The sequence below is a fragment of the Dendrobates tinctorius genome, unplaced genomic scaffold (assembly GCF_039654945.1).
Source record: "Dendrobates tinctorius isolate UK_male_01 unplaced genomic scaffold, ASM3965494v1 ptg000062l, whole genome shotgun sequence".
NCBI lineage: Eukaryota > Metazoa > Chordata > Amphibia > Anura > Dendrobatidae > Dendrobates > Dendrobates tinctorius.
The window spans coordinates 2,454,299-2,598,477 of record NW_027361730.1 but is presented as its reverse complement, the minus strand read 5'-3'; the positions used below and the strand labels follow the sequence as shown (position 1 = coordinate 2,598,477).

At 43.3% G+C, this 144,179-nt stretch overlaps 1 protein-coding gene across 2 annotated transcripts; it reads right to left on the bottom strand.

The window, feature by feature from the left end:
* Window positions 1-30,491: 30,491 nt before the first annotated feature.
* FLNC (filamin C) lies at window positions 30,492-117,093 on the bottom strand. 2 transcript variants are annotated; one of them, XM_073579216.1, is made up of 48 exons: window positions 116,240-117,093; window positions 75,251-75,499; window positions 73,117-73,214; window positions 68,175-68,325; window positions 65,652-65,770; window positions 65,266-65,343; window positions 64,973-65,135; window positions 64,671-64,871; window positions 62,162-62,299; window positions 61,512-61,638; window positions 59,509-59,645; window positions 59,223-59,416; window positions 58,396-58,509; window positions 58,132-58,275; window positions 57,755-57,878; window positions 57,454-57,614; window positions 57,200-57,290; window positions 56,701-56,870; window positions 56,014-56,131; window positions 55,087-55,349; window positions 52,887-53,484; window positions 51,665-51,838; window positions 51,172-51,334; window positions 50,759-50,919; window positions 50,502-50,669; window positions 50,291-50,414; window positions 49,732-49,888; window positions 48,117-48,306; window positions 47,904-47,927; window positions 47,512-47,759; window positions 47,314-47,409; window positions 45,230-45,329; window positions 42,873-43,013; window positions 42,361-42,489; window positions 42,077-42,250; window positions 41,253-41,414; window positions 39,890-40,093; window positions 39,649-39,801; window positions 39,335-39,457; window positions 38,947-39,186; window positions 38,569-38,838; window positions 38,334-38,471; window positions 38,064-38,179; window positions 37,805-37,937; window positions 37,538-37,714; window positions 36,639-36,857; window positions 35,023-35,232; window positions 30,492-31,626 (listed from the first exon to the last, which is right to left on the bottom strand). In XM_073579216.1, the coding sequence occupies exons 1-48, from the start codon at window positions 116,589-116,591 to the stop codon at window positions 31,439-31,441; spliced, it is 8,172 nt and encodes a 2,723-aa protein (XP_073435317.1). In that variant the 5' UTR covers window positions 116,592-117,093; the 3' UTR covers window positions 30,492-31,438. The 2 variants fall into 2 exon arrangements, with proteins under 2 accessions (XP_073435317.1, XP_073435318.1); XM_073579217.1 differs by lacking the exon at window positions 47,314-47,409.
* Window positions 117,094-144,179: the final 27,086 nt, after the last annotated feature.

Below are 144,179 nucleotides of genomic sequence, written 5' to 3'. Positions count from 1 at the left end.
AGCCTACTAACCCAAGAAATTGTCTCATTTCATGAATAATGCTGGGTTTTTGCCAGTCCCGGATAACAGTGACTTTGTCAGGCTCGGGTGCCACACCTTCCGCGCTCACCATATGGCCTAGGTACTGCACTTTGGGTTTCAAAAGGTGATATTTGGACGGCTTTACTTTCAGGCCAAAGTTTGACAGGGCTTCGAACACCTCGGCTAGGTGCTTCAAATGGTCTTCGTAGGTTTTGGAGAAGACGATGATGTCGTCCAGGTACAGCAGAACGGTTTTAAAGTTTTAATGTTCAAGGCAGCATTCCATTAACCGCTGAAATGTTCCTGGCGCATTGCTGAGCCCGAACGGCATGTAGTTAAACTCGCAGAGGCCCATTGGTGTTGTAAACGCTGTCTTCTCTTTATCTGCCTCTGCCACAGGAACCTGCCAATACCCACTGGTGAGATGTAAGGTAGAGAAATAGTTAGCAGTTCTCAATGCAGCTAATGATTCCTCAATCCTAGGCAATGGGTAAACGTCTTTATGTGTAATGCTGTTAATCCGCCTGTAGTCTACATGGGTCGCCCTCCCAGGGCTGTGGGGTACTCGGTACCTGGCCGGGGTCTCAGAGGGAAGTGTCACGGCAGCGGTGACCCGGTCCGTGGCCCTGGGCGCCCATGTAAGGGGTGAAACGTGGCTGATTATAGTTTGTAAGTGGATAATACGTGGCGCCACCTGTGGTGCTCGGCAATGAAGGGGTTAAGCCGACGCTGCAAGCAGATCCTCTGGGACAGATGATATATAGCAGCAAGATGTAATAGCTCCCCACAGGCAGAGCTGTAGTCCCAGGGCAGTGAGAATAGGTGTTGAGGAAGAGGGTGCAGTGTTAGGCACAGAGATGTAGCAGTGCTGAAGAAGTTGCAGGAAGAAGGCAAGGACACAACAGGGTGCAGTTTCTTTTACCTTTACTTTGCTTGGCAAATGCAGTCCAGAATCCAAATTACAGATGGAGTAGGAGCTGGCCAGCCTGGAAGCAACTTAGGAATCTCTCTATGCAGATGGGTTGTGTAGTCTCCTTCCTAGCGCTTATTTTAGGTACAGTACTTGCAGTACTGTGTTACACTGAAGTTCCACTTGCTTGTCTTCATTTAGAACTCCCTCGTATCGCAGACAGCTGTAGCCTTCTTCTTCTTCTTGCTCACCAGTTGCTGTTGAGCCTCCGAGTCTTATATGGGAATAGAGCTTTTACAGCTTCCTATTCCTCCAGTTTCTGTTGCAGGAAAATCAGCATCCGTACAACCTTGGAGACCGGGCTCCAGATCATGCGCTATAGCTAAAAGTGAGCTATGAACTCTGCTCAATCTTCCAGCTCCTCTCCTCCACATCCACACATGTTGTCCTCCTCACACGAACTACCTATTTTTCCTTCCTGGCCCCCAATTTTGGTTCAGAGCTCCCTCTGCTGACCTGGAATGGAAACTGTGATGTGTGTTGTGATTAAATGCTAGAGAGACCCTTTATTGCTTCCAAGCATGACATCACACTCCCTAGGAGGAAGGTACTGCCATTGTGGTGACCATACTCTTAGGGGTGCCACATTCCCCCTAATGCAATTCAGTACTCCCGGACTGAAGAAAAACATGTAAACATATAAACAATTATAAAGATAACAAGATTTCCAAAAGTGAAAAAATGCAAAAAAAAAAACAAAGCTCAAAAATAGTCCTGATGACGATTAGTCCAGGCGTCATTGTCCATGCTCCAATTCCTGAGCCAGCGGTAACTATATACAAGTTAGTTTTGACCACACATAGTCCTGTGGCCCAATTGTCCATCAAAAAACAAACTGATATTGTTCAAAAGTTCTTACAGAGTCTCTGTAGGCACAAAACTTGAAACGTTGCATATTTACATTTTAACATTACATAATTTACTTATATACAAAACCATAAGGGTGGTATACCTTGGGTACTACAGACAGACCTGCGTAGCACTGGTGTTGTTGGGGACCTTACTGGATGCCTTGTGTTAACTACTGGTGTAGTATGTGTTGTACTGGCTACACTACTGGTGGTTCTGCGTAGCACTGGAATACTAGATTTGCTAGGACCACTTCTACGCACTGTGGGCATGACAGATTCACCACTGGCAGGGTGAGAATTCTCTTGTTCCACTGCTGGTGTAGCATCCGCTACCTGTACTTGCTGGTTTTCAGGGTGGTCTTGAGTCACTTCTTCTTGTACTACCAGTTGGGGAAAGGTCAAAACTGGCACCAGTATGGCATTATTTGCTCTAGTCCAATTTGCAGGGAATTCTCCGAGTACAGTACTGACCTTTTCTTCTTCTTCCTCTATGGCCTGATGGTTGTTTTGCTCTTCCATTCTGTCCTTTAGTTGGTCAGGGCACAGTTTCAGATGATCCCTCGATACTGCTGATGAGGTTTCTCCTCCATCCTTACTGATAAGGCACACTTTGTGTTCTCGAAGTTTAATGGTAAGACGGTGTAGGGTTCAGCTTCCCATTGGTCATCCAATTTATGCATCCTCCTTTTCCTCTTTAGGACTTGTTCTCCTGGTGACAAGGGAACTGCAGGTGCATGTTGATTGTAGTTCTTTTCCTGCTTTTGTCTTGCCTGTGCTAGACTCTTTTCTACACACTCTTGTACTCTTTGATAATGCTGCTGCCGTTCTGTATCCCAGTCAGCATCTTGTGATGTCACCTCAGGTGTAAGGACTTCCATATCCAAATCTATAGGCAACTTGCCTGGCCTCGCTCTCATTAGGTAGGCTGGAGAGCAGTTGGTGGAATTCACAGGTATGTGATTGTAGAGGTCAACCAGATCTGGCAACTTCTCTGGCCACAGATTCCTCCCTTCCAAAGGCAAGGTCTTCAGTAGGTCGATCACCACCTGATTCATCTTTTCACACATGCCATTGGTCTGTGGATGGTACGGTGTGGTGTTGTCCTGATCTTCTTGCAACCGTACAAGTTACAGAATTCCTGGAACACTTCTGCCTCAAAGGCTGAACCTTGATCTGTAAGCTCTCGCTCGGGATATCCGTGTGGTCGACAAAAGTGCTGTTGGAATGCTCTGGCTGCTGTCCTGGCTGTTTGATCCTTGACAGGCACGACTACCAGGAATCTCGAGTAGTGGTCAACGATGGTAAGAGCATAAACGTAGCCTGAACGACTTGGAACCAGCTTCACATGGTCCAGGGCTACCAACTCGAGTGGCTGTTGGGTTATTATTGGCTGAAAAGGAGCTCGCTGGCTGTTACGGTCCTTTCTGCGCAGGTTGCATTGTCCACACTCCCGGCACCAATTTTCAATGGCCTTCCTCATACCAGCCCAGTAGAATCTCTCCCGGAGCAAGGCTTCCAACTTCTTCCATCCAAAGTGTCCAGCTCCATTGTGGTATACTTCCAAGACTATTGATGCCTCCCTCTTTGGGACTACCACCTTCCAGACCAGCTCATGAGTGCGGGCATTGATACTCCTCAGACACAGCTTTCCTTCTTAAATGAACAGCTTGCCTCTTTCCTTCCACAATTGCTGGGTTTCGTCATGAGCATCTGGACTTGAGTCAGCTTGTGACAGTAGCTCCTTTACCAGATGGACTGCGGGGTCGCTATCCTGGGTTTCTGCCCAGTCATGGTGAGGTAATGGATTTAGGGTGGCCGCTTTCACGATAGATCGTCTGTTTCTCACTCCTTGAGCACGCTGGGCCGCAATTGGCCGGTGGAAGGCAGGTAACTCTATTTCTTCGAGTGCCTCAGGGTCTTCTCCTGCATCTGGCAGATTGGGCATTCTGGACAGCGCATCAGCATTGGCATTCTTGTGCCCTGCTCGGTACTTGATGGTAAATTCATAGTTAGACAGCCGGGCCATCCATCGCTGCTCCAGTGCACCTAGTTTGGCAGTTTCCAAGTGAGTTAATGGGTTGTTGTCCGTGAAGATGGTAAACTTGGCTGAAGCTAGGTAATGCTTGAATCTTTCAGTCACAGCCCAGACTATGGCGAGGAACTCCAGTTTGAAGGAACTGTAGTTGTCAGGGTTCCTTTCAGTGGGACGAAGCTTCCTGCTGGCGTAGGACATCACTCTTTCTTTGCCATTCTGTACCTGTGACAGTGCTGCTCCCAGTCCCACATTGCTGGCATCAGTATACAAAACAAAAGGTTGGTCATAATCTGGGTAGGCCACAACTTCATCTCCTGTGAGAGCCATCTTCAGTCGAGTGAAGGACCTCTCCAGTTTCTCATTCCATTCAAATGTAGGACTCTTCTTCCTGGCTTTCTTGGGCTGGCCCACCAGAAGATTTTGCATATGTGTGGCTATCTCAGTGAAGCCTTTGATGAACCTTCGGTAATAGCCTACCAACCCGAGGAATTGACGTACTTTATGGAGGTTGCTGGGCTTCTGCCAGTCCCGGATGACAGTGACTTTGTCAGGATCCGGTGCCACACCTTCTGCACTCACTACATGACCGAGGTACTGTACCTTGGGCTTCAGGAGGTGGCATTTGGATGGCTTCACTTTCAGGTCAAAGTTGGACAAGGCTTCAAACACCTCAGCCAGGTGCTTCAGATGGTCTTCATAAGTCTTGGAGAAAACAATGACATCATCAAGGTACAACAGGACTGTCTCGAAGTTCTTGTGTCCAAGACAGCACTCCATTAGCCGTTGAAATGTCCCTGGGGCGGTGCAGAGCCCGAACGGCATGTAGTTGAACTCGCAGAGTCCCATTGGGGTGGTAAATGTTGTTTTCTTCTTGTCTGCCTCTGCCACGGGAACCTGCCAATACCCACTAGTGAGATCTAAGGTGGAAAAATAGTTAGCAGTTTTAAGTGCAGCTAATGACTCCTCAATTCTGGGTAATGGGTAGGCATCCTTATGTGTAATGCTGTTAATTTTTCTGTAATCAACACACATTCTCATGGTACCATCTTTCTTTTTCACAAAGACTATTGGGGCTGCCCAGGGGCTACAACTGTCTCTGATCACCCCAGCCTCCTTAATTTCCCGCAACATACTTTTGGCACATTGATATTGTGTTGGGGGTATAGGCCGGTACCTTTCTTTAATGGGTGGATGATCTCCAGTGGGGATATGGTGTTGAACCCCTTTTGCCTTCCCAAAGTCTAGGGGGTGTTTAGTGAATACTCCTGAGTCACTTGGTAAACCCCACTCTTTTGGTATGAAGGGGTGGAGTCAGTTCCCACATGCAGCTGCTGACACCACTCCTCCAGCTGCTTTACAGAGCCATTGTCCTCCACCTGGTCGGATGAGACCAAGGGCTCTGCTGCCCGCATTGCGTTGTTACTGACAGTAAGCAGCTTAGCAACTGTGGCATACCGAAGTATTGTGGCCTCCTCCTCCCCACAATTCAAGAGGCGTACAGGTACTCTCACTTTGCGAACATCAACTACCCCTCTGGCTGTCAGGACAGTGGGCCGGCTATCAGAGTACACTGGCTCTACCAATGCTTGGTAATCTTTTCCTCTGAGGCCGATGGCTGCCTGACACCAAATTAGTATTTCACATCTGGGGGGTATCGCAATGGAGAAAGAATCACTCACTCTGACGCTGCCAATTTCTCCGCCAGAGAGTTCTACCTGCTGTCTTTGCATCAGGGCCTTGATCTCCTTCTGCAGGACTCGTTGTTCACTAGAACCAGCAGTCTCGGCTACCTGTTGCAACAAAACAATAACCTCGGAAAGACAATTTTCAATCATATTAGTACCTAAGGTCATCATTGGGTTACATTCTCGTTGATCAATGTCTGCAACTATCAGACCTTGAGATTTTAACTCTACTCGCTCCACTTTAATAGTAATCTCTTTACATCCTACTTGCGGCAAAGACTGACCATTGCTGGCAACTACTGTCAGTTCATCACTTGGGCCGCGAGTAAGTTCAGAGTCAGCCCAATACCGCTTGTAAAGGATATATGGCATAGTTGTCACCTGAGAGCCAGTGTCCAGCAAAGCGTTCATGGGGATGCCGTCAATCACCACTGGGAGGATTGGTCGCCCTCCAACATACTTGGCTCGCCAGTTCCTTGGGCCTTGTGGTCCTACTTCCTGGGGGTTGGCCCTCTGCCCCAGGGGTTGCTCGTTTAAATAACAGAATCTTGCGATGTGGCCTGCCTTGTGGCAGTGACGACAGATGGGACGTCCGACCAGGTCATAGCGATCGTTGTCTCTCCCTCAGCGTGGCGTGATCCTCTTGTTCCGTAGCCATGGGACATCCTCTGGACTGGAGGCCAGCTGTATCTTCTCCTTGGAGGACACCTGCAGGGACTGCACAGTTTTAGCAAGTGCAGCCATACTTTTGGTCAACTCCTGGACCTGAAGACACAGTTCTGTAGATGGATCTTTATCCAGAGTCTGTGCATCAGTCTCCACAGGGAAAGATGCTGTTTCTTGATGGTAGATGATCGCTAGGCGCCTAGGGGGCGCTGGACGGCTGACATTTGGTTGATGCAGCACCAGAATAGCCCTGTCCTTGAAGTCTGCAAAGTCCAGATTAGGGTTCTGTAGGGCTATGATGCGCAGCTGTGCTCTGTGGGTACTGGATAGGAGTCCTTCAATAAATTGCTCCTTTAACAGTCTGTCTCAATCTTTCACACTGTCTGGGTCAATCTGCTTTATGGCTCACAGCACCTCCTGCAGGTTAAGAGCATAGTCCGGTATACTGTCCTGCACTCTCTGCTTACACCCAAAGAATCTCATCTTTATTTCAGCTGCAGTGCTCGTGTCAAAGGTGCTTCTTAGTTTAGCCAGAATCTTTTTAACAGTCTGTTTATCAGTGTCCTGCCAGGCTTTTACTTCTCTTTGCGCTGCACCAGTTAGCTACTCAATAATGATGTTCACTTTTTGGTTTTCAGACAGAGGATGCACCTCGAACAAACTGCACAGTCTCTCTTTGAATTCACTCAGGCTATGTGACTCACCTGAGTACTGCGGTAGCCAGGCCGCTCCCGGTATATAGGGCATGGACAGCAGCATTATGGGGACTGCTGCAGTGGGCGCTGATTCTTGTGGTGCCCTGGAGGCAGTGCTGGCTGCAGGATTCAGCGGCGCTATGGGAGCCGCAGCTGCGCTGGGCCCTGCATCTTGTGGCGCTGTGGGGTTTGCAGTGGCGTCCGCCGCTGCGTCTGCTCTTGCTTCAGACATTCTATTCCCCCCCAGTTAACGTTGGCCAGGCCCTGGGTTGTGCTGGCTTACCGGTTACCTCTCCACCGGCTGGACGATCGGGGGACGCCGGGGCTGCAGGCCTCGGCTTCTCACTTCTCGCGCGCTGACCTCTTCCCACGCGGCGCTTCACTTTTTTACGCTCTTCGGCTGGCTCCGCCCACGATGGCCCGCCCCTTTAGTTTCCCGCACGTGCCAAGCAGCGGGGTAATGGCGGCAATGGCGCTGACAGTCTATAGCACACAACACAGTCTCTGGCACACAGGACCCGGGGACACCGGGCTCCGTAAATCCTGTTCATGATGCCAAAAATGGGTCGCCCTCCCAGGGCTGTGGGGCACTCGGTACCGGGCCGGGGTCTCAGAGGGAAGTGTCACAGCAGCGGTGACCAGGTCCATGGCCCTGGGCACCCATGTAAAGGGGTGAAACATGGCTGATTATAGTTTGTAAGTGGATAATACGTGATGCCACCTGTGGTGCTTGGCAATGAAGGGGTTAAGCCAACGCTGCAAGCAGATCCTCTGGGACAGATTATAGCAGCAAGATGTAATAGCTCCCCACAGGCAGAGCTGTAGTCCCAGGGCAGTGAGAATAGGTGTTGAGGAAGAGGGTGCAGTGTTAGGCACAGAGATGTAGCAGTGCTGAAGAAGTTGCAGGAAGAAGGCAAGGACACAACAGGGTGCAGTTTCTTTTACCTTTACTTTGCTTGGCAAATGCAGTCCAGAATCCAAATTATAGATGGAGCAGGGGCTGGCCAGCCTGGAAGCAACTTAGGAATCTCTCTATGCAGATGGGTTGTGTAGTCTCCTTCCTAGCATTTATTTTAGGTACTTGCAGTACTGTGTTACACTGAAGTTCCACTTGCTTGTTCTCATTTAGAACTCCCTCGTATGGCAGACAGCTGTAGCCTTCTTCTTCTTCTGGCTCACCCGTTGCTGTTGTGCCTCCGAGTCTTATATGGGAATAGAGCATTTACAGCTTCCTATTCCTCCGGTTTCTGTTGCAGGAACATCAGTATCCGTACAACCTTGGAGACCGGGCTCCAGATCATGCACTATAGCTAGAAGTGAGCTCTGAACTCTGCTCAATCTTCCAGCTCCTCTCCTCCACGTCCACACACATTGCCCTCCTCACACGAACTACCTATTTTTCCCTCCTGGCCCCCAGAGAGCAGCTCTTCCCCCAGTTTTTGTTCAGAGCTCCCTCTGCTGACCTGGAATGGAAACTGTGTTGTCTGCTGTGATTAACTGCTAGAGAGACCCTTCATTGCTTCCAAGCATGACATCACACTCCCTAGGAGGAAGGTAATGCCACTGTGATGACCATACTCCTGGGGGCGCCACATACACACATTCTCATAGTACCATCTTTCTTTTTAACAAGGACTAATGAAGCTGCCCAGGGGCTGCAAATATCTCTGATTACCCCAGCATCCTTCATCTCCCGCAACATATTCTTGCCACATTGATAGTGTGCTGGGGGTACAGGCCGGTACCTCTTTTTAATGGGTGGATGGTCTCCGGTGGGGATATGATGTTGGACCCCTTTTGGCTTGCCCAAAGTCTAGAGGATGTTTGCTGAAGACCCGCTCAAATTCTCGAGCCTCCCGGTAAGCCCCATGGGTTCTATCAGGGCTTGGTAATCTTGACCCCTGAGGCCTATTGCTGCCCGACACCAAATTAACATTTCACTTCTGGGAGGTACTGCAATGGGGAAAGGATCACTTACTCTGACACTGCCGACTTCTCCATCAGACAGCTTTACCTGTTGTCTCTGCATAAGGGCTCTGATCTCCTTTTGCAGGACCCGCTGCTGACTGGAGCTGGCGGTCTCGGCTACCTGTTGTAACAAAACAATAATTTCTCCAAGACAATTTTCAATTACATTAGTGCCTAAAGTGAACATAGGATGGCATTCTCATTTGTCAATATCAACTATAATCAAACCTTGCGATTGCAATTCTACTCGGCCAATCTTGATGGCCACCTCTTTATATCCCATCTGAGGCAAGGGCTGACCATTGCTGGCAAATATGGCAAGGTCTATATCTGGGCTGTGAGTAATGTCTGAATCAACCCAGTACTGCAGAATCATCATCTTGGTATGGCTTGTCAGTATCTATAGGGGTCTTTGGAAAGGATGCTGTCTCCTGCTGGTATGTAATTGCTGGATGCTTAGAGGGCTCTGTGCTGCTAGGATTCGGTTCACGCAGCACTCGGATTGCTCTATCCTTAAAGTGTGCAAAGTCCAATTCAGGATTTTGTAGTGCCATTATATGCAGCTGTGTCCTTTGATTGTTAGACTGGAGTCCCTCTATAAACTGCTCCGTTAGTAATCTATCTTCATCTTGCACGCTCTCAGGGTCAATCTGCTTTACAGCCCGTAGTGCCTCCTGAAGATTAAGGGCATAGTCCCATATACTGTCCTGCACTCTCTGTTTGCACCCAAAGAATCTCATTTTTATCTCTGTTGCAGTACAGGTATCAAAAGTGTTCTTAAGTCTGGCCAAGATTTGCTTGACAATTCCTTTATCAGTGTCCGGCCAGGACTTTACTTCCCTCTTAGCCGCACCAGTTAACTGGTCAATGAGGATACTGACTTTTTGACTCTCAGACAGGGGGTACACTTTGAATAAACTACATAGTCTTTCTTTAAAATCGCTCAGGGTGTGCGCCTCCACTAAGTACTCTGGTAACCAGACCGCTCCTGGTATATATGGCATTGATAGCAACATTATGGAGGCTGCGGCTGCGACCACCGCTGAATCTTCACCTGCGTTGAGCATTTTCTTCCTGCTTTTTACCTGCTCACAATAGAGTGCAGCTCCAGCTTCACTGGCACGCCCCTCTCTGCTCGCATGCACTTTGTGACGCAGTTATGGCGGTTATTTGAAAGCTCAGTAAAGTATTTAGCACTAGAGTTGAGCGACTTTGCCTTTTTTTGGGTCGAGTCGGGTTTCATGAAACCCGACTTTCGCAAAAGTCGGGTCGAACGAAATTGGCCGATTTTTGTGAAAAGTCGAAGGCCGACTGAAACACGAAACCCAATGCAAGTCAATGGGGAAGCAAAGTCGGCAGTGAGTGGAGGCCAGGAAACACACCTACAGTGCCCTTTTGAAGGCCAAAAACATCAAATCTTATTACTGAAGCTTTTCAACCTTAATTTACTTCATAATACTAGTTACGCACTGAAAAATCGGGGTTATTTGACTAAATTTGTGGGGGGTAGGGCTGGCTCCAGGTTTTGATGTGCTCTGGGCCAAAGAGCGCCCTTTTAACACATACCACAACTCATGATGCTCCGATACGGCAGAGAAATAGCGGTATAGTACAATGAAAAATACTTCACTTTTCACATCTCATGACTGATATCCATTTTAAATTCTCCAATAGCTCCAAAAACGGACAGTATCTTACTCCATACAGTATTATGGCCACCGCATAGTGCGCTATACAGAGTAATGAGGCCCATATATTTCACCATACAGAATCATTGGTCCCATATAATGTTTGAAACAGTATATGATGAGCTCCACATAATGCTACAGTATATGTTGGTCCCCATGGATGAAGCTGCACTGTCTTATGGGCCCTAATAATGCTTTATATATAATGGGCCCCATTTCTAATGCTCTAGTGTATAATGGGCCCTGTAAATGCTGCTCCAGTGTCTGATGTCCACCTTTGGAATGCTCCAGTGTATGGTGGGCCCCATATATCATTCTGCAGAGTATAGTGCTCCCCAAAAATTGCTGTCCCAACATTGAAAACAATTAAATAAGTCTCCTCAAATAAGTCTCCTCGCTAGGGAATCCCTGTACTAGTCTGGGCATACAGACATGATGTCATTGCGCTCTATGATCAGAATATCACTGTCAGGAAACGCGGAAGACTTATTTGGAGCAGGGAGAGGTAAGTATTTCAACTTTGCAAGTGCTGTGATCCAGAGCAAGCAGGGGGGGCCCACTCGTTGGCGAAGGCACTGGCACAGGGCCCCTCATAGTACGGCGGTGTGTCTGACGGCGTGTGGGCCGAACCTGCACTTTCAGCTGCACCTTCCTTTTTGTCACCGTGTAAGGTGGTACAGTATATGGGAAGGGTAACCTGAGTTTCATCTGGGTCACATTCAGGCTGTGTAGAGTGCGAGGGGAATGTAGTGGTCTGGGTCAATGTACCAGCAGAATCATCTAGCAGTGACTGGGCCTCAGTGCACTTGTGGCGCCCCCAGGAGTACTGTCGCCACAGTGGCATTACCTTCCTCCTAGGGAGTGTGATGTCATGCTTGGGAGCAGCGAAGGATCTCTCTAGCAGTTAAACCAACACACAACACATTTCCCACTCCAGGCCAGCAGGGAGACCTCTGAACCTGACTGCTGAGGAGCTGCTGTCTGTGGTCGGGAGGAGGTAAGTTAGGGCAGTCTGTGAAGGGAAGGGGAAGTGTGTGGACATGAGAAGGGGAGCTGGAGGATGAGCAGAGTTAAGGCTCACTCCTAGCTGAGTCACTCGGTAAACCCCACTCTTTTGGTATGAAGGGGTGGAGTCAGTTCCCACATGCAGCTGCTGACACCACTCCTCCAGCTGCTTTACAGAGCCATTGTCCTCCACCTGGTCGGATGAGACCAAGGGCTCTGCTGCCCGTATTGCGTTGTTACTGACAGTAAGCAGCTTAGCAACTGTGGCATACCGAAGTATTGTGGCCTCCTCCTCCCCACAATTCAAGAGGCGTACAGGTACTCTCCCTTTGCGAACATCAACTACCCCTCTGGCTGTCAGGACAGTGGGCCGGCTATCAGAGTACACTGGCTCTACCAATGCTTGGTAATCTTTTCCTCTGAGGCCGATGGCTGCCTGACACCAAATTAGTATTTCACATCTGGGGGGTATCGCAATGGAGAAAGAATCACTCACTCTGACGCTGCCAATTTCTCCACCAGAGAGTTCTACCTGCTGTCTTTGCATCAGGGCCTTGATCTCCTTATGCAGGACTCGTTGTTCACTAGAACCAGCAGTCTCGGCTACCTGTTGCAACAAAACAATAACCTCGGAAAGACAATTTTCAATCATATTAGTACCTAAGGTCATCATTGGGTTACATTCTCGTTGATCAATGTCTAGAACTATCAGACCTTGAGATTTTAACTCTACTCACCCCACTTTAATAGTAATCTCTTTACATCCTACTTGCGGCAAAGACTGACCATTGCTGGCAACTACTGTCAGTTCATCACTTGGGCCGCGAGTAAGTTCAGAGTCAGCCCAAAACCGCTTGTAAAGGATATATGGCATAGTTGTCACCTGAGAGCCAGTGTCCAGCAAAGCGTTTATGGGGATGCCGTCAATCACCACTGGGAGGATCGGTCGCCCTCCAACATACTTGGCTCGCCAGTTCCTTGGGCCTTGTGGTCCTACTCCTGGGGGTTGGCCCTCTGCCCCAGGGGTTGCTCGTTTAAATAACAGAATCTTGCGATGTGGCCTGCCTTGTGGCAGTGACGACAGATGGGACGTCCGACCAGGTCATAGCGATCGTTGTCTCTCCCTCAGCGTGGCGTGATCCTCTTGTTCCGTAGCCATGGGACATCCTCTGGACTGGAGGCCAGCTGTATCTTCTCCTAGGACACCTGCAGGGACTGCACAGTTTTAGCAAGTGCAGCCATACTTTTGGTCAACTCCTGGACCTGAAGACACAGTTCTGTAGATGGATCTTTGTCCAGAGTCTGTGCATCAGTCTCCACAGGGAAAGATGCTGTTTCTTGATGGTAGGTGATCGCTAGGCGCCTAGGGGGCGCTGGACGGCTGACATTTGGTTGATGCAGCACCAGAATAGCCCTGTCCTTGAAGTCTGCAAAGTCCAGATTAGGGTTCTGTAGGGCTATGATGCGCAGCTGTGCTCTGTGGGTACTGGATTGGAGTCCTTCAATAAATTGCTCCTTTAACAGTCTGTCTCAATCTTTCACACTGTCTGGGTCAATCTGCTTTATGGCTCACAGCGCCTCCTGCAGGTTAAGAGCATAGTCCGGTATACTGTCCTGCACTCTCTGCTTACACCCAAAGAATCTCATCTTTATTTCAGCTGCAGTGCTCGTGTCAAAGGTGCTTCTTAGTTTAGTCAGAATCTTTTTAACAGTCTGTTTATCAGTGTCCTGCCAGGCTTTTACTTCTCTTTGCGCTGCACCAGTTAGCTACTCAATAATGATGTTCACTTTTTGGTTTTCAGACAGAGGATGCACCTCGAACAAACTGCACAGTCTCTCTTTGAATTCACTCAGGCTATGTGACTCACCTGAGTACTGCGGTAGCCAGGCCGCTCCCGGTATATAGGGCATGGACAGCAGGATTATGGGGACTGCTGCAGTGGGCGCTGATTCTTGTGGTGCCCTGGAGGCAGTGCTGGCTGCAGGATTCAGCGGCGCTATGGGAGCCGCAGCTGCGCTGGGCCCTGCATCTTGTGGCGCTGTGGGGTTTGCAGTGGCGTCCGCCGCTGCGTCTGCTCTTGCTTCAGACATTCTATTCCCCCCCAGTTAACGTTGGCCAGGCCCTGGGTTGTGCTGGCTTACCGGTTACCTCTCCACCGGCTGGACGATCGGGGGACGCCGGGGCTGCAGGCCTCGGCTTCTCACTTCTCGCGCGCTGACCTCTTCCCACGCGGCGCTTCACTTTTTTACACTCTTCGGCTGGCTCCGCCCACGGTGGCCCGCCCCTTTAGTTTCCCGCACGTGCCAAGCAGCGAGGTAATGGCGGCTATGGCGCTGACAGTCTATAGCACACAACACAGTCTCTGGCACACAGGACCCGGGGACACCGGGCTCCGTAAATCCTGTTCGTGACGCCAAAAATGGGTCGCCCTCCCAGGGCTGTGGGGCACTCGGTACCGGGCCGGGGTCTCAGAGGGAAGTGTCACAGCAGCGGTGACCAGGTCCATGGCCCTGGGCACCCATGTAAAGGGGTGAAACATAGCTGATTATAGTTTGTAAGTGGATAATACGTGATGCCACCTGTGGTGCTTGGCAATGAAGGGGTTAAGCCGACGCTGCAAGCAGATCCTCTGGGACAGATTATATATAGCAGCAAGATGTAATAGCTCCCCACAGGCAGAGCTGTAGTCCCAGGGCAGTGAGAATAGGTGTTGAGGAAGAGGGTGCAGTGTTAGGCACAGAGATGTAGCAGTGCTGAAGAAGTTGCAGGAAGAAGGCAAGGACACAACAGGGTGCAATTTCTTTTACCTTTACTTTGCTTGGCAAATGCAGTCCAGAATCCAAATTATAGATGGAGCAGGGGCTGGCCAGCCTGGAAGCAACTTAGGAATCTCTCTATGCAGATGGGTTGTGTAGTCTCCTTCCTAGCATTTATTTTAGGTACTTGCAGTACTGTGTTACACTGAAGTTCCACTTGCTTGTTCTCATTTAGAACTCCCTCGTATGGCAGACAGCTGTAGCCTTCTTCTTCTTCTGGCTCACCCGTTGCTGTTGTGCCTCCGAGTCTTATATGGGAATAGAGCATTTACAGCTTCCTATTCCTCCGGTTTCTGTTGCAGGAACATCAGTATCCGTACAACCTTGGAGACCGGGCTCCAGATCATGCACTATAGCTAGAAGTGAGCTCTGAACTCTGCTCAATCTTCCAGCTCCTCTCCTCCACGTCCACACACATTGCCCTCCTCACACGAACTACCTATTTTTCCCTCCTGGCCCCCAGAGAGCAGCTCTTCCCCCAGTTTTTGTTCAGAGCTCCCTCTGCTGACCTGGAATGAAAACTGTGTTGTCTGCTGTGATTAACTGCTAGAGAGACCCTTCATTGCTTCCAAGCATGACATCACACTCCCTAGGAGGAAGGTAATGCCACTGTGATGACCATACTCCTGGGGGCGCCACATACACACATTCTCATAGTACCATCTTTCTTTTTAACAAGGACTAATGGAGCTGCCCAGGGGCTGCAAATATCTCTGATTACCCCAGCATCCTTCATCTCCCGCAACATATTCTTGCCACATTGATAGTGTGCTGGGGGTACAGGCCGGTACCTCTTTTTAATGGGTGGATGGTCTCCGGTGGGGATATGATGTTGGACCCCTTTTGGCTTGCCCAAAGTCTAGAGGATGTTTGCTGAAGACCCGCTCAAATTCTCGAGCCTCCCGGTAAGCCCCATGGGTTCTATCAGGGCTTGGTAATCTTGACCCCTGAGGCCTATTGCTGCCCGACACCAAATTAACATTTCACTTCTGGGAGGTACTGCAATGGGGAAAGGATCACTTACTCTGACACTGCCGACTTCTCCATCAGACAGCTTTACCTGTTGTCACTGCATAAGGGCTCTGATCTCCTTTTGCAGGACCCGCTGCTGACTGGAGCTGGCGGTCTCGGCTACCTGTTGTAACAAAACAATAATTTCTCCAAGACAATTTTCAATTACATTAGTGCCTAAAGTGAACATAGGATGGCATTCTCATTTGTCAATATCAACTATAATCAAACCTTGCGATTGCAATTCTACTCGGCCAATCTTGATGGCCACCTCTTTATATCCCATCTGAGGCAAGGGCTGACCATTGCTGGCAAATATGGCAAGGTCTATATCTGGGCTGTGAGTAATGTCTGAATCAACCCAGTACTGCAGAATCATCATCTTGGTATGGCTTGTCAGTATCTATAGGGGTCTTTGGAAAGGATGCTGTCTCCTGCTGGTATGTAATTGCTGGATGCTTAGAGGGCTCTGTGCTGCTAGGATTCGGTTCACGCAGCACTCGGATTGCTCTATCCTTAAAGTGTGCAAAGTCCAATTCAGGATTTTGTAGTGCCATTATATGCAGCTGTGTCCTTTGATTGTTAGACTGGAGTCCCTCTATAAACTGCTCCGTTAGTAATCTATCTTCATCATGCACACTCTCAGGGTCAATCTGCTTTACAGCCCGTAGTGCCTCCTGAAGATTAAGGGCATAGTCCCATATACTGTCCTGCACTCTCTGTTTGCACCCAAAGAATCTCATTTTTATCTCTGTTGCAGTACAGGTATCAAAAGTGTTCTTAAATCTGGCCAAGATTTGCTTGACAATTCCTTTATCAGTGTCCGGCCAGGACTTTACTTCCCTCTTAGCCGCACCAGTTAACTGGTCAATGAGGATACTGACTTTTTGACTCTCAGACAGGGGGTACACTTTGAATAAACTACATAGTCTTTCTTTAAAATCGCTCAGGGTGTGCGCCTCCACTGAGTACTCTGGTAACCAGACCGCTCCTGGTATATATGGCATTGATAGCAACATTATGGAGGCTGCGGCTGCGACCACCGCTGAATCTTCACCTGCGTTGAGCATTTTCTTCCTGCTTTTTACCTGCTCACAATAGAGTGCAGCTCCAGCTTCACTGGCACGCCCCTCTCTGCTCGCATGCACTTTGTGACGCAGTTATGGCGGTTATTTGAAAGCTCAGTAAAGTATTTAGCACTAGAGTTGAGCGACTTTGCCTTCTTTTGGGTCGAGTCGGGTTTCATGAAACCCGACTTTCGCAAAAGTCGGGTCGAACGAAATTGGCCGATTTTTGTGAAAAGTCGAAGGCCGACTGAAACACGAAACCCAATGCAAGTCAATGGGGAAGCAAAGTCGGCAGTGAGTGGAGGCCAGGAAACACACCTACAGTGCCCTTTTGAAGGCCAAAAACATCAAATCTTATTACTGAAGCTTTTCAACCTTAATTTACTTCATAATACTAGTTACGCACTGAAAAATGGGGGTTATTTGGCTAAATTTGTGGGGGGTAGGGCTGGCTCCAGGTTTTCATGTGCCCTGGGCCAAAGAGCGCCCTTTTAACACATACCACAACTCATGATGCTCCGATACGGCAGAGAAATAGCGGTATAGTACAATGAAAAATACTTAGCTTTTTACATCTCATGACTGATATCCATTTTAAATTCTCCAATAGCTCCAAAAACGGACAGTATCTTACTCCATACAGTATTATGGCCACCGCATAGTGCGCTATACAGAGTAATGAGGCCCATATATTTCACCATACAGAATCATTGGTCCCATATAATGTTTGAAACAGTATATGATGAGCTCCACATAATGCTACAGTATATGTTGGTCCCCATGGATGAAGCTGCACTGTCTTATGGGCCCTAATAATGCTTTATATATAATGGGCCCCATTGCTAATGTTCTAGTGTATAATGGGCCCTGTAAATGCTGCTCCAGTGTCTGATGTCCACCTTTGGAATGCTCCAGTGTATGGTGGGCCCCATATATCATTCTGCAGAGTATAGTGCTCCCCAAAAATTGCTGTCCCAACATTGAAAACAATTAAATAAGTCTCCTCAAATAAGTCTCCTCGCTAGGGAATCCCTGTACTAGTCTGGGCATACAGACATGATGTCATTGCGCTCTCTGATCAGAATATCACTGTCAGGAAACGCGGAAGACTTATTTGGAGCAGGGAGAGGTAAGTATTTCAACTTTGCAAGTGCTGTGATCCAGAGCAAGCAGGGGGGGCCCACTTGTTGGCGAAGGCACTGGCACAGGACCCCTCATAGTACGGCGGTGTGTCTGACGGCGGGTGGGCCGAACCTGCACTTTCAGCTGCACCTTCCTTTTTGTCACCGTGTAAGGTGGTACAGTATATGGGAAGGGTAACCTGAGTTTCATCTGGGTCACATTCAGGCTGTGTAGAGTGCGAGGGGAATGTAGTGGTCTGGGTCAATGTACCAGCAGAATCATCTAGCAGTGGCTGGGCCTCAGTGCACTTGTGGCGCCCCCAGGAGTACTGTCGCCACAGTGGCATTACCTTCCTCCTAGGGAGTGTGATGTCATGCTTGGGAGCAGCGAAGGATCTCTCTAGCAGTTAAACCAATACACAACACATTTCCCACTCCAGGCCAGCAGGGAGACCTCTGAACCTGACTGCTGAGGAGCTGCTGTCTGTGGTCGGGAGGAGGTAAGTTAGGCAGTCTGTGAAGGGAAGGGGAAGTGTGTGGACATGAGAAGGGGAGCTGGAGGATGAGCAGAGTTAAGGCTCACTCCTAGCTTGAGCGCATGGTCCGGATTCCGGTCTCCGAGTTTGTAGGGACACTGACGTTCCTGCAGCAGAAACCAGAGGAAGTAGCAGCTGTAAATGCTCTGTACCCAACTAAGGCTCGGAGGCCCCAGCAGCGACGTGTGGGAGCCAGATGGAAAAGGCTACCGCTGCCTGCCATATGAGAAAGTTCCAAGAGAGAGTCAACAGGGGGAGCTTCATTGAACTCAGCACTGCGAGTACCTCAGATAAGCACTAGAACGGAGGCCACACTACCTATCTGCAGAGAGAGAATTCCAAATTGGCTTCCAGGCTGACCAACTCCTTCTCCATCTGTACTCTGGGTCCTGGACGACACTTACCAAGTACAGGTAAAGGAACTGCATGACTGTGTCTGTCCTCTTTCTCCTGCGCCTGGCGCACGGCTCTGCTGCATCCTGCACTGCACACCATCTACCAACTCTTTCATGTGCCCTGCGACAATGGCCATACCTGTGCATGGCTTCTACATCTTAGCTGCACCACAACTTCTGTCCCAGAGAAGCGCCACTGCAGCGCTGGTCAATCACCTCAGAAACCACAGGTGGCATCACGTATCATTCACCTATAAACGTAATTCACCCCTTTGCATGGATGCCCAGGGCCATGGAAAGGGTCACCACCACTGTGACACATCCCAGGGAGACACCGTCCCGGTACCGATAAACCCCACTGCCCTGCCTGGCCACCCACACTCCATGTCAGATTCATCTTGGACTGGGGAATTCACGATTAGACTTGATAACCCATGCATGGTATGATAGAAAGAGCTACATGGACTAAAGTGAAGTGTGGCCTGACGCATCATTCACTTTGGGTGGGGGTGCAGGAGACAAGGAAAGGGGTTCTTCCAGACCAGGAGCCAGCACTTGACGACTCAGTGCTTGCATTTTTTTGAAACTTCAGAAGAGGAGGACATATTTGCTGGAGTCTGTTTCGGCAATGTAAGCCCAAACCAGTTCCTCATGCTCCGGCTTTAAAAACGGTTAACCTACTCCCAGAAAAGGTAGCCTTCCAGGCGTTCCGTAGACAGACCTCCTGCCTTAGCTGCTATTGTGCTTTTGCCACTACCAGCAGATGCACCACCACCATCAGCACCAGCTGGCCCCCCACGCCCACGTCCGCGGCCTCTTCCACCAAACTTCCAAATTTAGCACAAAATAGACACAAAATAACATCACATATATGGTACTGTATCAGAAGCGTACAGCTCTATTCAGTCAAAGGATAATTGTCAATCTCCATATATATTCCATCAGTCACACAGAGACACTCCCAGGCTCAGTATGGATTAGACAAGAATTTAAAAAGTAGACAAAGTGTACAGTATCATCAGATAACATATATATATATATATATATATATATATATATATATATATATATATATATATAGCATAGTTTAAACATTAACAATGTATGTCTATATATCATGAGTAGTGTTGAGCCACCCCGCTAGTGTTTTGGCTCGTCGCGCAGGAGGCAAGTTCGTCGAATGTTCGTCGAACCACACTGAAAACAATGGCAGGCAAACACAAACACATACTAACACATAGAAAACAATTACAAAACACCTTAAAAGGTGTCCCAAAGCTGACAAAATGCTCAGAAGCCAAAAATAACATATGAAAAAGGGCAACTACATTTACAAAAGAGGTGGAGGAGTAAAAGGAGGAGGTGGAGGCGACACAGATCTAGGCTTGTCATGCCCTTATGAAGTCAAGAAAGTCTGGACTAAAAATGTAAAAACCAAACCCAAAAAAACAAAATCTGAAAACGAACACGATCATATACCGTCGTACTTCCCACCAATAAATTATGGCAACTGGCGATCGGGCGGCGTTATTCCCATGAACCTCCAAACAGCGTCCATGAAGCCAAAGTGTTTGCTTTCCGGGTGCAGTATGATTGCAAAGCTGAACCTTAAAGGAATGTCCAAAATGGCACCACCAGGAGTGGAGCCTGCGGCTTAATTGGACTCCATCCGGGAAACCACAACCATGCCACCTCAAAAAAAGATGCACACATTGAAAGCTTTGTCGATTGTGTGTGTGTGTGGTGTGGTATGTCCGTTTGTAGTTGTGCTAGCGATTTGTCAGCTTTATTCCGTTAACGAACGAGACTCCGGCATGCCCCTGCGGTACGCGTAAAGCTTACTAGAGGGATACGCGAGGCTCTGGCACGCGCGATCGAGCAATAACAGGGCTATCATGGCCTTCCATGTCCGGGGCTACATGCGCGTTACACTGAAAGGACCATCTTTTGTCGCTTACAGGTGCAGATAACCCGCTGAACACTATTAGTGATGGGGATCTGGGATTCCAATAATTTGCCGTGAACGATGATTTCCCAGTAAGTGCAGGTCAACAGCAATTCCTGATTTCGGCCTAACCTCCATTCCAGAAAAAATGCAAAACATTACGTGTCCAAAACACAGGTGCTGTAGCTTGCTTAACAGCTCTGCAGCCGTTCTCAGGCCCAGTATGGATTCTACAAGATTCGAGAAAGTTGATAAAGGGCACAGTTTCACCGGATAGCACGTATATATGTTGCATAGTTTACACATTAAAAACCTATGTGCATCGATCAGGAGGCAGGCTCAGACGGTCTCAGGCCCAGTATGGATTAGACCAGATTGTAGAAAGTTGAGATAGGGTACATTATCACTGGATAGCAGGTATATAGAGCATAGTTTAAACATTTAAAATCTCTGTGTTCTCTGCATGGATTACATGACAATCTAAAAACTAGAAAAAAGGAAATGTATTTCAAGCGTACACCATGATACACTTTTGGTGGTATTTTTAAATCTTCATTTATATTTCTGTCTCAGTAAGACAGCCCAGACTCTCTGCAATAGGAAATTAGATGCATACAATTATTTACCTAAAGTCTAGTGATTGCAGAAATCTACGAATTACTATTCACGGGAACAACTTCCGTCATAATTCTCAGAGGCGATGCTGACCCTCAATTAAATAGGGTGTGGACACAGCAAAAACCTTTCTTTGTGAAGAAAGTGTTGCTGTATCGCAGTACCGTTGATCCCATCGCCGTTACTCATATCCATCCAATTTTGATCACAGGGAGAGATGTAAACATGGTGCTCACTGCCTATCATGATCTGTCACGTAACTTTGGAGTGCAAAACACAGAAGCCACAGGCCGTAGGCGATTCAATTGGATTGGCATGAGAGGGAGGGCACATTTAAAAATGTGCGCTGGAATGTCACACTTCTGTGGGTAGGAAAACTGTTAAAGCTGATGAGAAACTACCACTGCATCTTATTGTGAGTCGACGTCCATAAGAAATGGAAGCCATTGATCATCTGAAGCTGGATCCTGGCCAGCAGGACAGGGCATAGCTACGTCTTAACCATCATCTTCTATCAGTTCACCAAATTTGAAGTGCCAGTCCCAGTGATGGATTTGACAGCCCATGCTACACAGCGGAGGAGCAGGGAGAGGTAAACATTGCATATGCTGGGGACCTGCCCAAGCAAAGGGGCCCACTCGTAGGCGTCAGCACTGGCACTGGGCCCCTCATAGTACGGCGGTGTGTCTGACGGTGGGTGTGCACCACCACCGTCACAGACACTTGATTGCACTATGAGGGACCCTGTGCCAGTGCCCGCGCCCACGAGTCGGCCCACCCACCTGTCCAGGGCAATGGCACTCGCACAGTTGCGTGCGCTCGGTGGTGACCCCGGCCATTGGGGGGAGGAGGCTACCCAGTTAGGAAGGTTAACAAAATGCCATATGTTGATGTGGGACATTTACCTGCTGCTAAAGGCGAAATTGGTCAAGTCCCAGGAACAGGCAGACCAAAGAAAACAATTTTTCTGGCAACCTATGTGTCATCAGTGTAAGGTGGGACAAAATACTTGGAAACCCATGCATGGTTCATTTTAATGAAGGTTAGATCATCCACATTTTGGGTTGACAGACAGGTCCTTTTTTCTGTCAGTTTTGATCCAGCAGCACTGAAGACTCTTTCCGATAGCACAATTGCAGCTGGGCATGCGAGCTCCTGTAAGGCATATTGTGCCAATTCAGGCCAGGTGTCCAGTTTAGCTGCCCAATATTCAAATAGGAATGACCTGTGAGGGAGAACATCGATATGGGGAAAAGTAGTTTGTAACCATAATTGACAAGTGCTGTCTCCTGTCAGTTTCAATCGATGCAGTATTACGAGTCGTGTGAGCGGGACTTGAAAAATCAGTCCACAACATGGTCATGAAACCCCTGTCTCCAATGCCATTTCTAATGTGTCCACCACCAACACCGCTCCCAAGTTGCCCCCGGCCCCTACGGCTCGTGTGAGAACCATCACCGCTGCTGTGTGCTGGGAATGCCTCAACCAACCGGTTTACCAGAGTAGCTTGTTTGTTAGCCAATATTAGGTCAAGGTTCTCCTGTGGCATGATGTTTTGGAATTTGCCTTTATAGCGTGGATCCAGGATGCTGGCCAACCAGTAGTAATCATCGTTCATCATTTTGGCAATGCGTGGGTCCCTTTTTAGGATCTGCAAGGCATAATCTGACATGTGGGCCAATGTTCCCGTTGTCAATGATGCATTGCGAGTGCTGGGTGGAGGAGCACTTTCTGGCAAATCCACATCCCTCCAGTCACGCACAAACCCTGTACCAGACCTTGCAAAGCCAACATTTTCTCTTGCCCCACAAGAAGCATCCTCCTCCCCTAAATAATCATCCCCATCATCATCCTCCTCCTCTTCTTCTTCTTCCTCCACCTCGTCCATGACAGTTCCCTGACCAGACAATGGCTGACTGTCATCAAGGCTTCCCTCCTCCTCTTCCTCCTCATCAACCTCAGCTGCAGACGCCTGCTCCTTAATGTGCGTCAAAGTTTGCATGAGCAGACGCATAAGTGGGAAGCTCATGCTTATGATGGCGTCGTCTGCGCTTACCAGCCGTGTGCATTCCTCAAAACACTGAAGGACTTTACAGAGGTCTTTCAGCTTCGACCACTGCACACCTGTCAACTCCATGTCTGCCCTCAAAGTGCCTGCCTGTGTATCCTCCCACAAATGCATTATGGCCTGCCTTTGTTCGCACAGCCGCTCAACCATGTGCAGGGTGGAGTTCCACCTTGTTGCAACGTCGATAATTAGGCAGTGCTTGGGAAGGTGGAGCAATCGCTGCAGCTTCTGCATACGACTGGAGTGTACCGGCGACTGGTGGATGTGTGAGCACAGTCTTCGAACCTTAAGGAGCAGGCCTGTTAAATCCGGATAATTAGTGAGGAAGCACTGCACCACCAGGTTCAAGGTGTGAGCCAAGCAAGGTATGTGTCTGAGTTTTGAAAGGGCTATGGCTGCCATAAAATTCAGGCCGTTATCACTAACTACCTTGCCTGCCTCAAGATGTAGACTGCCCAGCCATGACTCAGTTTGTCGCTGAAAGTAGTCGGCCAGTACCTCTGCGGTGTGTCTGTCGCCCAAACACATCATCTGCAACACAGCTTGCTGACGCTTTCCACTAGCTGATCGATAGGGGGACACCTCGTTTGCAACACTGTCAACTGCGGATGCAGTGCTCGTGCGACTGCGCTCTGTGGACCAGCTTTCGCTTCTGGAGGAGGAGGAGGAGGAGGGTCGAACGCCTACAGCCAACTGTTTCCTATACCGTGGGCTAGGCAGCACTGTGCCACCACCGCTGTCCCCTGTGGACCCTGCATCCACCACATTAACCCAGTGCGCAGTGATGGACACGTAACGGCCCTGGCCATGCCTACTGGACCATGCATCAGTTGTGAGGTGTACCTTTCCACTCACTGACAGCTTGAGTGCATGGACAATGTGGTCTTTCACATGAAGGAGGAGGGCTGGGATGGCTTTGCGAGAAAAGAAGTGGCGACTGGGTAGTTCATAGCGTGGAACTGCGTAGGCCATTAGTTTGCGGAAAGCTGCGCTTTCAACCAACCGATAGGGCATCATCTCTAACGAGATTAGTTTGGCAATGTGGTTGTTCAAAGCTAGTGTACGTGGATGAGAGGATGAGTTCTTTTTTGTCCTACTCATAGTCTCTGGTAGGGTGAGCTGGACTTGAGAGCTGGATATGGTGGAAGTAGCGGTGGACATGGCGGACTGAGAGAGGGTTGATGATGGTGATGGAGTTGGTGTTCTTTCTGATGGCCTAGATTCAGTCTTTCGTTGCAATAACAGTGTGATTCCCTGAATGATTTTCCCTTGCGACGACAACTCAACATTTGCAGCTGGTGGTGTGCTAACCGGTGGACTTACAGTGGGGGAAACAATGTTGCGTTGCTGACTACCTTCTTTGGGAGCAGTAGCACATGTGGTACGTGAGTTTTGGTAGTCCATCCATGCTTGCAAGTGCATGGTGGTTAAATGTCTTAGCATGCAACTGGTATTCAAATTTCTCAGATTTTTCCCTCGGCTAAAGGTCTTTGCGCACTTTTTACAGATTACCTTTGCCTGATCATTAGGATTTTGTTCAAAAAAGTGCCACACTGCACTCTTCCTACTAGGGAAGACAGCTTGAGGCCTTGCACGCTGTGCTTTTTTGACCATCTGGCCAAGCTGTCCTGCAATTTTTTGTGTTTTTGTAACCCGTTTTTGGACTGCTCCGGGCCTGCCAGAAAACAACTGTTGCAATGTCGATGCCCGCTGCGGATGCTCCTCCTCCTCTTCTGAGCTATTGGCAGCGGCACACTCTACCCCCAATGGATGCCAATCTGGGTCAACAACTGGGTCATCCATCACCTCCTCTTCAATGTCATGTGCACCTTCCTCTGTGTCTCCGTGTATGGTGGTATAGTATGCGGGAGGGGGCAACTGAGTTTCATCAGGGTCAGATTCTGGCTCAGTACACTGCGAGGACAATGTAGTGCTCTGAGTGAATGTACCAGCAGAATCATCCATCAGCGGCTGTGCATCAGTGCACTCCATGTCAGATTCATCTTGGCCTGGGTAATTCACGATTTGACTTGATAACCCAGGCATGGTATGAGAAAACAGCTCCATGGAGTAATCTGTAGTGTGGCCTACCGCATCCTTCAATGTTGGTAGGGGTGAAGGACACAAGGAAAGGTGTAGTTCATAACCATGAGCCTCCAATGATGACTCAGTGCTTTTATTTTTTAAAACTTCAGAAGAGGAGGCGATAGAGTTGGAGGCTGAGTCAGCAATGTAAGCCAAAACTTGTTCTTGAAGCTCCAGCTTTAGAAGCGGTTTACCTACTCCCAGAAAAGGGAGCCTTCGAGGCCTTGTGGAGCCAGACGATGACACAGCCTCAACACCTCCAGTATTAGGTGCCATTTTGCTTTTGCCACTACCAGCAGATCCACCACCAACACCATCATTACCAGCTGCCAACCCCCGCCCACTTCCACGGACTCTTCCACCACACTTCCTCATTTTTTGGAAAAATTTACCCAAATTTACACCAACTCTCTGGCACTATAAAACAAGGTACAAGGTGTATATAGTACTGGGGAGAATTGGAATGTCTCTACACTTCCGGACACTGTGGGATTCAGTCAGGCCCTGTTTATTTAACACCGCAATATGACAGGCAGATTCTCTATGCTGTTAGAAAGGTGTATAGATGACTGTGGAGAATTGGAATGTCTCTACACTTCAGGACACTGTGGGATTCAGTCAGGCCCTGTTTATTTAACACCGCAATATGACAGGCAGATTCTCTATGCTGTTAGAAGGGTGTATAGAGGACTGTGGAGAATTGGAATGTCTCTACACTTCAGGACACTGTGGGATTCAGTCAGGCCCTGTTTATTTAACACCGCAATATGACAGACAGATTCTCTATGCTGTTAGAAGGGTGTATAGAGGACTGTGTAGAATTGGAATGTCTCTACACTTCAGGACACTGTGGGATTCAGTCAGGCCCTGTTTATTTATCACCGCAATGTGACCGGCAGAAATTGCCTAGTGTATGACAAACTACAAGGTGTATATAGAATTGGGCAGAACTGGAATCTCCCTACAGTGTAGGTCTGTAAGAACGGAACAACTCATCAACTTATCCTTACGGAGTCACACACAGATAGCTTCACTGTGGCCGTGATAACAGCCGTTACACGGTACTGAGAAAGGAACGTGCACGTACACCGCTGTCCAGTGTATGTAAAATTGTCAAGCTCTGTGTTTTAGTATATGGACTGACACACGCTGTCTCTCTATAGTTTTGAATGTAATCAAACAGCAAATATATTAAACTGAAAACCAGACAAAACTATAAGGTGGAGGTCTGTAAGAACGGAATAACTCCTCGACTTATCCTTTATCCTTACAGAGTCACACACAGATAGCTTCACTGTGGCCGTGATAACAGCCGTTACACGGTATTGAAAGAGGAGCGTACACCGCTGTACGGTGTGTGAAAAATGAACGCTCAGTAACTCACAAGGACAAAACAATAAAATCTGGATTGCTTTGAAAAAAGCAGTTTGCTCAGCAGTGGGCACACAGCAATGCAGCTACCAAGTAGCCTTAAAAGTAAAATATAGCCTCCCCTTGCACTGCACAGTGACTGGTGTGTTGTACAGGCAAAATCGCTAGCAGCAGAATCAGTTTTTGGTATCTTCTTCCCTGCCTAACACTCTCCCTACAGAATCAGCAGCAGCTCTCCCTATTCTGAGATCAGCATGAGTAACATGGTGGTCGGCGTCCCCGCCCTTTTATACCCCCTGTGATGCCCCACAAAGCAAGCCAATCACTTGCATGCACTTCTCCAAGATGGTGGTGACCGCTGTCTATGTCATCACATTGCCCACAGTGTCCGTTCTTCCTGATTGGCTGAAAAAGGGCGCTAAAGCATCTTTTGAAACGCGACTTTGGCACGATGGTCGCTGACCTCGTGGCCAACCTCACGCTAAGGTCGGGTTTCGTTTCATGAAACCCAACTTTGGCGAAAGTCGGCGACTTTTCAATTTTTTCGACCCGTTTCGCTCAACTCTATTTAGCACTCAATTTAATAAAGTCTATTGCGCACGGTACCCAGCTTTGCCAGGCTCCTTGTACCCAACTTTGCTAGGCTTGCTAAATCCTGTTCGTGACACCAGTTTGAGTGCCCCGCGCAGGGCCGTGGGGTACTCGGTACCGGGCCTGTCAACTTCAATGAGGGACGGTGTCACGGCGGCGGCGACCCGGTCTGTGGCCTTGAGGCGTCCAGTAAAAAATAAAATGGAGGGGGTAAAGTTGTAATGTTGAAGTGTAGTAAAAATGAAGATAAAGTTTATAGATGATTAAATACGTGACGCCACCTGTGGTATTCTGGTCAGAGGCAACCAGCGCTGCGGTGTTGTTCCCCTGAGACTGTTGGTGTGTCGCAGCTGAGGTGAAAATAGCTCTCCACAGGTAAAGCAATAGTCCCAGGGCAAAGATATTTGATTAATAGTTAATAAAGTCATTGCAAGAAAGCGGACGGCACCGCTGTTACCGTGCTAAGGTCCGTGGCTGGCAGCAGGCGGAGAGCTCACGTCCAGGACTCCCGGGTGCTTGACCTCGTAGCAAGACGATTGTAGTTTCCAAGAGAAAAAGGTCACACTCTGTGGGATAATGATGAATGTTTATTGACACTGAATAACATGTCACGTCGGAGATGTGAAGGAGAGTGTGTCAAATGGCTGACTACGGCCGTTTCATGCTACTCGAGCGCTTCCACGGGTCCGTGTCAATAAACATTCATCATTATCCCGCAGAGTGCAACCTTTTTCTCTTGATTAATAGTTAAGATGGCAGTGAACGTTGGGGTGCAGAGAAATGAGAGGACACAGAGAGGTACAGTTTATTTACCTTTTACTGGCAATTGGTTGCAATCCGAAGTACCACATACAGGTGATGGATTGAGTCCGGCTTGCCTGGAGGCATTCAGGGGATCCACCCTGCCAGGTGGGGGTTTGGGACCTTCCTTCTGCGCTTTGTGTGCGGGTCTCTGCTGTTTGTAACTAAGCTGCGACCCTCTATTTCGTGATGGTTTCTCTAACCTGTACTGCTGACAGCGTGAGCCTATTCCACGGGTACTGTACTTTTCACCGTCAGCACCGGGCTCCTTATCTGCTGCCGTGCCCTCAGGTGTTCAATTTCGCTTAGGAACTACAGTCCACTGTACTTCCAGATTCGGCGGCAGGACATACAGCTCCTGCCCACCCTAGGACTCTGGCGTCCCTTTTTCTCTATTAGCGCTTCGCTCTGGGGTCTGCTATATTCAGTTTTTAGCTTCCCCAGAGCCTCTCTGTCTCTGCTCGTGTCCTTTCCCTCTTCAAAGATCAGCTCCCCCTCACCAGCTCCTCACAGATCAGCTCCACGTTCTGAGCTGACTGGATCTCCCAGAAAGATCTTTTTACCTCAGGTTTAACTGCCTTGTCATTTTTCTCTCAGCTCACAGCTGCTCTCGTTTCCATAACAACTCCCTCAGCTGACTTCTAGCTGACTCACCAACTCCCTCTGCTGGCCATAATTTATAAGGAAGCTCCCTTTTCTGACCTGCAGCAGGAATTGTGATGTAATCTGTTACCTGGCATGGGGGCCCCCCTCCTGCCTCTAGGCATGACTTTACCCATTAGAGGGAGGCTATGTCACTGTGACAACCGGACTCTGGGGTGTCACATAAGCTTTCCTGAAAAGATGGGTTTTCAGGTGCCGTTTGAAGGATGCAAGTGTGGTAGATAATCGGACGTGTTGAGGCATGGAATTCCAGAGGATGGGAGATATTCGGGAGAAATCTTGAAGGCGGTTGTGTGAGGAACAAATAAGTGTGGAGGAGAGTAGGAGGTCTTGGGAGGATCGAACATTAAGTGAGGGAAGATATTGGGCGATTAGTTCAGAGATATAGGGAGGGGACAGGATGTGGATGGCTTTGTAGGCCAGTGAACTGGTTTCGTTGGGGAGTTGGGAGCCAGTGGAGGGATTTGCAGAGGGGAGAGACAGGGGATTAGCGAGGAGAGAGGTGGATTAGTTGGGCAGCAGAGTTGAAGACAGACTGGAGTGGTGCAAGAGAGTTAGCAGGGAGACCACAGAGGAGAGTGTTGTAGTAGTCAAGGCAGGAGATGATGAGGGAAATACTGCATCATATAAATGCCGTAGCCTGTTAAAGCTCACAGAGCTCGGCAAAGTGAGTGCTAGTGTACAGTCACAGAACTCTGCCCCAAAGACACAGGGTTAGAGTCCCTCTAGACCCACTAAGTGGGCGGCGTCGCACCTGCGAACAACACTAATTAACACTGGCTACCATGCACAGTGGCGTACAGGCAAAGCCACTACTTGGCGCTGATGCTAGTTCCTGACTCTGCCTCCTACCTGTACTATCAGCCTAGGCACTAACTGGCAAGGCTGAACAACACATGCGTACCAAGGGTAGATGTTTCATAATGAGTCATTCACCAGAGACATTCATACGTGTATACAACACTCACTCCACATGGTCTATACTAGTGCACGGCCGTGCGATCCTTTTATAACTGCAGCCTTCCAGGACCTTGCTGATGGCCCAATACGAGCAGCCTGAGGACCTGAGCAAGTGACCTCCGACCACCAATGTGCGGTCATCTCACGGGCATGCTCAGATGGAGGAAAAGCAGGACTTAGTCCAAGGGGCATCTGCTCACCACTGACTAATGCTGGATGCTATAGCTGGGGTGGCAGCAGCAACCAAACGCATAGCATTAGCCTGAGCAAGATGCTGGGAGTTTACATTTTTTATTGATTCCCCTTGAGGATTTCAAGAAACAATGGATCATTTGATCACATGCTGTACTGTAATAATTGCAGTGTATAGTAAAATTAACCTCAGTTATAAGCTAGATTTTCGGGGTGTGCAAGCACGCTAGATACAAAGGCCTTCAGTAGCCTCTCCAAGTTGCCATGACAGTGCCATCGTACAATTCATAGTATGATGCAGGGGGCCAATGAGAGTTGGAAAGGCCATCTTCCCCATTTCCAACCTCTTAAATGCTGCAGGCACTATCTGATCTCAGCGGTTAGACTCTTGTGCCAGCTGTATAACAAAGCTTGGAACTGTGCTACATGGAGCAGTCAGTTCCTGATCCTACTTCATACATTCATACATTGCACACATCCACCGTACATGAGACCTGGGCAGAGTGGGCCCCCTCCCAGGTGCAGTGGGCCCGTCACTTGCCTGGGCTCACTGGGTGCTGGTGCCTACCTGCAATAATCAATGGAGCACATTCATGCAGCATAATGAGTTGTCAATTACAAAATAATATTGATAGCGCAATAAAAAAAAAAATCACAGCCGACAGCAGACACATTAGCGATGCATTTTTATTTTCTTTAGTATGCACCAATAATATCTGTACCAAATGACAACGTTTTCATTGTTTTTGACGCATAGAAAATATCTTCCTATAAAATGCAGTCACATAGTCGGCACCATGTGATATTGGCTCTGCCCTTATAACAGTGCTACGACAACCAATTAATATTTAGAGACTGTGCTGATAGAGGTCATAGAGTAGAAAATGCAAATAACATTAAACATCTAATCCGCAAGTCAACGGAAACTTGCATCAGTTTACATAAAGAAGATTCAGAACGGAACACAACTAAACTTCAAATTGAAGCTGCAATGTTTTTCTCCAGACCATGTCGTAATAGAAAAGGTATGAGCAAAATCTCTGGGCTCACTTATTACAGGTGACTCATAGCAGTTTAAATACTAGTTGTGTATTATTATGCTTCATTATCGGACTCTACGAGTACTGTGCAGACAGTGACTATTGTGACTATGCGGAACTTATGTAGAAAGAACAAACTAGATACTAGAACATAAAATAAAATATTAATTGTATTTAATATGGAAACGTAAATGTTGTTTCCAGAAGGCAACAGTGACCATACTATGATTCCATGACCTCTATTTGCTTCCTCTAGCCCTCTTACTCCAAAAATACCCACCCACAAATAAAAATAGAAAACAAAGCGCATATAAAACAAAACATAATATAAAGGAAGATTTTGAACAAAGCAGATAGAACATGGACATTTTAGATGATGTGCACACTTGTTTTCCTCTACCATGCCATTATTCTATAGGAAAGTCCTTAGGTTGGAGGAACAAAGGCACTTTGTGAATTATTGCTACAATAGTTTTGTTTTTAATCAGTGCATTTGCATAAAAAAGGATAAAAGCCTGTCCCTCACTGGCGAGGTAGTAGGCCTCTTGCAAAGCCTATTGGGTTATGAATCATTTATCAAGGCACTGACACTTGGAAGGGACTTCCAGGAACATTCTGGTCACCCCACTTAACAATGAGGATATAGTCCCCTTTGTCTTTTACAGTGTAGGTCACATTGTACAATCGATTTCCCATGTGCTTCACATAAACTTCCTCACAAGGCGTCTTAGGCCCATGGACTCCTACCATCAGCATGTTGGTGCCTGTGAAGGAAAAAAAAATGTTCATTGTAAGTTAGACTTGTTTTGGCCATTGACTAAGGTTATTACATTCAAATATTTCATTACTTTACTTGTTTTTTCAGAGTGATAATATCCTGACAAGCAACTCTAAAGGCCACTTTCACATTTTCAGTATTTGGTCAGTATTTTACATCAGTATTTGTAAGCCAAAACTGGGAGTGGGTGAAAAATACAGAAGTGGTGATGTGTTTAGATAATACTTCCAATCCTGATTTTGGCTTACAAATACTGATGTAAAATACTCAAATACTGAATTGACCAAATGCGGAACGTGTGAATGTGACCTAAGGCTTTATTTACACATCAATATTTTTTATCAATATTTCTTAAGTGTCTGTTTGTCAAAACCAGGAGCATCTCAAAAGCACAGAGCAGGGGTCAATCTTTCAATTATAGTTTTTCTATGTAAGTAAAGGGCCTTTTACACATAGCGATATCGCTAGCGACACTTACCTCTGACCGGCCCCCCCGCTGGATATCGCTGATCGCGCGAGATCGTCCTGGTCCATTTCTCGTCGTCGGCTTCCTGCTGGCACCCACGAGCGACGCATGGACGCAGGCAGAAGTCGTCATCATCTGTGCCGTCTGACACGTAAGAGCGACCGCTGACCGCTGCTGCATCGCTGGTGAGATCTGCCTGTTTGGCAGCTCACTAGCGACCATTTAGCGATGCACCAGCGATCCTGACTGGGTTGTATTGTTGTCGGGATCGCTGGTGCATCACTAAATATAACGGGACCTTTACATTCCAGATTTTGGCGGACATATACTGCTGAAAATTACTGACCAAATATTGATGTGTGAATAAGCCCTTTAAGGTTTACAAGTGACATAAATAATTGTTATACACTCATAGATAGCAATTTTCTAGCATTCAACGCCGAATGACAGATTTTTTTTTTTTAACTTTAAACTTAAAAAAGAAATTAAATGCATTTATACTAAGTTGTCTTAGTCCTAGTTCACATCTGTGATGTTCATTTATGCTTCTCTGCTTCATAATAGGAGAAGAACAATAAAAATGATAGCAGTAACAGATGCGTCAAATGACAGGCCCAAGTATTTTCTGAAGTACCCCAATAATCAAAATATGACCCCTAGGGTTCTTTTCTTCTTATTCATCGTTTTTCCATGTTGATTGGCATTTCTCATAGAATCTGTGATGAACACAGGTATAAACACAGCCTAAATTATTCAAAGTGCAAACCATAGAACTAACTATATGTACATATATTGTCAAAAGTGATGTATTTTTATACAAATACAGTCATAGTTGAAAGTGTTGGCACCCTTGAAATTATTCCAGAAAATTAAAGTTTCCTCCCAGAAAATTATTGCAATTACACGTTTTTATTATACATGTTTATTTCCATTTTGTGTATTGGAACAACACAAAAAAACTGAGAAAAATAGGCAAATTGGACATAATTTCACACAAAACCCCAAAATGGGCCTGACAAAATTGTTTCCATTTGTACGTTTCCAAAATTGTGGGTAAATAACTGTTTTATTTATTTATTTTACTCACTTATATTGCGCCATTAATTCCACAGCACTTTACAAACATCCCCCCACTGTCCCCAGCGGAGCTCACAATCTAGAATCCCTATCAGTATGTCTTTGAAATGTGGGAGGAAACCGGAGAACCCAGAGGAAACCCACGCAAACACGGGGAGAATATACAAACAGAATGAACCCTACAAAGGAAAGAACACTTTACCTACAGTAAAATATGGTGGAGGTTCAAAGATGTATTGATGTCGTTTTGCTACCTCTGGTACTGGATGCCTTGACTGTGTGCACAGCATCATGAAATCTGAAGATTGCCAAAGGATTTTGGGTCGCAGTGTAGTGACCAGTGTCAGAAAGCTGGGTTTGCATCATTGATAGAGATGAGAGAACTTGTTTGGAAAACGTTCGCTGATCTTAAAGTCAGCACAAACCTTACACATTCAGATTCATGTTCAGATTCCTGAGCGTTTTCCTCAAGATTGGCAAAATTCCGCCAAAGTTCAGTAAATGATTGAGTTTCCACTAATGCTTTTGTTAGGACTTTTTCTAGGGTAGTAGTGCTGTATGATGAGTACGGGGGAAGTGTTTGATGAGGGGATGGGAAGAGGTCAGAGTGGCAGCAGACGGTATTTTTATAATTAAATTAATGTGTGGAGATTCTGGCAGCCAATCATGGCACAGAAACCATTCACAACGTCCAGACATAAGGGCTTCTGTCTTTGGCTGCCGAAGTCAAATCTCCCTCTCCATATAAAAAGCGGACATGTTTTTGTGCCATTTTGTCAGTGTAGCAGTGCAGAGCGGCTGCTGCAAGTAGTCAGTCAGTTCAAATAGATAGGTTACTTTGTGAAATCAACCAGCATCTAAATCATTTATCCTAATAGTGTAGGCCAGAGACAAGACCACATTTCAGAATCTAAATCATTTGTGCTAATAGTGTGTGCCAGACACCAGGCCATATTTCCGAATATAAATTCTTTCTGATAACAGTGTGGGCCATACAAAAGGAAATAGATCTAGTTATCCTAGGCTGGGGTGGCTGATATACTAACCCAGCGAAGGTCAGATCTAGTGCAATTCTATTGTTGCTAACCCCTTGCTGGGGAAATTTGAGGATTTGATATAGGGCATTAGTGCAACATTAATAAATAAATATATATATTCCTCATTTCCCCTTGTGGGATGGATAACTTTCTTTTGAGATTAAGATGAAATATCATTCATTCCGTTTTGCACTACTGTCTGGTTATATATCAATATCCACTATTAGAAATTAAACGTGGATAGACTGTACACAAGTATTGGTAGTCACTTCACTTTTTATTGTAAATTTGATAAAAGGTTACATTTTAGCTTTATTGCGTGTCCACCACAGTCAGTGAATTTTTTGGGACAATGCATAGCCCGGGTTATACTTGAGTCAATAAGCTTACCCAGTTTTCCGTGGCAAAATTAGGTGCCTCGGCTTATACTCGAGTATATACAGTATATATTTTTTTTTACAGGTGCATGATCTGTTTATAAATACACTACACTATTCAGTTAATCATAAAAAGCTTTCTTCATATTAAAGAGCAAGTTTTGAAGTCGTGTTCGTTCCTCAGACCCCTATTAATCAGCTGTACTTACCGGTTCGAGCTGTAGCTGGCCATATAGTTACCCTATAGTAGCTGCTATATGGGAAAAGTAGAATTACATGGCACCTATTCCAAGTTGGCATAAGCAGCAATAATTCATCAGGTCCCCTTTGTGTGGAGTGTTTTGTACTTTTTATATTTTTTACTGAACATGAATATTTGTACACATGTAATTCCACTCTCCTACACAGAGAACATTTATTCTCACCTGCTTTGCTGCAGTCTACAGTGAAGGTGTTTTTCTGTCCGGCAAAGGCTTTTGAAAGACCAGCACCTCTAGAGACTACTTTGGAAGCATCAGATGTAAATTTAGGCACTGCCATTCCATAGCCTCCTACAGAAGCTGAAGATTTTGTAACTGTCTCCACCAGCACTGTTGAGGTTTCATGCAAGCTGTGACCACCAGAAAGTCTCGCTCCTATTTAAAGACAAACAAAAATGTTGTATGATATATGAATTAAAGATTTAAATGTGTGATCTGAAAGCAAAGCATTTTTCTCTTAACTCCTACCTATTTAGTCCCATAATCTAAGCTATTTTCTAATATATTTGCTTTAAAAATTCCCTACCATTCCTTAACTAACTACACTGTCTATCTGCTTTTGCATTTCTTTTCCTATTCCCTGTCTGATGACGATTCATATGTGTATCCCAATGCATGCTGGGATACTCAAAAGAAGCATCATCAGGAGGACATAGTCTGTGATCACTGAGCTGAACGGTCATCAGTGACGCTCATTTCAGGTGTTGGTCCCTGCTCTGTCCTTGAGTGTCTCCCTGTGCGCAGTCTTAGGGTACCGTTACACTAAGCAACGCACCAGCGATCCCGACAACGATACGAACTGGTAAGGATCGCTGGTGCGTCGCTAAGAGGTCGCTAGTAAGCTGTCAAACAGTCAAATTTACCCAACGACGCAGCAACGATCTCGGCGGGATCGCTGGTGCGTTGCTTAGTGTGACACAGCAGCGATTCTGATGACTCCCGCCTGCGTCCATGACTTCTGAGTCACTAACAGGGTCGCTCGTCGGTGTCAAACACAGCGATGAATGCTGGCCAGCGGGAAACCAGCGATCAAAAAATGGGCCAGGACATTCGATCACGATCAGCGACATCGCAGCAGGTGCCTGGTCGCTGCTAAGTGTCGATCGCTGGCGAGGTCGCTGTTGCATCACAACATTGATGACGCATCAGCGATCTCGCTAGTGATCTCGCTTAGTGTGAAGTACCCCTTACTCCTCTGTGTTTTGTGCAATGAGCACAGTGTCCGGTTTGTTGTCAGCTTAGATGGTTAGTAATAAGCTGGTATCGCTATACCCGGCGTGCATGTAACGTCACTGGTCTCTTCCGGGTATAGTGACATTGCTCTGTTCCTGGCTTATTACTATTCATCTAAACTGACAACAGACTGGACGCTGCACTCATCACACAGGGTGCTGGTGGAGGCTGAGCATAGGGGAAGACACTGCAGAAGGGAGACACTCGGGGACAGAGCAGGGATCAGCCCCTGAGACAAGAGTCACTGAGGACACTTTGTTTCAGGGAGGGGGCAGGGGCTGTGACAGTGCTTCATTTAAGTATCCCAGCATGCACTACGATACTCAAACAAATCGTTATCAGACAGGAAGTAGGAAAAGAATACAAAAGCAGTTAGATAGTGAAGTTAGGGAATGGTAGGGAATTTTTAAAGCAAATATCTTAGAAAATAGCTTAGATTATGGCATTAAATAGATAGGGGGTCAGGAGAAAAATGCTTTGCCTTTGGAACACCCCTTTAAACAATAATAACAACGTTTGGAGTGTGGATTTATTTAGGTATAACATACCTGTTACACGGGCCTTGAAGGGACTTCCAACTATATGTTGTGGTCCTCCATATTTGATTGAGATTAGATAATTTCCAGGGGCCATTGGGGTATATGATAGTTTATAACCCTCAGGAGAATCTAGGCAGTCCAATTTCACCTTGGAAGGTCCATCAATTGTCACGGATAAAGATCCAGACCCAGCATTTAAAGTATTTACTACAAATTCAGAAGGTCTCCCTGTGTAAACAATAAAGAAAACAAAGGTAAGATTTGGAAATGAAAAATTCTGAAATTAAATGGGTTGTCCATTTCTTAGATATTGATAACCTTAGGATAGGGTATCAGTATTAAATTAGTGTTGGACCAACACCCTGCACTCCCACTGGTTAGATGTTTATGGATATAAACAATGTGTGGAGTCAGAAAAGACCACAGTTCTATTTAATTTACAATGTTTTTTTGGGGGTAGTTCTATTCCTCTTGAAGTGAATAGCAGTAAAGCTTCAGTACCTAAGAATAGTCTCTATACTATTTCAGCTCTATACACTGTTTACATATGTCCATTGCTAGAGCTGAAAACAACTGATCTGTGCTGTTGTATAACCTCTATTGATTTGATGTACATAGCCTATCCTAGGGATTGGTCATCAAAATTGAAGTAAATGGACGACCCTTTTGATAAAATGAAAAAAAAAAATACTATTGCATGATTCAAGTCTTAAAGCTGTAACTGCATCTCACAAAATAACTCCACAAAAGGTATAGTAATCAATATCTAATACCATTTCTTATAATGAATACAAAAAAATTATCAAGATTCTATAAATTATATAAATATCTTGCAATGTTTTATGAACCACAAGTGATATACTATAGCGATCATAAAATTTGGATATGTACTGTGGAACATATCTTACCGGTGACTCCACCCTCAAGACCAGGTCCATAGGCTGTAACCAATCCAGGATCACCAGCCTGGCTCTGCTCACCCACACGGATTTTGAAAGGACTTCCTGGAATATGCCGTCCATTGAATTTGACGTCAATTGAATGAACTCCATTTTCATGAGGAATGAAACGTATGGAGTATTTATCTAAAGGTACAATACGATAGAAATATCAGTCATAAACCACATAATTCCCATTAAAATCTTTAGCAGACTTTCAGTAATATCTTCTTTTACCACTGTCCACTTCTGACACGTAGCATTCTTCTACAATTCCAGATGGCGTATGTACTTTAGCATCTATGACTCCACGAGCTCCATTTAATTGTACTGCAAAAGTGGCTGGTTGGTTGACCTTCAATCCAGTTTCCTAGAATGATTCACCAAATTTTTTTTAGTATTAATGATATTGAATTGTATGTAAATATATTTATCTCAATAAATACATTTGTGCCTAAATATATTAATTCCAAAGGACCTTATTAGTGATATTTACCTGTAGGCTAGTGACAGTCAGTCTGCGTGCATCATCTGAACGAGAAGCCACTGGTACCACAAATGGGCTGTCAGGGATGTGCTCGTCATTAAATTTGATGGACACTTCGTAGTCACCTGGATTATACAAATCATTACTTAAAATTGGCATTGTTATTCACAACCAGACGATAAGAAGTTCTACTAATAAATACATTACAAACATGACACTATAAACTAAGGTTGGCCAAAAATACACATATTCATCAGCTTTTGAAGTGAGTGATCTCACCAGCTTCCTGTACAATGTAGGACACTCCACATGAACCATCCTTGCGATCTTCAAATGAGATCTCAGCTTTACTAGGACCTTCAACGGCAATGGATAGACCTCCAGCTCCAGCCTCTCGAGTCCATATGCTGAACTCAGCTGCAGGATTAAGTTATAGACATGCAGAAAATTGTTATATATAACTTTCGCAAAGAATGTCTGTTATATTCATGTTGATTTTTTCATGATAGCTCACCAGGGACTCCTGCAACTCCCCTCTCCAAGCCAGTGCCTCCTGCTCTGACTTTGTGAGCTCCTCCTTCACCCATAGGTCCTACTGTGAACTGGAAAGGACTCCCAGGAACATGTTGGCCTCTGTACTTTACACTGACAGTGTGAGCTCCCATCTCTTGTGGAACAAAGCGCACACTGTAAGTGCTGTCTTCTCCATCAATGATCTCTGCATCTGCTGTTTTTCCAGAAGGGCTAGTCACTTGAGCTGTCATATCCTGAGAACCTACTTCACCTGGAACAGATAATGAACACTATTTAGTAATGTATATTATCATACATTTTGTTCTTTATTTCTTGAATTACACTGAATGCATTATTTTACTTGCTCTGCGGTACTGACCTTCCTGTCGTGCGATGCTGCTGAAGGTACCAAGACTCTCACGGCCAAGGAAGTCTCCAAAAACATTGTGGAAAGGGTCACCTCCAACCTGTGTAGATTCCTCCACCCGCACTTCACGCTTGGTTTCACCTCCACGTGTCTTGCTGATCTCTGTGCGTTCAGTGCGTGTGTATGTATGACTGCTGCGTGTAAATGTACGTGTCAAGCGCTCTTGGGCTGAAACCATCTGGAACCAGTTGCCTAAAATAAAAGATAAAGCGACAGCACATAATTTAGAATTTGGCTTTGACTAAGGCTCAAATAATACAGTGTTTCGTACCATTCCACCAGTTTTGCTCGAAAGACTTAGTTGTGACTATAAACTATCCAGTTTATTCAGGCTCCATACCTGGAATCTTGAGGTTGAGATCGCATGTGCTACCAATACTGGCGATAGAGGGAGCTTGCCGTTTTCTGGTTATGCTCTCTTTCATACGTCCTTCACCTGTCACTTTCACCATAAAAGGACTTCCTGCAGGGGGCACATTGAGAGCATTGATCATAATTTGCTTATCACAAAGAGGTAATATAAAACTAAGTCGAAATATATGTATAACTTAGTCTTTTTGAACTAGAATCAATGTCTATATATTATAAGACCATTATCGTCAAGTTTGAATAATAATAACAATAGTAATACTAGCAATAAAAAGTTGCAATGACCTGGTACATGTTTATCTGCAAACTTGATGTTTATAATGTATGTTCCTGGCTCAGTAGGACAGTAGGATACTTTACATGTTCCGTCCTCCACATCCTCACAGTTTATATCTACTTTGCTTGGGCCCTCAATAGACAAACCTAAACCTCCATATCCTAAAAAAAAATATAAAATATATTATTGTTTACAAAAGAAAGAAGTTTTAGCATATTAAAATAAATTCAGAAAATGTATGAGACCTACCTGCATTTCTGGTGTCAACTATGAATTCAGACACCTCAAATGTGATGCCTTCCAGCAGTCCCTTCCCGGACACTTTCACTTTGCTTGCGTCACCAATCTCAGACTGTCCAACCATTATCTTGAATGGGCTGTTAGTAACATGTTTTCCGTTCTTCTTCACACTTACTACATGCTCTCCCACCTCTTTGGGAGTGAAGGAGATTCCTGTAGGTTTTGATACATGATAAATGAGAAGGTTCCAGCATCTTTATAGGCTCTATAGTATGTTTTGCCTGTGTTAATTAATTTGCTTATTCATTTTCAGGTTCCATCTTGAATATTAATATAGCTTATTAATTTGGTTATTGTAATTTTTCCTGACTGTTTGACCATTCCCTATCTGTCAGGCTTATGCAAAATTGCTTTGAGTTGAATCAATATTTCCACTTTTCTCTATTTCTTTTTTTTTTAAATTAACTAAACCTTTATAACTTTTTTTTATATTTGAGTGTACATTTAATTGTATGCGGGGTAGTGGGGAACCAAGTCCTGAGAACCTCCATCGATCCCTAAAAAAACTTCCAAGAAGTATGCAGCTCAGGCTGCAGGAATGTACAGCTTGTGGCTGAGCACGTACACAGAGCGGGAGTACGGATACAGTACAGAGGCTTCATAGCCTTCATCCATACCCTGCTATGGGCTCCTGTATCCTGACCTGAGCAACTCTAGGGGTGTGTGGGAGGGAGGGACTTAGCGATACGTGAGGTTCTCAGAACACAGACCTCCACTGATCTGCTTGCAATTAAAAGGCATCCAAAGATAAAAAAAAGTGATAAAAGTTTAGTTACTCTTTAAAGGGGTTGTAAACTATTTGAACTTTTTTACTCCTCATTCCTCATGTTTGGCCCCATTAAAATAAAAAACACCTATACTCACCTCTTGTGCAGGCACCGTTCCAAAGTTGTTGGCGTTTGCATTCCCAGGGCTCATGTGAAGTTCTTATGTCACACGAGCCCTTCTTCTATTCAGAGCTGGAAGTCACTGTCTCGCCTTCAGACAAATCGAACATCAAGAGGAAGTCAGAGAATAGTGGCAACTCAGACTTCCTGTTGATGTTCAATACGTCCAAAGGCGAGAATAGTGAACTCGGCGCTGATTGGGTGGAGGGCTTGTATGACATTAGAAACTCACGTGAGCCCCAGAAATACGAATGCCAATAGTGCTGAAATGGTGCTGGCGCCGGAGATGAGTATATTTGTTTTTATTTTAACAGGGCTAAACATGAAGAGTCAGAAGAGGTTGCCCAAGTAGAGGACAACACCTATAAGTATTCAGAAATAATGTCACAAGATTTATCCATGTAAAGCAACATTATTTTCCTTACCAATATGTCTGTTAGGCAGTCTCTTCAGAAGACATGGTTCCTCGTTACCAGATGGGGCTCTGATACTAGCGGCTAACAGGCTTAAATCTGACTCTGTGATCTTGAGGGAAACATCAGTTGAGGTTCCGACATTGAGCTGAGAAGTTCTCATAGAGTCATCACCTATTTAGATATAAATAATATACTGTAACTTGTAAAAAAAAATGGGTTATTATCAAGTAAGTTCTCCCTGTGTTTGCGTGGGTTTCTTCCGGGTACTCCGGTTTCCTCACACAATCCAAAGACATACTGATAGGGAATTTAGATTGTGAACCCCAATGGGGACAGTGCTGATAATGTCTGTAAAGCACTGTAGAATTAATGATGCTATATAAGTGAATAGAATAAAAATAAATAAGTAAATAGGTTGTATAATATAACAACTAAGAGAAGGACAAGTTCCCTTAAAGGAATTGTCCAGTACTTTTATATTGATGGCCTATCCTTAGGATATGTAATCTATATCAGATCAGTGTGAGTGTGACACCCAGCACCCCTGCCTATCTGCTGTTCCCAGCGGTGGCTGGATCTGGACAATTGCAGAGTGGAACAGCAGAGCTCTGTCTACTATATAGTGGCCGCGGATGAATACTGCATGTCTGCCCCTGTTCAAATGATCTGATATTGATGACCTAACCTAAGGATAGTCCAGCAATATAAAAGTACTGGACAACCTCTTTAACACTAGGTTCTGTCAATAATCATATAGCAAACAATAATAAGAGCTCAACTTCCCAAAAATGTGTGCTCTCAAGAGAACTTCCAAAACTTTCCGTTAAAATCACCTGTAATTTTGGCTGTGAAAGGACTGCCTGAGATGTGCTTGTCATCAAATCGTACAATGATGTTGTAGTCTCCAGGAGCAGTAGGCAGGTAGGATACAGTGCATGTGCCATCTTTATTGTCCTTGCATGTGATTTCTGCTTTTGATGGACCTTCCACAGCCAGTGATAACCCCCCTATGGTAGAAATACAAATATTTTGTATAAAACTGAAACTTAGGCTCACTTATATACTGATAAAGCTGTAAGAGGATACTGTGATTTCAAATAACTAAGGTGTCACATACCTTCTCCAGCATCCTTTGTGACAATAGTAAATGTGGCAGGTTTGTTCACCATTCCATGGCTAAGCCCTGGTCCATATGCGCTTACATGGCGGCTGTTAATGGCATCTACATAGAACTGCAGTGGACTCCCTAAAAGAAGATACATTGGCAACATTAACATAAACCTCTAAATTTGACAAAATTATAATTGATGACAAAGAGAACATTATTGTGATGACCATCCCTTGCCAAGCTCACATCTACTTAAAATATTATGAAAAGCTATCTGCTCGTAGGGCGTATCATCAGAATTGTCTAAAAGGCTATTTCTGAGCCATACTTTCAGGAATAAACTCTAGTTGTAAGTGGCCAGAATTTGGTTCAATAGGATTGTCATCTGCAGGGCTTTTGAGGCCTATGATTTTGTGGGTCCATGAAAAGACCCTCTGATACCCCAGGAGAATGAGTTTTGGCCCAGCCCTAATCATTCAATTTGATCGTTTAATGGTCATAGCTAATCATATAATATTTACCTGGAATGTGATTTCCATCATATTTTATATCCATTTCATGCAACCCCTTTTCCACTGGAGCATACTTCACAGTCACAGTGCCATCTTTGTTGTCAGTGATATTGGGTCTAGCCGTCTTACCAGATGGCATGCGAACCTCACCTAGAAGCAAATATAATAACATATATAATCTTTCTGTAATTGATATTTCACACACTGAGTAAAAAGAATCTGAAAAAAAATTCTAAAGTTTAAAATCACCTTTAAACACCATTTCATAGTTTATATACATAAAGATGTACAACATAGTATTGATTCTGAGGTATAGCTGGCACCACAGTTCAGAGATGCTTCTTTTCTCTAGACCGGGGATGTCAAACTCTTGCAGTATACACAGAGAGCCAAAATTAAAGTCGCTGGCCTACCTTGATATTTATTAAAAAAATTTGTACAATTGAGGAAGTTTATTCTTATCATCAAATATAACTATGAACTTTTTCATATAGAAACAAGCTTAAAGGGGTTTGTCTCACAAACCAAAGTACATTTTAATTAAGAAATCTTAGAATAAAATATTGGAATAAGATAACATGTTACGTAAGTGCAGTAAAAAGCATATGGCCCAATGGCCTAATTTAAATACGTATTAAAAACCTTGAATAATACAGATAATAGAGTACGATGCAAACAAAAGTGCCTCCAAACACAGTATGATACCTCCACAGTGAATTCTTCCACAGTACCCTCCACACACAAGGAATGATGATTTTACTGTTGCCCCTTCCCTCAGTCCCCCTGATTCTCCATCTCTAATCCCCACACAGCCCTTTATACAATATAATGGCTACAAAAAGTGCGCCATACAGTATACTGGACCCCACATAGTGCTTAACACAAGATAATCGCCATAAAAAGTTCACTATACAGTATTATGGCCCCACATAGTGCTCAATACAGTATAATGGCCCACATAGTGCTCCATACTGTTTAGTCACCACATAAAGTGTCCAATACAGTATAATGGCCCCACATAGTGCTCCATACAATATAATGGCCACTCATAGTGCTCCATACAGTATATAGCTCCCCACATAGTGCTCCATACAATATAATGGGCCTCACATAGTACTCCAAACAGTATAATAGGAGCCACATAAAAAAATGCTCATCTCTGCTCATTCACCCACTGCTCTGTTCTCTTCATGGTGTGTTCAGAACCTCTGAATATCTTGGCTTGTTACAGCGGGCATGTTGTAATAGTGTCATCATGCCAGCAGTGCTGAGAGGTCAAACACAGAGGGTAAATGATGGGAGAGGGAACGTCAGATGACTCTCAATCCATCATTGTTTAAAACTGTATCGGCATCTAGAATGCCTATATAGTTGAAAGTGTGATGCAGGGTGAAAGTGCGTCCCCTGCCTGGCTTTGTGGGCCAAACATACTTGGGGCATCCACCCGTCATCGGGGGGCCAACTTTACTCACCCTGCGGGACAGGTGTGGCCCATGGGCCAGAGTTTCACATATGTGCACTAGATGCATATTTGTACATTGTAATAAGATCGCGCCTAAGGCCTTGTTTTACCAAACTAAATAAACTCAGGTTTGATAATATTGGTACTGAAGTCAGGGTCGGTCATAGCCTGAAGAGCAATCCGAACAAAATTGCCCTGTGGTGCCCATGCATTTTTTACCTACTTTTCCCAAGAATACATGCTTAGCCGGTGACTAACTTACATCCCAAGGAAACTGATTTCATGTGCTTTTACATTGCGATCAGGCACCTTTTCGGTGGCCCCGTCAGAGCTTACGTCCGAACCACCCCAAAATGGGATTCTGACATATGCGCCAACGGGGCCCTAGACTATAATGATGCCGACAAAAACAAATGGGTGCTCAGTCGTGAATCATTTTTGGGAGTGTACACCTACTGGAAGCTGACAATCAGACGTAGTAGAGTTAGATCACGTCATGCATTTGGGGAGCTAGGTCATTAGATTACTGTGAAATTTCTGTTGGTAAACACTACAATTCGCAGAAGGCAAATCACCCAGGAGTGTACAGAGACAGTCATATATTTATACAGATAGATATGCGTCAATAGGCTGTCATAGACTCAATTATATTAATGGCATCATAGTGTTTCTAACTTAAAGTCACGTTTTGTTCCATTGTTATAGCCCACACAGTTCCTACTCCTAGTTGCTACTTTTTTTTACTTTGTATAGAAGAGTTACACAAATTGTGCTTGTAGACCTGCATCATTTTTAAGACATGACTGTTCCTTCATTTTATTGCTTTCTAGATGAACCCTTTGGATAAGTGTTCACATTACTGAAACAACATATCAATTCTGCAGTCTTGACTTGATAGGCATACCTGTAATTTCTCCTTTCTGCACAGTAAAAGGAATCACTAGGTTGAATGGCCTAAGCATGGAGTCCAAATTATCAACAGGGACAACAGGTTCTTCAGTAGCCTGAAATGAGTCAAGTAGTGCCATCAGTCCTATAGGTCTTCACAAGTGGTAATATCAAGTGAAAATGTGAACATTGAACATTAAGAAATATTATAATGAAGAAACAAATGAATAGTTCAGAGGAAGCAAGGTATTAAAGATATAGAGGAAATAATGTTAAACACATAAATAGGCAAAAGAAAAGATAAAGGTAGAAACAAGGATGCATCATATTCTACTTCCGAAACTTTTTTTTTTCACCCTAAATGTCTCTCTTTATTTTAAAAATGTAATAGTTATTCTAATATGGATTATATTAAAAGTCCCTACCCTTCCCTCAGTAATCTAACTGCTTTCTATTATTTTTTCACCTATTTCCATTTTATTGATGCTTTGTTTGAGAATTCCTTGTGCATGCTATGATGCTCAAATGAGATGCCAACAGGGGTCAGAGTCTACGGTCACTGCCACAGCCTCTGTCCCAATCCTGAAATCAACAAGAAGAGACCAGCCTCGCCCCCGAAACAAATGTCACTTTTTGGGCGGAGCTGGTCTGTGCTCGCCATGTTTTATACTTACGATACGCACTGACAGTGCGCTCTGTTGCCGGCTGTTTGCTTTTAGTCGACAACAGAGCAAACTGTCACTGCACTGCAAGAATATTGCACAGTAAGAACAGAGCTTGTACTGAGCATACATTGGAATTGACAAGCGATGCATGCTCAGTAAAACATAATTAAGTATTCCAGCACACACAGGGGGTCTCAAACAAAGCGTATTTAAAACGGAAATAGGTAAAAAAATATAATAAATAAGTTAGATTAGAGAGGGAAGGGTAGGGACATTTAAAGAAGCCATATTAGAAAAACTATTATAATATTAACATAAATAAAGAGATATTTAGGATGAAAATCAAAATTAGTTTCGGGCCACCCCTTTAAGGAACAAATCCACCTGAAAGTATTCTGATTACAGAAACAAATAACAGATCAGATTGGAGGAGTCTGTGAGTTTGGACCTCCACCAAGTAATAAAACTATGGAGTAACCCAACCATTTTGGTTCCATTTAAACATTTTTGCTACTGCCATTCTCGTATGGAAGATTTTAAGAAGAGGATTTCATATACTCCTCCAGGGGTTGGTGCTCTGCTTTGTTACAGGGCTTTGATCAATAACTTCACTGTTACTTGTAAAGTTTGGCAGCTGCCATCACCGGTTAGAAGGTCTGGTCAATATATATCATTAATTATCCTATACTTCAGTCCTACCAAAATATAAGATGATAAAGTGTTGCCCATAGAAGCTTCTTCTCATGCACGGAATGGTGATAATATAGCTGAATCGAAATTATATGGGTGATCAATTAGGCACAGACTGCTGTTCTTTTAAATACACAACCACTTTAACAGTATGTGCACACAGATTCTTTTTCAGGCAGTCAAAAATGAGTTTTCAAGTGGGAACCACTTCAGAAAACACTCCTACTTTACAGAGTTTTCGGAGGTGCTTTTAATTTCCTGAAGCGGCGGTCAAGAGACATTGATAAGTTTTGGAACATTTTTTTTCTGAAGTGTTTGTTTTCCAGCCCACTTTCTTGGGAGAGTGCCTCATGTGGAGCAAATTCCATCAGGACCCACATCAAAGAAGTGACATATGCTTCCTTTTTCTTTCCACCAGGCATTATTCAAATTTTGAAGCGGCAAAAAAGCCACTGAAGACACTGAATACATGAACAGCAAAGAGCTTTTACAATAGATGCGAATAGGAATAGTCTTTCAAGTGATTTGGGGGCATTTTTTTTATAGTGGACCTGCTAAAAAAAATTCCTAAAAAAATTCTATGTGCACATAGCCTAAAACTTAGATCCAAATACCACCTGGATGTATGGAACAGCGGAAACATAAGGTGGAGTGCTAAAAGTATAAAGGAAAGCAATAGATGGAGCTTAGAGGTCTAGCTTGATAGGGATACAGCAATAGAGAAGAGTTCTCTCTCTGATTATACCCAGTGAGTTGGATAGCCGGGGAGGTGTGCAGCATAGGGCTGATGTAGCTGCACAGTGTCACATGGCTCCTCTATGATTGGGATGGTATCACAAGCCTGGCAGTAGGGAGGGAAGTGAATAGTTAAATGACGGTAAGGAGAAAATTAAATGAGGAAAATTGCATATGGATCATCTCCCAACAGTTATTAGAAACTTACCACAACATGGAAGGGACTGTTGGGAATGTGTTCTCCACCAAACCGAATGGTGATGATGTATTTCCCTGGTTCGGGTGCTGTGTAGTAAATATCAAAAGTACCATCCTGGTTTTCCACCACATCTACATCAAGTTCTCCTCCATCTGGTGTAGACACCTTGCAGGTAACTTTTCCCTTTCCTGCAGCCTTAGCATCCACCGTGATGACTGTCTCCTCTCCAATTTGGATGGTGGGTCCTAGACAGGCTCCTGAACAATAAAGGAAAAATATTACTTTCTAGACAGCAGCTATTTAAAAATTATCACACATGTGTCAAGATATTAAACTAGAACTGGGAATTTTTTTCTTGACTGCAGTGAATTTATCATAAACCCAAATACTTAAAAACTTACCCAATCCATGTCCTCCGAGTGACACTAAAAAGAATAGAAAAACCTTTGTGTAAATAAGAGACTACTGTTTGAAAGATTCTTCATTGTGTCTGTACATAATATCAATTTAACTTGTATGAAACATAATTGCCACGGACTGAAATATTTCCTGTAGCATATATAGCACTAACATATTCTGCAGAGATGTTCAAAGATTTTTAGATTGGAGCGCACCTGTCACTAAACACTTGCTGGCATCTCCAGTAGGAACGGCGTGAATTCGGAAAGGAGAGTAGGGAATTTCATCACCACCATACTTAATGGTAATAGTGTATCGTCCTGCCATGTCTGGCACATAAGACACTGTGTAGGTACCATCTCCATTTCCCCGAATATTAGCTTTCTTTGGCTTTCCTTCCGGATCCTGTGGACAGAAAAAAATGTAATAAAAATTTTATTTTCTATGTACAATCAAAATTTGTGAAACTAATTACCGTATACGGAAAAAAAATCATACAAATATATCCCTTATTGACTAATTAAATGCCACTGTCTAGCAGCAATAAGTATTCCAACTCTTAAATCCCAGTCTTGTTACACATCTTCATATTTCCCCATTTCCATGCAAACACCACTTTAGATACTGCTACGCCTAACTAATAGTAACCCCTCAACTTCTTTACTTATGTCCAAACGATGTCAAGGTACCCTTTCTGTCTGCAAGATATCACGTATCCAGATATGTGTGACTCACTAATGCTGGTGTGAATTTGTCACTGTTGCCAGATGGTGACTCTTAGCTGAGGATTAATTCTTGTATTGACTGAGCGTAAAGTTCTCCATTACATTTCCACCTATTTAATGTGAACCATCAGTGGACTACATTGGTCTATGAGTAATCAGAGTGGGCGCTTTTCTATTCAATTTTTTGTTAAAAGTGTAAATGTTTTCAAATACTACATTTGCTGAAATTGTACAACTCATATTAATGCCCATAAAATTATGAGTGAGGCAACCTAGACACCTAATAGATTAGATCACATCAGACCTTTAAATATGTCATACAGGAGATTGTGTTAAAATATGCTACATAAATAGGATGAATAAATAAATTGAAGGGATATAGAAGAAGTAGTAAACCTAAACAAAATTACTACCGAGCATACCAGCTATTGTAGATTTCCTCTAAAGGCTGCGGACTATGGATTAAAACTATAGCACACTTGAGGGGTTTCTTTTGTTAAAATATCATTTTATTTAATTTGTTACTATTTTTTAACCTGAAGTCTGAATAAAATAGGATGAATAAATATTGAAGTGATATAGAAGTAGTAAAACTAAACAAAAGCAATTAACTACCAAGCATACCAGCTATTAGATTTCCTATAAAGGCTGCATGCTATGGATTAAAATTATAGCACACTTGAGGTGTTTCTTTTGTTAAAATATCTTTTTTTTTTTAATTTGCTCCTATTTTTTAACCTGAAGTCTGAAGAATCTCCCCTTGTTTCCACTAGGTGGAGACATACTGTCACTCTCAGCAGTGCTAAAATATGAATGAGCTCATTCTAACGGGATGTACAGATCTCCCAGCTGCTCCAGAAGCCCTCAATGGGGTCACTTGTTCTTATAAATATACCATATGGACAGGGATTGTGTTCCTAGATAAGCAGTATTTCTGTTAACTATTTTAAGACACTGTAAAAGGCAGAAAAAAAAGTTTATAAAACCTTCTTAGAATCTTGATTTCTTAGCATTCTAAACTTCACTTACAAATGTTGTGGTAACATGAAACAAGTACTGCAAGAAATTTAGTTACTGTGAACTTTCTATAAAGCATTGTACTCACCAGAATCTGAACAGTCAGTAGTCCCTCGCCAGCATCACGAGCATCAATGGTAAACTCAACAGGCAAGCTGGCTGGGATGCCTGCGGTGTTGAGACCTGGGCCACTGGCACGCACTTTGCTTGCATCATGAGTAGGCAGTACCTTGATCTTGAAGGGGCTGTATACAAATATATATCACGTCAAAGGCTTAAAAAGCTTAAAGTGCTACTGTCATCAGGCCAAAAGTGTCCAGTGTTTATTCTTGCTTTATTCCAACTGCTCAGCAGTGTTCTATTTTGTTTGCTTCTTTTTTAAAAATCCACCATATAGTCCCAGAGATATGATTTTGTCATTTAGTGCTCATTTTTATGGTCTTATCTTATGGAACAATGCTCACAGGGTAATTTCCCAGGGCAGCCTACAGCTATGCTCCAGAGAATCCTATGAGCCATGCCCACTTGTAAAAACCATAAAAATTAAAAGTAAATAAAAAGGTACATACACAGGGGGAACAACAGGAATAAAGAGTAAAACCTGGCAACTTTTAGCCTGGTGAGAGGTCATCTTCCTCTTACGTTACCTTCGTGGCACCTCCTGGTCCGCATATTTCACAGATACGGTGTATGGGCCATCTGTGGCAGGTGTATAATTTACAGTGTGAGTTCCATCACCGTTATCGCGTACATCTACTGGCTCTGCCAAACCTATAGAATTCCATACAAGATAGAGAATTTTTATTTTTCCATCAAATATTCTCTTTTTCAGTTTAGTACTTTATTGCTAATTAGTACCTGATGGTCCATGCACCAAAACTTCAAGAGGTGCCAGTCCAGCCTTGCTGCAGTCTACAGTGAAGGTCTGGGGAACATGGGCTCTAACACCAGCCCCCAAGCCAGGACCAGAACATTTTACTTTGCTAGGGTCTACCACCTCCTTTACTGGAACACGGAAAGGACTTCCTGCAAGAGGCAATAACCGTCATCCCACATCTACAGACTCAAAACTTCATGTTTTTTCATTATAAAAGAAAATGTCGCATTAACTCTACCTGGGATTGGTCGCCCACCAAAAGTGATGTTGACATCATAATCTCCGGGTGTGAAAGGGATATATTCCACACTGCAGCTACCATCTTTATTGTCCTTACATGACATTTTTGCTTCAGAAGGACCTTCAATTGCCAGTCCAAGGCCACCAGTGCCAGCACCCCTGTAGTAGGAGAAAAAATGGATTCAGTATTCTAGGAAGTATGCAGATTTTTGGATTATCTTAATAAATGTAGCATAACAAGTGTAATAAAAGTTACTCTATTTTCTGAAGCATAATATAGAACTATTGGACACTTAACAAAACTATTAACTGGTTTATGGACACTGAATATAAGCAGTGACTACAAATCTGGAAACTGTGAAGTATAAAAGTAGAACTTTAAGCTATGTGCTTGCTAAGCATTGTCCGTACCTTGTTTCTACAGTGAAGCGGTTAGACTTGTTAAGAAGACCACCTTCTAGCCCGGGGCCATATGCTCGAACACGGGATGGATCACAGCCCTCAGTTACAGGGACACGGAATGGGCTCTTAGGCACTGGAACTTCATCATATAGTACCTCTACCAAATGTATACCTGTTTGTTAAGAAGATCGTGGTGAAAAGTTGTCTACAGAACAGAATGTTATAGCAATAAGAGAAGCTATAGTAATCTAATCAATAATCATTTGATGCTTCTCACTAAATATAACACAGTGGTTGAATTAAGAAAAAACTTATATGTTCATTAGGGATTTTTGACATTTGCCAATGAACTGCAAATTGCATGTTTTCTACTAACGCCATTATATAGGATTATTGCATTCATCTCTGCTTTTACATTAAATATTTCAAAACAACAACAAAGTAAAATTAAAGAACATTCAGAAATAACATTCCACGACTATAAGTTAGACTTGGATCTTACCATCCTCGTAAGCGGTATACTGCACATGATATGTGCCATCCCCATTATCAGTTATAAAGCTTTCAGTCACAGCACCAGAAGGGCTGATGATGCGGGTGGTCACATGACTACCACCAGTCTTCGTCAATGAGCGAGCATCCACGGTAAATTCTGTAGTGACCTCACGCAGTACACCTGACGGAAGGAAAGAAAAATAATTAACAATGTCTTCCCCATGTATTCCTGTACTAATACGAATAGAAAAATGTGTCCTCATAAGGAAGCAAGGCTTTATTAAAAAAGCCCTCCTCCCATCAAAGTTTTTATCCCTTTAATATACTTCAATCACCAAATTATATAGCGCTGTGTACTTACAATTGCTCATTTTGCCTTTCTACAGCTAATTCTTCTCTTTTCCTTTAGGTCTATGACATGACATGATTTTAAACTGACTAGCTGAATCCTTTGAAGCGCTATGTAGCAATAGGAGGTCAATTTTCCCTGCATGAGTCATGAGTCACTGCAAAAGTCCCTGACAGGAGGGAGCAGGGTACAACTAGGGCAGGAATTGAAGAGGGGGATGATAAATGCAGGGACAAGAGACTTCCTATTTCTATATAGAGCTGAGAAAAGAGGATAATTAACTAGGTCCTGGTGACTTGTCCTCTGTAAGCCTGAAATATAATTTGAGTTGCATTTGCATTTGTAACCTTTGAGATAGAAATCTCTCACTATCTTGTGCTACTTTAGTGTATGCACAGATTTATATTCTGCATTGTGCCCTCTTTCGACCAGGCGCTGCATAGTTATCTAATGTAGGAACTGCTAACTGTCATCCTGCATTATAGAAGCTCTGTTAAGCCGATAGGGATAAGTGTGACGACGAGCTCACAGACTGTTCCCAATGACTACTAGCAGAGCTCTAAATTTTGGTCTGGACTATACATAGCAGGTAACTCATAATAAAATGTGAAGCACATTATTGCATGAATTGCATCCCCTGTATATATCTATTTGTATTGGCTTCTAGAACTAGACATACCCTATAAGTACTCTGCTCCAGAGTGATTGCATATGTGAATATAGTAACTTTCTCCCAGCAACACTACCTGATGTTATAAATAGGAATATCAGAAATGCAAGCTGAATCTGTCCACTATATTATAAATTGCAGTCGTACTAAAGCTATTTTACAGTATTAGACTTACAAAGTGTATTATATTGGGTGATACAGCATCCTTACCTCTGGGCTCTACCCCTGGGCCGTAAACCTTCACTCCACTGGTGTCCACAGCTGGTTCCACATTGACCTGGACTGGAAACTTTGGCACTGCATGTCCTCCATATTTGATTGTGATGGTGTAAGCCCCAGGGCATGATGGGATGTATGTAATACTGTAGGTGCCATCACTGTTATTTTGAATGAGAACCTCAGCTTTAGCCCCTGAATCTGACAGGATCTCAATGGTGAGCTCAGCATCACCAGCTTTCGAGCAGTCCACTGTAAAGGTGGCCACCTCACCAGCCTTCCCCCTTTCTAAGCCAGGTCCACTTGCAGTCACTTTGCTGGGATCAAATACAGGCCTAATGTCAGCCTTGAAAGGTGAACCAGGGATGTGGGCATCTGCAAACAGGATATTGATAGAATACTCTCCTGGCTCTGTTGGGAGGTATGAAACAGAACAAGAGCCGTCTCCATTATCCTGGCATTCAATCTTGGCTTCACATGGTCCTTCTACTGTCAGGCCTAGACCTCCTGTACCAGCTCCTTTGGTGTCAATGGCAAACGGTGCTGGCTTACCCACAAACCCTCCTTTCAGCCCTGGTCCATAGGCACGAACCTAGGTGAAAAGGTAAAATCAAGTATGATGTTATGTAAATGCTTAAAGGGGTATTCCATTTTTTAGGATAGGTCATCATTATCAGATCGGAAGATTGTATCCCACCAATTGGATGATTGAAGGGACTGCAGCGCACTAAAACTGGCACTACTACATACATTGTGAAGTGGCCAGAAATGATACTGCATCTCTTTCCTATTCAAATGAACGGGAGAGAGCAGCAGTACCATTCAAGGCCAGAAACCCCAATAATCAAATACCCAGACTGAGCTGCCTTGGTTTCATCACAGACTTTCAGTGTGCCGTCTCACTGATTGTACTATTATGTTCTCTATTTCATTAACTTGCAGTAAATTTAGTTATTTCCTTTAACTCCTTAAGACCTGATGTTTTACACATGCTTGAAATGAATTATAGGATCCTGGAACAAACTAAGTAAATTGGGAAATAACTACAGCATGTCTGTCCAAATCTAAACCCACATTTCTCTGCAAGCGGCAATAATGAAACAGGCACATCTGGATAGAAATGGATAGAAATGGTGACTGTGAAAAGATGTGTGACTGCTACAGCAAGCTTCATGTTTAGTATTGAAGATTCCCTACCAAACAGGAACAATCATAGTGAGGTCCGTTCCATACGGATTTCCCAGATGTCATCATTCAGCCATTTTTACAATAGGGTCTGTTTTAGGAATATTGTAATTGCATTACATAAGTATCTTTTAATCCAGTGACCATACAGCACAAACACCCTCCAGTCTCATTGTATTAGCGTCAAGGGACAGGTCCTTTACTCTGCATTTTTCTTAAGATGATCAGCCATGATAAGTTGCCAGAAGTAATAATGTATGGGAAATGCAGTAAATGTGATACGTATTGGGGTATTCATTCTCCATTCCTGAATCTGTTTCCCTTGGGGCTGTTTCCATATCTTAACCAGGGGTTTATTTGAACATAGATGTTGTCCCCCTCCTTTTTTGGCTGCTCTGGCCTGACACTCACCCTGCATGTTGCACACACAAGAATGAGAAACATATGGCTAAAAACATGCACGTGCCAGAAATGAAGAAGAGCAAGAGAGAAGGATTACAAAGATCCAACAAATTAAAATAATGTAGATAGAGCAGCGATATTAGAAATACTGTGGATTCAGAGAATAAGTAATGTATAGAAAAATCAAAACTCAGTTATAGAAAATAGCAAGGCATTTAAAGGGGTAGTTATATCTCCAAGATCGTATCCCAATATTTAGTAGGTGTAATAATAATAATATTAGTAAATACCTCCAATTACAAATGTAGTGTAGTTCTTCTGATTAACTATTGCGCTTACCTCATGTGATAAGCATTGCAGTAGCTTAGGTGTCCATGGTAACAAACACTCATATAGTGACAGTTAGCTGTTAGTGGTTGTAACTATGGACACCTAAACTACTGCAATGTCCTGCACATAAGGTTAGTGACATAACAAATGAGAAGAACTATACTACATTTCTAATTGGAGACATTTGTTAATATTATTATTACACCTTCTACATATTGGAGCTAGGAATACCCCTTTATAGCAAAAATATAACAATTAAAAAACAACACTAAATTACCTTAGAAGGATCTGGGGGCATTACTGCCTCCACGGAGAATGGGCTTCCTGGCACAGGATGGCCATCATAGCTAATGTCCACCTTGTATGGTCCCTCCTCAGGAGGCATATACTTTACAGTGTGGATTTCACTGGTGACTCCAGTCTCCACTTTGCAGGGAATTGGTCGACGTGATGGAGATGTTATCTTCACATCTACCTTGCCTTGACCGCCGGCTCCACTTGTGTTAATAGAGAATTCCTGATCCTTTCCGACATCCACCTCTGTTTGATTGAAAGCAAAGCACCATATTACATGCAAAGAAAAAGATGGAGAAGAGCATAAATGTGTTTTAGGCCTCTTTCACACATCAGTTTTTTGCCGTCAGGCGCAATCCGGCTTTTTTTTGTAAAACTGGATCCGGCAAAAAGCAATGCCGGATCCAGTTTTCCCCCATTGACTTGCATTAGCGCCGGATCGCGCCGGATGGCATTGCGTTTCATCCGTTTTTTGCCGGATCCGGCTACTTGTCTCATTCCGGCGTCTGGAAAAATCGGCTACTGTAACGTTTTTTGTCTCCGGTGAAAAAGCCGGAGGCGCCGGATCCGGCGCTTCCAGCTTTTTGCTACAATGAAAGTCTATGGGCGCCGGAATGCGCCGGATCCAGAAAAAGACGGATCCAGCCACCGGATCCGTTTTTTTAAGTCTGCGCATGCTCAGATCCAATTGGCCAGCCCCCAGGAAACAGATATAACCTGCTAGACGGATCCAGCAAAAAAACGGATCCGTTTCTACAGTTCTCGAAAATTTATGCCGGATCCGTTTTTTCTAAAAATAGCCGGATCCTGCCTGACGGCAAAAAACTGATGTGTGAAAGTAGTCTTAGACATCCATTTAAGATGTGAACAGTAACCTAAGGAAAGTCCTTCTTGTTAAGTTGTCACTTACTGTTGTTAAGTCCTTGCACTTTAACCCTGCCAAGATCGAGAGGGGGAGCCACGTTGACAATAAAAGGACTCTTTGGGATAGGATCCCCTCCGTAGGTTACTGAGATGCTTATGTTTCCCTGTTAAAGCAAAAGAATATGCCAGTGTTATTACATTTACAGATATCTTTCCATGTGCTACCAGCTATATCAAGAAAGAAAGCAATAGCCATCAACTAACCCATGCACACTGAAAATGTAGAAAAACTTTAGTCAGCTCACTTAGTCGGTGAACGGTATTTTCACTCGTACAGCGAACACATGCAGTAAATCCAAAGTATTAGCCTTCACTCGATACGCTAATTAAAATCTTGCAAGTTTTATTAATTTCCAATGTAAAAGATCCAGTGTTCAGTAGCTCCTCACAAGCAGCTTGTAGATAATAACAATAGTGACATCAAGTAGCTTTCCACCAACACGTTTCTGACCTGAGGACCAGATAGATCAGAAACCCGTGGCCTGGACTGGAAAGTTATCTGTGTGTTACCTATATTGTCAGAGTCTACGTCATGTTTATATGGAGCATCTGAAAGCTGATTTTTTTGTACATCGGATGTTAATAAAATTTTGCAAGACTTTAACCAGATCATTGTTGGCTAATACTTTGAAACCTTCTAGAAACGCAAGATTAATCAAAACCTAGCTCATACCTGCTGCACAGCTGTATACTTCACAGTGTATGAGTAGTCATGGTTGTCAATGATTTCAAAGTCTTGAACAACCTCGGCCTTTATGGTTCCAGTAAACTGAACATCCAGCTTTGCCTTTCCAGCACCCTTGGTGTACACTGTGAAATGAGTGGGCTTACCAACTTCCACTCCTGTATGGAAAAAAAAGACGTGTTATGTGGCACTTTATTTTTTCAATCTACTATCATATGTTGATAGAAAGAAAATAAAAAGGGAATTATATGTATATTGTATATACACACACAAATATATATATATATATATATATATATACGCACACAAATGTACCGTACATATGCACAGTTAATAATGCACATCGTGCGTAGAAAAAATTTTTACTCTAAAAAATATGCAGTGTAGGATTACTAATAACAATATCTAGTCAATGTATTTATCCCAACACTTCACTACGCCATTTTTATAGTTCACCCTCCTAATAATAAGTAATGATATACATTACCTATGCGGTTGAGCCCTGGTCCTTCAGCTTTCACTTTGGTAGCATCATGGGATGGGTCTACCTTGACTCGGAAGGGGCTAATTGGTATTTCCTGTAGAACACAATACATTCAATAATGGGTAATTGGATGAGAAAGCTTATAATATTGTCACCTCTTGTTATCAGGTCTTGAAGTAGACTAAGAGTTTTATATACTAATTTCTAGAAGTCAGATTTTATTATTACATAGTAGTGAAGCATTGGTTTGCTCTTACCTGGTCAGCGAATAAGACCATGATGGTGTATCTCCCAGCTCCTGGTGGAGTGTATTTCACAGTGAATGTATCATTATCATTTTTAATTATGTCAAAATCAATATCCGCTTCGGCTGGTCCCACCACACCAGGGGCACATTTAATACCAATGCTGACATCCCCTGTAGATAAATTAAATAACCATAATTATATGCTTGAGTAAAAGATGTTAAATATAGAAATCTTTTAGATGAAGTTTTCCAACAAATTGTCCAAGATTAGGTGTTATTATAGCTTTTAATTGCGATTAGAATTCACACACCTTGTCCAGCCTCACTGCAGTCCACAGTGAAATACGTTGGCTCATTGGCTTTTAGGCCTGTCTTTTCAACACCAGGTCCATAAACTTTAACTTTGCTGGGGTGACTGCCTTCACCCACTGACACCTGATAAAATATAGGAGGAAAGGACAATATTCAACAATACTAAGGTATGAACAAATGCAAAACACAATCCAATCCAACCAATGGTGGGCACAGACTGAAGAGGGCCTCTTGCAAGAACAGTACAATGTCCCCTTTCCATGTCTGTGACAGCTGTTTTGGAATTGGATGTGGGCCCCTTTATCTCTTGGCCCCCTTTGCAGCTGCACTGATTGCACCAATGGTAAGTCCACCCCTGCATTCAACATAGCCTCACCCGGTATGGGCTGTTGGGGATATTAACACCTCCCCATGAGATGATGATGGTGTGTTTGATTGGTTTGATTGGTACATAAACACACACATATGTGTTATCTCCATTGTCTTTGATCTTAATGTCAATGGGTGTTCCCTCTGCATCCTGAAAGAGAAGATGAAATGTTGAATATATTATTTAATCCTTAGTATATTCATATATTTATGAGATGTGTGATCTCTTGTCTACATCAGGGCTTCTTCTGTTCAGAAAAAGTTTAGCTACCTGTGCATAGATCTTCAGCTCAGCTGTTCCAGCAGCACGGGCATCAATGGTGAATTCGGCAGGGTGTTCTACTATGCATCCTGTGGGCTCAAGGCCTGGACCATATGCTTTCACCTGGAAGTTAAAAAATAAAACAGTGTAAACTTGCAAAAATATTTATTGCACTATGAAGAAAAACCTTGGGGACCACTTGTGCAACTATTATTTGTTCCCGTTAAGCAGACAATTTGTGTTTTACTAGACTCATCTCAGAGAAAGACCCAATGTATGCTTTCAGTAATCCATTGCTGGATAAGCTCTGTCTCCATGACGGGATGCCCCACGGGTCCATGGTCAGCTCTTGCTTGTGAGTTGGAGATATATTCTCTCTCTCTTTGATGCTAGTAATAGTTTTCGAGTCATATAATATATTATGTTTGGAAAGGAACGAGGGATTAACAGAAGAGCCTACAAAGGTCAGAACCCAGTTAGACAAATGCGGCCCCTTCACTCCCTCCCACCCCAACTTATAAAAAGGACAGCTGGTGTGAGTGATGTCTTTGAAATAGGAGAGGAAAAGAGAGAGAGAAGTGAAAAGAGAATTGGGAAGGTGAATGTGCATCTTAAGAGAAAACTAACTCAACTCTTCCTTTAGAAAATGGTAAACATCATAGTCCAAAAATCACTTTGACACTTTTTGATTTCTTAATGGAGATATTAATTCTGATGATACCACCACTAAAGCTATTTAAAGAGAAATTCAGCCTACATAACATATGTAATTAATACATCTACCCATGATGTGCATGCTAAATTTTACACAGACTACATTATCACATGGTTATTACCCGCTCTGGAAAGGCTTTATCGTTGGCTGGTAGAATGTGAGCAATGAAGGGGCTATCCTTGATATCTTCATCATCACAGATCACATGCACGGCATACTCTCCAGGCTCAGTTGGCCAATAGCGAACATCGCATGATCCATCTCCCTTGTCATCACATTCAATTTTTGCCTGTGAGGGCCCCTCAATGGAAAAGCCTAGCGGCGCAAAGTAAGTTTTACAGTCAGGAACATTGTGCAATGAGACATTTCAATATTCATTTTATCATATTATCCCCATAAACACTTACCGAGTGTTCCAACTTCTGTGCCTATAGCTTCTACTACAAAATCTGCTGATTTGCCCACCACGCCAGTTTCCAGGCCAGGACCCCATGCTCGCACTTTCTGTGCTCCCACTTCAGGGCTTACATGGACTTCAAATGGACTGTGTACAACATAGGAGGTAACATAAGAATGGAAAATGGAACAATATAACACAAACAGACAGCATGTATATTTCACAGAAAAAATCACTCAATGACACTTGGTAAGAAAGGGTCAGAATCATACATTGGCCCCAACCTGTAGCTTGAGAGCCATACGTGACTCGTAGGCCCGTGATGTGTGGCTTGCGGCTGTCTGCTGGTCTGTTTCATTAGCACCAGTATTAGCAAACAGCTATTAAAGGGAATCTGTCACCCCTTTTTTGAGATATCATATAATGATATCATTCAATTGTGTGTCACATAAGGATTCTCTTAGTACTTTTGCTTCCCCCTGACCCCGCACCTTTCATGCATAAATACCTTGTTTATATCGGTTCAGATGTATGTAAACTGTCGCTGTCCGGTCCGCTGGGCGGGGCTTATTCACCTGCTCCCCCCCTCCCTGTCTTGCTCTATGCATTTCTTCAAGTGTAGAGCAAGACAGGGGTGGGAGCAGTTGAATAAGCCCCACCCATCGGACCAGACCGTGGCAGTTTACATACATCTGAACCGATATAAACAAGGTATTTATGCATGAAAGGTGCGGGGTCAGGAGGAAGCAAAAGTACTAAGAGAATCCTTATGTGACACACAATTGAATGATATCTCAAAAAAGGGGTGACAGATTCCCTTTAAGAGTAGATCTCTAGATGGTGACTTTTGTGTGTAGCCGTGCACAGAAGAGCAGATCTGAATGGTTGTAAGATAGGAAACCCTGGAGCTTGGCATACTACCTTTAATTTTTACCTGTAACTACCTGTAATTTCAGTGGAAAAGTTTTGGCTGTCATTATACCAGTAATAGGGGGTTCTGGGTATCATTACTGTGAGTGGGGCATATAAATTGGATGTGGCTCGAGACCCAGCTGAGAAGAGCTGACTGTGGCTCGCGACACTCTCTCAGAGCTTAATGTAGCTCGCGCCCCTCTCTTGAGAGCTGAATGTGGCTCTCAAGGTCAGGAAGGTTGGGGATCTCTGCATTAGTCCAAAAGTGCAAAGAGAAATGATTGCAGAACTAGGGCCGATAAAAACATAAATATCATTCCTTGTATTATCTTGTAACATTATTGTAAAATGCCAAATAGTAGTTTGCAATATAAAGAACACTAGCTTGACCCGTGCAAACGTTTTGCACATTGGTCGTTGGGGGCGCAGGCAATTTCAGAAAAAGCAAGCTGGCAAAGGTAAATGTATTTCATGAGCTGATGAACACAGACAGGTATATATATGTAGATTGGTAATACAATAAATTATTTTGATAAGTTGAGGCCTAAAAATGTTGAGCTGCCACCTGCAGGTCATTGTGTCTTTCTGCAGGTTTCTGAAAATGAATGTTTAAACTGCATTTAGTGATACAATCATGAATGTGTGGTTTGTTTGGCTGTTTTCTTGCTGAAGGGAGCAAGTTTACCTTTTAAATGGTGTATCATTTGTGTGTGTGGGGTGAAGTAATGAGCAAAAAAGCAGTGCATGTTTACAAGTGTGTTGGTAGTGTGCTCTGGGGTACTGTGGTGCCACCTGCAGGTCATTTTTCTTTACTGCAGGTTTATGAAAATTAATGTTTAAACTGTATTTTGTGATCAAATTGTGGATGTGTGGTTTGTTTGGCTATTTTCTTGCTGAAGGGGGCAAGTTTACCTTTCAAATGGTGTATCTTTTTTGTGTGGGTGCAGTATGAACGGTGATACAAAGGAATCACCGAAAAACAGTGTTTAGAAATAATAGAACAGATAACTGCATGTAAATCCTATTCACACTGAAGACAGAACATGGAATTTTATAGTATTTTTTATTGATTGATGAAATCAGGAAAGCTTTTAACCTCACCTTCTAGGAATGGCATATCCACCCCATGTGATGGTTACAGTGTACTTTCCAGGCATGACTGGGTAATAGTCACACTCGTACACACCATCCCCGACGTCACGGACTTTTACTGGCTCCTCTGTGCCCTCTGTAAAATAGGAAAATAAATTTAAAGGGAACCTGGCTGCAGGATTTACCTATAGGAGGTGTTAGAAAAACCCTTGATCACCCTACAAATACTATTCTAATGATCCCTACCTGCCGGTTGGTAGCGGTTAGTCCTGGACTGATGTCAGTCATTGCTAGAGTGCATTAGTATCATGCCAACAGTGGTGTGGCTGACATCCAAGGGAGTGTAGGGATGAGAAGAGGTACTTATTCTCCTCCTCCCTGTGCCCCCTGTACCCGCTGGAATGTGAGCCACACCGCTGTAGGCGTGATACTAGTAGTAATGATTGGCAGAGGTCTCTGCTACCTGAAAGCAGAGAGGATATTAATCATTTTAAACACACACATCTAACAATTAGGGATCATTAAAATCGCTATTAGGAGGCCGATAAAAAGATCATAATACATCTTATGGGTAAATCCTTCTGTATTTACTAGCCATCAAGGACAGTCTTATTTATAATGCTACTTGGCTAGTGTATGATTTCAGTGTCTCTACTTACTGGGTCCTTTCACTGATACTTTCAGTTCTCCACTTCCTGCTCCTTTGGTGAATACTTTGAAATCAGCGATTTCTTTGACACGGACACCTTTTGGCTGAAGTCCACGACCTGAAGCTCTGCAGGCACTAGGGTTACATGCTGCAAGTAAAAAAGTAAAAAGAAAATGCATTCTATCCATGAATATAGAGTATAAACCAAGGCACAACTATGTAGGTGCCATGTTACTGTAATTTACACTGCAAAAATGTAACCAAAAATGTTTTTTTTCTGGAGGGGCAATTAGTTTAACCGAGCTCCGAACCCCAGCAAATGCTGACATGTTACATAACATGGGCTCATTCGAGGGTATTCCGTATATGCATAACATGAAAAAGCAAAGCCACATGCAAATTCAAACATTACACGGACAGAGTATTGGATCGATCATTTGAAGACTGTGATCCCTGATGTTGCCCTTGATTACCATGAAAATCTTTTTTAGCTATGACAGAAGGGGAATAATCTTTTAGAGGACAGAGACCATTACTAGCACAGACAATTACATTTCTGCCAATATCTGCTGTCTCCCACTTTAAATCTGGCCAGTGGGTTTTAATTACACTTTGTTAATTGCTCATAGCCATATTACTATATCAGATCTAACTTACTGGTGATCTAGATTAAAGGGTTATTCTGGTCAGCAGTAATAGCTGAATTTGCATATTGCTTGTAAAAAAAGCAACTTTGCAATTTTGACTCTTATTAAAAATCTCTACTTCCAAGAATTTAAAAATTGTATTGTTTGCTACTTGTTTCCTAGGTTACTGGCCACTTCTGCGTTCTATCAGCAGAGGTCGGTCACCTAGGCAAGGAGCACAGAGATTACAAACTCTTTTCTATAAAGCTTGTAAGTGCTGCCCTGAAGCTGGCAGAATCACTGAATCCAGTGTCACTGTGCTTGTCCAATGCTGCAGAGGCAAAGCTCCCTCTGCCATCGACATGGGAGAGTAGTTATTTCAGATCAAAGGTGCCATGATGCCCATTGCCTAAATGGTCAATCTAGGAGTACATTGCCACCCCTGCAAGTCAGGAGGCTGAGGAGTGTTAGGCTTCTGAAGAATATTGAGCATAACCCAGTAATTATATTTCTCTCACTGCAGTGGCAAAGGAGCTGTGTTGTGCCTAGGACATGCTACAGTTTATCCAATATGCCCTATGTCAGTTTGTGGCAGTTTTCCTATTGAATTCAGTTTGTCCATTAAGCAATAGGTGGGCAATTCTGTGGGCAGGTCATGCGTACAGCATGCAAAGAAATGGTTGTCACTAGGTCTAATATAAAGCTCACAAAACGACCTGCATGCACAGGCTAGACTACTCTGTCTGGGCAAGCCATGCTAAGGCTCTAGCCCATTCACTCTTGCCAGGCCATACTAACTTGACTTGCGTGGTTTAGGTTTGGGTGGAGGTGGGGGAGCCACTTTCTTAGGTTTTTCAGTAGGAGGGTTGGCAATAGCCTGAGGGGTGACCTGAAGGGGAGGGGTGCTGGGAGCCGGGGGCAAGACCGCAGCTATTGGAAAAGCAAAGAAACATAGGGGAGAGAAAGTCATATAAAGCTAAGGCGGCAATATGCAGCGTACTTACTCATACAAAATAGTGACCAATTACACAGGCAAACAATGACAAACACATAGTCAAAGGCAGACAAGGACCGCGTTACATCCATACATTCATGCAATGATCCATGCAAACTATTGGGAAATGAATGTGTGTGTTTTCCCGCAATAATTTTTAAATTTGAGTGTCAGTTTCACTTTTCCTAAAAAGATTATTTAAAGGAACCTGCCAGTTTGCAAATTTAGTTTAATTAATATGAAGAAGAAGGAGACGCTGATTGGACTGATATATACATTTGTAGGAAAGGATTAATTTCATTTGTAGGAAAGGTTTTTTTTTTTCATTGAAATCTTTGCTTATTCCTTGCTTAGTATTTAAAGAAGTTGGTCCTAATCTGTGATTGACAGCTGTCTGTATAAGTGTGTCTTGCTGTCAGACAATTATTAGGATTGCCCTTCGACTGCTAAGTCCAGACTGAGAAAGGAATTCAATGGATAGTTCTCCAGCAGTACCGGAAAGTGTTGGACAGCAAAAGTAACACATTTGGAAAGAAGTTGTCTCCATGACTTCTTTAGGATGGCAAACAAAAGTCAAATACAACTATAAGCAGGTCTAAATAATGTAAAATATATAGTGTTATGGCTGATATCATGTTATATGGAACTCATATCCATGGTATTTATGTATAGTCAGCAGATATGTCATGAATGGTTGAAAAAAAAAATGAAAATTGTTAATCTGCTTCTGAGTGATTGAGAATGTATACTGTTAGCAACAAAAGATCAAAGATACAACAAGATGGTGTATCACATAATAATAATAATTAGGAACATGAAGAATGATGACACTGCACATGACCTGGAAGCTTGTTCCCAACAATGATTGTGCTCAGATTTCACAGATTATATCATCTCACCTTCGGCAATGTTAACAACATATGGACATTTGGGGATCTGAGCTCCTGCGAAGGTAATGTAGACCTTGTGAGGTCCCTCCATATTAGGTCTGTATGTGCAGCGATAGATATTGTCTCCTTTGTCCTCCAAAATAACTTCTACTGTGTCCTGACGGTTCTGGGGATCAACTATGACTACCCCAACATCACCAGATCCAGCACCTACAAATACAAGACATTCCTGTATTATACACGGTACATCTACTGATATTATTGTATTATGGTCCACTAAAGTTATCACCTAAAACAAAGCTGACATTTACCTGCTGTGTAGATATCAAAGTATGTAGGCTTGTTTGCAACATTTCCCACAGGTTCCAGACCAGGTCCTCTTGCTGTCACCTTGTTAGCATCTCCAAGAGCCATGGCAACATTGACATTAAATGGGCTCTTGTTAATGTTCTGGCCAGCAAATAACACTGTAACCTATTGTTCACAAGAGGAAATCAAGGTAAATGGTTATATATGTACACATAGTTATGAAGGGATGATTGCGTGAAGTATTAACTATATTACATTAAAGTAAACCTCTTGGTGAAAGACGAGTGTGCCTTACCTTGTGGAGGCCTGCCACCTTTGGCACATAGCTGACTGAGTAAGTTCTGTTCTTGTCATTATTTGGGATAACTTTGGCCTGTGAAATAACACACAGATTCACAGATTAAGAGATCTAGATACAGCAAAGGAAAATTGCAAATTATTATTATTAGGAGTTGTCTGTAACAGAAAGTTGGCTACTACCTGTCTCTAGGTTTTATGAAGGTTTTATGCCCATAGTGAAAAAAAAAAGAATAAATTTGTATATGTCATTATTATTATCTAGAGTTATTCTGCTGCATACAAATGTAGTTGGCATTATCTTTAGCTCATAACTTATTACTAGTAGTCATCCTCCCCTGATGTCCAACAAGAAGTAAATCAACTAGAATCGCTAGTCTTCACCTCCTCAGTGTGTCCCTCAGGATCTTCTACGAAGACCAGCACTTCTCCAAGACCAGCTTCGATAGTCTCCACTGTGAAAAAGGCAGGCTTCAAAACCATGTTTCCCTGGGGTTCAATACCTGAAAAACATGTAACACCAAATGTAACATGTAGTAGCGGATGAAAAACATAATGTCAACTTTTCAATAATTATTATACACAATTAGGTCTAGTCAGTTGCCAACAGAACACATGGCAGAACAAGGACTTCATTAATGGGACCTTATGAGGGCTTCCATAAGATGACTTATTCTCTAGAAGGAGAGGAAAATATCTTTGTAATATGGTAGAACTTAAAGGATTGCATGTTTTTTATTCTCACAGATTGTCCCAAACTAACAGGGACCCAGGGTACATATATATTTCAGTCATGTCTATATTTTAGATCCATATCATCCTCCATGAAGCTGCTTCTTTGACTAACAATAAAATCAAACAAAATAAAGATGTTGATAGATTACTACTTGTGAATATGAAAATACTGGTGTAATTTATCAAATCTTGTCCACAGAGTAATGAGCTGGCATTTCATATCATAATATAAACACACAATTCAGCCCCCAGAAGAAGCTACTATGAAACGTGCGCTGGGGTGAGGGGAAAGCGTGGTCTATCCTACTCCAGTGCTCCTGCTTCTGCTTTAGGTATTGTACCTTGCACTGATTCTTCTATTTAGATTTTCACTACATTTGCTTAGGGTAATGTTCTGTCATCTAGGTTGGTACACTAGTAATATATTCACTGTATTGGTCACATGGACCTCCTTATGCTGTGTTGACAGGATCCCATATATTGTGCAAAACTAACCATTTATAAGAGCTTAATTTGGTTACACTTTAGCAGATATTAGCACCTTAATATTTTATACCTATACCTACCTCATTTGTATAGATTGACCGGTTCTTTCCCCTTCTGGGACTATCTATATGTAAATCCGAAAATACTGGTGCATAGCAATGCTTTACTATAGTACATCTAAATTAGTATAGCAAAACAAGGGATAAGACTCCAAGTAGTATTGTTTCGCTCTTCTTTAAAAGTTAAACCATACGTACTAATAAATTTAAAAGAATCATACTAACCACGGAATTTCCATCCCCTAAACCAGTGCTGCTGCACTAACGATCTGCACTAGACGAGAAGTATCCTGACACTGTGGACACCCAGTGGCCTCAGTGGTCAGATCATTGGGGTCATGGCATAATGTCTTCCTGCCTGGTGTAAGCCATTGGCGAGGCAGCACTAGAGCAGAATTAATTCTTGGCTTCTGTTTATTACTTAAAAGCATCACCTCACTAAGGGAATGTCTCATCAGAAAATGACCTACTGTCTATAAATCAGTTTTTATGTCAAATGCATTTTTTTTTAAATGTTTTAAATTGTCATTTTCAGCTCATTGTCTGTGTTCAAAAAATAGAAAATCTTGCAATTTTCACACTGACCAGTGGGACAATGTTAGACTTCACGACATCAACATGTACATTAGCAGCAACTGACTCTGACCCTTTCTTTTGCATTGAAGTATCTAATGAGCTTGAGCAAAGGTCATTGTAAAGGGAGGGAGAGCTGCGACATGACCGACTGTGAATGGTGGATCCTGTGTCATCAGCTCTGTATTACCTGTCATTGTAATCCTGTCTGTGATGATGATGATGAGGCTGAAAAGTCTTGAGTAAAAAACAGGAAGTATGTGTTTAAAATATTCCCAGCAATCAGTGTGAAAATTGCTATTGCTATTTCTATTTTTTTTTTCTTTTTAATACAGATTGTGATTTGAGAAAAAGGTTAAACATTATTACAAAAGCCTGATTTAAAAAAGTCTATTTTATTATACATTCCCTTTAAAAAAGAATGGTAAAACTCTTTACATTTTTTGTGAAATAGCTAACAAAAACACTTTCTTGTTGACTTCTGGTTATGTTTCCTATAATGTTGTTTGTTTTACTGATCAATAGTGATACAACTAATAATCAGGATTACCCAATTCTTACATGCAGAAGAACACGGCGTTATGACCAGCTTTAACTTCTATTTGTACCTCACGATATTTCATGGACATTACAGAAGCATGAAGATGCTGGAACTCAAAAAGGCCATACTGGAGCTGGTGTGTTAGTCTTGCCTTTCTCCTAATTGTCCACAATTTGGAGTTTTTGTAGCAGGCAGTTTAGCTACAGATCAACATATTGTAAGAATCGTGATGTTGCCAAGTAGAGATGGAGCAGAGCGGATTGAGAGCATGAGATCACCCAAACATCGTGTTACACTAAGAGAGCCAGCAGAAAGGGAACTGCGGGGGCTACCTGATCTCCCACTTTAACCCTTTCCTCTAACACAAGGGATCCATTTCCAAAAGTGACCTAAAAATAAACTTCTACTATGAGTAATTAAGGAAACCTTTTTAATCTTTTCCATATTCTTTGAATATAATATGCTACTTATTACAGAATTCAGAGAAGTTTTAATATCACACAATTCCCATACCTGGCCCATAAGCAATGGCTTTCTTGGGATGCAGCTGTTTAGAACGAAGAGGTGCACCAGGCTTTAGCTTTGCCTTGGGGAATTGGGACAGGTAGGTCATGACTGAGTGTTCATCTACGTTGGGATCCACAATCTCTTCAGGGGCGATAACCTACAATACAAAGAGAGTATTAACATATAATATATACGAGGGGCGATCCAAAAGTAATGATAATCGGTTATTTCTATTGCACACAGAAATTAAAATAAAATGTTTTCTTCTCTCTTAGGTACCCACTAGTCCAGGAAAAAAAATCACTTAAATAGGCCACGATTCCTGGGAGCTACATTCATTTGAATATGAACTGCCAAGGAGTGAACATCAAAATGGAAAAAAACGAGCTTAGAGCTGTCATCAAATACCGCTGCTTGAAAAAATGTCTACCAAAGACTTACACAGCGACTTGGTGGAAACATTGGGGGACTCTTCTCCTCCATATTCCACAGTTGCACGCTGGGCCAAGGAATTTAAGATGAGAAGAACATCGATGGAAGATGAACATCGCGAAGGACGCCCATCCACGTCCCTCAATGAAGAAAACGTGAAAAAAGTTGAAGAAGTTGTGTTGGCAGATCGAAGAGTGACTATCAGGCATGTAGCTGAGGTCACAGGGATCTCGTATGGCAGTATTCAAAGAATCCTTGCAAAAGAATTGCATATGAGAAAGGTCTCCGCGCGTTGGGTGCCAAAAATGTTAACCGACGAGCAAAGGAAGAAACGAGTTGACATTTCAATAGCAAATCTCGAAAAGTTCCAAGCAGACAAGGAGAATTTTTTGTCATGTTTTTTGACCATGGATGAGACCTGGATCCACCACTTTGATCCCGAAACTAAACAACAATCGATGACATGGAAACGAGCCGACGAACCGACGCCGAAGAAATTCAAAGTGTCAAGCTCAGCAGGGAAGGTTATGGCGTCCATTTTTTGGGACGCTGAAGGAATTATTATGGTGGACTATTTGGAGAAGGGAGCCACTATTACGGGCTCCTACTACGCAAAACAAATAAGAAGATTGCGGGAGGCTATCAAGGAGAAAAGGCGCGGCAAACTGCAGGCTGGAGTGCTGTTTCACCAAGATAACGCACCGGCTCACAAAGCTGCAGTTGCCATGGCTACCATTCAAGAAGCGGGCTTTGAACTGGTGGAACACCCCCCCTATTCGCGAGATCTAGCCCCCAGTGACTTCTTTCTCTTTACTTGGCTCAAGGAACACCTCCGGGGCAAGAAATTTGACAATAGCGACGTGATAACCGCTGTTGGGGAGTTTTTTGAGGGTCAAGATCAAGAATTTTTTTCGAAGGGAATTCTAAGTTGAGAAAAGAGATGGACTAAATCTATAGACTTGTTAGGAGACTATGTAGAAAAATAAAAAAATTTTTTGACTATGTTCAGTGTTTATTATTGATTATCATTACTTTTGGATCGCCCCTCGTATTGTCTACCGAATTCAAATTAATTGTTGCAGACATAAGGCTGTGTATGCTTTATAAGGACGTATGTCTGTATGCCAATTTTCTGATGTAAAACTTCATGAAATATTGCAAAATTTTGTAGCTTTTGTCATTTTTCAGTCGTAAAATAGCCACAAAAATAGCATAAATTACAACAGAACTATACATTAGTCCCTTACAGGCATGCATTTCTTTCCGTGACGCACAGCAACTGAAATGTGTGACATATTCAGCTAATAATTAAATTTCGCATCTTCCTCTAGCATACTCTTCATTAAGTCTGGTGTTCAAAAAGGCGGTAAGGTCATATCGAAGTTTAACCCAATACCTCAACTAGGTTCTTGTAAGCTAACTTGGCCAGACACACCAAAACTGTATAAAGCCCTGACAGTAGACATACAGGCCATTTGTTTAGACTACTTTTGTCATGACTGGGACTGGGAGAGGAAAAGAGACTCATAGCCTCCTGGTATTTGTAGGAATCAGGCATATTGGAAAATGATCCAATCAAAGATTTACTTCTTACTTGTCCCTATCATTCCATATTCTTCTATATCTTACCATTGTTCTCCTGCATCTCATTTTATAAATTAAAATTTTGTTGACTTTATGTCTCGATCTTCTTTGTACATCTATTGTTAATTTATCTACAGTCCTAGTTATTTTTGTTCTTTTTTTCCTTTAAGTGCCCATGCAAGGAGATGAGATCATATCTAGTGATGAGCGAGTGTGCTCGTTACTCAAGTTTTCCAAGCATGCTCGGGAGTTCTCCAAGTATTTGGATGTGCTCGGAGATTATGTTTCGGTCCCTGCAGCTGCATGATTTGCGGCTGCTAGGGGGTGTGAATACATGTGGGAATTCCCTAACAAACAGGCAATCCCTGCATGTATTCAGGCTGTCTAGCAGTTGCAAATCATGTAGCTCTGGGGACAAAAACATAATCTCCGAGCACACCCAAAATACTCGGAGATCACCCGAGCATGCTCAGAAAACTTGAGTAACGGGCACACTCACTCATCACTAATCATATCCAATGACACCTTCTAATTATAGATATCTGTGCTGGACTAAAGGAATCAATTCCAAATTATTGTAATATTAGGTATAGCCAGTAACTGACATCCATTGATTTCACAATTCTGCTGTGATGGGGGTTAGTCACCATGTGTAACATGGGCTTATAACTAATGTAGGAACTGGCAGCCTACTGGACAATAAAGGTTATGTAAATGGATCAATCAACCTCTGTAATTGTTCCCTTTTTATGACCACAATACATACAAACTGTAGAGTTGTATTCAAATTATATAAAGAAAATATATTCTATTTTATATTTCATGGGAATTCATTCTGAAAACTTTACCGCCCTGATTCATCATTTGACTTTGTTTTTTTATTTTATTTTATGTTTTTGTTATGTCTTTTTGCAAATTCAACAATGTTTGTTTTTGTCTCTTTTGCGTGCTTTTTTAGAATAAAAAGTTGCATTATCCTTTCAATAAGAATTCAAATGTGGTACATTGGTCTTCAAGTGCTCAAAAGAAAAATCATATTTTGTTCTCGACTAGGGTACTGGAGTGAAATTGCAGAAAAATTTTGTGACACTTCTTAAGGTCAAATTTGATGAATTAGGCTAAAAAAATTGGATAACTAAAGCCATACCCATAATGCAAAACAAAAAAATGCAACAAGTACAATTAACTTGAAAAGGTGCAACTTGAATAATGTACAGTGGGGCAAAAAAGTATTTAGTCAGTCAGCAATAGTGCAAGTTCCACCACTTAAAAAGATGAGAGGCGTCTGTAATTTACATCATAGGTAGACCTCAAATATGGGAGACAAACTGAGAAAAAAAAATCCAGAAAATCACATTGTCTGTTTTTTTTTCATTTTATTTGCATATTATGGTGGAAAATAAGTATTTGGTCAGAAACAAGCAATCAAGATTTCTGGCTCTCACAGACCTGTAACTTCATCTTTAAGAGTCTCCTCTTTCCTCCACTCATTACCTGTAGTAATGGCACCTGTTTAAACTTGTTATCAGTATAAAAAGACACCTGTGCACACCCTCAAACAGTCTGACTCCAAACTCCACTATGGTGAAGACCAAAGAGCTGTCAAAGGACACCAGAAACAAAATTGTCGCCCTGCACCAGGCTGGGAAGACTGAATCTGCAATAGCCAACCAGCTTGGAGTGAAGAAATCAACTGTGGGAGCAATAATTAAAAAATGGAATACATACAAGACCACTGATAATCTCCCTCGATCTGGTGCTCCATGCAAAATCCCACCCCGTGGGGTCAGAATGATCACAAGAACGGTGAGCAAAAATCCCAGAACCACGCGGGGGGACCTAGTGAATGAACTGCAGAGAGCTGGGACCAATGTAACAAGGCCTACCATAAGTAACACACTACGCCACCATGGACTCAGATCCTGCAGTGCCAGACGTGTCCCACTGCTTAAGCCCGTACATGTCCGGGCCCATCTGAAGTTTGCTAGAGAGCATTTGGATGATCCAGAGGAGTTTTGGGAGAATGTCCTATGGTCTGATGAAACCAAACTGGAACTGTTTGGTAGAAACACAACTTGTTGTGTTTGGAGGAAAAAGAATACTGAGTTGCATCCATCAAACACCATACCTACTGTAAAGCATGGTGGTGGAAACATCATGCTTTGGGGCTGTTTCTCTGCAAAGGGGCCAGGACGACTGATCCGGGTACATGAAAGAATGAATGGGGCCATGTATCGTGAGATTTTGAGTGCAAACCTCCTTCCATCAGCAAGGGCATTGAAGATGAAACGTGGCTGGGTCTTTCAACATGACAATGATCCAAAGCACACCGCCAGGGCAACGAAGGAGTGGCTTCGTAAGAAGCATTTCAAGGTCCTGGAGTGGCCTAGCCAGTCTCCAGATCTCAACCCTATAGAAAACCTTTGGAGGGAGTTGAAAGTCCGTGTTGCCAAGCGAAAAGCCAAAAACATCACTGCTCTACAGGAGATCTGCATGGAGGAATGGGCCAACATACCAACAACAGTGTGTGGCAACCTTGTGAAGACTTACAGAAAACGTTTGACCTCTGTCATTGCCAACAAAGGATATATCACAAAGTATTGAGATGAAATTTTGTTTCTGACCAAATACTTATTTTCCACCATAATATGCAAATAAAATGAAAAAAAAAACCAGACAATGTGATTTTCTGGATTTTTTTTTCTCAGTTTGTCTCCCATAGTTGAGGTCTACCTATGATGTAAATTACAGACGCCTCTCATCTTTTTAAGTGGTGGAACTTGCACTATTGCTGACTGACTAAATACTTTTTTGCCCCACTGTATAAGGTGCCAAATAAAAAAAAATACAAACTATTTTTACTCCAGGAAAAAGGTGAAAAGGCAATGACGAATTGACCTCTAAGGTTCTTAAATAAAGACCTGTATCTCACCTGTGGTACTCCGAGCCAGTCATCTGCTTGCTGCATTGCCTCCCTTGCATTCTCCACAGGCTGGTTGGGGTCCCATGCCTCCCAGTCTGGGCAGAGACCTGTATAAAAAAGGGTGCAGTTTTACTTCTCAGGATACAGTTTCTATTACTGTCACTGTTATAATACATTTGTAGATTGATCCATACACTTAGCACATACCAGGACTTCACTACTCCAAGTTGACTGTCATTGCTGACATTTATGGGTAAAAATGATTGTCGGTAAAATCTATTCATATCACTGTAGACTATCCATATGAGTAAATGGCCATCTAAGACCACTGACATTAACAATGGGGATGCCCTTTCTGATTGGGACCAAACCCAATGAAAAATAAGCTGGAATAATACAATAGAAGAAACTTCATGGGCAACTTATGGAACTAATGGGTGAAGTTTGAAAACTAGATTGGAGTAAAATAGTGTGCTCATCAGAAGCAAAGCAAAAGCAGTCTGTAAATGTGTGTCTCATGTAATAAATTAAACACAATGTTGCTGTAAAATATAAGAAAATAAATAATAAGAAATTTTTGGGAATCTGCAAATCATATAATGTGCTGGAAGGGAATGTGGAGCTGAATTGTCTCCATGTGACTTGGCTTATCCACTTTGTAAGCGACTGTGTAAACTGCAGTATAGTCTCTGCCTCTTGCCTTATATGAGATTGCACACTTCTGTCCTCCACCCGCCTTCTCTTTGGCAGGCGGACAGGAAGCTAAACTGGATAATGTTACCACTGCATTTCTCCCTTGTCATGGAAGGCAGCAGGCAGTAGCATACGGTTACACTGAAAACTGTTCTGTGCCTAAACAGAAATGACCATTTAACCTCACCAGACCACCACCTACACTGACACCTTATTCATGAATTTACAGGTTTGACCCAATGCAAAAGCTTGGCTAAGCTTAGGTAAGAAATCTATACTCTGGTATAGGATTTATCTAAAGTATAAAAATAAAATTCATTGCAAAGCAAGAGAGATATGTATAGTATGATTGAATCCAGATGCATCAGGATGTGATTGTTTAGCCATTTGATTTTTTGGTTTTGGTGTTTAGAATACATTTCCATTTGATTTCTGCAAACAATGACTGATCATAAAAGAGTAAAGTAATACTATATTCAGGGGCGTAACTATAATAGTCGCAGGGGTTGTAGACACACCCAGGCCCTGAAGCCTAGGGGGGCTCAAAAGGTCCCTTTGGCACATAAGAGGAAGCCAATACTTTTAAGATACTAATAAGACCCATAATAATTAGGGGCCCTGTTGGAGATTTGCTTTGGGGCCCACACATTTCAAATTATCCACTGACTACATTTATTGTTGTAACACACTGGCAGAAGTGATTGTGACAAGGCCATTCATATTCTATTATGTCTATGATACAGTAGTATTAGTATGTGTGCATAAATAAGAGAAATACTGAAATAAAGCAGAAGCACACATAGCTGCTTGTTGTTCCCCATTACAAACTATTCTGAGGGAGGAGATGTCCCAGGGATATCTAGGAATATTTCTTTCTATGACTTAATACTTTGATGCAGATCACAAGGATCATGATTGGCCGTGGGTTGGAGAGCGCTCTTTAAATTATACTTGTTAACCTGTTTATGACCGAGACCATCTAAAATATAGATGTTGCTTTGACTCCAATTAGAACTAAATTGTATTATTAGTATTTACCCAAATTAAAGGACTTGTTCACTACAGGACAACCCAAGCTTAATCATTTCAGGACCCCAATTAAAATAAAAACAGGGTATACTCACCTCCTGCAGTTGTGCCATTCCAGAGACGTCTGTTCCCAGTGGTGATGTGACTTGTTGTGTCGCGTGCCAGCTTTAGCCAATGAACGGCAGCTCATCAATAGTCTATCAGGACGGATGTCTGTGCTGACAAGCAACTGCTCATTGTCTGCAACCTGCAACCAACACAGCAAGTCACGTCTCCTCCGGGAACAACAGCATTGACATCGCTGGAACAGTGCCGCTGCAGGAAGTGAGTATCCACTGTTTTTATTTTAATTGGGGGTTCTCAAGTGATTAAGCTGGGGTTGACCAGTAGTGGGCATGTCCTTTAAGTACCCTTTACTTACCTGGTGCGCAGTTATCCACCAGTGCACCCAATGCCTTTCCATCCTGCCAGTCCCTATGGAAGTTAGTGATGGGTAGCTGTGGTATCTTGTTCTGAATCCATCCCAAAAGTCTTTGCTTTGGTGTTTGCTTCTTGACATCTTCTTCATCTTCATCTTCCCACATAGGCATAGAGATAGAGTAGTGCAGAATGAGTGTCCAGATAAGACCCAGGATCAGCTTGAGGTTTCCATCCACGATTGCTTTTGAATCTGCAAATAAAAGGAGAATGGAAAAAACATGAATTTTATTGCTCACATGGAAATCAATATATGCAAATTTCAATATTAGGAATATATAGTAATCCTTAGAAATGCTATAATTTCACTATATGATGGTACTAATAAAATCACAATGCCAGATAAAGTGCAGGGCATAAGAGGACCTATGTACACAGAACATTTTACACATGGTCTAAAATGGACCATTTTTTTGCTGTATAGCATATTTTATAATCTTTATAGCGAAACAAAGAGGAGAAAAAAGGAAATTAACATTGATAATAATAAGTATTGTATTCAAATTTCCATTTAGTCTTTATTTATGTACTAAATCTTATGTACTTTCTATTCTTTTAAGCTTAGTTTTAATATTACGGTAATTTACTGGTATACTTAGGTCAGTTTATAATATTTTTATTCTGGTTGTCTCGTGTTCACTTTTTAGGATTGCATGACTTCCCTGGCTCCTATCTTCTTGCTTGTCATTATAGTTGAGCATCTAATTGAGAGTTTGGACCACCAGCACTGTTGCAACGCTGGCCCAAAGACTCCTTTCTCCAATGCTGCCCTTTCAGGCTGTTTTGTCTCTGCAGCATTGAAGGAGCGCAGTGGCACTGACAACTGGCCAGATTCACAAATCTTGCCAGCTTAAGAGCAGCATAAGCTCTATAGATGAAAGCCTTAATAAACTGCATCATAAGTCTGTCCGTAACTTAGAAAATGAGCAGTAAGCAGAGAGGATTTTTAATAATTTTTCTAATTTAATATGAGAATAAGAATATTAACAATGGTGACTCCAGCACAAATTAATATAGTAATAATGGGGATCATTGTATCATAATGCACAGAGAGATTGTATTGTGTATAAGCAAGGAACCATTTATTATAGAAGACCATCAATTCATAAAAAACATTGCAAAAACATTTTATAATCCTTTCAAAAACACCAGCTTGACTCTTTAACCAGACTGGTTGCTTGGTTAATTAATAGGTTAATAACATCAACTTTGGATGAATCACGTGCAATGAATTTTCTCAATGAATATACTTCACATCTACGGTATATCTTGAGTGTTCCTTGGTACACACCCTGCTCCACTGTACACCCAAATCATTAGATGAATGGATTATTTATGACTATTGAGTAACTTTAGTAAAGAGATTATCTATCTGGACAGTTTGGATTTTAATTATTTTTGGACTTTATATATTTATGATATGATACCTTAATACAGAAGGAAGGTTAGTAATTTATTTTGGAGGTCATTGAGCAGTGTGCACAACAACTAGGGATGAGAGGTTCTTTAAGAGCAATTAATCAAGTGATTTCTTTTGATTTCTATCATGCACAGTAAAAAAGAAAGCAGGACTATAACTTACTGCTATAGAGAATTGTGCTAATTTTGGTTTCCACTAGTTTTGGTACATGAGACCATGATGCACAATATGATATAATCCACTAGCAAAAGTTCTTCACTCACACACATGTCACTGACTAGGTAGTTAAGAGCAGGATTGTGGAGTCGGTAAGCCAAACCACCCACTCCAACTTTGAATTCAACTCCTCAATTTCCTTGACTTCCGACTCCAACTCTGACTTCACAACTCCAACTCCACAGCACAGCCTCACTACTGAGCATGAACATAAAGTGCAGCTCAGATTCATCTCAACTAAAAGCCAAGATCCTTAGATCAGGACTAGAACAGACATTTATAGGAAATTGCATAACTTTACCAAATTATTATTAAAACATTTAATTGTAAAGTGCTGCGGAATATGTTGGCGCTATATAAATAAAAATTATTATTATTATTATTATTTACAGCACTGAACTACTGAACCCAATTTATTATATAGTTTAGGAGTTGGAGTCGGTCCATTTTATTCCGACACCAAAATGGACACTGACTCCACAACTCTGACTCCATAGCCCTGGTTAAGAGTTTAAAGGGGTTGTCCACTACTAGGACAACCCCTTCTCATACCCCACACTTGGCCCCGATGAAATAAAAAAAAACCTATACTCACCTCCTGTGTCGGCCACCATTCCCATGGTGTCAGCACTCGCTCTCATGTGGTTGTTGTGACACATGACCCGGCGCCCAATCAAGGCTGGCATCACTGTCACCAACTTCAGACATATTCAACATGAAGATGAAGTCAGGGATCAGCTGCAGCCAGACTTCATCTTCATGTTCAATTTGTCTGAAGACAGGGACAGTGATGCCAGCGTTGATTGGGCACTGGCTTCACAAGTCCAAATAGCCGCACTAGAGCCCTGGAGAGAGCGAGTGCTGACACCGCGGGAACAGTGCCTGCACAGGAGGTGAGTATAAGATTTTGTATTTTATCGGGAACAAGCGTGAGGTATGACAAGGAGTTGTCCAAGTAGTGGGCAACTTCTTTAACATATAGCAGTAAGAGTCTTACATATAATTTTAAAGTGTAATTTGCTGCTATTATTTATTTTTCGCTTTCTTCACATCATGGATTATTTTCATTGGGTTTCCATTGCTTCTATTATGCAGAATAGCATTCTGTACTAAGTCGTTCTGCTTATTAGAAAAGGTAATCCGATGGAACCTTAATTGTCAATTAGATTAATAAATCAGTAAAACCTTAACGGCACATGAAAAGACAATGTTGCTATAAGGGGCTGACATTGCTATGGACAGCAGAGACACACTGCCCCTTTAAGACACAGCACCCCCTTGGCTGATGCAATGGTACATGCTATTCTACCCTTCAAAAGTCTGCTTTGGTTTGCTCTTCCTGCTATGGAGAGGGGAGGGGCTGTTTTCCCAGTGAGTGTTTGGAGCTGGGAGTCTGCAGGAGACCAATGAGGAGAAAAGCGTGCAGCTTCGAACTGACTGAACTTGTAGGATTGTTTATACCCTTCTGAGGATAACGAAGGTGGTTTTCCTGTGATACTGTGAGGAGCCACGAAGATCTACAAGGAAGGAATTCAGAAGAAGGCGTTCACCGTTTCTAGGAGCAGGTTCGGAATCGTCACACAAGGACAAGACCACGTTGCACAGAGCTGCCAGGGAGGACATCGCATCATCTTGCAGAGAACTGCAGGGGGCCCCCAGGAAGGAACTGGACACCAACTTTACCCTGAGTGTTAACCCCGTGTGCACACATGTTTAAGGCTTAGGATAGGCTGCAATAGACAGAGCATGGTAGTCGTGCGGCCGGAGTAGCAGCGGCCAGTCAGGCTATAGTTAGAGTAGCAGCATACTGTGCTTTATTGTATTGTTTTGCCTTTTGAAATATACACTGAACTGTAATAGTTGGTGCACCATGCCATTTGTACGGCCCAGCTAGAGAATATCACTTTTGTAAATTGTTTTATGTCATTGCATACCCCTGTTTACACTTTCCTAACACTGCATTCCTTGCCTGTAAATAAATTAACCCTTTGTTGTTTGCACCTCATCTTGTGTACCGTAGTCTCCCTGCATTGTGGTGGTCCCCCAGCCATCGCTTCATTGCCAACATGCAAACTGTAGAATTATAATTGATATATTATTATTATTATGAATTAATGCACTCAATCTTTTGCATAAATATAATTCATACATAATAATAGACATGTTGGTTTTAGCAAAGGGAACAAACAGTCCACTTACAACCCACAAACTTTGACAATATAGCGTAAGGCAGTCTAAATATGTTACAAGTAAAGGTGTGCACACTTATGTGCATTGCTTGTATGTATCCTCTCCTTTCACATCTCCTCTCAATATTTCCATAAACTAAAAAGGAAAAGAGAATGGGCAGGAATATAAAGAGAGGAAAGTAAGATGTGGGGTGATATAACAGTATCTGTCAGCTGTACTAAGGCTGGAAAAGTGAGGGAAATTACAGGATGTGTTGTAAATGTACTTTCCCTTCTGTTGAGCTACATCAACAGCATGCCTGAACTGTTGATTTTTATAAAATGCTCTAGCAACACTGTATATCTGCCTGTAAATGACTTTGCTTAGCAGGACAGCAATGGCGCAACTACCAGGCTTATAGAAAATTCCACACTAATGCTTGTCTATCACATGCTCAGAACAATTTTATGATAACACTGATTTGTCTTCGGAGGTTTGAAAAATTGTTTAAAGTAATATAGAAATATCTATTGTGCTTTCAGATATCTAAATATGTTACATAAAGGACCACTGAAGTGGCATTTTTTATTTCTCCCTTTGATAGCAATCAGATGAGAATGTGTAATAAGTTTAGCATTATACTTAAGCCCCCGTTACACACTGCGATATCGCTAGCAATATCGCTGTAAAGTCACCGATTTTGTGACGTTGCAGCGATATTGCTAGCGATATCGCTGCATGTGATACTTACCTCCGACCGGCTCCCCCGCTGGTTATCGCTGATCGCGCGAGAAGCTCAGCTCCTGGACCATTCGTGGAGCCGGGCAGAGGGCGCAGGATCGCCGCGTCTGACAGGTATGTAGCAACCCCCGTCCCCAGCGATGTCGCTGGTGAGATCTGCCTGTGTGGCAGCTCACTAGCGACCACCTAGCGATGTACCAGCGATCCTGACCGCGTCATATCGCTGGTCGGGATCGCTGGTGCATCGCTAGGTTTAACGGTACCCTTACCAGTCACCACTTTGTAACTTGCTGGATAATCCACTTTGTCAAAGCAAGTCTATGAGACTCACAACCTACCTCTGTAACCTTGTATTGAAAATCATAGACTTGCATTGAGAAAATGTAAAAAGTGACCTCGACTCCACACAGGACACACTGTGTGATAAGGCAGGTTACAATGTGGTCATATGCCACTGAAGCGTCACTGAAAACTGCAGAGGACTGCAACCGGTGAGTATGGAACTCATTACACAGATACAGCTGATTGCCACCGAAGTGAGAATTTTAAAAAGTCAGCAGAGTTGTCATTTAGATAATCAAACACACGTGTCTAACTGAAGCCAAATGGTACACCTTTGGCATAGCATTTTTGTGTCCTATGGGATGGTGACAATACTTTTTAGAACATATTAGGCATACATACAGTTGTGGCCAAAAGTATTGACACCCCTGCAATTGTGTCAGATATTACTCAGTTTCTTCCTGAAAATGATTGCAAACACAAATTCTTTGGTATTATTATCTTCATTTAATTTGTCTTAAATGAAAAAACACAAAAAGAATTGTCCTAAAGCCAAATTGGATATAATTCCACACCAAACATAAAAAAGAGGATGGACAAAAGTATTGGCACTGTTCGAAAAATCATGTGATGCTTCTCTTTTGTGTAATTAACAGCGCCTGTAACTTACCTGTGGCACCTAACAGGTGTTGGCAATAACTAAATTACACTTGCAGCCAGTTGACATGGATTAAAGTTGACTCAACCTCTGTCCTGTGTCCTTGTGTGTACCACATTGAGCATGGAGAAAAGAAAGAAGACCAAAGAACTATCTGAGGACTTGAGAAACCAAATTGTGAGGAAGCATGAGCAATCTCAAGGCTACAAGTCCATCTCCAAAGACCTGAATGTTCCTGTGTTTACCGTGCGCAGTGTCATCAAGAAGTTTAAAGCCCATGGCACTGTGGCTAACCTCCTTAGATGTAGACGGAAAAGAAAAATTGACAAGAGAATTCAACGCAAGATTGTGTGGATGTTGGATAAAGAACCTCAACTAACATCCAAACAAGTTCAAGCTGCCCTGCAGTCCGAGGGTACAACAGTGTCAACCCGTACTATCTGTCGGCGTCTGAATGAAAAGGGACTGTATGGTAGGAGACCCAGGAAGACCCCACTTCTTACCCCAAGACATAAAAAAGCCAGGCTGGAGTTTGCCAAAACTTACCTGAAAAAGCCTAAAACATTTTGGAAGAATGTTCTCTGGTCAGATGAGATAAAAGTAGATCTTTTTGGGCAAAGGCATCAACATAGAGTTTACAGGAGAAAAAAAGAGGCATTCAAAGAAAAGAACACGGTCCCTACAGTCATACATGGCGGAAGTTCCCTGATGTTTTGGGGTTGCTTTGCTGCCTCTGGCACTGGACTGCTTGACCGTGTGCATGGCATTATGAAGTCTGAAGACTACCAACAAATTTTGCAGCATAATGTAGGGCCCAGTGTGAGAAAGATGGGTCTCCCTCAGAGTTCATGGGTCTTCCAGCAGGACAATGACCAAAAACACACTTCAAAACGCACTAGAAAATGGTTTGAGAGAAAGCACTGGAGACTTCTAAGGTGGCCAGCAATGAGTTCAGACCTGAATCCCATAGAACACCTGTGTAGAGATCTAAAAATGGCAGTTTGGAGAAGGCACCCTTCTAATATCAGGGACCTGGAGCAGTTTGCCAAAGAAGAATGGTCTAAAATTCCAGCAGAGCATTGTAAGAAACTCATTGATGGTTACCGGAAGCGGTTGGTCGCAGTTATTTTGGCTAAAGGTTGTGCAACCAAGTATTAGGCTGAGGGTGCCAATACTTTTGTTTGGCCCATTTTTGGAGTTTTGCGTGAAATGATCAATGTTTAGCTTTTTGCTTCAATCTCTTTTGTGTTTTTTCATTTAAGACAAATTAAATGAAGATAATAATACCAAAGAATTTGTGTTTGCAATCATTTTCAGGAAGAAACTGAGTATTATCTGACAAAATTGCAGGGGTGTCAATACTTTTGGCCACAACTGTAAGGAGTGATGGCATACAACTAGATCTCTAGAGACTTCTATGGTTATTTTAGTATGTTCCCACCAATGTGTATGTAACAACTCTGCTGGCATCGCTGAATGGCCTCCCATCCCCCACTCACCAACTTGCTCACTGCTCCAGGTCTTGCTGTGAATTCTGTTTACTGCCAGCTCCTTGCCTTTCCTCCTGTCTGCTGTGTTCATGTTTCCTGACTGTGTGTATAGGGGGGCGGCGCCTGAACTCTCTACTTCTTATGGAGTCAGGGTGCACCTGGCTAATGTGTCCCTGACCAATTACCTAGAGCCCGCGACTATTTAGGCCTGCCCCATCCACTGGAACATTGCTTGTGCAATGTCTAAACTCAGTTAGCTCCTTGCTGCTGATGAGTAAGCCAGGCCCTGTCCTATGTCTCGCCTTCTTTGAGAGGCTTTACTCCTAGCTTTGTCTAATACACTCTGGCTGCCCGCCAGGAGGTGAATATCCTGGTCTCTGTCTTGTCCTAGCTTTGTCTCTGTACTTTGCCTAGTACTTCTCTGCCCGCCCTCCAGGAGGCAGTATATCCTGGTTCCTGTATCCTTCGGTCCCTGTATATTGTCTTGTACTGTTTCCCTGTCTGAACTCTGTCCTACCTCTGTTTGTCAGTCTCATTGTCTGTGATTCCTTTCCCTGCTGTGTCTTTCCCTGTGTCCTCCCTGTCTGTACTCTGCACTCTTGCAAGCTCCGCCTGCTCCGCCCTCTTGCAAGCACCGCCTGCTCCGCACTTTTGCAAGCTCCACCTGCTCCACACTCTTGTAAGCTCCGCCTGCTCCTCAATCTTGCAAGCTCCACCTGCTCTGCACTCCTGCGGCTCTGCCTACTCCACACTCCTGCTTTGTCATATTCCACTTTCTCCTATCCATACCCGCACCTGCACCTCCTATTTGAACAGGACCCTACCTGTTCCTCCATATTCCTTTCCTTCCAGCCAGTACCCGCTCCTGCTGTGTGAACAGGCCCCTACCTGTTCCTTCGTACACCACACCTACCTGCCCTGTGTCTCCAAGACGTGCCTGCTTGCCCTGTGTCTCCAAGCCATGCCTGCTTGCCCTGTGTCTCCAAGCCATGCCTGCTTGCCCTGTGTCTCAAAGCCGTGCCTGCTTGCCCTGTGTCTCCAAGCCGTGCCTGCTTGCCCTGTGTCTCCAAGCCATGCCCGCTTGCCCTGTGTCTCCAAGCCATGCCTGCCTGGGTACTAGCCATGCCTGCCGTGCCCACCTGCCTGCCTGTCACTCACACCTGACCAAGTGTCCTGTCCCCGAGTGGGATCAGCAGTCACAGCCAGACACCACCCTGGAGTGGCACCTGGCAGCTGCCTGCTGCACAACCCTGACCTCACCATTGGAGGCTCCAGAGAAGACCAAGGCAGCTGTCTTAGTCAAGCCCCTTCCAGGGTAGTCTGGTCTGTGGCACAGTGGGAGCCACAACCCCCCGGTTTGCGCCAATCAGCCAGGGCACGAGCGTGACAGTGTATACATGTACATGTTTGAATAATATCCTCACCTGTAGATAACACATTTGATGCATTCTAATATATTAAAACACCATTAGACCCATGAGATAACTCTGGGAGAAAGTAGTGTATAGATACCTTGCGATGCACAAATGTAACACATTCACTCCAAAAGGTAAAGGACTGTCTGGAGACAGCTGCCATAATAAAGGAATGCTGTTGTGACTCCAGATCTCCTGATCTGCGGGCTTTCATGTTCTCAGCTGTTTCTTGCTGGGGAATCAGGACCAACTGTTGTAGTGGCTGGACCAAGTGGATGCCACCTGTCACTGAGCTAGCAACACCACACCACCTGCCCTGGAGCAAAAATCCATCTCCCCATTGCTTTTCCTGCTCCTCACTTAGCAAAAAGGACAAAACAATAATGGCTATACAACCTATAGGGCAGCATATACAAGACCATGCACTAGATGATTCCAATGGCACATATGAACAGTAGAAACCAAACTTGTGTCTGGAAAATCAAATGGAAGCCCACGAAGTAGTCATAAGTTTTGAGACTATACTCTTGTTGGGCAGGAGCACAGTTGTTCTTTTTGAGGAGGGCTACACAGCTGTGAGATATGTCACTTGTCACTGATGCACTAATGACAGCAGTCAGATGATTTTCTGTAGGAAGCTTCACCATCTAGGTAGCTTCAACTCTCGCAAGAAAATGACTACACACTGGGAATACAATTGGAGGTAGAAATCTATCATTCATTTGCTTGATTAAGACATATCCAACAAACTTTGTGCCATTTTCTTTTAGAATTGTATAAATTTACATGTTTGCCAATACTTGTTTTTCAGTTATCAAACCATTTCATATATCAGCAAATCTTGAATGGGGTGAACAGATCCCCTCATCTCTACATCTGATATACTATTTCTTATGTACAGTGTAATAATGTCGATAATTCTTATTGTAACTGCTGCATGGATATTTATAACAGTATGACGGTGCAGTCATGTCCAAGTGCTGAGGGATCTATTTACTCCAGCAACAGGTGACACAAAAGCAGCTATGTGCTTGGGCTAGAATCGCCTGCTGCGGGACAGACAGACACACAACTGAAGACAGCAAAATCAGGAAAAGGCTAAATGACAGTTCCTGAAAGGTAATGGAAGATTTCCCAATATCAGGCACCTAATAAAGCTTTCATGTGAAGCAGCAATCAGCATAGTTATGGCTTCAAGTTTTTGTTAGGACTAATCCAGGTTCCTGACCTTCATAATTATGTGATTTTCCAACAGCGAGATTGTTTCTCTCTTGTTGTCAACCACTTCTCCTGCTGCCACATCGCACAACCATCAACTTTTAGGCTATGTACCCACATATGCAGAAAATTCCTGACAAAAAACAGACTCCTTCCCAGGAAACGCATGTTTTTTTCCGCGATTTTTGCCGCGATTTTTTCCGGAGCATCCCCAGTCTCATAGAATATAGAAATGCGGATTTTTCCGCAAAATTAATGAGCATGCTGCGTTTTTTACCGCGATGCACTTTTTTTCGCGACAAAAAACAACGCATCAATATGCACAAAAAGTGCGGAATTCATTCAAATGAATAGGATGCTTCTTGTAAGCGTTATTTCAGAGTTTTTGCCGGTAAAAACACTTTAAAAAACGTGAAAAAAATGCTTACGTGGGCACACACCCTTAAAGTTTTCACACACACACAAGACTATTTTTGGCCAAGATCATCGATATTGACGGGTTCGGCTGACAGTGGAATGTTTTTCAGTTGCTTGTTGGTGAGTAAATCATGTCCAATTTCGAACTACTGATCCCTTTGTTCTCGAAGACTAAGCCATCTCAAGAAAAGTCCGGCAGCAGCTCACTTAGGCCTCCTTCACACGTCCCTATAAAACCAGTACCAGAAAAAACAGTAGCGGTGTCATCTTTGTTTTTCTGGCATGGAAAAAAAATGAAATTACAAAGCTTCTCTTATACGTTGCAATATCAAACATGTACAGTACACTGACAGTACACTGATACCACCTGTGTGCTGTACGTATTTTTACACATCCATGGACTTGTACTGGTTCTCAACATTCATGCTGCTGGTAAAAAACAGACTCTGCGTGGTTCACACAGACACATGGCCAATGTAAATACACGGACATGTCTGTAGCAGCATAGGTTATGCTGGGTACCTGTGGCATCCATGAAAAAAAACACATATCACACATACTACAAACACTGACATGTGAAGGAGGCCTTATAGAGTTATGCAGGAGCGATGGAAAGGTGGCAGGGATGAAAAAGATAGTTGAGCAATCGAATTATCGTTCAGTTGGCAGCGATCTAACATGTATGGGGGCTTTAGGGTGCAGAGATGGAAGTACTGGTGTGGCATCTTCTGAATACACTGAGCATAAGAAGATCATGGAAGTCTTGCATTATTTGCTGATTGATAAGAACTTTAGTAAAATGAGTTTAGTTGCTGCGTAGCAATCATTGTGCAAGATGAACATGTTAGAGACAAAGAAGCTTCAGCAAAGGAAACATCAGTGCTATGAGGAAGGGTGGAATAAGTAACAAACTGTATCTTTTATGGGGGTCCAGCCCTGCTTGGTCCCATGTGCTATGTGACACCTGTTGCAGAAGTTACTTCGTCAAACTTTATTGCTATCAAACAGGGCGAGTAACTGGTCCAAGGGCAACTGTCAAGGGTAGAATATTCTAAGCCTTTCTGTCCTGCTTATTTTGATTCCCCCTTCTCTTCTGTGCATGCCACAGAGGAGGCTATCATATTGTATTCAACTAGTTGCCGCTTTGGCAAGAACCCAATGTTATATTTTCCGCATGCTAAGGCAGCAATTAGTAAGTGTGCTGAATACAAGTAGATAACAGTAAAACTTTTATTACTATATCTATGACCTACTTAAGCTAGTAAAAACTTAATTTGGAAGATTTTACAATTATGCGACAAGCGTGTTACATAATAGCTGCATTAGTGGTTGTAATATATAGGTTTTGTATCATTTGGATTTACCTTTATATTAATCACTGTCCCTTATTATGGTCTTTGTTGTGTAATAAATTGATTCCATATTAATACCAGTTATTTTGTCATACTATTATCTACTGGAAAATGATGCTGGATTTTTTTGTACATATTGTCTGATAAAGCTGTACAGTTTAGACTGTGTCGATGATTCTTTTGGATTATGTATTTTTTATGAATCTTATCTATTTGTTAAACATGATATGAGTATTTTTTTAAATAGAAGAGTTTCTACTTGGCTAGCTTTGAATAATAATTGCAGGTCTTATATTCTATAGTGAATCAACAATGTGTAAATAGAACAAGATTCTGCCGTTCTCATCACAGTTATCTTTTAATTAGAATTCCATACACATGTTCTTTATTCTATGTGTATGATAGAGTAATCTTTGTTGCTTTTAATAGGTTGTAATTAGTGATGAGCGAGTACACTCATTACTCGAGATTTCCCGAGTATGCTCGGGTGGTCTCCTAGTATTCTGGCGTACTCGAAGATTTAGTTTGTGTCCCCGTAGCTGCATGATTTGCGGCTGCTAGACAGCCTGAATACACGTGGGGGCTACCTGTTTGTTAGGAAATCCCCACATGTATTCAGACTGTCTAGCAGCCTCAAATCATGCAGCTACGTTGACAGAAACTAAATCTCCGAGCACGCCAAAATACTCGTGGATCACCTGAGCATGCTCGGGAAAACCTGAGCAACGAGTATACTCGCTCATCACTAGTTGTAAGGTAATATATTACTCTTACTAACTAAATTGTTCTTGAGTTACAGTACTTGAACTCAGGGTCTTTCCAAGCCTGCCTTTCTCGAACACTCTTTGCTATTTGCTGTGTCACTGACATAGACTTTTTCATCCCCATGAGCAGCCTCAAAAGTATGAGGACAGGATCACCGTGGCAGCTGTGTCCCAGGATGCCAAGACCAGCCCATTCCACTTTTCCCTGCATTATTGGGGAGCAATCTGTCACAATGTTATGTTATTTATTATAATTAGTTGTGCCGTAAACACTAGTACTATTATATATTGAGATATTTGTTTTTAAATGTCAAGTACTGTATGTTGCAAAATAGAAGCAACCACGCACGCTAGTGATAAAATCAAGCGTTCAACATTTGGTTTAGATTTTGTATGAGCCAAATATGGCAGAAATGAAAGTTCTAGCAAAGGGTCTAACATTCTGTCCCACTAAACAGTTTGACACAGCTCAATTCTGCAGTGATATTGAGGAATTCTTCCGCAGATTAAGGCTAAAAGAATTCTTCCATGACCACACAGATAATCCACAAATCAGTGAGACAGACACATCAAAAAAGAAAAAGAAGACACACTGGACCCCACAACCTGGGCACAACCAAACTCTGGACCACTATATAGACTGTTTCCGCAAAAAAGTAAAGTCTGACATTTTGGACAAACACCTCAAAATACCACACAATATCAGCATGGAGGAAAGAAGAGCCATAAAATCCTTAAAAACCAATAACAATATAATCATTAAACCAGCACGTAAAGGGGGAGCTGTAGTAATTATGAACAAGACAGATTACATCCAGGAAGCAGACAGACAACTCCTGGACAAAAAATACTACACTCCCCTTCAGGAAGATCCCACCAAAAAATGCAAATAGGAATTAACAAAGATCATCTATGGGTTTGACTCTATGTCATCCTCCCTACTGGACCTAATACCAGACAACCCCCAAATAGGTACCTTCTACATGTTACCTAAAATACACAAAGAAGGTAATCCAGGGAGACCCATCATCTCTGGTATTGGAACATTAACTGAGAATATCTCTGGCTGGGTGGAGAACATTTTGAAACCCTTGGTGAGGCAAACACCCAGCTACATCCAGGACACCACAGACATTCTCTGCAAATTGTCAGCACTAGGTCCACTTCCAGAGGATACAATATTGGCCACCATGGATGTATAGTCCCTATACTCCAACATTCCTCACAGAGATGGGATTGCTGCATGCAAATATTTCCTCCAAAAAAACAATCTGGCCACGGAACCAGCCTTGCAATTCATCAGGTTTGTGCTCCACCATTACTATTTTTCCTTTGGAAACAATATATACCAACAGTGCATGGGCAGCGCCATGGGAAGCAAAATGTCACCACAGTATGCTAACCTGTTTATGGCTAAACTAGAACAAGACTTTTTGGCATCCTGCACTATCAAACCTCTAGCATACTTCTGCTACATTGATGACCTACTAATAATCTGGAAAGGCTCAAAGGAAGACCTGCTTACCTTCCACAAAAACTTCAACAAGTTCCACCCAACCATCAAGCTCACCATCAACTTTTCAAAATCCCAAATCCATTTTCTAGACACAACTATATACTGTACATCAAAGACAATACCGTACAAACGACCATTTACCATAAACCCACAGGACGTCCGGCATACCTGAGATGGAACAGCTTACATCCGAGACACACAAAAAAATCAATAATCTACAGTCAAGCTCTAATGTACATTCGGATCTGTTCAGACAACAAGGATAGAAAACTACAACTACTATCACTTAGGAAAACATTCCTACACCACTTGTAATTGATGAACAAATCAACAGAGCTACAAGAATCCCAAGAAGCAGCCTCCTGGATTACAAACAGAAGTAGGATAACAACTGGGTGCCGCTTGTGGTCACGTACAACCCTCACATGAACATTTTAAGGAAAATTGGCGCTGACCTCCAACCCATATTCCAGAGACCACAGACTGAAAGCAATATTCCCAGAACTGCCACTGCACTCCTACAAACAGCCTCCCAACCTAAGGAATATCCTTGTCAGAAGTGCCCTCGCATCACAATCAGAGACAGAGGCACAGTCCCCTGTAACAGTAAGAAATGCAAGACCTGCCCCCACATATCACCAACAGATAAAGTCCCCATATACCCAACACAAATCAAGACTATAAGATCATGGACTATTTTTCATGTACATCCTCCAATGTGGTGTACATGATACAATGTACAAGGTGCAATGCAGGGACATACATAGGAGAAACAAAGCAAAAACTACAAACAAGGATGAATCTGCATAGACATACGATAAAAAATGAGCTGGACACACCTGTAGGAATACACTTCTCTAGACCTGGACACAGCTTGGCAGATCTAAAAGTCCTAATATTGAAAGGTCATTTTAATAGTGACAGAGAAAGGAAGATTTGGGAGAATAAATTTATAAATACAGTTGTGGCCAGAAGTATTGACACCCCTGCAATTTTGTCAGATAATACTCAGTTTCTTCCTGAAAATGATTGCAAACACAAATTCTTTGGTATTATTATCTTCATTTAATTTGTCTTAAATGAAAAAACACAAAAAGAATTGTATAAAGCCAAATTGGATATAGTTCCACACCAAACATAAAAAGGAGGGTGGACAAAAGTATTGGCACTGTTCGAAAAATCATGTGATGCTTCTCTAATTTGTGTAATTAACAGCACCTGTAACTTACCTGTGGCACCTAACAGGTGTTGGCAATAACTAAATCACACTTGCAGCCAGTTGACATGGATTAAAGTTGACTCAACCTCTGTCCTGTGTCCTTGTGTGTACCACATTGAGCATGGAGAAAAGAAAGAAGACCAAAGAACTGTCTGAGGACTTGAGAAACCAAATTGTGAGGAAGCATGAGCAATCTCAAGGCTCAAGTCCATCTCCAAAGACCCGAATGTTCCTGTGTCTACCGTGCGCAGTGTCGTCAAGAAGTTTAAAGCCCATGGCACTGTGGCTAACCCCCTAGATGTGGACGGAAAAGAAAAATTGACAAGAGATTTCAGCGCAAGATTGTGCAGATGTTGGATAAAGAACCTCGACTAACTTCCAAACAAGTTCAAGCTGCCCTGCAGTCCGAGGGTACAACAGTGTCAACCCGTACTATCCGTCGGCGTCGGAATGAAAAGGGACTGTATGGTAGGAGACCCAGGAAGACCCCACTTCTTACCCCGAGACATAAAAAAGCCAGGCTGGAGTTTGCCAAAACTTACCTGAAAAAGCCTAAAACATTTTGGAAGAATGTTCTCTGGTCAGATGAGACAAAAGTAGATCTTTTTGGGCAAAGGCATCAACATAGAGTTTACAGGAGAAAAAAAGAGGCATTCAAAGAAAAGAACACGGTCCCTATAGTCAAACATGGCAGAGGTTCCCTGATGTTTTGGGGTTGCTTTGCTGCCTCTGGCACTGGACTGCTTGACCGTGTGCATGGCATTATGAAGTCTGAAGACTACCAACAAATTTTGCAGCATAATGTAGGGCCCAGTGTGAAAAAGCTGGGTCTCCCTCAGAGGTCATGGGTCTTCCAGCAGGACAATGACCCAAAACACACTTCAAAAAGCACTAGAAAATGGTTTGAGAGAAAGCACCGGAGACTTCTAAGGTGGCCAGCAATGAGTCCAGACCTGAATCCCATAGAACACCAGTGGAGAGATCTAAAATGGCAGTTTGGAGAAGGCACCCTTCTAATATCAGGGACCTGGAGCACTTTGCCAAAGAAGAATGGTCTAAAATTCCAGCAGAGCATTGTAAGAAACTCATTGATGGTTACCGGAAGCGGTTGGTCACAGTTATTTTGGCTAAAGGTTGTGCAACCAAGTATAAGGCTGAAGGTGCCAATACTTTTGTCTGGCCCATTTTGGGAGTTTTGTGTGAAATGATCCAATGTTTTGCTTCTTGCTTCATTCTCTTTTGTGTTTTTTCATTTAAGACAAATTAAATGAAGATAATAATACCAAAGAATTTGTGTTTGCAATCATTTTCAGGAAGAAACTGAGTATTATCTGTCAAAATTGCAGGGGTGTCAATACTTTTGGCCACAACTGTATGTTTCATTCTCTAACAACAGGACTGAATTTGACACCTGGATTCATGACTCATTACATGGACACAGTTCACACCTCCACAAGAAGGTCTTCAGATCTCTAATAGGACACTGCCACCTCCTTTACATGTGTAACAAAAACCGTAATTTAATAACCTTGGCCTGTATCACCTCATGTCCTGTTGTAATTTCTATTTAAATGTTGCCATCGCTTCTCAGTAATTCACTTGTAATCTAGCCTGATGAAGGGGACTTTTGAGCCCTGAAAGCTTGCTTGCAAATATAATTTCTCTGGTTAGCCAATAAAGGTATCACTGCTTGAATACTTTTCTCAATTTTTTTTGGGGGGGGACATAAGTATTTACATCTGGTTTAGATTTCAAAAGCCTTGAAATGCATCTATAGTGATTTGCAATGTAAAGCAAAATAATCGATACTGAGACTTTTTATTTGAGTACTTTGCTCTAAACTTCTCATGAACACTATGTAACAACATTTTGCAGGAGAGTCATTTTAATGGAAATTTGTCAGCTGCAGTATGTCTCTAAGGGCAAAGTCAGATGGTGCAGTGGTGGCACGGCCAACTTCTAGGCTAACACGCAGCCAACTTCTAGACTAAGGGTCTGTTTACACACACCGACCAGCAGCATGATAGGACCGCCAATCGGTGGTGGTTTACATGCCTGTTTACATAGGCAGACCAAGGTACACAATGTGCACTGAGCGACCTGTAGTAGATAGTTAAGTGGACATAGGCTGCCGTTGTTCTCGGTAGTGTGAGTCCTAGTTATCTAGGACGATGCACCGCTGAGATTACTCATCTTTTGTGCTGCACAACAGATACTTCACCTGATCTACAAGCATTTTTCTTGTTCAATGAATGATCAGCAACCTGTTTACACAGCAAGATAGTCGTGGAATGAGTGTTTTATCACTGCCTCGTTTATGATTGTTTTGCAGTTAAAATGTCCCCTTAGTTTTAAAACACCATAAAAGCACTAGATAAGTGTTATATGGTGGCTCAGTGGTTAGCACTGTTGCCGGGGTGGCTCAGTGGCTAGCACTGTAGCTTTGCAGTGCTGGAGTCCTGGGTTCTAATCCCACCAAGGACAACATCTGCAAGGAGTTTGTATGTTCTCCCCGTGTTTGCGTGTGTTTCGTCTGGGTTCTCCATTCCAAAGACATACTGATAGGGAACTTAGATTGTGAGCCCTATCGGGGACAGTGCCAATAATGTCTGTAAATCTCTATGGAATTAATGGCACTATATAAATGAGTAAAATAAATAAATATAAACATATGTGTGATAAATGTGAATTAATGCATGAGTTAGATCAAAATATGAGACTCATGCAAATGCATGTGTAGCCTTATATTATGTGGGGATCTTCTAATACCTTGCTGTAATATTATCCTTACCAATAAACGCTGAGCACAATGGATGGATTTATCCTTTAATTACACATACTATGACATGTTATCACTCATTGATGGGCAGGAGAGTTGTCGTGACAAGATATTTGTCTATTTTGGTTGTCACAAGTAAGACTGATATTCAGAGCTGTAACTATGGGGTAAATCTATGGTGGGGCAGAGGTCATAGCTGCACTTTGGCCCTGATATGTAAGGAACTCCCCCTCTACCACATCAGAAAACTAGAGAGCTATAAATATTGTACATATTAAAGTTTCCAGTTACCCCATTGCTGACAAACATATCAGCTACTTAGTAAGAGGCAGTTCTCTGTTCTCATGTCCATGTCAGAGAACTAAGTAATGTAATAGACAAACCATTATTTCTTATATTTAGGGACTCTTTAGCGACGGTGTCTGTTCCACAGGACTGGGGCATAGCAAATGTGGTACCAATATTCAAAAAGGGCTCTAAAAGTGAACCTGGAAATTATAGGCCAGTAAAGCCTAACCTCTATTGTTGGTAAAATATTTGAAGGGTTTCTGAGGGATGTTATTTTGGATTATCTCAATGAGAACAACTGTTTAACTCCATATCAGCATGGGTTTATGAGGAATCGCTCCTGTCAAACCAATCTAATCAGTTTTCATGAAGAGGTAAGCTATAGACTGAACCAAGGTGAGTCATTGGAAGTGGTATATCTTGATTTTTCCAAAGCGTTTGATACCGTGCCACACAAGAGGTTGGTACACAAAATGAGAATGCTGGGTCTGGGGGAAATTGTGTGTAAATGGGTAAGTAACTGGCTTAGTGATAGAAAGCAGAGGGTGATTATAAATGGTATATTCTCTAACTGGGTCCCTGTGACCAGTGGGGTACCGCAGGGGTCAGCGTTGGGACCTATTCTCTTCAACATATTTATTAACGATCTGGTAGAAGGTTTACACTGTAAAATATCAATATTTGCAGATGATACAAAACTATATAAAGCAGTCAATACAAGAGAAGATAGTATTCTGCTACAGATGGATCTGGATAAGTTGGAAACTTGGGCGGAAAGATGGCAGATGCAGTTTAACAATGATAAATGTAAGGTTATACACATGGGAAGAAGGAATCAATATCATCATTACACACTGAACGGTAAACCACTTGGTAAATCTGACATGGAGAAGGACTTAGGGAGCCTAGTTAATGATAAACTTACCTGGAGCAGCCAGTGCCAGGCAGCTGCTACCAAGGCAAACAGGATCATGGGGTGCATTAAAAGAGGTCTGGATACACATGATGAGAGCATTATACTTCCTCTGTACAAATCCCTGGTTAGACTGCACATGGAGTAATGTGTACAGTTTTGGGCACCGGTGCTCAGGAAGGATATAAAAGAACTAGAGCGAGTACAAAGGAGGGCAACAAAATTAATAAAGGGGATGGGGGGGAACTGCAATACCCAGAGAGATTAGCAAAATTAGGATTATTTAGTCTAGAAAAAAGACGACTGAGGGGCGATCTAATAACCATGTATAAGTATATAAGGGGACAATACAAAGATCTCTCCGAGGATCTGTTTATACCAAGGAAGGTGACGGTCACAAGGGGGCATTCTCTGCATCTGGAGGAGAGAAGGATTTTCCACCAACATAGAAGAGGATTCTTTACAGTTAGGGCAGTGAGAATCTGGAATTCCTTGCCTGAGGAGGTGGTGATGGCGAACTAAGTCGAGGGGTTCAAGAGAGGCCTGGATGTCTTCCTGGAGCGTAACAATATTGTATCTTACAGTTATTAGGTTCTTTAGAAGGACGTAGATCTGGGGATTTATTCTGACAGAATTTTATAGGCTGAACTGGATGCACTAATGTCTTTTTTCGGCCTTACTAACTATGTTGCTATGTTACTATGTAATATACACAATACTAATGTTATCATTGCTAATAAATTTACATTATGTGTCCCATCATTCTATTCACACTGCAACCCTTGCAAATTGCGCTGGTATATTATAAGTATGTACGTGGATGAAACTGAAATAGAGTACGGTTGAGCGGGCTTGGAAAATTTTTAGTGTTGGCCATATATAAATGATGCAGCCATCTATTTTCTGTCCACTGCTTTATATAGCATCCATGTGACCTTACATGCAATGTCATTCAGTGTCGTAACAAAAAATCATAAACTAATGCAGCAAAGCACAAACTGATATATCTGGGTAATACATAGCAATCTTATTTAACAGCCACATTATACATTTTATTTATTTGTATTAAAATGACCACTGATATATCCAGTCCTAAGTTACATATGCTCTGACATTCCTTTTTTATGTATATGTAAACCTGTTCATACATATTACCAGTAAAGCCCCCGTTACACACTGCGATATCGCTAGCAATATCGCTGTAAAGTCACCGATTTTGTGACGTTACAGCGATATTGCTAGCGATATCGCTGCATGTGATACTTACCTCTGACCGGCTCCCCCGCTGGTTATCGCTGGTCGTGCGAGAAGGTCCTGGATCATTTCTCGTCGTCCACTTCCTGCGGCGCTTCCTGCTGTGACGACGAGCGACGCGTGGAGCCGGGCGGGAGGACGCAGGATCGCCGCGTCTGACAGGTAAGTAGCGATCCCCGTCCCCAGCGATGTCGCTGGTGAGATCTGCCTGAGTGGCAGCACACTAGCGACCACCCAGCGATTCACCAGCGATCCTGACCGCGTCATATCGCTGGTCGGGATCACTGGTGAGTCGCTAGGTGTAACGGTACCCTAAGTGCATATTGTATTTGTTTTATCCTATGGAAATTCCCTTTAGTGAACTGATAGAATAGTAAACATGCAGTTTGCATCTATCCATGAAGACGCACGGTATCTGTTACAGACACCTTGAGATAGCAGATCAACGCTTCATATCAAATTCACTAATTATGGCAGATTATTCCAACAAATAAAAGGCTCAGAAGTCCAGGACTGATTTATGTGGTGATGTATCTTTATGGCCATCTGGTATCTACGTACACACAAGGGTGTAATGATCACGGTCTCAGCAGGCGCGTGACTGGGCCTGTGGGGGAGGGGGCCCGCCAACATGAGCAGCTATTTCAGCTGGATGTGCATAGGAGGACACACATTCAGCTGAAATGTATTGCAGCAGAGACCCTTCAGGTCCCCGCACTGTAATACATGCTGCCGGCCAATCAGAGGCCAGCAGCTGACATCGGGAGGTGGCGCATGGCAGTGAAGTGATATGTCACCAATAGCAGGCATTCTGATGTCAGCTGCTGGCCTCTGCGCCTGTACAGATGAGGACACCGCATGACATGGGAGTAGGGGGAACGTGAGTAGAATGTTTTTGGAATTTTTAAGGGAAAAGCAGAATGGAGGCATATATATCAGGAAAGAACCCAGGATGGAGAGGATATATACTATGAAGGAACCCAGAATGGAAGACATATATACCAGGAAGGGGCCCAGGATGGGGGACATATATACCAGGAAGGGGCCCAGGATGAGGAATATATACCAGGAAGTGGCCCAAGTTGGGAGACCAGGATGAGGAATTTATACCAGGAAGGGGTCCAGGATGGGAGACATATATACCAGGATGGGAGACATATATACCATGAAGGAACCCAGGATGGGAGACATATATACCATGAAGGAACCCAGGATGAGAGACTTATATACCATGAAGGAACCCAGGATAGGAGACATATATACCAGGAAGGGGCCCAGGATGGGAGACATAAATCTTGAAGGAACCCAGGATGGTGGACATATATACTAGGAAAGAACCCAGGATGGAGAGCATACATACCATGAAGGAACCCAGAATTGGAGACATATATACCATGAAGGGGCCCAGGATGGGGGACATACATACTAGGAAGGGGCCCAGGATGGGGGACATATATACCAGGAAGGGAGGAAGGGACCCAGGATGGGGAACATATATACCAGGAAGGGGCCCAGGATGGGAGACCAGTATGAGGAATTTATACCAGGAAGGGGTCCAGGATAGGAGACATATATACCAGGAAGGGTCCCAGGATGGAAGACATATATACCATGAAGGAACCCAGGATGAGAAACATATTTACCTTGAAGGAATCCGGGATGGGAGACATATATACCAGGAAGGGGTCAAAGATGGGGTACATATATACCATGAAGGAACCCAAGCTGGGGGACATATATACCATGAAAGAATCCAGGAAGGAAAGCATATATACCATGAAGGAACCCCTATGGGAGACATATATACCAGGATGGGGGACATATATACCAGGAAGGGGCCCAGGATATGGGGACATATATACCAGGAAGGGGCCCAGGATGGGAGACCAGGATGAGAAATATATACCAGGAAGGGGTCCAGGATGGGAGACATATATACCAGTAAGGGGCCCAGGATGGAAGACATATATACCATGAAGGAACCCAGGATGAGAGACATATATACCAGGAAGGGGCTCAAAATGGGGGACATATATACTAAGAAGGGGCTCAGGATGGAAGACATATTTACCAGGAAGGGGCCCATGATGGGGGGACATATATACCAGGAAGGGACCTGCGATGAGGAATATATACTTGGAAGGGAGCCAGGATGGGGGACATATGTACCTGGAAAGGAGCCAGGATGGGGCACATTAGGAAAGCATTGATGACATTACTTCATAATGGAGGGGGCAACACGTATGTCATTATAGAATTTAGAATGCTACAAGGACCCCTACACCTGACCAACATGCAGGTGGGTACATGTCCAAATTTTGCACTGGGGCTCATAGGACTCTAGTCAAGCCACTGCTTAGACACCTTCCCTCTGCTCACTGCTCAGACGCCTTTACCTGGCTTTATAGTTATCAGAACATCTAGCATGCAGATAATAACGTTACTAGCTGTAATTAATCATTATTACATCTTATAACCTATGACAACGCCTGTGTCTGTGCTGGCAATTCAGTATCACCATAGACATTTTGTACTATTAGATAAAGCTATGTCAGGGAGAAGACTCCATAACAGATTGCCAGCTGTCTGCAAATCTGGCTTCGCACACATTCTTTGTATACAGTTTCCAAGTATAAATAAGCCTTCAGCTGGGCGTATATATATATACTGTATAATATATATATATATATATATATATATATATACACATACTGTATATATATATAAATATACAATTATGAGTATATGTATACTGAGGGCTGACATATTTGTCTGCTAATCAATATATCATTTATGTACATACGTTTTTCATCAGGAACCTAAGTATTTTGTTGATTTACAAATATGATTTAATTGATCTTCTGATGCAGAAAAGGGGCTGGCTGCCTATTGAAATAAGCTCTTCAGCCAGCCCCCTTCATTACCAACGAGTAGGGAGAGGAAGGTTTCTTCTGTGTCAAAAACAAAGTGAGTGTCGAGGTTTGGGATGCTTGGAACCAGTGCTAACATTGTGAGAATAGTGATAATAGCATAATGCCTAATTGCATAACTAATTACACTAAATGAGTATGTGATTTAATAATAATAAAAAAAACATTTAAAGGGGTGGTCCACTATCAGACAATCCCTTCTGAAATGCTAAAAGTCACCCAGATAAAATAAAAAAACAACACATACTCATCTCCTGGACTGACGCCCTTCCTGCAATGTTGGAGCTGTGTCTTCATTGTGGTCACATAACATTGTTATATCACATGAGCGCAGCAGCCACTACTAGCGGCTTCTGATCAGCTGCAGCCTTCACATTTCCATCAGATGGATTCCGTCTGCGGGAAGTGGGATGGCTGCAGCCAAACAATGGCCGCTGATTGGCTGCAGCACGCTCAATGTGACGTATTTGCTGGGAGGCGCAGCACCTACATCGCATGTTTGGTACCGATCCGGAAGGTGAGTATGCAGGGGGATTTTATTTAAACTGGGGCACTTTAGCATTTACGAAGGGGTTGTCCATTAATGGAAAATCCTTTAATGAAAAAAAATCAAAGTCAAACTAAAAAAAATAATGTCGTCATTTTGACCATACATTTATACAATTACTAAGTAGCTTACATTAGAGATTTGTCCAAAGCCACCATGAAAATGGTGTTGGCCGGTTTCTCTTTAGTCACATCTTTCAACTATTTTCTCTTAAAGGAGTTTTCTCATAAAAACATATTTATCCTCTATCCATGGTTAAATGTAAAATCTCTGTGGGGGCCTAACGACTGGGACGCCCGCTCAACCAAAAGTAAGAAAATTGTATGGGGATTGAACATTCATATTAATGATGAATTGATGCCATACATCTTGCATTGGCCAGTGTAGAAGGGCCTGTAAACGAATGCCGATATATTGCTATGGCCTGGGTCACACGACAGTATAAAAAGCCCGTCTTTATTTTCATCCAGAAAAGTGTGATGATTTTTGCTTACGGTACTTGTCATCTGTGTGCAGTTTGTATGTCATCCACTTTTCTACTCAGCAGCTATTAATCTCTTTCAAGACCCTTTAGGCTACGCTCACACGTAGCGGAACTCACGCGGAAGTTACTGTCATGGTGTGTTTTGGGTTTTGGGTAGGTGGTGAAGGAGTTAACTCTGAGAGCCTCTCTGTGGATCTAGGGAGGGTTTTTATAGCTTCAGAGGAGAGCCGTCCCCTGTCGCTTATACTCCTATCTGAGTGTGCCTGACCCTACTCTGTCCGTGCGTCACGCCAATCATTGTCCGCCGGCCTGGTATTCTGACCCTGCTCTTTTACGGTTTATGTCTCTGGTTTGCTGACTCTGTACCTGCTTTGCCTGTGCTGTGTTTGACCCTTGGCTTTGTCTGACCTCCCTCCTGAATATCCCTCCTGTACCGCGCTTGCCCGTACTGTGTATGACTTTTGGCTTTATCTGACCTCCCATCTGTATATCCCTCCTGTACCGCGCTTGCCTGTACTGTGTATGACTTTGGCTTTGTCTGACCTCCCATCTGTATATCCCTCCTGTACCTCGCTTGCCCGTATTGTGTATGACCTCCGTTTTGCCTGACTCTGAGTTTTTGTATAGTGTCCTGTCATCTCTGAAAGCAGGACGATAAACCCCGCCCCCTTGCAGTCACATGACCGTAGGTCCTGTGACTGTTTGCTAACTTCAGCGTCCACAGGTCCTGTGCATCTATACTTTCCGGTTGTACCTGACCCCAGGCCCTCTACAGTGCAGGTGAGTCCCTGCTCAGCGGAGGCTGCACGCCGGCGCTGTCAGGATTCTGACAGTTACCGTGAGAATTCCAGAATTCCAGAATTCCATTCCGCGGGAAAATCGCATTTTAAATTCCTGCGGAAAAACTAGCGTTTTCCAAGTGATCTGGAGCATCACTTGGAGAACTGATTGACAGGTTGGTCACACTCGTCAAACATAGTGTTTGACAAGTGTGACCAACTTTTTACTACTGATGCTGCCTATGCGGCATCAGTAGTAAAAGATAAAATGTAAAAAATAATGAAAAAATATTGTTATTCTCACCTTCCGGCGTCCCGCGCAGCCTTCCCGCCTCTCTCCACGCTCCCGGTTCCAGTACTCCATTGCGCGAATGACTGCGAGACGTCGTGCTCCCGCGAGATCGCGACGTCATCGGTCATTCTCACAAAGGATTACTGGGACCGGGAGCGTGGAGAGAGGCGGGAAGGCTGTGCGGGACGCCGGAAGGTGAGAATAACAATATTTTTTATTTTAATTCTATTTTTTACAGGGATATGGTACCCACAGCCCCAAGGACAGTCTCCTCTCCTCCGGACCGTGGGTACATCCGCAAATGTTCTGCTTACTTTTCGCATGGTGGGCACAGCCACATGCGGAAAGTAAGCAGAACAATGCATTCCTATGTGGGTGGAATCGCCGCGATTCCGCTAAATTAATGAGCATGCTACGTTTTTTACCGCAAAGCGATTCTGCCGCAGAAAAAAACGCAGCATTAGCACAGCATTGCGGAATCCCATAGGAATGCATGGGATGCTTATTTTTTGCGTTTTCGCGGCAAAATCGCGCGTTTAAAACTGCTGTGAAAACGCGAAAAAAACGCGTCGTGTGAACTCAGTCTTACAGTTTCCTTTACAGAATTGCAAAAATCGGATGTTCTACTGTGACTCTGTATGGCATACGATTTTTTCTCACACCCATAGACTTTAATGGGTGAGTCTCATCTAATTTTTAGAGGAAAATTGGGCACGCTACAAATTTTGTTCACATGCAGATTCAGTCAGAGGAAAAAATCGTTCATGTGCACTGTCGCATTGGATAACATTGGTCTGAGTGCTGTCCATTTCTTTTTACGGATGACATTCTGACCGACAGTAGTCAGTCAGCACTTATTCGGGCAGCATATTTGCCTGGGTTCATCTGTTGTTATTCTCTCTCATCTCACCATAATGTACACTTTTCACTCATCTCCTGCCTCCATTCACTCATCTGTAATTTATTAAAATGGTAGAAAGCGTACAATATCGTTACTATGTAAATAAATCATGTATGCAGATCAGTGTTAGCAATATGTTCGTGTAGGAGAAGCGCGTTACACATAACTTCAGCGCAGGAATGTTGGTATTTCTGTATCCTGACTGAAGGAAAGACCTCCGGAGTCCATATCAGACCAACTTCCCCCTCAGCATTGTGTTTATATGCAATGTAAGATAAGAAGCTCTTAGCCGGTGTGGCCAGCATCGCATCCATTATGCACTCCTCAGCTTCAGGCCATATTTCATCAGTAGATGAGGCAGTGGAAATATTTTACATGATAATACAAACTCATAAAACATACGGTACATAACTAGCTATGTGTCATTAGACCTGGCATATTCTAGTTAGCTGTTCATAATTCTGAGTATATACGGCTAGCAATGTCTCTTTGTTCTGCGTCCATTATTGGTAGAAAAGACTGCTATTTATTAGGGGCTGATAGCCAAGCTCTATGGCATGCATCTTATGTCTGTCATGCCACGTTCTCGCGTTCAGTGTTTCGTCAGTATTTCGCATCAGTATTTGTAAGCCAAATCCAGGAGTGGGTGAGAAATGTAGAAGTGGTGATGTGTTTCTATAATACTTTTCCTCTTGATCCACTTGTTCCACTCCTGGTCTTGGCTTACAAATACTGAGGTAAAAAACTCACCAAATATTGAAAGTGTGAACGAGGCATGTGCCCTGTGCCATTTTGATGGCTACAGAAGCAAATGCGCACATTCTGTGCTTAGAAATATATTATAGGCACTCTCTTTATAACTGTATTTATGGCCACTTTATGATTTAGTACAGAGCCGGACTAGCCATCTGACAATTCTGGCAAATGCCAGATGGGCTGGTCCAGTCGTGGGCTGCATTGTCTGCTATGCTGCTAAAAGTATCAGCGTTGTCAGGGTGCTGTTGAGACGGAGCACCAGGTGGGAGGAACAACATAGGCCTATTTGCTTTCACATACCAGGGCCGAATTTCACTCCCAGTCCGTCCCTGATTTAGTATAACATTCTGGGATATCACATGTAAGGTGCATTGTCTGAGAACTACTGACATGTAGAGTTCATATAGCTCCCACTTTTTTTTTGGTGGCTGGATAGTATAGGTCTAACAGATAAAATATAATTTACAAGACAGTGATCCAGATTTCTATAAGCCTTTGTCCTGCTCATTCTGTTCTCACACAAAATGTCAGCTATATCAGTAATGACAGCCCTGCTCTGTGTCACACACACCTGTCACATCTCCTCACAGTTGGGGGTAGGGGCACAAGCAGGACTAATCTCTGGCTGCTGTGTGCTTACAGAGAAACCATGACCACTTATTGTTAGATACCATCCAGCATTTATATTATTCTGATTCATTACATATTTATCTAGGCCATTTTACAACCAAATGAGCGCTCATTGACCATTGCAAACATGGCAGTGATCACCCGACGACCAAGTAAAATGACTGTTCATTGACTGAACGGATTTTTCAAGCCGCCTAAAAAATAAATGTCAGCTGCACATTTCCACATGTAAGTAGGGGTGTGCTGACAACAATATGCAAACTGTGTGGGGACCAAGTGATCGCATTAATAATAGATCATCCCAAAGCACTTGCTCCACCCGTGTAAAATTACCATATTTTTTGGATTATAAAATGCTCGGATTATAAGACGCTCCGGATTATAAGACGCATCCCAAATTTTGAGGAGAAAAATAGGAATTTTTTTTTTTAATAAAATGGTTGTGCTTCTTATAATCCATGCATCTTATTGCTTAACGGGGGTGGTGGCTGCAGTGAAGCGGGGTCCCAGGGTCGCTGATGATGGAGGTAGGAGTGGGGTGATCAGGGGCTGGCTGGCACTTTTCAGCCTGGGGGGCAATCACAAGGCAGTGGCCCTCGAGTTGTGCTAGCCCTCCTTTTCCCTGCTTATCTCTGGCCATTGCATTAAAGCAGCAGAGATAACAGGATTTAAAACTAGGCTGGTACATAGATATGGGAACAGTAAGAAGCTTGCTTCTTAGATATGGGAGCAGAACCGAGCTTACTACAGAGATATGGGAACAGAACACAGCTTACTGCGAAGATATGGGTGCAGAACCAAGCTTACTACAGAGATATGGGAGCAGAACCAAGCTTACTACAGAGATATGGGAGCAGAACCAAGCTTACTACAGAGATATGGGAGCAGAACAAAGCTTACTACAGAGCTATGGGAGCAGAACCAAGCTTACTACAGAGCTATGGGAGCAGAACCAAGCTTACTACAGAGATATGGGAGCAGAACAGAGCTTACTACAGAGATATGGGAGCAGAACAGAGCTTACTCCAAAGATTTGGGAGTAGAATGGAGCTTACTCCAGAGATATGGGAGCAGAACAGAGCTTACTCCAGAGATATGGGAACAGAACAGAGCTTACTCCAAAGATTTGGGAGCAGAATGGAGCTTACTCCAAAAATTTGGGAGCAGAACCGAGCTTACTCCAGAGATATGGGAGCAGAACCGAGCTTACTACAAAGATTTGGGAGCAGAACCGAGCTTACTCCAGAGATATGGATCAGAACGGAGAATACTCCAGAGATATGGGAGCAGAACAGAGCTTGCTCCAGAGATATGGGAACAGAACAGAGCTTACTCAAAAGATTTAGGAGCAAAACGGAGCTTTCTCCAGAGATTTGGGAGCAGAACCAAGCTTACTCCAGAGATATGGGAACAGAACAGAGCTTACGCCAAAGATTTTGGAGCAGAACGGAGCTTTCTCCAGAGATTTGGGAGCAGAACCGAGCTTACTACAGAGATATGGGAACAGAATAGAGATTACTCCAAAGGTTTGGAAGCAGAACAGAGCTTACTCCAGAGATATGGGAACAGAATAGAGCTTACTCCAGAGATTTGGGAACAGAACCGAGCTTACTCCAGAGATATGGGAGCAGAACCAAGCTTACTACAGAAATATGGGAGCAGAACAGAGCTTACTCCAGAGATATGGGAGCAGAACCGAGCTTACTAAAAAGATATGGGAGCAGAACCGAGCTTACTCCAGCGATACGGATCAGAATGGAGAATACTACAGAGATATGGGAGCAGAACCGAGCTTACTACAGAGATATGAGAGCAGAACCGAGCTTACTACAGCGGTATGGAAGCAGAACCCAGCTTACTACAAAGATAAGGGAGCAGAACCGAGCTTACTACAGAGATTTGGAGCAGAACTGAATTTACCCCAGAAATATGGGTGCAGAACAGAGCTTACCACAGAGATATGAGATATATACAGTGCAATGGCTCCAGTTCCCACTATAAATATAGTGCGATGGCCCCAGCTGCCCATATATATAGTATGATGGCCCCAGTTCTCCCCACATATCTAGTATGATGGCCCCATTTCTCATCACATATAGTATGATGGCCCCAGTTCTCCCCATATATATATAGTATGACAGCCGCAGTTATCCCCATATATATATTGTATGACAGTCCCAGTTATCCCCATATATATATAGTATAATAGCCCCAGTTCTCCCATCTCTCTCGCTCTCTCTCTATATATATATATATATACATATATATATATATAGTAGGATGGCCCCAGTTCTCCATAATAAAAATAATGTAGTTTATACTCACCTCATCCTGATTCCCGGCATTGCAGCCTCCACTTTCTCTTCCGGTCCGCAGAGCGTCATGAGATATGCCTGCATGAGCACACTGAAGTCTCAGGAAGCTGCGGTCAGCAGCTTATGAGCCAGACCGGGCCTTCCGGTTCCCTTGAGAATCCACAGTCCCACCGCTCACTCTTGGAAAAACTCAACATCACCACCACATCCTCACCAATCAGATATTACCAGTTCCCATGAAACACCAGATCACATTCATAACCAGCAGCTTTTGTTCTGGCCAAAATAATTTTTAAGCTGATACCACGACACGGTAGACTCTTTTGGCCGGGCCCTACTCTACACTATTAAAAATAAATATATATTTAGGTATTTTTCTTTAAGGGAATGAGTCACACACCTTTACTTTTTTTTAAACAACCATTAATACCACATACAAGGGACAAATATCGTCACACCATGACCAGACCACATACTACCACCACATAGTGACCGAATAATACCGCATACAAGGAACAAATACCGCCACACCTTGGCTAGACCAAATATTGCCACCACATAGTGACTGAATACTACAATACTAATCATTAATTAAAAAAACCCACAATACTAAGTGCCATTATATACAGGAACTCTGTATTTACTGTCAGTGTACAGATAATACAGTGATCACTAGTGATATTCTACACAGGAGATCTGTATATAGTGTCAGTGTACAGGTAATACAGTGATCACCAGTGATATTATACACAGGAGCTCTGTATATAGTGTAAGTGTACAGGTAATACAGGCATCACCAGTGACATTATACACAGGAGCTCTGTTTGTAGTGTCAGTCTACAGGTAATACAGCGATCACCAGTGACATTATGCACAGGACTGCTGTATATAGTATACAGTGTATAGTGTCAGTGTACAGGTAATACAGTGATCACCACTTCCAGTGACATACACATGAGCTCTGTATATAGATACAGTGTATAGTGTCAGTGTACAGGTAACACACTGACTCACCAGTGACGTCTCTAGCTGAAGTCCTTCATCTTTGCTTTTCTTTTTCATCCAGCACAGACCGCCATCACTTCTTCCAGCCAGGACTCGTGTCTGCATAAAATAGCACAGTTACCTAGAGCACCACTTCCAGAGCACATTCCCCACTTTTTCCCTTTCTTCTACACTACACATCTGAATACAGAGGTGCACCCACAATCAACATATAATTGGTTATTATGCAACCCACCATTCCAAATATAAATTATAATCCACCACTGTGCACCCACTAACTATAAATGCCACTTTCCCCATTTAATATATAAATTAATTAGCACCTGTACTCTTTCGCCCAATTCATTACCAGGCACTTCATTCTCAAGGCCCCCCACTATGTACCTCCTGCTCTAACCCTAACCCCGATTCATTATATTTACATGCCCCTCCCGCCTCAATTCATTGTCATGTCTTTCTCTCCCACCCTCTATTCATTATCAAGTGCTCTACCCCACATTCAATACATCATTTACTCCCCCACTCTCAAAATTCATTATTTGTTCTCCCCATAGATCATCATTTGCTCTCCCCAGCCCCACCTTCAATTCATCATTTTCTCCTCGCCCCCACCTTCAATTAAATTGCTGTGCCCCATCCCTCACACTGAATTTATCATTTGCAGTCCCCATCCTCTCCCCCACTTCATCATTTGCAGTCCCCCCACTTTAATTTGAAGTCCCCTTACTTCATACATTGCAGTCCCCTATCACCCCTCACTTCATCTGCCGTGCCCCTTCATCATTTGCAGCCCCTTATCCCCCTTCCTTTTCATCATGTGCAATCACCCCTCAGACACACTTCATCATGTGCAGTCCCCTTCCCTCACACTTCATCATGTGCAGTCCCCCTTACCCCCCACTTCATGTGCAGTCCCCCTTACCCCCCACTTCATGTGCAATCCCCCTTACCCCCCAGCCATCACGTACAGCCCCACCCCCCCTCCATCAGCCCCACTCCCCCCTCCATCATGTACAGCCCCACTTACCCCCTCCATCATGTACAGCCCCATTCCCCCCTCCATCATGTACAGCCCCATTCCCCCCCTCCATCATGTACAGCCCCATTCCCCCCTCCATCATGTACAGCCCCACTCCCCCCTCCATCATGTACAGCCCCACTCCCCCCCTCCATCATGTACAGCCCCACTCCCCCCCTCCATCATGTGCAGCCCCACTCCCCCCCTCCATCATGTGCAGCCCCACTCCCCCCCTCCATCATGTGCAGCCCCACTCCCCCCTCCATCATGTGCAGGCATATTCACCCCCTCAATCATGTGCAGCCCCACTCCCCCTCCATCATGTGCAACCATATTCACCCCCTCCATCATGTACAGCCATGTTCACCCCCTCCATCATGTGCAGCCCCACTCCCCCCTCCATCATGTGCAGCCATATTCACCCCCTCCATCATGTATAGCCCCACTCCCCCATCCATCATGTACAGCCCCACTCCCCCCATCCATCATGTACAGCCCCACTCCCCCCCTCCATCATGTACAGCCCCACTCCCCCCTCCATCATGTGCAGCCATATTCACCCCCTCCATCATGTACAGCCCCATTCCCCCCCTCCATCATGTGCAGCCCCATTCACATTCACCCCCCTACATCATGTGCAGCCCCTACAGCCCTGAGTGACAGCATTACTGCACCTGTAATGGGGAGATCTGCAGTAATGTCTATGATAGCTGGAAATCTGGCATAATACACCCTCTTACCACCCAGGATGTGAAGCAGACAGGAAGGTCAGGACATGAATCATGCGAAGGTGCCCACCTGCAAGCAGTGCAGAAACTCCATGGCTCCAGGCAGCAGAATTTAGAGCAGAAGGCATCCAGCAGCTGGAGCCGCTGAGGAGTGGAGCTGTCATACTCCTCCTCCAGGAAGCGGCTGCAGGAAGTGGAACAGAGCCGGAAGCTTCCCTGCAACTTCTCTCTGCGGCTCCCTGGCTGTGCCCAGCCTGGGGCTGCAGAAACATTTAAAGGGGCCGCGGTGGCCCGATTTACCTTCAGCCTATTGCCAGCCTGGGGCTGCCTGCTCATCACATACTGCTGGAGCCAGGCAGCCTGCATGTCGGGCGGGATGACATGACTGCACACTACAGGTGCGCTATGTATTAAAATCATTGCCGGTCCTCCAGCGACCCTGTGCAGCTGCTTAGGCACCCGCCCGGGGGCATATGCCCTCCTGCCACCCGGCCCAGCCCGCCCCTGGGGGTGATGCTGCAGGCCACAGGCTGGGATGAGGGTGTGCTCCGATGTGTGGCGCGCCGCTGTGGGTGTCTGGTGCTGCTGTGGGTGTCCAGAGCTGCTGCAGGGATCTCCTGAGATCTCCATCTGCACATGCGCTGCCCCTGGCAGCCATTTTCCCGGAGTCCACCGCATAAGAAACCATGGAACTGCGGGGGCTGTGGCCTTTCAAAAAAGGCCAGCAGAGCCCCTGCAGCATCAGAGACACCCACAGCAGCACTGGACACCGCCGCAGTACCGCCGGACACCCCCCCGCAGCACTGCTGGGCACCCACAGCACCACCGGACACCCCCTCATCCCAGACTGCGGCCTTCAGCAACGGTATTGGTAAGGTACTGTATATCTACATTTTAAATGCATGAGAATACTTTTCCCCTTTCCGACATCAGGTGTAATAGTACGCTGATGTCGGACTCCGCCCCTTTGATGTGGGCTCTAGAGTATCTAGAAGATGCAGTGGGGTGGAATTGGTAGGCCCAGATCCACCTGATAAGTCTGTTACCTAGAGGTGGAGTATATGGCAGTGTTGATGATGATACATGTTCATACCACGGCAGGTGGCTTACCTGAATGTAGAGCACAAAGTGTATTATCCCAAGCACTGCTCATGTAGGATGTTAAGTGGCTGTGGGCCCAATCCTGCACAGGGAACACATAGGGGAACTCACATATTCCCCCATGGGTTTGTGCAAGCCTTGAATGATGCATGTTTAATATCAGACAACATCTTGTAGTGTTAGTAAAAGGAATGAAGTATCAACTAAAGACAGATGCAGCAGTTACATTTAAAGGGAGTTATAAATAGAGGTGTGTGCAAAAAAATTATAGAAGATGAACTGTGAAATATTCATGGTGAAGTTCATTCTTCCTTCTTCCTAATACTGCCACTAATAAAATAAAAAGAAGAAATAACTGGAAACATTTCTGGCTTCACTGTAATGTTTTAAACTGATTAATTACTTTTCAGGAAAAACATCTCTGGTTAATGAACTGTTCAGAAACAAATGAAATGGATAAAACATATTTTGTTTCTACTAGAAGCAAATAGCCACTAACAATGAGCAAATAATTGTTCTATCTATCTATCTATCTATCTATCTATCCATCTATCTGGAGTCTATCTAGGAGTAAGCAGGCTCCTTGCATCTTCTCGCCCAACTACTTGCACCAGTGACCCATTTCCGTCACGTCTCCTCCAGTCCCTTTCCCCTGCTGTCACCCCTCACCTAACTAAAATATTTAACCTCTCTCTCTCTTCTGGTATTTTTCCCTCCTCATTTAAGCATGCCATCATACATCCACTACTCAAAAAACCATCCCTCGACCAAAACTGTGCCGCTAACTATAGACCTGTCTCTAATCTTCCCTTCATCTCTAAACTCCTGGAACGCCTGGTCCACTCCCGTCTTATCCGCTATCTCTCAGAAAACTCTGTTCTCGACCCTCTCCAATCCGGTTTCCGCTCTTTACACTCCACCGAAACTGCCCTCACTAAAGTCTCTAATGATCTGCTAACAGCTAAATCAAATGGTCATTACTCAATGCTAATTCTCTTGGATCTCTCTGCAGCATTCGACACTGTGGATCATCAGCTCCTCCTCACTATGCTCCATTCCATTGGCCTCAAGGACACCGTTCTCTCCTGGTTCTCCTCCTATCTCTCCGACCGCTCCTTTACTGTTTCTTTTGCCGGTTCCTCCTCCTCTCACCTTCCCCTTACTGTTGGGGTTCCTCAAGGATCGGTTCTACGCCCCCTCCTCTTCTCCTTGTACACTGCCCCTATTGGTCAAACAATCAGTAGATTTGGTTTCCAGTACCATCTCTATGCTGATGACACCCAATTATACGCTTCTTCTCCTGACATCACGCCAGCCTTTCTAGAAAACACTGACGATTGTCTAAACGCTGTGTCTAATATCATGTCCTCACTATATCTGAAACTGAACCTGTCAAAGACTGAACTCCTGGTGTTTCCTCCCGCTACTAATGTACCTATACCCGACATTGCTATTTCTGTGTGTGGTCCCACTATTACTCCCCAGCAACATGCCCGCTGTCTTGGGGTCATACTTGATTCCGAGCTTTCCTTTGCCCCCCACATTCGATCACTGGCTCGCGCTTGTCATCTGCACCTCAAAAACATTTCTAGAATTCGACCTTTTCTTACTTTTGACTCTGCAAAAACTCTTACTGTTTCTCTTATTCATTCTCGTCTCGACTATTGTAACTCTCTTCTAATCGGTCTCCCTCTTACCAAACTCTCCCCTCTCCAATCTGTTTTGAATGCTGCAGCCAGGATCATATTCCTCACCAATCGTTACACCGATGCCTCTACCTTGTGCCAGTCATTACACTGGCTACCCATCCACTCCAGAATTCAGTATAAACTTATTACCCTCACCCACAAAGCCCTCCATGGCTCAGCACCACCCTACATCTCCTCCCTTGTTTCAGTATACCACCCTACCCGCGCCCTCCGTTCTGCTGATGACCTGAGGTTAGTATCCTCAATAGTCAGAACCTCCCACTCCCGTCTCCAAGACTTTACACGTGCCGCGCCAATTCTTTGGAATGCACTTTCCAGGTCAATACGATTAGTCCCCAATCCCCACAATTTTAAGCGTGTCCTGAAAACGCATTTATTCAGACTGGCCTATCGCCTCAACACATTAACCTAACCTATCCCTGTGTGGCAGAGCCAAAAGTTTTACCATAACCAGGTTCCCAGCATCATGTTCCCACATGCTTTATGCATCCATTATCCCTCTGTGTCTGTACTGTTACACACTTAACATTATGGCTGGTCCATACAATCAGAGCAACTGCTACCACCCACCTTTCGTGTCTACCTCTTTCCTCATAGACTGTAAGCTTGCGAGCAGGGCCCTCACTCCTCTTGTTATTTGTTATAATCTACTGTATGTGATTATTGTTATGCTGTAATGTCTATTGTCTGTACAAATCCCCTCTGAAATGTAAAGTGCTGCGGAATATGTCGGCGCTATAAAAATAAAATTTATTATTATTATTATCCATATCTATCTATCTATCTATCTATCTATCTATCTATCTATCTATCTATCTATCTATCTATCCATTATCTATCTATCCATTATCTATCTATCTATCTATCTATATGTCTGTCTATCCCATATCTATCTATCTATCTATCTATCTATCTATCTATCCCATATCTATCTATCTATTTATCCCATATCTATCTCTATATCTATCTATCCCATATCTATCTATCTATCTATCCATCCATCCATTTATCTATCTATCCCATATCTATCTATCTATCTATCTATCCCATATCTATCTATCTATTCATCCATCTATCCCATATCTATCTATCTATCTATCCCTATCTATCTATCTATCTATCTATCTATCCCATATCTATCTATCTATCCCATATCTATCTATCTATCCCATATCTATCTATCTATCTATCTATCTATCTATCTATCCATATCTATCTATCCCATATCTATCTATCTATCTATCTATCTATCCCATATCTATCTATCTATCTATCTATCTATCTATCTATCTATCTATCCCATATCTATCTATCTATCTATCTTTCTATCTATCTATCTCATATCTATCTATCTATCTATCTATCTATCTATCTATCCATTACCTATCTATCTAAATAGAAAAGACAGGTAGCAGCACAAACTTGAGCAGATTTTGGGTGCAATACTTCCTGAGTAATGCAGTTGTCCAACGCAAAATATAAATGGAAAAAAATCAGGCAGCACTCCAGTTCAAGGAAAAATTGTGGGCTATAATCCAGCATCAAGTGGTGCAACGTTTCAACTTCACAGCACAGTCTTTGTCAAGCATTATCTATCCCATATCTATCTATCTATCTATCTATCTATCTATCAATCCATTATCTATCTATCTAGTTGTCCCAGCAATCAATCCATATACTTGCTAGACTTGTAAGAAGAAAAAATGGGAAGACGCACTCCAGAAGTCTCAAAAGTATAAGTGGACTTTATTGGGCCATGTGGACCCAATAAAGTCCACTTATACTTTTGAAACTTCAGTAGTGCGTCTTCCCATTTTTCTTCTTATCTATCTATCTATCTATCTATCTATCTATCTATCTATCTATCTCTTATCTATCTATCCCATATCTATCTACCTATCATCTATCTATAATCCATCTATCATGTCTATCTAGACACTATTCACTATCTATCTATTGTACATACATACTACAAGCAGTCACACTGACTACTCTGCAACCATTGCTTTAACATTTCAATTCCCCCATCCATTAGCCATTGAGCAAATGCCTTCAGGTAGTTCCACTGTATATTAGAATGTCATGGTTATAATCCTAAACAGCGTGAGATATATGTAATATGTAAGTAATCAGCCAGATGTTCAATAGTGTATGAAGCCCATCAACAGACAATGATAATGACACACTCCATATACAGCATTTAAAGTAGTGATTCCGTCATTAATATGCTACCGTGCACCTGATGGCTGTGTTTTTACTAGATAAGGTCATAAATTGGATTTGTACTTTAGCAGTAACAGTTTTATAATGCAGGATTAAGATGATGATGTCATGTGAAGACACTAAATCCATTCTTTAGTTACTTAGTGTTTTAGGACAAATCTCATCAAGGCTTATGTATGTAATTAGTGATCTAATGTGTAGGCATTTCCCACATATACCAACCAAGCAGAAATATAACCTAATTTACTATGTACCCTAAATGATAATCTTCATAAAAATATGACCGATATTTCTCTTTGGAGAGTGATAAACTTAAAGGTCCATTATGCTTCTTTGCGACACATCCATCAACATTCTCAGAAGATATTACCTGATCGTAATCGTGTGTTACAGAATATCAGCTCAGGCCACATTATTAGCTATGCCGTTTTGCAGTACAACATAATATACCGCCAGTCAGCATAAGTCCTTGAGTTGTCCTCTTCTGTCAAGTAGTTACAGAGTCTATAAAGCCATATCAGACATACAGTGGGTATGGAAAGTATTCAGACCTCTTTAAATTTTTCACTCTTTGTTTTATTGCAGCCATTTGGTAAATTCAAAAAAGTTCATTTTTTTCTCATTAATGCACACTCTTGACTGAAAAAAAACAACAGATTTCTAGAAATTTTTGCAAATTTATTAAAAAATAAAAACTGTAATATCACATGGCCATAAGTGTTCAGACCCTTTGCTCAGACACTCATATTTAAGTCGCATGCTGTCCATTTCCTTGTGAACCTCCTTGAGATGGTTCTACTCCTTCATTGGAATCCAGCTGTGTTTCATTAAACTGATAGGACTTGATTTGTAATGGCAAACACCTGTCTATATAAGACCTCACAGTGCATGTCAGACCAAATGAGAATCATGAGGTTAAAGGAACTGGCCAAGGAGCTCAGAGACAGAATTGTGGCAAGGCACACATCTGGCCAAGGTTACACAAGAATTTATGCAGTACTCAAGGTCTCAAGGTTCCTAAGAGCACAGTGGCCTCCATAATCCTTAAATGGAAGAAGTTTGGGACCGCCATAAGTTCTCCTAGACCTGGTCATCCAGCCAAACTGAGCAATCATGGAAGAAGAGCCTTGGTGAGAGAGGTAAAGAAGAACCCCAAGATCACTGTGGCTGAGCTCCACAGACTCAGTAGGGAGATGGGAGAAAGTTCCACAAAGTCAACTATCAATGCAGCCCTCCACTAGTCAGGCCTTTATGGCAGAGTGGCCTAACGGAAGCCTCTGCTCAGTGCAAGACATATGAAAGCCTGCATAGAGTTTGCTAAAAAACACATGAAGGACTCCCAGACTATGAGAAATAAGATTATCAGGTCTGATGAGATGAAGGTAGAACTTTTTGGTGATAGTTCTAAACGTTATGTGTGGAGAAAAACAGGCACTGCTCATCACCTGCCAAATACAATCCCAACAGTGAAACATGGGGGTGGCAGCATCAGGCTATGGGGGTGTTTGTCAGCTGCAGGGACAGGACGACTGGTTGCAATTGAAGGAAACATGAATGCAGCCAAGTACAGAGATATCCTGGATGAAAACCTCTTCCAGACTGCTCTGGACCTCAGACTTGGCCGGAGGTTTACCTTCCAACAAATCAATGACCCTAAGCACACAGCTAAAATAACAAAGGAATGGCTTCGGATCAACTCTGTGACCATTCTTGACTGGCCCAACCAGAGACATGACCTAAACCCAATTGAGCATGAAAATGGCTGTCCACCAACATTCACCATCCAACCTGACGGAACTGGAGAGGGTCTGGAAGGAAGAATGGCAGAGGGTCCCCAAATCCAGGTGTGAAAAACTTGTTGCATCATTCCCAAGAAGACTCTTGGCTGTACTAACTCAAAAGGGTGCTTCTACTCAATACTGAGCAAAGGGTCTGAATACTTATGACCATGTGATATTTCAGTTTTTTTTTAATAAATTTGCAAAAAATTCTACATTTCTAGTTTTTTCAGTCAAGATGGGATGCAAGAGTGTACATTAATGAAAAAAAAGAACTTTTTTGAATTTACCAAATGGCTGCAATGAAACAAAGAGTGAAAAATGTAAAGGGGTCTGAATACTTTCCGTACCCACTGTATATCCAGTCCTGTCAAGCCCTGTAACAAGTATCTAGGGCAGCATTACTGCACCCACATGGTTTTCCACCCAACTTTACTACAGTTCTCAAATGTTATACAAGGACTGTATCAACACATCACGGGATGGCATCTCACATGCAGGATGGAAAGGTAGACATATTGGATCTCACCTAGGTTTGCTAGAAGCAAAAGTAACTAAGGAATGTGTGATGAGAAATCAGTAAAACTTGTCTTTGGAATATTTTACAATCACACTAAAACTTAAAAAGGGATGTTAATTAAAATAAATGTAAAGGGATTTTTATCATGAAGACCTCCCATGCGCATATGCTCTTTTAGGGTATGAACATTATAGAGGGGGTCCCCCACTTGGGACCTCCTCTGTGGTCAAGGGCATAGAGCAGGTCTGTATCAATGGCAGCCGTTCTAGTGGACTTGAGTCATGCCTGTATTACAGCAAAATTTCTATGAATGGCTGCCATGTAATACTACATGTCCTCAGCAGCAACCTCTGTCTGGCACTACCGCTGTTTGCTGGGGAATGCCTAGACCAGGGCTCCAGGCGGTCAGCTAATTTCCCCCTCGGATCTCATCTTGAATCAAGTTGTCTATAATAAGATTACCCTTTTAAGTAATAACTATTAGTTACTGTCCTTTGGAGCCAGTCATACAAAATAATGAAAGGCTGATTGCAGAAAATTATAATAGTGATGTCACAATCCAACATAACACAGGCTTTCCTGCAACCCACTACCATGTAGTGTGAGAATTATAACAATTTCATGGCAAATTACAGTTGAATCTTTCCTGGTACTAGAAGACTGTCTGTGCTGATTGTCCCAGTAGTGAAACCATTATGGAACTATATTAAATAAAAAAATACTGGAAAGTCAAACATTTTGCAAAGGCGTCATCTCTATAAATACATAGCAGTGCATGTGAAGGCACACACCAGGTGGGAAATTATCAATCAGTTATGTCAATTAGTTATGGAAGGCCCTAAGCACTGCAACTAATTTAGACCACAAGCATCATTTGTGTCAGTAAAGGAGATGTGTCTCCCAAAGTGCAACCAGTTTATGGGCATTATCCACCACTACTTAGGAATGTGATGGAGAAAAGCAGCAGGTACAAGTGGTCATTGTGCTACCTAGAAACACTGACAAATGAGATAGAAGCTTCTTTTTTCCCAATACTCTTTTTTTCTCTATAGGCAAAATCTTTCGCAACATGTTAGTAAAGAATCAGTAAATGGGCAGACGTTTACCTATAGACACCAGCTTGATATGTTCTCTGTCCAGGAATTCCAGAGCCACGGAGACATTCTCCAGCTTCATCTGCCTGAAGTTTGGTCTAGAGTGGTACTTTCTGTACATCTTCTTCTGACTCAGTACCTCGAGCAGGGCTATAAGTTTGAGGCCATCACTTAGGTCTTTCTGAAGGTCGCCTATGCGCTTGTTCATACATTTGAGATGTTCGTTGCACCACCTTGTGAAGGTGTTCTGCTGGATCTTCTTCCAGGGGGCATCTTCTGCCAGGTCTTTCTCTGTAGCTGGCATCTCCTCTGCTTCCTCCCCCTGGTACAGCTGATGTTGGTCGTAGTAATCGTTAGTGCTCATGATGCCTTTTTTTTGGAGCTTTCTGCTTTTTATATGTGGATCAACAAGGGTGGAGGAAAAAAAACAGGGTGTATAAAAACTGCTGGATCCAAACCCCACACTGTGAAATCGAGTTCAAACTGCTGAAACAGAGCTCAGCAATCAAATTAGTTCCCTTATTATTCGTCCTCTTGTTGGAAACAGTGAGATGTTTTTTGGCAGGTTCGGGTTAACCCTTTCACGCCCTCCGCCAAGAGTGATGGGGCAGAGTTGGGAGGGAGGGAAGAGTTATCGCAGCGCAGTAGGCTTTCACCTTTCTGCTCCTTCCTGTCTTCTGTTTCCTTTCAGGGAATCCTTTCTTTGTGGAGAGCAGAGGTGCACAGATAGATAAAGCAGAACTGTGATATGGATGACAAAATAATGTGGCAGAAGAGCTGGCCCCAGAGAAGATGTCCCAGCAAACAGGCAGAGAGCAGGAGAGACAGCTGAGAGCAGAGGGCTTTAGCAACTTGTTTGAAAGTGTGGAGTCCTGGATGGAGATGGTTTTAAAGAAAACTGATCCCCCTCCCTCTTTAGTCTCCTCTCAGCTTCCCTCCCCCCAAACGTCAGAGGCATGGACTCCTAGGAATGCCTTAGCCATGACCATATACAACTAAGATGAGTAGTTTCTAATCCCCAGTGAGATAATAAGGCCGAGCTGGATTGGGTGCTATGGATAGCGGGACTTGGGATTGGCTTCCATGGACCATGCTCCAACTGCTTGTAACATCTCTGTATTTTTAGCTACCCCATCAGTGAGGTCTGTCTGTGAAGGGAGAGGGGGCAGAGGGAAAGGATCTTACAACACAAGTTAACAAAAGCAGCAGATGTAATGCAAGGGAGACCCCCACCTCCCCAAATGACTCGCCTCCCCCAGCATACTGCCTTTAATATGACAGTGTATGGGGTTTAAAATAATAATAAATAATCTTTATTTTTATATAGCGCTAACATATTCCGCAGCGCTTTACAGTTTGCACACATTATCATCACTGTCCCCGATGGGGCTCACAATCTAAATTCCCTATTAGTATATATATATATATATATGTTTATTACCAGTAAAAGTTACAGTCACTTAAATCATTCTAAAACATTACACAGATTTGGTGAGTGACACAGATGGGGCCATATATTCTATGTATAGTGTCTGCGGTGACTTTTTGTTATGTTGGCTCATTCACCATTGATAAAAAGTGGTGACGTCACAATATATACAATATTGGACGCACACAGCATCTAAGGATATGAAATGGTCTTGTGAGGCACAGGATGGTACATCTGAGGGAAATGTGTGCTACATTTTTAGAATGATTTTCAGAAGTCACATTTCGATGCCCCCCAGAATATTTCTACCAATTCAGTGATAGTTCACAGCTGGCAATGGGCTTGTGCCTTGTATTTATTTGTGTAGCTGTAACCAGTGAAGTAGTGATACAGTACATGCATGGTTCAAAGCTGACGGAGACTGGCATGTGTGCTGCGCAGGCAGAGTTTATTTTCTAATGTCACTTTTAATAAAAAGTAAAAGAATATAAATTAAAATAGTTCTCAGCTGGAGGAAAAAAAACAATCTGGTCCAAGGCTCTGATCTGGGGCACCGCTTGGATTAATCTGTGGATTCTATTAGTCTGGATTATTCCATGAAACAAATTTACAAATCTATTTGGTCATTCTGGCTTTTTAGATCTGAATGGTGTGTGCTGTGTCATCTTTCCAGTCATTGGTCTTGGCATAGGAGTTACTGTAGTTCAATGGTATTCTCCTTAGTAAGAAGTTTTCAGATAGAAAGACAGTCATGAGCTTATTGCTGCTGAGGGTACCCCCTTGGTGACTTCATTCTGGAAGGGTTAAAGGTGAGAACACTGACTCACAAACTAAGCTGCCAGGCGTGGAACATGTTAATGTAGGTCACTATCTGTCTGGGAATGCTCCCTAAGTGTGTCCAGCTGAATGAGAATATCCTCTGGACTGCCATTTAGGATCTCCATTAACCCTTTCCACAATCCATGGGTTCACTGTACACTAATAAACAATCTAAACGTTGTCCCATCCAAACAGCTCATTCACATATGTCTCCCACTAAGAACCTTCCTCTATTACAGTGGTCCCCAACCTTTCTGACCTTGAGAGCCACATTCAGCTTAGACAGAGGGTCGCGAGCCACATTCAGCACTGACAGAGGGTCACAAGCCACATCCAGCTCCCTCCCCCTTCAAAGTAGTGTCAACCAAAGCCCCCATTACAGGTATAATGACAACCAAAGCTTTTCCACAAAAATCACTCCAAAGCAGTACACTGAGATCCAGGGGTTCCCACAATCCCCCCATTCAATATTCTCCCATCAACAGGGCCAGTTTTAGGCAAAGTGGGACCCTAGGTAACGTTTAAAATGGGGCCCCAAATGCTAACATATTGCACATCACACAGAAGCATTTCGGTTGTAGTTACATGCACTGAGTTCAGGCCGCTAAATGAGTGTGATCAACAATATTGAAGTCGTTCAACACTTGTTTCCCGGCCTCTTTCCACCGTCTGAGAAAGAATGATGGGGACAGAAAAATCACTAATGGATCACTAACAGATCACCATACAGTATCATGTTATGAGCAGCACATCTACAGTTTACATCCCTTAGTCCTCCATATAATATATTGTGCCCCATAGTCCTCCATATAGCATAATACACTCCTCAGTCATCCATATAGTATAATACACTCCCCATAGTCCTCCATATAGTATAATACACTCCCCATAGTCCTCCATATAGTATAATACTCTCCCCATAGTCCTCCATATAGTATAATACACTCCCTATAGTCCTCCATATATTAAAATACACTCAGTCCTCCATATAGTATAATACACTACTCAGTCCTCCATATAGTATAATACACTCCTCATAATTAAAATATACTGCTCAGTCCTCCATATAGTATAATACACTCCTCATAGTGCTCCATATAGTATAATACATGCCAGTTATCCATGTAGTACAACTCACTTCCCATAGTATAATGCACCCCATAGTTCTTCATATAGTATAATGTATTCCCCATAGTCCTCAATACAGTATGATGCAGCCCACATATAATATAATTCAGCCACCCCTTAGAGCATAATGCAGCCAACTCACAGAGTATAATGCAGCCAGTCCACAGAATATAATGTAACCCCCCTATAGAATATATTGCAGCCCCCTCAAATAGTATAATGCAGCCCCTCCATAGAATACAATGTAGCCCCCATAGAATACAATGTAACCCCCTCATAAAGTATAATGAAGCCCCCATACAATATAATCTAGCCCCCCCATAGAATATAATGCAGCCCCCCATAGAATACAATGTAGCCTCCTCATACAGTATAATGTAGCCCCCTCATAGAGTATGATGCAATCACCTCTCATAGAATATAATAAATATAATACAGCCCCCCATAGAATATAATGTAGCCCCGAATAGAATACAGCCCACCTCCCCATAGAATATAATGTAGCCCCCATTGACTATAATTTATAATGTACCCTGTTGTGAGTTCATTTTCCCCTCCGTCACTGAGGCCTGGTGAACTCCCTATTCTAGTGAAGGAAGGTAGTGAGCCTGATTATCAGACACCTGGGACTAATGAAGACGATTGGCTGAGTAGAGTCACTGACTGGATTTAAGGCAGCCTACGCCCTTTCTGCCCTGCGGGTGATTTCTCTGTGGACTCTTGGACACCAGTCTGATTCCTGCTCTCCTAAAGCTAAGTTTTCTGTTTTGCCTTTTTGCATCTAAGATTTGTTTTTGTTTTTCTTGCTTTTTGGATTCTGCCACTCCCTGCTGGAGTGTGCAGTGTTCCGTGAGCTTTGTCTTCTGAAGGTACCTGAGTGCTGATTTAGTTTTTGAAGCTTAGTTGCTTCAGGGCATTTTTATATCAGCTTGTTGGCTTTTGTCTCTGATAGGGTTTTGGCAGATTGCAGACAGCAGCCTTCCTATCCGTTCCTATCTAGGTAGTTTTTGGGCCCCGTCTTTGCTCAGCCTGTCTTTCTGTCTGTGTAAGTGTTTTCATCTTGCTTCACCGTCATTATATGTGGGGGGCTGCCTATTGCTTTGGGGTCTGCTCTGGGGCAGTTAGATTTCCCCTTTCCTTCTTTAGGCCTATGTATCTCTCCGGCTGTGATCGAGGGGTCTAGGTCATCGTAGGAACCCCCCACGGCTACTGCTAGTTGTGTTGATAGGTTCAGGGGTCTGCAATCTGATAGTTGCCAACTTCTCTGGTTTTCAGGACTTAGCTAGCATTTCTGTTTTTGCCTCCTACGGTGACTCGATCATAACAGAATCACCCGCCGAACCGCAGATCCTGGGGTACTCAATAGCAGGAAAGAATTGTGTTTAAAAAAAAAAAGTGTATATTCTTTCCTCTATATCTCTGAGGCCGTAGGGGGAATTTTTTTTTCTCTCAATGGAGATAAAGCAAGTGTCTGATCGTGTGGAGCAGCTCGCTGCTGAAGTGCGAGGAATTTCCGCCTATCTTGCTCGTTCACATGCTGTTGAACCAAAGATCCCCACACCTGATGTATTTTTTGGGGATCGATCTAAATTTTTGAGTTTCAAAAATAATTGTAAATTATTTTTTGCTTTGAAGCCTAACTCGTCAGGGAGCCCCGCGCAGCAGGTTAAAATTGTCATCTCTTTGCTGCGCGGCGATCCCCAGGATTGGGCGTTTTCTTTGAAACCAGATGACCCAATTCTGACTAATGTGAACGCATTTTTTCAAGCCTTGGGGTTGCTGTACGACGAACCTAATGCTATTGATCAGGCTGAAAAGACCCTGTTAGCATTGAACCAGGATCGAGAATCTGCAGAGTTGTACTGTCAAAAGTTCCGAAAGTGGGCGGTCCTTACTACCTGGAATGATAGTTCCTTGGCTGCTCTCTTTCGGAAGGGTTTGTCAGAAGCCGTAAAAGATACTATGGTGGGATTTCCTGTTCCCTCTGGTCTGGACGATTCTATGTCTTTAGCCATTCAGGTTGATCGGCGTTTACGTGAACGCAGGATTACACGAGAGGTGTTGCCACCGGTTGAACAGACGTCTGAACCTATGCAATGTGATAGAGTTTTGTCTAAGGCGCAACGTCAGGAATTCAGAAGGCGTAATAAGCTGTGTTTTTTCTGTGGAGATGCCTCACATGTTATTTCTGTTTGTCCAAAACGTGAGAAACGCTTTGCACACACGTTTTCTGTTGGTGGGGTTCAGCCTAAGTTTCTTTTGGCGATTACTCTGATCTGTTCCCTGTCCACATTTTCCGCCAAGGCTTTTGTGGATTCGGGAGCAGCGCTAAACCTAATGGACTTGGATTTTGCTAAACGTTGTGGATTTCCGTTGACACCTCTGCAGACGCCTATCCCTTTGAGGGGGATTGATGCTACCCCACTGGCAAAAAATAAACCTCAGTTTTGGACCCAGTTGGTCATGCGGGTCGCCCCAGACCACCAAGAAAATTGCAGATTTTTGGTGTTGCATGTTCTGCATGATGCCGTTGTTCTGGGGTTTCCTTGGTTGCAGATTCATAATCCAGTTTTGGATTGGAAGTCTGTGTCTGTGGTGAGTTGGGGTTGCCGGTGTACCTTTAGTGAGGCTCCGGTTTTTTCCACCTCTCCTCAGTCGCATGAGGTTCCTGACTATTAGGCGGACTACTATGATGCATTTAGTGAGAATGAGTCTGCGTCCTTGCCTCCTCATAGGAGTTATGACTGTGCAATTGAACTAAACCCGGGGTGTAAATTTCCTAAGGGTCGGCTCTTCAATTTATCTGTACCCGAGCACAAGGCTATGCGGTCCTATATTAAGGAGGCGTTGGAGAAGGGTCATATTAGACCATCCTCTTCACCCTTAGGTGCCGTTTTTTTTTTTTTGGCCAAGAAGGATGGTTCTTTAAGGCCTTGTATTGATTATCGTGCCCTCAATAAAATTACTATTAAATATCAGTATCCGTTACCCCTGATTTCGGATCTATTCTCTAGAGTCAGAGGTGCTTGCTGGTTTACCAAGCTTGACCTCAGGGGGGCGTATAATCTTATCCGCATTAAGCAGGGGGATGAATGGAAGACGGCGTTTAATACTCCGGAGGGACATTTTGAGTACCTGGTGATGCCTTTTGGGCTCACTAATGCCCCTTCTGTCTTCCAGTGCTTCATGAACGATATTTTCTCGAGACTTTGTCGATAAATTTTTGATTATCTATCTGGATGATATTTTGATCTTCTCCAAGGATTGGGATTCTCATGTGGAACATGTTCGGACTGTGTTCCGGATCTTGAGAGAGAATTCTCTGTATGTCAAAGGATCAAAATGCCTTTTTGGAGTATAGAGAATTTCTTTTTTGGGATTTATTTTGTCTCCGTCAACTATTGAAATGGACCCGGCCAAGGTACAGGCCATTTATGATTGGGTTCAGCCCACTTCTTTGAAGGCCCTCCAGAAGTTTTTGGGTTTTGCTAATTTTTATCGGAAATTTATAGCAAAATTTTCTAGTATTGCCAAACCATTGACTGACCTGACCAGGAAGGGTGCGGATGTGTTGAATTGGTCTCCGGAGGTGGTTGCTTCCTTTCAGGAGCTGAAGCGTAGATTTACCTCCGCCCCGGTTCTGCGGCAACCTGATGTTTCACTACCGTTCCAGGTAGAGGTGGATGCTTCTGAGATTGGTGCAGGAGCTGTGTTGTCCCAAAAGGATCCGGTAACATCTAAAATGAATCCCTGTGCTTTCTTTTCCCGTAAGTTCTCTTCATCTGAACGTAACTATGATGTGGGGAATCGGGAACTGTTGGCCATGAAATGGGCATTTGAGGAGTGGAGACATTGGTTGGAGGGAGCCAAACATCAAGTTGTGGTCCTCACTGACCACAAAAATTTGATTTACCTAGAGTCGGCTAAACGCTTGAACCCTAGACAGGCTAGGTGGGCCTTGTTTTTTACACGTTTTGATTTTGTGGTCTCTTTCCTTCCTGGAACTAAGAATGTCAAGGCAGACACCCTCTCTAGGAGTTTCTTTGCTGATTCTCCTGTGGTGACCAAGCCTGCCACCATCTTAGGCGAAGGGGTAGTTCTTTCTGCCATCTCACCCGATTTGAGACTTGCTCTGCAAGAGTTCCAGGAGGACAAACCTGAGCGTTGCCCCAGTGGAAAGTTGTATGTTCCTGACCAGTGGAAGAAGAGAGTGATGTCTGAAGTTCATTGCTCTGCATTGGCTGGTCATCCAGGTATTTTTGGTACTAGAGATCTGGTGAGTCGCTCTTTTTGGTGGCCCACCTTGTCTCATGATGTCAGAAATTTTGTGCAGTCCTGTGGGACTTGCTCCCGGTCTAAATCTTGTTCTCGCTCTAGTGGGTTGTTGATGCCTTTGCCGGTCCCCAGGAGGCCATGGACCCATATTTCAATGGATTTCATCTCTGATATGCCGGTCTCTCAAAGAATGACTGTTATTTGGGTGATTTGTGATAGGTTCTCTAAGATGGTTCATCTTGTACCACTCCCTAAGTTGCCATCTTCCTCTGAGTTGGTGCCTCTGTTTTTGCAACAGGTGGTTCGCTTGCACGGGATTCCTGAGAACATTGTATCTGACAGAGGAGTTCAATTTGTGTCTAAATTTTGGAGGACGTTCTGTTCCAAGTTGGGAATTCAGTTGTCCTTCTCCTCTGCTTTTCACCCTCAGACCAATGGGCAGACAGAGAGAACAAACCAGACCTTGGAGTCGTATTTGAGATGTTTTATTTCTGCTGATCAGGATGATTGGGTTTCATTTTTGCCCTTGGCCGAATTTGCTTTAAATAATAGAGCTAGTTCTGCCACTTTGATGTCACCTTTTTTTTGTAACTTTGGTTTTCACCCTCGATTTTCTTCAGGGCAGGTGGAGCCTTCTGCCTGCCCAGGTGTTGACACTGTGGTGGAGAGAATGCACCAGATCTGGGACCAAGTGGTGGATAAGTTATCTCTCTCCCAGGAAAAGGCCCAGCGGTTTTCCAATCGACATAGGACCATTGGTCCCCAGTTTAAGATTGGTGATATGGTGTGGTTATCATCAAAAAATATTGCTATGAAGGTGGATTCTCCTAAGTTTAAGCCTAGATTTATTGGACCTTACAAGATTTTGGAGATTATTAATCCGGTCTCTTTTCGTTTGGCTCTTCCTGTCACATTTAAGATCCATAATGTGTTCCATAAGTCCTTGTTGAAGAGGTTTGTTGAGCCAGTTGTGCCTGAGGTGGCACCTCCGGACCCTGTATTGGTTGAAGGTAACTTGGAATATGAGGTAGAGAAAATTCTGGATTCCCATCTGGCTAGACGGAGACTCCAGTATTTGGTTAAGTGGAAGGGTTATGGTCAGGAGGATAATTCCTGGGTCTCTGCCTCTGATATTCATGCCAAAAGATTGGTGCGTGCCTTTCATCGGGCTCACCCTGATCGAACTGGTAGCGTTGTTGAGGGTTCGGTGACCCCTCCTCAAGGGGGGGGTACTGTTGTGAGTTCATTTTCCCCTCCGTCACTGAGGCCTGGTGAACTCCCTATTCTAGTGAAGGAAGGTAGTGAGCCTGATTATCAGACACCTGGGACTAATGAAGACGATTGGCTGAGTGGAGTCACTGACTGGATTTAAGGCAGCCTACGCCCTTTCTGCCCTGCGGGTGATTTCTCTGTGGACTCTTGGACACCAGTCTGATTCCTGCTCGCCTAAAGCTAAGTTTTCTGTTTTGCCTTTTTGCATCTAAGATTTGTTTTTGTTTTTCTTGCTTTTTGGATTCTGCCACTCCCTGCTGGAGTGTGCAGTGTTCCGTGAGCTTTGTCTTCTGAAGGTACCTGAGTGCTGATTTAGTTTTTGAAGCTTAGTTGCTTCAGGGCCATTTTTATATCAGCTTGTTGGCTTTTGTCTCTGATAGGGTTTTGGCAGATTGCAGACAGCAACCTTCCTATCCGTTCCTATCTAGGTAGTTTTTGGGCCCCGTCTTTGCTCAGCCTGTCTTTCTGTCTGTGTAAGTGTTTTCATCTTGCTTCACCGTCATTATATGTGGGGGCTGCCTATTGCTTTGGGGTCTGCTCTGGGGCAGTTAGATTTCCCCTTTCCTTCTTTAGGCCTATGTATCTCTCCGGCTGTGATCGAGGGGTCTAGGTCATCGTAGGAACCCCCCACGGCTACTGCTAGTTGTGTTGATAGGTTCAGGGGTCTGCAATCTGATAGTTGCCAACTTCTCTGGTTTTCAGGACTTAGCTAGCATTTCTGTTTTTGCCTCCTACGGTGACTCGATCATAACAGTACCCCATCATAGTATATAACACAGCCACATAGTATATAACAGAGCCACATAGTATATAGCACAGCCACATAGTATATAGCACAACCACATAGTATATAGCACAGCCACATAGTATATTAAAACAGCCACATCATATACACTCACTGGCCACTTTATTAGGTACACCATGCTAGTAAGGGGTTGGACCCCCTTTTGCCTTCAGAACTGCCTCAATTCTTCGTGGCAGAGATTCAACAAGGTGCTGGAAGCATTCCTCAGAGATTTTGGACCATATTGACATGATGGCATCACACAGTTGGCGCAGATTTGTCGGCTGCACATCCCTGATGCGAATCTCCCGTTCCACCACATCCCAAAGATGCTCTATTGGATTGAGATCTGGTGACTGAGGAGGCCATTTGAGTACAGTAAACTCATTGTCATGTTCAAGAAACCAATCTGAGATGATTCGAGCTTTAGGACATGGCGCATTATCCTGCTGAAAGTAGCCATCAGATGTTGGGTACATTGTGGTCATAAAGGGATGGACATGGTCAGCAACAATACTCAGGTAGGCTGTGGCGTTGCAACGATGCTCAATTGGTACCAAGGGGCCCAAAGAGTGCCCAGAAAAAATTCCCCACACCATGACACCACCACCACCAGCCTGAACCGTTGATACAAGGCAGGATGGATCCATGCTTTCATGTTGTTTACGCCAAATTCTGACCCTACCATCCGAATGTCGCAGCAGAAATCGAGACTCATCAGACCAGGCAACGTTTTTCCAATCTTCTACTGTCCAATTTCGATGAGCTTGTGCAAATTGTAGCCTCAGTTTCCTGTTCTTAGCTGAGAGGAGTGGTACCCAGTGTGGTCTTCTGCTGCTGTAGCCCATCTGCCTCAAAGTTCGACGCACTGTGCGTTCAGAGATGCTCTTCTGGCCACCTTGGTTGTAACGGGTGGCAATTTGAGTCACTGTTGCCTTTCTATCAGCTCGAACCAGTCTGCCCATTCTCCTCTGACCTCTGGCATCAACATGGTATTTCCGGCCACAGAACTGCCGCTCCCTGGATTTTTTTTCTTTTTCGGACCATTCTCTGTAAACCCTAGAGATGGTTGTGCGTGAAAATCCCAGTAGATCAGCAGTTTCTGAAATTCTCAGACCAGCCCTTCTGGCACCAACAATCATGCGACGTTCAAAGGCACTCAAATCACCTTTCTTCCCCATACTGATGCTCGGTTTGAACTGCAGGAGATTGTCTTGACCATGTCTACATGCCTAAATGCACTGAGTTGCCACCATGTGATTGGCTGATTAGAAATTAAGTCTTAACACACAGTTGGACAGGTGTACCTAATAAAGTGGCCAGTGAGTGTATAACACAGCCACATAGTATATAGCACATCCACATAGTATATAGCATAGCCACATAGTATTTAGCACAGCCCACATAGTATATAGCACAGCCACATAGTATATAGTACAGCCTACATAGTATATAGCACAGCCACATAGTATATAGCACAGCCACATAGTATATAACAGCCCACATAATATATGTCACAGCCTCATAGTATATAGCACAGCCACATAGTATGTAGCACAGCCACATAGTATATAGCACAGCCACATATTATATAACACAGCCCACATATTATATAACACAGCCACATGGTATATAGCACAGCCACATAGTATATAGCACAGCCACAAGGTATATAGCACAGCCACATGGTATATAACACAGCCCACATAGTATATAGCACAGCCCTCATAGTATATAGCACAGCCACATGGTACATAGCACAGCCAAATAGTATATAACACAGCCCTCATAGTATATAGTACAGCCACATGGTATATAGTAAAGCCACATGGTATATAGCACAGCCTCTCCCCCGAGACTGGCCCCACAGTCCCGTACTCACACTGATATATTTAAAAAAAACACAACCCTCACCTCTCCTCATAACCTTGCTGCTCCCGTCTCCTGTCTCAGCGGCTGCACTGCCTGGCACACAGTGGGTGCGCGATGACATCATCGTGCATCCACAGTCAGTGTCAAAGGCAGAGGGGAATGATAGGAGAGGGAGCCTCATATATATACTGTATTACATAGTCCTCATACATATGAATAAATGCTCTCTAAGTAATTTCCCTTGCATTTTATAAAGGAATTTTGATGGCTCCATCAACTTCTATTACTAAGGACAGCTGATTGACCTCTTGCAGCCAGTGCAACATTAAAAATAGTTACAAATTGAAAAGGAAGGGTTTTTTTAACCCCTTAACCCCCGGAGCTTTTTTTGGTTTTGCGTTTTTGTTTTTCGCTCCCCTACTTCCCAGAACCATAACTTTTTTATTTTTCCACCAATATGGCCATGTGAGGGTTTATTATTGCAGGACGAGTTGTACTTTTGAATGACACCATTGGTTTTACCATGTCGTGTACTAGAAAACGGGAAAAAAATCCAAGTGCGGTGAAATTGGAAAAAAAGTGCAATCCCACACTTGTTTTTTGTTTGGCTTTCTTACTAGGTTCACTAAATGCTAAAACTGACCAGCCATTATGATTCTCCAGGTCATTATGAGTTCATAGACACCCGTAGCGTCTCCATTTTTCGTGATCTCGGGTTGGGTGAGGGCTTACTTTTTGGTTGCCGAGCTGATGTTTATAATTATACCATTTTGGTGAAGATACGATCTTTTGATCGCCCGTTATTGCATTTTAATGCAGTGTCACAGCGACCAAAAATACGTTATTCTGGCAATTCGACTTTTTTTCTCGCTACGCCATTTAGTAATCAGGTTAGTCCTTTTTTTATTGATAGATCCGGTGATTCTGAACGCGACGATACCAAACATGTTTATGTTTGATTTTATTGTTATTGTTTTATTCTAATGGGGCAAAAGGGGGGGGTGATTTGAACTTTTTTATATATATATATATTAGGGTGACTGGATCTCATATGGGGGGAAAAAAATGTCAGAATCTTGTTCGTCTGGACCCCACAAAACGATTCCCCTTTCCAGATATTGAGAGAGCCAAAATTTGAGCTCGATCAAACGACGTTAACCCGTGCCGCTCGTCGCTCAAAGTTTGAAAAAATCCAAATTGAGGTATTTTAAGATTTAGGTATTTTGCATAGTCTGTTAGACTATAAAGAATGTGACAACAACATTGCAGAAATAGCCCTGACCAAATTTTCGAACCATTTGTGGTATTTGAATGCAGAGTTGGTGGGATTATCGTTTTTTGATCCCACCATTACAGACAATGAAAAGTTGTTAATGGCTAATAAATTGCTCAGTAGCACAGATGAACCATCAGAGCACGCTAACCTACATGAGTTGATAATTTTACATAGTTATCTAATCTATTCTAGAGCTTTTGTTAAAGTAGTTTTTGAAACGTCAGAATATAATGCTCGGCATTTGCTTACAACTTGCAGGACATATTGCTTTTGTTCTTCATCTTTTGTCAGAAGGTCGTTAAAGTCGGTTACTTCCTACCTCTTTTAATTTTTCTTTCCTAACTTTTGGATTTACATCCCTAGCGTGCTCTGATGGTTCATCTGTGCTACTGAGCAATTTATTAGCCATTAACAACTTTTCATTGTCTGTAATGGTGGGATCAAAAAACGATAATCCCACCAACTCTGCATTCAAATACCACAAATGGTTCGAAAATTTGGTCAGAGCTATTTCTGCAATGTTGTTGTCACATTCTCTATAGTCTAACAGACTATGCAAAATACCTAAATCTTAAAATACCTCAATTTGGATTTTTTCAAACTTTGAGCGACGAGCGGCACGGGTTAACGTCGTTTGATCGAGCTCAAATTTTGGCTATCTCAATATCTGGAAAGGGGAATCGTTTTGTGGGGTTCAGACGGACAAAATTCCGACATCGATTTTTTGCGGTCACCCTAATATATATATATATATATATATATATATTTAAATATTTTTAAACACATTTTTTTTTACTTTTGCCATGCTTCAATAACCTCCATAGGAAGCTAGAAGCTGGCACAACTCGATCAGCTCTACTACATAGAGGCAGTGAGCAGATCACCTCTATGTAGCTGAATTACTGACTTACTATGAGCGCCAACCACTCGGTGGCGCTCATAGCAATCCGGCACTGACAACCATAGAGGTCACCAGGAGACCTCGGGTTGACATGTAGACACACCGGTGAACCGCGATCACATGATGCGGGTCACCAGTGAACGTATTTCCGGCGCTTGCCGGAAGCGCTTGTTAAAAGCCGCTGTCAGCGGCACTTAACTAGTTAGTAGCCACAGATGGATCGCGATTCCACCTGCAGCTATTGCAGCGTAATTATACATCCGATGTCGGTAAGGGGTTAATGTAAAAAATTAATAATTTATCAAATGAAGCATATGTGGCCATAATAACGATGGACTGTTTTGCTGCTTTCCTACCCCTGAAGACAACAATCGTGCTATGTGTACAGCGTCATGCGGTTTTACATGTAATGTGAATAGTGATGTACGTCTCTTTTATTGTGTGATGGTATTATATAACATATAAGTAATGTAAAGTGTTAATGTATAATGTGAGTAGTGCAAGGTAAGCATAGCATTAGACTGGGAATATCATAGGTACGGTTCATATGGTTAAATGGTTTAGCAAAAGCATAGAACATAAGATAAGGACAGTAAGTTTAGTCTATAGAACAGGATATAGTAAATGATTGAACTAGCCCAGTGGGAGAGGAATAGTGTTAATATAAGGTGAGCACTTCCTGATAGTAAGGGAGTTAGGAAAGTGCAGTGACAAGATCAAGTTCAGGTGCAGTGGGGCGCTAGGGTCAGCAAGTACCAGTCATTCAAGGCAGTGGAAATCTCTTGTGTATTTCCAAGTGGACGACGATGTCGCATCCAGAGCCCAAGATCTAGCAAATGGACTACCAGAAACATTGCATCCTCTTGTGTACAGTGGAAGCTAGGCAGGGACCCATGTAGATGGGAGATGGAGGTTTCCGGGTGCACCGCGGAAGTGGACAGGAAATCACTGAGGCTGATGGAGTCAGTGGGCTTAGGGATAGTCCAGGACGAATGACGGGTAGGGATGAAGAGGTACTGTACTAAGGAAGGAAGAAACATGAAATGTTGTGCCATATCCCCTATGTCACCAACTGATAAACTTGAACTGACCAGTAAACATTTGCCTGTTGAAAGAACTTTGTGTCTCATGAATTGTGTGTATCAGCTCCTGAGGATGGAAGTATAGAGGCATCAGAGACCTACAGTCTACAAGTGAGTGTGATGCACCCCACAACAGACAGCACACTGGGACTGGGACACAGTTTTCCTGTAAAGTGTCGGAATGTAACCAGACAACAGCTTGGTCATGACTACCGCTCTGGACCACTTTATGTGACTTAAAGGGGTTGTTCAGGTTTTGTATGATAGTCAGCAGGCTCTATGTGACTTCAGATCTCTGAATCCTTTCAGCAAGTGCACCACACACTGTCAGTATTCTCCAGAGGCAGGGATGAGGGTGGGCAGTCACGTGACCACAAGTATGCAATTTGCATATATGCGGTCATGTGTCGACTAGATGTGCTCAGCCTCGATCAATTCACTTGTATTGAGCAAAGCCATGCACGTGTAGTCGGAATGTGGTCTGAAGTATATAAATCGAATATTTGTGGTCACATGACCACCTACTTTTAGCGTCGGCATCAAAGAATCCTGACAGAATGCATTTGCGGATGCTGTTATGATTCATGGCCTGGGCTATACTATGACTTTTTGTAGTGGTACTGATTGACTTTAACTATTTAACTACTGCTGCAGTCCACAGCAATGCATTGGGTGGACTACAGCTGTCATGTAATAGTTAAAATCAATCAGTAGCGCTACAAAAAGTTCCAGTGTAGCCCAGACCTAAAGCTATCTTATGACTATAGCTAGAGAAATATGCTGTATGACTGAGATCACAATTTCCCTACACCTTTTCCAAGTTTAAAAACCTTAGACTGTCCCTTAAGTCAGGGGCAGTTGGCAGATAAAATGGTACTCTTCTTCCCAGCTGGTGATAACGCCTAATAAGGATGTGTGAATTAATGGTGCATGTTTAAGGCACAGCTCAATAAATATGGGAGCTGTATGACTGAGAATATGTAGTTTTTTCTTACTAACACCTTGCCATGCTTTTAATAAAAGAGGAACAGAATCGTGTCCCTTCCTCAGTTCTCAATCTACTAAAACTCTTGTACATGCCCTCATCATCTCCCGCCTTGACTACTGCAACACTCTCCTCTGTGGCCTCTCTTGCACCACTCCAGTCTGTCCTCAATTCTGCTGCCCGACTGATCCACCTCTCTCCTCGCTACTCCCCTGTCTCCCCCCTCTGCAAATCCCTCCATTGGCTCCCAATTCACCAATGAATCCAGTTCAAACTACTAACACTGACCTAAAAAGCCATCCACAACCTTTCCCCTTTCCCCTCCCTATATCTCTGAACTAATCTTCCAATATCTTCTCTCCTGTAATCTTCGATCCTCCCTAGACCTCCTACTCTCCTCCACACTTATTCGTTCCTCACACAAGATTTCTCCCGAATATCCCCTATCCTCTGGAATGCCATGCCTCAACACGTCCGATTATCCACCACCCTGGGATCCTTCAAACGGAACCTGAAAACCCATCTTTTCAGGAAAGATTACAGGCTGCAATGACCATTCTGCCGCCTCACCACCGCCTGAGCTGCCGCCTCATCACCACCAGAGCTGCTGCACCCCCCACCTTCTGTCTCATCCCCACTATCCCGTAGAATGTAAGTCCGCAAGGACAGGGTCCTCTCCCCCCTGTACCAGTCTGTCATCGTAAATTTGTTAACTGTTAACGATATCTATAGCTTTGTATGTAACCCCCTTCTCATGTACAGCACCATGGAATTAATGGCGCTATATAAATAAATAATAATAATAATATTGCACTAACGCTGCAGTCAAGAGTGTGCAGAATCACATGGGAAATAGAAATAGACTTTTTGTCATTCATACTGTAACATGCAAACAACAACAAACTAATCTTTCCATTTTTTTTGGCAAAAAAAGTTAACAAGGTGTTATGTGTTAAGGCATTAGAAGATTCGAATTGCCCAATAATAAAGAAAACATTCCTTCCGACCATATACCGTATATACTCAAATATAAGCCGAGATTTTCAGCCCAATTTTTTGGGCTGAAAGTCTCCCTCTCGGCTTATATTCGAGTCATATACACCGGGGGGTCGAATGGGGAGGGGGAGCGGGGGTGTCAGGTCATACTTACCAGTCCTGACGCTGTGTCTTGAGCCCCCAGCTTCTCCCCGCGCTCTCTCTTCCTGCCTTCAGCGGTCACGTGGTGCAGCTCATTAAAGCTCATGAATATGCGCATATTCATGAGTTTTAATGAGCGGTATCACGTGACCGTTAAACGCAGGAAGAGAGAGCGCGGAGAAGCTGGGGGCTCAAGAGACAGCGTCAGGACGGGTAAGTATAGCGATACTCACCTGTCCTGCGTCCATGGCTGCTTGCTGCTGTCTGTCATCGGTCAGTGACTTCAGACAGCAGAGGGTGCGGTGACGTGATTAGTGCGCGCCGCACCCCCTGCAGTCTGAACGTTACTGACTGATGACGTGGCAGATAGCGGTGAGCAGCCATGGATGCAGGACAGGTGAGAATCTGACACCCAGCGACGGAGAGGTGAGTATGTCTTTTTTTTATTTTTACATGCAGCAGCAGTGGCAGCACATGGGGGAATCATCTATGGAGCTTCTTATGGGGGCAGCATATGGGGGCATAATCTAAGGAGATTCTTATGGGGGCAGCATATGGGGGCATAATCTAAGGAGCTTCTTATGGGGGCAGCATATGGGGGAACAATCTATGGAGCTTCTTATGGGGGCAGCATATGGGGGAACAATCTATGGAGCTTCTTATGGGGGCAGCATAAGGGGGAATAATCTAAGGAGTTTCTTATGGTGTCAGCATAAGGGGGAATAATCTATGGAGCATTTCCCACCCTAGGCTTATACTCGAGTCAATAAGTTTTCCCAGTTTTTTGTGGCACAATTAGGGGGGTCGGCTTATACTCAGGTCGGCTTATACTCGAGTATATATGGTATATGGCAGTCAGACTAGTTCCCTAGATTAATGTGTGGGAAGTTGATCCAAGGAGCTAGTCTGATTACCCATAACCTGTAGTATTTTAGTTATCTAGAATGTCATCTAGGCTCTCCTTGAACTTGTTTACTAAATCAATCTGTTATACACCTAGCCCAAGTTCAGGCTTTGCGTCATTCACCTAGGTCCGCTGCCATTTGTTATGCTCCACGTCTAGCTTTGCAAGTTGCGTGGCATGTGACATCATCTCCTTAGGCCTTTTCAGGCCCATTAGGGCACACACATATGTCTTTGGATTGCTATTTAAGGATACCGTTACACTAAGCGACACACCAGCGACTCCCGCCTGCATCCCTGAGTTCTGCGTCGCCAACAAGGTCACTCGTTGGCGTCAAACACAGCGATGCATGCTGGCCAGCGGGATGCCAACGATAAGAAAATGGCCTAGGATATTCGAGCACGATCAGTGATATCCAGCGGGGGGGACGGTCGCCGCTATGTGTCACACGTAGCGAGATCGCTGGCGAGAGACAGGGCCTTAAGACTCCTAGTTCTTTTTGCTTATCTGTGCTCACTAACTGCTCCATACCTGCTTTCCTGCACCCTGGCTGCTTGCGGCCTTCACTGCTTCAAGTCCTTGCTCAACACCTGCTTTCTTGTGTTCTGTCTGCCGCCTTCAGTGCTTCTAGCCCTCACTCTATATGTGCCTTCCTGCTGCTGCATAAATGCATGGGATCCGTGTTCCCACCCTGACTTGGTCTTAGAGAATCCGCCTCACAATGTGAGCCTTTTAACACAACCATTGCAATATCATATGGCAGAGAGTTCAATAGTCTGACTGCTCTTACAGTAATGAATCACTGTGATGACTAAAATTTCTTTCTTCTAGACCTAGAAGATGCCCCCTTATCACCATTGCAGGACTAGGTATGAAAAGATCATTAGAAAGCTCTCTTAAGGGCCTGTCACACTAAGCGATATCGCTAGCAATATCGCTATAACGTCACTGGTTTTTGTGACGTAGCAGCGATATTGCTAGCGATATTACTATGTCTGATACTTACCTCCGACCGGCTCCCCCACTGATTATCGCTGATCGCGCGAGAACGTCATGGGCCGTTTCTCGTCGTCAGCTTCCTGCTGGGTTTCCTGTGGCGCCGACGAGCGACGCGTGGACGCAGGCAGGAGGACGTCAGGTTCGCCTCGTCTGACAGGTAAGTAACGACCCCCAACCGCTGCTATGTTGCTGGTGAGATCTGCCTGTGTGGCAGCTCACTAGCGACCACTTAGCGATGCACCAGCGATCCTGACCGCGTCATATCGCTGGTCGGGATCGCTGGTGCACCGCTAAGTGTGACAGTACCTTTACAGATCTCTCTCCCAGTTGTTATTTACTCTGCAGGTATTGAAATTTTACTTTATATGCCTTCAACACGGTCATTTGTTAATTTATTACAGTGGAGGGCCTAATACTGAACTCTGGAGTCAGGGTTGGCTCCAGGCTTTCTTGGGCCCCGGGTGAAAGAGTCTCAGTGGACCCCTTTAACACATACTACAATTCATGAGGCACAGTTATGGCAGATAAATATAGGTAATAGTACAATGCTGAAGATTTCACTTACTTCTTACATTACATGAGTGATATCTATTGTACATTCTACAATAACATACAGCAGAAGGCATTCAGGTGATCGAGGGTCCACAGGTATCAGAGTTTCAGTACCTGAAGAATTAGAGGGAAACATGATATTGATAAATGTACCCTACCAGTAGAATCTGTCCTCAGCAGTACACCCTTTACAAAAGTCAATTTCCTCCTATATAGTCCTCTATACAGAACAATGGGCCCCATATAATTCTCCATACAGAATGAGCCCCATATATTGCTCCATACAGAATGGGCCCCATTTAATGCTCCATACAGAATGGGCCCCATATATTGCTCCATACAGAATTGGCCCCTTACAATGCTCCATACAGAATAATGGGCCCCATATATTGCTCCATACATAAAAAAAATCAAATACTCACCTCTCCTCGCTGGCCTCAGGTACAGACTCCTCAGTGTTGCCGTCTTCTGGCTTTCTGCACAGTGGACTGTTCAGAGCAGAGGGCACACAGTAGTGACGTCATTATGCCCTCTGCCCTGAGACGTCAAAGAGTCACAAAATGCGGAAGACACCGGAGCTGCACAAGAACAGGGAGAGGTAAGTATTGCAAGTACTGGGGCCCTAAGCAAGCGGAGGGGCCGATTGGTGGTTGCTGGCATCGGGCTTCCCGACTCATGAGTCCCATAGTGTGTCGGTGTCCCCAATGGTGAGTTAGTCCCCCCACTTGCTCAGGGCCCTGGCACTTGCCCAGGTGCACCACGTGGAGACACCGGCCCTGCTTGGAGTCTTGGAGTAACACAGGGCTAACTGAGACCCAATCAGAGCGTGTTCCATTAATAAACACCCTCTATTCCCTATCACTGACCTGTTATACCAGTTGCACATCATTTTTCCAAATTCCATTCCCCTCATTTAATGTACCAACCTTTTATGTAACACTGCACTGTATCAAAAGTCTTTGAAAAGTTCAAATAGAGAACATCCATGGCCTTACCCTGGTCCAGTTTTACGGTATCTAAATTGCTTGTTATTTTGGAGGGGTTGTGTGGTTTAGTGGTACCAATATAATTTATTGTTAGTCCCAAAAGATAGCAGCACAGACAAAAAACAGATAATAAAAATATGGATGCTATTCTTTCCTCAGTCACCACTTTAGCTTATCACAGCTACACAAAAAAATACTTGCACTCCACAATCCAAGTTAAAAAAATAAAAGTCCTATACTCACGCAAACAAGGTTTTAGCTCTATACCTGTAGGGCTGTTGTCAAACACAGTGACATGACACATACATATTTGAAGTCTTAATTTTACATACACTTTAGATATATGCATTAAAACATAGTTTTTCACAATTCCTGACATTTAACCCCTTCCAACATGACTATTATATGTTCCTGGGCTTTTGTTTTTTCTACCCTTCTTCCAAGAGCCATAACTTTTTATTTTAACGTCCTAAAAGCTGTATAAGGGCTTCTATTAGAAAATAGGGAAAAAAATTCCAATTGCAGTCAATGTGTGCAAAAATCACATGTCTGCAACAGTTTTTTTGCATTTTGTTATTATGGTAAAACTGACATGGCAACATGATTCTTCAGGTCACTACAATTATGGCGATACCAAACATGCATAGTTTTTTAAATTTATTTAAGTGGCAAAAAAAATTAGGAAACACACAAAGCAAAGTCGGAATACACGGAACCTGTAACTGGGCAGGAATTGGCCACATTCCTTGATCTTGGACTTCCATAGAAGGAGATGTTATCAGATGTTATCTGTTTCCAGAAGCCAGGAACAGGTCAAGTCCTCTGAGATCTGTGACATCACACTAATTAGCAGATACTATGATGACTGGAAACAGCACTATGGAAGGCAGCTATATATTTTGTGAATTTGTTTCCAAGTGAATACTTATCAACCTGGAGCTCCCCTTTAAGAATGGCACATCTGTACCTTTAGGTGTTTGGAAATTGGTTCCAATGATGTACTAGATCAGTTTTTTCTGAAGTTTTGGATGATTTGTTTTGATATTCCTTTGATGTCAAACAAAGAAGCAAGGCGACTTTGAAGGTAGACCTTAAAATACTGCCACATGTACACCCCAATTAACTGAAATTATGTCAGTTCGCCTACCAGAATCTTCTAAATCCTTCACATTGTTTTCTGAAATTTTCTAGGCTATTTAAAGTCACAGTCAAAACTTGGTGTTTCTAAACTTCTGAACCACTGGAAATTCGATATAGGGAATTCTAAATTAAATTTTGTTTTCAAACTAATGGCTTTGTTTTTTGTACAAGGTAGATATAGACAAACAATATGTCTAGCTCCTGACCTTTGATGGGAAACTGTCTGCAGGATTCACCTCAACCCTCCCCCCCCAAAAAAAAAAAATGTAATAGTAAGGCTATGTGCCCATGTAGCGTTTTATTCCGGACACTAAAAACCGGACTCCTTCCCAGAAATCGCGTGTTTTTTTCCGCGCGATTTCACCGAGATTTTGCCGAGATTTTCGCATGCGATATTCAAGCACTTTCCAAGCGATTTGAAGCATCGCTTGGAAAGTGATTGACAGGTTGGTCACACTCGTCAAACATAGTGTTTGACAAGTGTGAGCAGCTTTTTACTATTGAGGCCGCCTATGCGGCTTCAATAGTAAAAGATAGAATGTTAAAATGCTAAAAAAAAATAAAAAATCGGGGTATATTTACATTCAGACGTCCCGCGCTGCATTCCCGGGCCTCAGCGTTCCCAGTGATGCCTTGCGAGACCTGTGATGACGTTGGTCTCGCATTACTATAGCGATCTCGCGAGACCGCTAGAGTCACGCGAGACTACGTCATCACAGGACCTTGCCGCAAGGCATTACTGGGAACGCTGAGGCCGGGAATGCAGTGCGTGACTCCGGAAGGTAAATATACCCCGATTTTTTATTTTTTATTCTTTTTTTTACAGGGGTATGGTACCCAGGGCCTGGAGGACAATCTCCTCTCCTCCACACCGTGGGTACCCACCGCACATGAGACGCTTAACTTCCCGCATGGTGGGCATAGCCACATGCGGGAAGTAAGCGATTCTCATGCATTCCTATGGGTGCAGAATCGCGGCAATTCTTTGCGATTCCGCACAAAAGAATGATCATGCTGCGATTTTTTCCGCAATGCGATTCCGCCGCAGAAAAAAGCGCAGCATTAGCACAGCATGTGCGGAATGCCATAGGAATGCATGGGGGCCGTTCTGTACATGATTTTTAAACATTTTTGCAGCGTTTTCGCGCTGAAAATCGCGGCAAAAACGCTTCAAAATCGCTATGTGGGCACACAGCCTAAATGTCTTGAAACAGTGTTCATAAATTCATAAACATGAACTTTTCCACATTTTTTCACATTATATCCACAAACTGAATTTTTTTTAATTTACATACAAGCATAAAATAAAAAAATAAATATATCTGAAAATTGTGACGTGCATTTGTACTCAGCCCCCCTCCCCCAAATCAATACTTTGTAGGGCCACCTTTTGCTGTAAACACTTTTGCAAGTCTTTTGAGCCATGTCTCTAGCAGCTTTGTACAGTGAGGCAAAAAGTATTTAGTCAGTCACCAATTGTGAAAGTTCTCCCACTTAACTCCTTTCCTACATTAGACGTCCTATTCCGTCCACGTGACCTGGCACCTAACTCCCAAAAACGGAATAGTACGTCTAGCACGATCAACGGCTCTCACGGGGGGAGCTCCGCTGATCGCGGCCGGGTGTCAGCTGATTACCGCCCCCGACACACTAACCCCCGGCACACTGCGATTAAACATGATCGCAGTGTACCAGCGGCATAGGAGAGAAGCGCGCAGGGAGGGGGCTCCCTCCGTGTTTCCCTGAGACACCCGGAGCAGCGCGATGTGCTGCGCTGCTCCTGGGGCCTCCTTCCCTGCAGGTCCCTGGATCCAATATGGCGACGGGGACCTTCGGGGGCCTGCAGGGAGCCGACTTCCTCATGCCTGCAAAGCGCCGGCATGAGGAAGCCTCCAGCACTGCCTGTGACAGATCGCTGATCTGTCACAGCGATCTGACAGTGATGTGCCCCCTGGGACAATGTAATAAAGTTAAAAAAAAAAAAAAAGGTGTAAAAATAATTTATAAAAAAAATCGCTAAATAAATTTAAAAAAAAATGTTCCCTAATAAATTCATTTTTTGAAAATAAAAAAAAACAAAACAATAAAAGTACACATATTTGGTATTGCCGCGTCCGTAACAACCCACCCTATAAAACTGTCCCACTAGTTAACCCCTTTATTGAACCCCTTAAAAAATAAAAATAAAAAACAAAGCAAAAAATAATGCTTTATCATCATACAGCCGAACAAAAAGTGCAATAACGCGCGATCAAAAAGACGGATATAAATAACCATTGTACCGCTGAAAACGTCATCTTGTCCCGCAAAAAACGAGCCTCCACAAAGCATCATCAGCAAAAAAATAAAAAAGTTATAGCTCACAGAATAAAGCGATGCAAAAATAATTATTTTTTATATAAAATTGTTTTCATTGCATAAAAGCGACAAAACATAAAAAAAGACATAAATGAGGTATCACTGTAACCGTACTGACCCGAAGAATAAAACTGTTTTATCAATTTTACTACATGCAGAACGGTGTAAACACACCCCCCAAAAGAAATTCATTACTCCTTGGGAGTAAAGGGGTTAAAAAGATGAGAAACCTGTAATTGACATCATAGGTAGACCACAACTATGAGAGTTAAAATGAGAAAACAAATCCAGAAAATCACCTTGTCTGATTTGGCAAGATCTTTCAAATTATGGTGGAAAATAAGTATTTGGTCACTTAAAAACTTGCAAGAGTTCCGGCTCTCACAGATCTGTAACTTCTTCTTCAAGAGGCTTCTCTGTCCTCTACTCATTACCTGTAGTAATGGCACGTGTTTGAACTTGTCATCAGTAGAAAAGACACCTGTCCACAACCTCAAACAGTCACACTCCAAACTCCACTATGGTGAAGACCAAAGAGCTGTTGAAGGACACCAGAAACAAAATTGTAGCCCTGCACCAGGCTGGGAAGACTGAATCTGCAACAGGCAAGCAGCTTGGTGTGATGAAATCAACTGTGGGAGCAATAATAAGAATGTGGAAGACATACAAGACCACTGATAATCTCCCTTGATCTGGGGCTCCACACAAGATCGCACCCTGTGGGGTCAAAATGATCACAAGAACGGTGAGCAAAAATTCCAGAACCACAAGGGGGACCTAGTGAATGACCTGCATAGAGCTGGGACCACTGTAACAAAGGCTACCATCAGTAACTCACTAAGCCGCCAGTTGCTCAGATCCTGCAGTGCCAGACATGTGCCCCTGCTTAAGCCAGTACATGTCCGGGTCCATCTGAAATTTGCTAGAGAGCGTTTGGAATATCTCTAGAAGAGTATTGGGAGAATGTCATATGGTCTGATGAAACCAAAGTAGAACTCTTTGGTAGAAACAAACACGTCATGTTTGGAGGAGAGAGAATGCTGAGTTGCATCCTAAGAACACCATACCTACTGTGAAGCATGGGGGTGGCAACATCATGCTTTGGGGCTGTTTCTTTACAAAGGGACCAGGAGGACTGATCCGTGTACATGAAAGAATGAATGGGGCCAAGTATCGTGAGATTTTGAGTTGAAATCTTCCATCAGCAAGGTTATTAAAGATGAAACGTGGATAGGTCTTTCAGCATGATAATGAGCCCAAGCACACCACCAGGGCAACGAAGGAATGGCTTCGTAAGAAGCATATGAAGGTCCTGGAGGGGCCTAGCCAGTCTACAGAACTCAACTCCATCGAAAACCTTTGGAGGGATTTGAAACTCCGTGCTGCCCAGCAACAGGCCCAAAACATCACTGCTCTAGAGAAGATCTGTATGGAGGAAAGAGCCAACATACCACCAACAGTGTGCTAACCTTGTGAAGACTTACAGAAAATGTTTGACCTCTGTCATTGCCATCAAAGGATATATAACAAAATATTGGAATGAACTTTTGTTAATGACTTATTTTCAGCCATAATTTGAAAAATAAATCTTGTCAAATCAGACAAGGGGATTTTCTGGATTTGTTTTCTCATTTTGACTCTCATAGTTGTGGTCTACCTATGATGTCAATTACAGGCCTCTCTCATCTTTTTAAGTGGGAGAACTTGCACAATTGGTGGCTGACTAAATACTTTTTTGCCCCACTGTATATCTAGAGGCTGAAATGTTTGTCCATTCTTCTGCCCTGCCTTTGCTAAAGAAAAGCATACCCACTGCATGGTACTTCCACCACCTTTAATAAGTTTATACTAATGTTGTATGAAGCCCGATGACATAGGTCAGAAATGAACACAAACACGGTATATCACAGTTCAAGATGTATGTATCTATTGTAGAGATATGAACTTCAGATGAGAGATGCAAACTGCGACTCTACAGATAAGCAGGCAAATAAGACAGTCTCAAAGTGTGCAGATGTAGTAGTACAGACCGAGGGTGCAAGTACCAGTCCAGCAATGCATGGTCCAGGACCCAGAGCCCTACAATAAAGCCCAACTCTACAATAAAGTCCATTGAGATAGACCCCCAGGGACGAGATGGAATAGGAAGAGGTTGCAATAGTCCAGTAGGTGAGGAGCGAGGGACGTGTGATCTGGCACATACCTCACATGATGACACGTACAGTTGAACGTCTTTCTGGAAAGTCTGCCACCAAAAGAAGCGAGACACAAATTCTTGAGTTTTCTGAATTCCTCTATGACCGGCGATCTTAGAGTCATGCATTAGTTTTAATACTCTTAATTTTATTGTTTCCGGGACATACAGATGTTGTTTCTGAAACAAAAGGCCGTTTTTCAAGGTTAAATTTACCTGAGTAGGTGGTTGAATCAGCAGTGAATCTGTGGCGTAGGCCTCCTTAATATCCTTTAATAGGTCTTGATTGTGCAGCACACTTACGAAGTTTCGTTCTGACAGTATGGTCCTTGGAGGTGAAGCCGAGATTACGTCATCCGAGTGAATCCTGGACAGAGCATCGGCCTTCCCATTGCGAGAACCTAGTCTATAGGAAATAATGAAAACAAACTGATTAAGAAATAGATTCCACCGGGCTTGTCTGGGTTTTAGACACCTTGCCGACCTCATGAATTCAAGATTTTGGTGATCTATGAGCACAACAGTCTGTTGAGATGCCCCCTGTAGCAGATGCCTCCATTCTTTAAATGCAGTTATAATCGCCAACAACTCTTTATTCCCAGCATCGTAATTTTTTCTGCAGGTGACAACTTTTGGGAGAGAAAAGCACAAGGGTGTAGAAGATCTTTCTCACCTGTTCTTTGCGAGAAGTATGGCCCCTATAGCACAGTCCGAGGCGTCCACTTCCACTATGAAGGCCCGATCTGGGTCCGGATGCATGAGGATTGGGGCCGAAGTAAATTTAGCCTTCAATTTAGAGAATGCCAGTTGTGCCTGTGGTGACCAAACAAACGGCGTCTTCTTCCGGGTCAATTGAGTAATGGGTGTGACGATCTCTGAAAAGTTTTTAACAAACTGCCTGTAAAAATTGGTGAATCCAATGAATCGTTGAACCTCCTTCACAGACCTGGGAATTGGCCACTCTTGAATGGCTTGTGTCTTGCTCGCATCCATGCTGAGACCCTGGGGAGAAATAACATACCCCAAAAATTGTATTTCCGTTTTGTGAAACTCACATTTCTCCAGTTTGATGTATAACTGATTTTGCCGTAAACGATCTAGAACCATTCTCACGTGCTGCTGGTGCTCTTCGATATTGCTGGAAAAAATTAAATGTCATCCAGATAAATCACAACAAAAATATCGAGTATATCCCTAAAAATATCGTTTGCCAGATGTTGGAATGTAGCTGGTGCATTGCGCAGGCCAAAAGACATAACAAAATACTCAAAGTGTCCATAACGTGACCGAAAGGTTGTTTTCCACTCGTCCCCGGGACAAATCCGTACTAAATTGTAAGCACCACGGAGATCTAATTTTGTGAAGATCTTGGCGTGTCGCACCCTCTTGATTAATTCAGGAATTAGTGGAAAAGTGTAAGAGTTCCTGATCGTAACGTTGATAAGTTCACGGTAATCGATACATGGTCGAAGAGAACCATCCTTCTTTTTGACAAAGAAGATTGGAGCACCTGCTGGGGAGGAAGATGGTCGTATAAATCCCTTCGCCAAGTTCTCGTCAATATACTCTTTGAGGGCTTTCAATTCTGGCCCAGACAAGGGATAAATATTCCCAAATGAAATTGCGGCAACGGGAAGTAGTTCCACAGGGCAATCGTATGGCCGATTCTTTTTATCGCACACATTCGCAAAATCTTGATATTCAATTGGTAATTCTAACTCAACTGTGACGGATGACCTGAGTGGAGTTAATTCTCCAGATGGTGTCTGTTTACTAGGAAACTGCAATTCTTTCCTCCTCCAATCAATAGTGGGATTTTGCCGTTGTAACCATGGTAACCCTAGAATTATAGGAAAGTC

Coding starts and splice junctions, on each gene's coding strand:
- FLNC (XM_073579216.1), bottom strand. CDS start 116,591: ATGAGCACTAACGATTACTACGACCAACATCAGCTGTACCAGGGGGAG. Junction 58,276..58,395: donor AGCTGAAGATCTATGCACAG/GTAGCTAAACTT, acceptor CTTCTCTTTCAG/GATGCAGAGGGAACACCCAT. Junction 47,410..47,511: donor ACAGTCCCTTCCATGTTGTG/GTAAGTTTCTAA, acceptor CCCTACTGCCAG/GCTTGTGATACCATCCCAAT.